Source organism: Tetrao urogallus (assembly GCF_951394365.1).
Source record: "Tetrao urogallus genome assembly, chromosome: 15".
Classification (NCBI taxonomy): Eukaryota; Metazoa; Chordata; class Aves; order Galliformes; family Phasianidae; genus Tetrao; species Tetrao urogallus.
The window spans coordinates 1795433-1908726 of NC_136828.1; the positions used below are offsets into that span (position 1 = coordinate 1795433).

The 113294-nt window shown below is 54.0% G+C and overlaps 13 protein-coding genes across 15 annotated transcripts; 6 read left to right on the plus strand and 7 right to left on the minus strand.

Moving 5' to 3' along the window:
• Positions 1-2503: 2503 nt before the first annotated feature.
• UBN1 (ubinuclein 1) lies at positions 2504-24851 on the minus strand (the record flags this gene model as incomplete). Its single annotated transcript, XM_079543157.1, has 17 exons — positions 2504-2556; positions 4777-4866; positions 5187-5439; positions 6836-8065; positions 8389-8431; positions 9581-9631; positions 12515-12658; positions 13580-13708; positions 14188-14306; positions 14526-14655; positions 16251-16321; positions 18943-19381; positions 20672-20775; positions 21456-21590; positions 21902-21997; positions 22977-23060; positions 24615-24851. 17 exons carry the CDS (start codon positions 24849-24851, stop codon positions 2504-2506), a joined length of 3408 nt encoding a protein of 1135 aa, XP_079399283.1.
• Positions 24852-28607: 3756 nt separating this feature from the next.
• Positions 28608-30468, minus strand: NME3 (NME/NM23 nucleoside diphosphate kinase 3; the record flags this gene model as incomplete). Its single annotated transcript, XM_079543017.1, has 5 exons — positions 28608-28725; positions 29555-29667; positions 29794-29895; positions 29990-30120; positions 30378-30468. 5 exons carry the CDS (start codon positions 30466-30468, stop codon positions 28608-28610), a joined length of 555 nt encoding a protein of 184 aa, XP_079399143.1.
• A 162-nt stretch (positions 30469-30630) lies between these two features.
• Positions 30631-36743, plus strand: EME2 (essential meiotic structure-specific endonuclease subunit 2; the record flags this gene model as incomplete). The annotated part of the gene is made up of 8 exons (XM_079542759.1): positions 30631-30934; positions 31144-31280; positions 32706-32798; positions 33534-33655; positions 34656-34761; positions 35460-35575; positions 35951-36140; positions 36573-36743. The coding sequence occupies 8 exons, from the start codon at positions 30631-30633 to the stop codon at positions 36741-36743; spliced, it is 1239 nt and encodes a 412-aa protein (XP_079398885.1).
• A 2920-nt stretch (positions 36744-39663) lies between these two features.
• On the minus strand, positions 39664-46917 carry SPSB3 (splA/ryanodine receptor domain and SOCS box containing 3; the record flags this gene model as incomplete). The annotated part of the gene is made up of 7 exons (XM_079543015.1): positions 39664-40007; positions 40296-40421; positions 40964-41066; positions 41762-41949; positions 42718-42895; positions 44975-45123; positions 46869-46917. The coding sequence occupies 7 exons, from the start codon at positions 46915-46917 to the stop codon at positions 39664-39666; spliced, it is 1137 nt and encodes a 378-aa protein (XP_079399141.1).
• A 21-nt stretch (positions 46918-46938) lies between these two features.
• On the plus strand, positions 46939-50452 carry NUBP2 (NUBP iron-sulfur cluster assembly factor 2, cytosolic; the record flags this gene model as incomplete). The annotated part of the gene is made up of 7 exons (XM_079543070.1): positions 46939-47098; positions 47660-47778; positions 48417-48615; positions 48783-48937; positions 49212-49322; positions 49686-49755; positions 50307-50452. The coding sequence occupies 7 exons, from the start codon at positions 46939-46941 to the stop codon at positions 50450-50452; spliced, it is 960 nt and encodes a 319-aa protein (XP_079399196.1).
• A 2433-nt stretch (positions 50453-52885) lies between these two features.
• Positions 52886-55275, minus strand: IGFALS (insulin like growth factor binding protein acid labile subunit; the record flags this gene model as incomplete). Its single annotated transcript, XM_079542820.1, has 2 exons — positions 52886-54702; positions 55260-55275. The coding sequence occupies 2 exons, from the start codon at positions 55273-55275 to the stop codon at positions 52886-52888; spliced, it is 1833 nt and encodes a 610-aa protein (XP_079398946.1).
• Positions 55276-60137: 4862 nt separating this feature from the next.
• On the plus strand, positions 60138-73669 carry CCDC78 (coiled-coil domain containing 78; the record flags this gene model as incomplete). The annotated part of the gene is made up of 15 exons (XM_079542863.1): positions 60138-60215; positions 60435-60566; positions 61463-61549; positions 61811-61990; positions 65236-65391; positions 65480-65530; positions 66101-66189; positions 66751-66829; positions 67276-67401; positions 68745-68956; positions 69553-69724; positions 70163-70206; positions 71864-71930; positions 72747-72847; positions 73543-73669. The coding sequence occupies 15 exons, from the start codon at positions 60138-60140 to the stop codon at positions 73667-73669; spliced, it is 1701 nt and encodes a 566-aa protein (XP_079398989.1).
• Positions 73670-74468: 799 nt separating this feature from the next.
• On the minus strand, positions 74469-76226 carry ANTKMT (adenine nucleotide translocase lysine methyltransferase; the record flags this gene model as incomplete). 3 transcript variants are annotated; one of them, XM_079543134.1, is made up of 5 exons in its annotated part: positions 74469-74818; positions 75124-75174; positions 75378-75518; positions 75871-75975; positions 76065-76226. In XM_079543134.1, 5 exons carry the CDS (start codon positions 76224-76226, stop codon positions 74630-74632), a joined length of 648 nt encoding a protein of 215 aa, XP_079399260.1. In that variant the 3' UTR covers positions 74469-74629. The 3 variants fall into 3 exon arrangements, with proteins under 3 accessions (XP_079399260.1, XP_079399261.1, XP_079399262.1); XM_079543135.1 differs by lacking the exon at positions 75871-75975; XM_079543136.1 differs by lacking the exon at positions 75378-75518.
• Positions 76227-80299: 4073 nt separating this feature from the next.
• Positions 80300-82817, minus strand: METRN (meteorin, glial cell differentiation regulator; the record flags this gene model as incomplete). The annotated part of the gene is made up of 4 exons (XM_079542899.1): positions 80300-80616; positions 81259-81318; positions 81428-81840; positions 82732-82817. 4 exons carry the CDS (start codon positions 82815-82817, stop codon positions 80300-80302), a joined length of 876 nt encoding a protein of 291 aa, XP_079399025.1.
• Positions 82818-96004: 13187 nt separating this feature from the next.
• Positions 96005-99277, plus strand: FBXL16 (F-box and leucine rich repeat protein 16; the record flags this gene model as incomplete). The annotated part of the gene is made up of 5 exons (XM_079542904.1): positions 96005-96709; positions 97543-98051; positions 98136-98220; positions 98853-98916; positions 99129-99277. 5 exons carry the CDS (start codon positions 96005-96007, stop codon positions 99275-99277), a joined length of 1512 nt encoding a protein of 503 aa, XP_079399030.1.
• Positions 99278-102135: 2858 nt separating this feature from the next.
• Positions 102136-106943, plus strand: WDR24 (WD repeat domain 24; the record flags this gene model as incomplete). Its single annotated transcript, XM_079542752.1, has 9 exons — positions 102136-102616; positions 102884-103061; positions 103469-104144; positions 104395-104510; positions 105435-105556; positions 105766-105870; positions 105958-106295; positions 106506-106690; positions 106775-106943. 9 exons carry the CDS (start codon positions 102136-102138, stop codon positions 106941-106943), a joined length of 2370 nt encoding a protein of 789 aa, XP_079398878.1.
• Positions 106944-107313: 370 nt separating this feature from the next.
• On the plus strand, positions 107314-108824 carry JMJD8 (jumonji domain containing 8; the record flags this gene model as incomplete). Its single annotated transcript, XM_079542860.1, has 9 exons — positions 107314-107396; positions 107492-107575; positions 107706-107754; positions 107832-107928; positions 108004-108072; positions 108166-108285; positions 108354-108421; positions 108501-108635; positions 108744-108824. The coding sequence occupies 9 exons, from the start codon at positions 107314-107316 to the stop codon at positions 108822-108824; spliced, it is 786 nt and encodes a 261-aa protein (XP_079398986.1).
• A 1463-nt stretch (positions 108825-110287) lies between these two features.
• STUB1 (STIP1 homology and U-box containing protein 1) lies at positions 110288-113040 on the minus strand (the record flags this gene model as incomplete). The annotated part of the gene is made up of 7 exons (XM_079542898.1): positions 110288-110413; positions 110569-110685; positions 110893-110949; positions 111510-111600; positions 111824-111989; positions 112071-112269; positions 112846-113040. The coding sequence occupies 7 exons, from the start codon at positions 113038-113040 to the stop codon at positions 110288-110290; spliced, it is 951 nt and encodes a 316-aa protein (XP_079399024.1).
• Positions 113041-113294: the final 254 nt, after the last annotated feature.

Sequence of the window (113294 nt, forward strand, 5' to 3'; positions counted from 1 at the left end):
TCGAGAAATAGATGGTCAGGAGATGATCACCAAGCTAAAACAAATTCATGAAAGCAAAATGGTGAAAACTAGAGGGAAGAAGATGGAAAAAAAGCATTTTGGAAACGTTGAAACAATTTATTCAGTTATTCTGTACAAGATTAACAGTTTTCATACCACCCCCATCATCTTCAGCAAGACAGTCCCATCACACACAAAAAAATATAATAGTAAACCGCAGCTCTTACATCCAAAAGGAACTGCCCTAAAAAGTAAGTGCTATGGGAGCCTCACTGCCCCACGCTGTCACGGAAGTGCTGCACGTTGCCTCGTCGAGGCAGAGGCCAGAGCCCTGGCTCCCCATCAGCTGTCAGGCCTCCGCATGGTTCTGCCTTGCTGCAGCTCTGCTCCGTACCATTCACTCATTCATTATAGCATGTAAAGAAAAGAGGAAAAAAAAAATATATCCCACAGAATTTCCACCAAATAAACATTTCCCTGAGGCAAGAGGCTTCGCTATATTCCTAGAACGAGGGCGTTCTGCTCTGGCCATGCACACAGGTGCCTCCCAGCAGAAGCATTCAAGTGAAAGCAAAGAGAGGGAGTAGAACCAGCACCCTGGGTCACTCGCTGCGAGTCCCTGTCCTGCCAGGTGTTTGCTGAACTGTTTGTTGTTGTTTCAGCAACCATGGGAAGTTGAAGGTGCAAAGCACCTCTCAGGATGAGGCCTCCAACGGGAACCATGCGACATCCACTGATCAGAGACCAACGATGACTGCTGTGCTTCGTTTTAGTCACACAAGTTCTTGTCTTTGGCTCTTTTGCTACAACCTAGATATTTTCTGTAAACAGATTTTTAATTCTGAGCTGCATTTTTATACATATATATATATATAAACAATGCAGTGATCTTGGAAAATTACATAGTAGCTCAAACTGAGAACAGTCAGTCTCGGAGCTTACAAAAAAGTAGGGAAAACAAAAGCAGATATTTGCTGGTATAAACAGCGCCAGCATCCTACCTGAAAGCTCTAGGAGGAGGGCTGCAGACTTTCCCTTGAACTACCAGTTAAATCTATGCAGATGAGTGCCACCGTGGCACGATTCAAATGTGGGCTCCAGGAGCCTGAGAAAAAGAGACTGGGGAGAGCAGAAAAATAAAACCCACAAAGCTCAGTTGGAACCACAGCCTGCCTTTAGCTATACACAGTTCATAAGGGTGTGCTCAGGGGAGAATTATTTAGGGCTAAGAGTTTAAAAATCATCTTAAAAAATCAAAATGACGCACCCCCAACTCCAGATGGTCCCCATTCCTGCAGCTGGGACAAGCGCATGATTCTAGTGCAGAAATCACCAAGGAGAGCAATACTCTTCTCTGGAATTCATTTGAATATAAGTGACCTTGGTTCATCTAGATCATTCCCTCTGCCCACTAAAGAGATCGTTACTGACAACCCTAGGAAAGAATGGCTTTAGGGGAGGGTCTGGAACCCGCTTGCACAAACTCTGATAAGAACTGGTGCTCTTGCTGGATTTGGTACTGTGTTCGCAGTCACCAAGACACCATTTAAGTCCAGACAGTGCAGCTTTTTTGATGTGCAACCATAAAAAGCTCTATTAAATAAACAGAATACATCTTAAATACAGAATGATTTAAAAAGGGTCGAGGAGCACATAAAATAGGGCTGAAATGTGTGTCACTAGTCCATTCTTGCTCCACCATAAAAGGCACTGGAATTATGTCTTCCTATACACGTGACATGCTGAGAAGTGTCCCATTCAATCCAATGCATTCAACAGTAATGAGGATAAAACTGAGCAGGAAAAAAGCATCCCTTTGGAGGAAAAAAAAAAATAACTGCAAAAATCAAAAGATGTAGAATTCTCAACGTCCATGAGTGCATCTAGAAGTGTCTCTTTAAAGAGTCTTCTTTCTCCTCCAGAGGGGAACATCAGGTGGTTCGTTAGATTCACCGCACAGGAAATGTTAAGTCCTCCTATTAAGTGTAGCACAGCTTAATAGTACAATTGAAAAAAAAAGTATCTCAGTGAAATGTCTTCAGAAAGCACTGGCAGTGCTAGAATTGTCCAAGTAAATCCAAAGCAAAAGAAAGAAGCACCTTTCATACCCTCCACAGGGAGACCAAGGAGGTAACTGGGCTTGGAGGTACTTGGCAGACGCAGACGCGGGTGAGTGGGAATCCAGCAGCCCCAGGCTTCCTGCAGGGAAGCCAGGCCACCCGAGTCTTCGTGTGAGTTCCAGCTCGTGCCAGTGCCAGGGAATGCGTGAAGGGCAGCAGCAATACAAGAGTGCTACAAACACTTCTCTCATCGGGACGTGGCTCAAGGTGGCCCTCGGTGTGGGGCTTTACTCTGAAAACCTCTGAGCAAACGCACCAACAAACCCCTCGTTTGAAGTTCAGTCTCTCCAGTTGTCGTTGAGTAGAAGACACGGTCGGTATTCATGAATAACAGCTCCTCCGGGTTTATCCTATGTGTGCTCTAGCTCCCCTCCTGGCAGACGTCACAACTTCCGCTGCTGTGTGTTGGACCCTTTGCCGTGAAGCTGAGAGGCGTCTGAAAGAAAACAGAAGCAAATGGGGAAGGGTTTCAGCATCAGCTCCACCGAGCTGCGTGCAGCAGCTGAGCTGCAGTCACAGGAAGCACCGAGGGTCTCCCGTGGCCTCTCAACAAAAGCACCACAGCACGGGTTCGGATGGCTGGTTGACTAGCTAGCTTGGCAATCTCTGTCCTCTAAAAGCCAGGCTGTGGTGTCTCCCCACCTAGGAAACTAGAAACTCATGGTGCTTGCTGCCTAGCATCTACAGTTGATTTGAGTATCACTCAGCAGACCTCTGCTGTGGTAATGAAGTCCCACTGATAGCAACAGGAGTCATAGGAATCTAACCACTGGAGTAAGAAAAAGGAGAGGACACGAAGGAAAAAGAGTAAATGCAGTGAATAGAGAAAGAATAAGGTAGTTTAACATGTCAGAATTCTCCAGGAACAATTAAAACTACCACCAGATCACAGTGAACAAATGCATGTACCGAGACGTGCAATCAAGCAGCAGTGGCACCAAGCAGGGCAGCAACAGCTCCTTCTCCAGGACAAGGACAGTTCATTCCATGCAAGGCTGCAGTCCCAGCACACAGTACTTCTAGAGCAAGCAGTTGGAACAACCACGGCCACAGCACGCAGGAACACCCGTCAGCAAATGCAGCAGCAACAACAAGCAAGCACACACCGGATGCTCCTTGCTCAAATGCTTTTTGATGAATGCTGCCATGAGCACCTGCACATAAGGCATCAACAGTTCCTTGCATTTGTAGCAACCTCCCAAACGCCAGCTCGCAGCTTTCAGGCAGAGCAGTGCAGCTGTGGCTATCTGTACAGCCAGCTACAGTTCCTTCCACCAAAGAAACAGGAGATCTTTTAAGACCACGGTGGCCAAAAAAAAAAAAAGCCATTTTGTTCTTCAACAAAGCACCACAAATTGGAAATACTGTCAGAGAAGACTGCACTGTGCTCAGTCTTCAATGTTTGCGTGAAAACACCAAGTGAGGGCCCTAAATTCCTTCAAATGAGGAAGAGAACTCCTCCCCAGTGACACAGGATACATTTCACACGTTCAAACCGAAATCAATCTCCTCACTCTCCAGCAAGTGGAAGTTTAGGAACAGGAAGGAAAGGTCTGTCACACAGCAACTGCTGCATGGGGCTGCTTCTCTTCTGCCACCTGGAGGGACCCAACAACTCACCCCACACAAACTCCACTAAAACAAGCAAAGGAGAGGAATTCTTCCCATTTTCACCAGCGGTCTCTTCTTTCTCCAACAAACACTCAGCAGCCAAGGGCATTTCGCATGGACTGCTCCAGGAGACCACATCACCTCCAGCAGTGTGCCCACGCATCTACTAATGGCTTCAGTGCCACAGTATGAAGCCAGCACAGTCACTGCCACATCAGACTCACACCACCCAGGTAAGAAGCTAAGACAGCCGTGCTGAACCACGCTGAAGACCCAAGGGACTCTTGATCAGAAACAGCTGCAGCAATTACCAATGGCACAATTACCAAAGCAGACATGCCCAATCTGGTGTCCCTTCATTTCCATTTCCTGCATGCTGAATGGATTCCTCTCTCCTCTCCTTCCTCTGCAGTTCTTACAAACACTTGCAACCCACCGCGCCACAGCAGGCAGAGCTCCAATTATCAGCAGAGATGTTCTCTGGACATCTCTTGTTTTATGCATCAGTTCTGCAGGCATCAAACGGGGAGGAGCAGGCTTAACTGCAAAATCATCACATCATCAGCACCAAGGAAAACAGCCTGCATCCCTCACTGCAAAGGAGATGTGGGCAATTAGCTCAGCGCACGGATGCAAGACATTCTGGTCTGACACACTTTATGTAGGTCACCAGTGACAAAACTCCACACAGGCAGCATATTCAATTTCGGGCAGCCCTGGCAGACTGTGCATAAAGAGGCACGGCTTTCATCCTAACAGAACAAGCCTCTACCACGACGCAAGCAGCAACGTTAAGTGCCTCCAGGTGCTCACTCCAAGCAGTGAGTGCTCCTCATTTCAGAAGCACACATTTGTGCTGGCTAACAAAACAGCAAAGGACACAGAGGGCTACGCCTAGCTTTGAACCTTGGGGAGGCCGGAGGTTTCAGACAGCACTGGTCAGACAGCAAGGACAGGAATTTTGCTTTCACCCCTAAAAGTCACCCTGCTGAGATAGAGGGTGACTCACGACGCAGAAGACAAACAAGAGTGTCTGACAAGTTACCTGGCAGACTTTGCGGTAAATGAGTGGACAGGGCAGAATGTGGGAGTGGCGCAGCATGGTGGGGGCTGGAGTGCAAGCCAGCCAGAAGACCTAGAGAGAAAAACAAAGAAAGGAGAGAGGGAAAAAAAAAAAGAACAAATACACATTGAAGACAGAAATGATAAGAGGAGCTGCAGCCGTTTAAGCCTATAGCTTGGTTTCCAGCTGTTGGGACTTCTGGGCTAGCTACAAGGATCTGCCCAAGGTTCTCCAAATGCAACTGCTAGAGGTATAAGCGCATGAACTACGGCACAAAGCAACAGTGAGAGAGATGAGTTTGTCTGCAATGGGTTAACACAACAAGAATGCCAATGCTCTGCTATTTAACAGCACAGGCACAAAGACACATGCATGAGCAGGAGTGCACTCACTGTGGCCAAGGCCATGGTGGAAAGTTCCTGGAGCAGGTCCTGTAACTATTGCATCCTTTGAAACTCCTGCTTTCGGGGAGGAGTCTGAAGTGAAGGAGATGACATGAAGAGGGAAGGTATGAATAGGAGAGATAATACCTAAAGGGGTGGAGCTCAGGGCAGCTGGCAACTTTGGATTGCTGGACTTGTAGGATGGAGACAGTACACTTAAGGAGGAAGAACTGGTTAGCAGCACAGCTCCACTAGTTCCTTTCTGAAAAGCAACAGAAAAGGTCAGTCAGGAGTGGAAAAGCAAGGCATGTCAACATTTATACTTGAAGAACTCCAAACCAAAAAGTACTCTAGAATTCCTCCTTGCAAGAAGCACCCTCCCAGCTGTGCCCAAGAACTGCCAAGGCCTCAAGGAACTCTTGAGGCCACCTAGAGGAGCCCAGGACACTAACAACCCAGCTCCTAGATGCTGTGGTCTTCTAATGTGACCATACTGGATCTGAGCCTGTTATTCTACTCTGGAACTATGCCTCCAACAGGCAGAGGAAAAGCTGAACTATTGCCTACGAGTTTGAGGAAGGAAGCTTATTATCTTTCAACAGCACATAACTGCTGTCAAATCAGGGCACCAAGGCCTGACGTACCTCTTTACCCAAGAATGCTATTGGAGATCACTCCCACAGAACTCTGCTCCACTGGGAAATGCTCTTCAGCTCTTTATCTTGGTAACAGGCAGGGTGCACAAGCTGAACAGTATGTGGTTTTCAGGCCCATTTAAACACTCATTTTTATTGCCCTGCTCTTTCTGTGTGCCACAAAAGAGTGCCAATTTGAGCAGCTGAGAACCTAATACAGCTGCATTTTCATCCATAGACATTTCTAATGCAGCTTTATTAGGTTCTCAGCTGCATTAGAAATGTCTATGGATGAAAATCATTAAATACAATGCCTGGATAATACAGATTTCTATAGGTATCCCGGGAGTTCTGCACAGGGCATTATATCTCGCTGATCTGTCAGACCTTGTGTTTCACAGCTTGCCAATGAGCTGAGTTCCAAATATCACTTCACCACCTATGGGAGTGGCTGGGGAGCAACAGAATGTGGACAGAAGTAGACGGGCTGGCATTTTGAGTTTAAAGCCCAGTATCACAGATTGTTTACTCTGCAGAGCAGCAGTGAAACAAAGTGCCAGTAATACTAAAATTACTTATAACATAAGAAGGTCAAGATGCAGACCTAATTTTAAAGAAATGGACAGTTATAATCTTAGTTTATGCAATAGTTTTAGCTCTCATGGCTACCTGCCTTACCACGCTTCCTCCTGCCTTAGGTGGCAGCATTACTGTCTCTGTAACTCACAACGTCAGGTCAAGAACACTACACAGCCTGCCCAAAAATTGCTGTCTGGAAGGTACCAGAGTATTCTGATTGTTACTTTGAGCTGAAAACGAAAGCTTGGACTCTGGAGTGCAAACCCATGGCAAAGGCCAAGTCCTCCTAACCTAAGCAGCCAAAGTCCAGACAGCCATTCAAGAATTTCAGGAACTTCTTTCAAAGTCACCACTTGACAGCAGGTCCCAACAAGTCAGGAGACTGCCTGACACCATGCCTTGTGCTCTCCTAACATCAGGCTAGGTCAGCACGCTCCTGCTTACCGGCACAGAGGTAGAAGATGCGGCGCTGCTGGCGACAGCTGGCTTTAGGGAGGAGGTCAGCAATTTGGCCACCCCTTGAGTGCCCCCACTAGAATCTCCATTTGATCCTCCAGGAGGTGCCACCAAAGTCAGCTTCTGTGAGACAGGAGTCTTCTTCACTGCAGAGCCCAGGGCCGGCCGGCTGGATGCCTGGCTGGAGGAAGGGGTCTGCATGCTGGGCAGCAGGTTCCCAGAGGAGCAGCCCTGGTTTGCAGACGCTCCCGATGAGGAGCTGCTGGAAGAAGCCCCGTGCTTGGAGAGTGATCCAGAAACAAAGGGTGACTTGTAGGATTGTCCTGAAGTGCTAGAGCTGCTTGAGTGCTTTCCTGTATAGTTTAGAGATGATGAAGATGAGCCTGGGCTTTTGTGGGAACTGCTGGAGTTTTGGGTGCTGCCTGAGGTGGCAGAGGAATGGAAGCTCTGGGCTTTGGTTGATGATTTGACCTGCTGGAGGAGGGAGCGCTGGGGCAACGGGGAGGAGGACTTGGGGTTCTGCAGTTTGGCAAATGGAGCAGGAGAGGTGAAAGTCTTCTGTGGCTGGTTGCTCGAGTGGAAAACCTTCACCTGAGTACCTGGCACTGAGGTGGAGGTCTGAGGCCCATGGCTTGGTCGGACCAGGCTGTGGTGCTTCTGTTTAGCCTGATGCATATCAGGAAGGATTTTGCTGGGAGAGGCTTGGCAGGAGAGCTCTTTATAATTAGAGTTCTCTGTCTTTTTGTCTTGAGAAGATTGGCCCAATGCAAGGGCCTGTTCAGCCAGGAAATTTAGAGGAGACTGGAGGGAACCAGCAGAGGACGTCGTAGGGGCAGGGTGGGCCTTTGGAAATGTTCTCTTCTCTTCTGAGGATGCAAGAGTTGGAATCTTCTCAGGCGGAGCTTTTGGAGCTCCAGGAAGAGGAAAGTCGGGGCTCCCTCCCGCCCTGCTGTTCAACACAGCCAGTTCCTTAGAGACTGCTTCAAGGGAGGAAGTAGGATTATGAATTAAATCTTCGTCCAAGGAATTGTCCATGAAGGCAGCAGGAGTAGCAGTGCTGTTGGCTGCTTGTGCTGTCCCAAGGGACAGGAGTTCTCTGGTCTGGGCACTGATGTTAAGACCTCCTGCCTGGGACTCCGATGACAGAGCTACGGTGTTGCTTGAATGTACTGATGGGACAGAAACAGCCACCTTTTTATCAGGTTTGGAGGAGAGTTCCTGGAACAAAATGACAGCAGAAAGCAAAGTCAAAACAGAGGCAGAATCTAATGCTGAGAAGGGAAGGATAGGATCCCGATTTTGAGATGGAAGGTGTGATGCCTGTCCAATGACAGGTACCCTCCTTCCAGACTGGTATTCCTGCTGCCATCAAATCTAGCTGCTGTTCTATTTTTTCCTCAAGCACAGTGCAGACTGCTGCTGTTTAAGAATACAACTTCCTTACATCTATGCATAGACATAAAGCTCAAGTACAGGACCTAAGATGGCAGCCTCTCAGCTACTGGGATGTATCAAATGTGTGTAGCAAAAAACAGACTCACCTTCCCCTTTACCTTAGTAGGAGCAACAACCTTCTTCTTCGCCCTGTTTTAAGGGAGACAAAGAAAACATGGGTTCACTGAATGCCTGTAGGGAAGCATCCAACCAGATGCCCTGTTAATGATGATCCACTGAGGCTTTTGCAAAGAAAAGAGGCAGCATCTCAGGTTGCTAGGATTCAAAATCGTATGACATTTGTTGCTGCCCTAGGAAGTCCCAGCTCCCACACAAGGGAATGATTTAGGAAGCAGAGCAGAGATTCTGAAATGGTAGCAGAGCAGTGAAAGCACTCAACAGACACATCCTGCACCAGCTGCAGGGCCAGGAGCTACAGGAGCCCACTGCTGACCTAATTATAGCAATACCCAGAGAGAAACAGATACGCAGACTCTTTTGGAGAAAAACTACACGCTTCTTTTAGATTCCCAGAAGAAGTCAAGGATGCAAAAGCATCTGCCAAATTCATGGAGAATAGATCACTTGGTCTGGTCAGATGCAATCTCTGGTACAAGATATCCCTGAGCTGCTGGAGTGGTATGGCTGAGGAAAGGATGACTCTACGTTCTATTTCATATCCTTTCTCCACTTCCCCTCATTCATCCAATGCCAAGAACAGGACCATCTGTCTAACAGATATCAGCCTAAATCTGTATCATCGTCTGTTATGTGCTGCCAGCAAGATTCATGAGACCCTTAGGCATTAAGGCACCTGCCCAGCTGGATTCCAATAGATCCCTTGGTTTGTCACCCACAATTCTGTTTCTCCCATTCTCAGTGCCTTGAGCTCATCATACCTCTGCTTTAACCTGGCAACAAGGAAGAGGGAATCCAGAATCCAGTAAGGATTAACTGAATAGGTGGCAATAACCACAGTGCTGGCATCACAGTCCATTTTACTTAACTATCTCCCAGGGCCTCGCACAGAAGCTTGACTCCAGCCTGTTGAACAAGGCCAGGAGGCAACCTGGCATCAAAGATCATTCCCTGAGCCCGCTGTAAGGCCCAGGCTCCTCAGGAAGGCTGTTGCTGGGAGATGTCACACAGCACCTCTCTCCCTAGACCTTCCAAAACGAAGCAGCGCCAAACTATCTGATGGGAGGCAAACAAGCTCAGGTGTTCCTGCTCGATCCACCCAGGCCCCAGGGAAGGCAGTTCACCAGTTATCACTCTAAAGGAACGCTGCACGATACTCACAGGACTGATGTGAGGTGTCCGTGTACACGCCTGCTCTCCTTAAACAGTGTCCTAAGAAGGGAAGAGAGCAATGAGAAGTGATATCCAGCAAGACCCAGTAGAGCAGCTGGGATCACTGGAGACAGAGCTGCACAGTACAGCAGGGGACTGAGTGAGATTAAAACCACGGGAAGCAAATAAATATTCATCCATTTTCAAGGAAAATCCTCTTGAACTCCCTCACTCCATCCCCTCTCTGGGGAGCTACGCTTGTAGGCGCTGAAAGGGCCTTTAAGGCAGTGTGGTTGGACAGTAGCTAAGAAATGAGCTCTGCCAGCCCAAAGAGCTGACAGTCAATTGGAGAGACAGCACAGTTGTTCAGGCTGAGTGTTGCTGCTGCCAGAGATCATCAAGAGCTGGCAGATCATCCAGGAACTCTTCAGCACGTTTAAGGGGGAGAGGTTTCCTTTCCTGGTTTATATACAGCAATATGGATGAGAAGCCTTCATACCCTGCACTGCTGCTGCCTTTGCATCCCAAAAAACAGAAGTGCCTTTGCAAATCAGCACAACCGTTTCTTCAATTGTCTAGACACAACCAATAAGCAGAACTTCAGCCAAAAGCCATTATTTCTGAGGCTAAGTAAACCAGAATCTTATGCAAGCACTGTTTCACCTACAACAGCTGCCACTCTGCTGGTTTCTAAGACATCAAGGTGAGAAGCTTATAAACATACCACCAATATTGGCATAAGGAACATGCTTTCCTTCTGCTATTAACATACTCAGTTTTTAAGGCAGTGACTTTTGCCATCCATCTTCTTTTAAAAAGCCCACATATTTTAACCTTACAGTCTTATGCTGATTGCCTTTTAGTACTAACCAAGGAAACAGAATCATGGCAGAGCCTCTCTGAACTCAAACACAAAGCTGATACTCTGTTCACCTTGAGGCTCCTTTTAAAGATGAACTTCTGTGCTCACACTGGCAGCAAATCAAGCTGATTTGCCCACAAAAGTTTTTACAGCTCTCCTGTAGTGTTGCCAAAACCTCCCCTCCACTTCTGCCTGGCTGGCAAGCTAGCCTCTGTCCTTAAAACAAAAAGCCCCAAAAGAAAAATCGTTATCCCTTAGCCCCTGAGAAGCAGTCAGGGAATCCACTTTTCTTCCATCATTTCTGCAGTCAGCTTCATTGGAAGATTCTCCTGCAACAAGTCTTGGAGGAACACCTGTATGCCTAAGAACAGTTTTACCTACAAATTCAGGGACAAGATTTTCATTTTCTTGTATTCAAAGAGGTTTTAAAGTTGGTGAGCTAAGACCACCCCCAAACTGGTAACGTCTTTATTAAGGAGGAGTCTGCGCCCACTTTTCCTAGTGCCATCATTTAGCTCCCACACTGAGCAGCACACTACAAACATGCACAGTACTGCACTTCAGGTACACGTGCAACTGCAGTAAACTGCCACGGTAGTTTTCCAGATGGATTTGTAATTTGCTTCTCACATTTACTGCTCTTAAGAGCTGGTACCCATTAAATCAAAAAAATAAGTTCAGCAGAGAAAAGATTACAGTGCTATCGAGCTCTGTAAGTACAAAGAGACAGACGTGCCAGCAGTAGGGCTGCACATTTGTCATTGTTTTAAATCTAGTGAGCAAAACAAGGCAGGCCAGAAACTGATGACATTCTCAATAGAATGACACTCTGCAACTTGTGTGGCTCTCTGCAATCATCAGCTCAGTGACAAGGATGATAGACGGCGTGTAAGAGCAGGAAACAGCAATCAAGACATGAATGTGATTGTCTTTACTCCTTCCCAATTCCTACTTATTTTGCTGCCTCTGATGTGCCTGTGCAAGTCCCAGAGTTGCTAAAGCCTTCCACCTTGCTTTCTCTTGGGAATACTCTACGGACTAGGAAAGTGTCTGAGAAGGTCTTTGGTGATACAGATTCAGGAAACTACAGGCCTCAGCTCAGTGCCAGTTCTGATTCATAACTTGTCACACCCAGCAGCATCCACCAGAGGCCAGTGCCAGGGCCAGGACCACTCAACATTGTCACTAACAACTGGACGACAGACAGACTGGACTCTGAGTAAGTTTGAGGGTGAAAGTGGGGTGGGAAGTGTCAGAGGGCAGGGTTGCCACTCACAGGGACCTTGACAGGAGAAAAGGGGCAATAAAACCTTGAGAAGTTCAACAAAGACAAACACAAGTCCTGCAGCTGGCATGGAATAACCCCATGCAGACACACAGGCTCAGGGCCAACTGGCAATGAAGCAGGCCAGCAAAAAAGAACCTGAGGTCCTTAAGGACAAGCTGAACTCACTGCTTGAAGGGCATACTGCTGGAAGATAACTAAATTCTGGTAGTTAGTGCACAGCTAACAGTACGAGTGCTTATTCTCCTCTGTTTAGTACTTGTGAAATCACATCTGTACAGTGTCCAGTTTCAGGGCCCACACAATACGAGAGAGATGCTGACAAACTGGAGACAGTCCAGAGCCACTGAGGATAGGGACACAGGACATAGGAGAGGCTGGAGGATCTGAGCTTGCTCAGCCTGGAAAACCTTAAGACTAAGGAGGGATCTAACAGCAGTCTTCCACTAGCCAAAGAGTTCTGGGTACAGGGAGTCACAAAGAAGATAGAGGCACCTTTCTCAAAGGCACACAGTAAAAAAAAACAAAGATGAGAGTCATTTCAGTGCAGCAAAGGCAATTCTGATTGAAAATACAGAGAAAAGACTTATGAAAAGTGACTCTGTATCAGAACAGTGGCCCAGAGATGCTGTCACAACCTCCATCCGCAGAGACTTTCCAAACTCAGAAGGACACAGCCCTGAACAATCTGACCTAACTTTGAACCTAGCTGTTCTTTGAACAGGGGTAGGACTAACGACCTTCAGAAGTCCCTTATGATATGGAATCCCTGGAGTACAACATTATTCTTGCTCACCTGGCCTGCATCCAGCCTTTTGGCCATAGGGGCTTCACCTCTCCATCTAGGAAGGTCTTCACATAATCCTCCAGAGACTGAGCCTTATTCTTGTCATACTCATAACCATCCAATTTAATCTTCACCAAGTGGCAAAGCAGCTCCCTGAAGAACAGGAAGATTTCAAATACAGTTACTTGGATTCATTTTCCCCAGATGGAGGTCATTCCACTTATCCAGGGCTGGATGAATATGCCAAGACATGCCTGGCTGTGCATAAGTACTCTGGATCAGACTGTAGCCAGCCAAGTGCAGGATTCGTGTCCAGGCATTCCAAACACCTTTCTAACAAAAAAAAGTCAACCCTACACTGCCTCTGTAAGAAAGAGGCAGGGAAAGGCACATTTCTCTGTATGCATATGCATGCACACAAGTGAGCCAGAGGAGAAAGGCCTTATGCTCCGTCCCACCGTAATATCCTGAAACAGCAGAGGTGGTAAAACCAGTGCCAGAATTACAGGCGTCACGAGCAGCTGCAGACCTGAACTCCTTTGCAGGAGTTTGTGCTGAGAGCAATGGGAAGGCAGGAAGTGAAGCCCTCTTTGTTCTAAATGTATCGGCCATCTATGGAGCAGCATCCCAGTTTGTTAGAATAAGATGAAAAAGACAGCATGACTGATTCTCGTTTGACCCTGCGTCATTCTCCCTTTCACCAGCACTCTGTCAGACCCTTGGGCACAAGGGCAGCAACTCCCAAGAGTTTAAAACTGTTTTCACAACCAGAAATCTGATCTTGTTAAGAGTCTAGCTGGTGGGATTTCAGCATTCCGTCACGTTCCTTCTTTTCCTAAAGATCTGTCCCCTCTCTCTTGACCTCCACATAGAGGCTTCTTAGCACTTCTCTCAGAGCTGGCTTGCACCTGAAATTGGGTTAGTTCTGCAATGTATTTCAAGTTGAGATTTACTAACTGCAAGCTTCCAATTTGACTATTACTGCTCCGAAACCAAGGTACAAATAGTGTCTTATTCTATGCAGTTGGAAGTGAAGCAAGTCACAGGTTCACTTAATATCTAAATTATGCGAACCTTATTTCATCATTCCATTGAAATTTCTTTCGTGGTCCCGTGACGCGTTTCCCTCCCTTTTCATCATCCTCATCATCATCAGAGCAAACTCGATCTTGCTGCTCTTTGTCCTTTTCCTCTTCCAGCATTCTAAAATAGAGATGAAGACAGTGCGGAAGTCATCGTCCTGGCTAATCCAAAACCAGGATAAATCTCCCAACAACACTGTTCAGAAGTCTCACAAATCAGTGATAATAAACCCTCAAAACCTGCTGCTTATGGTGGAAGCTGAGCTCAGCACTCAGTGTTGATGAACTTCCCAATACTGTGTAATAGAGACTGCAGAGATCCAGCCTGTCTGCTTTCAGACTGACACGTTTCTAAAAACATGTCTGGGCAGAAGTGAAACACTTCAGCCAAATTCTGGTCCTATCAATGCTGCTGTAGGTGGCATCAGTACAGATAGTACAAAGAACACACACTGCTTAATTAGGGCGATTAATGGCTGTCAGCAATTCTTGAATGCAGGAAAAAAAAATAGGTGATAAACTTCATGAGAGCAGTTTACAGGTTACAGGGAACTTGCTGGGAAGAGCTACAGATGCATAACAAGGGAACTATGAGCTTACTTGACAAATTTGGCCTGAGTGTGGGCTTGGCATTCCTCCTGGTACTTCGCCATCTGCTCTGGCATGGCTCTACCAATGGCTTCCTTCAGCTTCTGCAGAGGCTCCTTCAGTCGTCCACCCTAGAGAACATCACAGAACAGACCGAGGCTCCAAACTGCGCTCCAGACAAGATACCCAAATTCAGCAGGATGAGGCTTTGCCAATTCTGAACCCACGCCACCAGATGAGGCGACCAAAGCGTGCTTGAGCGGAGGACAGCAGCACATCATGCAGACAGTAACTGTGCTCTGGAGGGTAACATGCATGGGAGACAAGGCTGTGCTACCAACATCACTCACCTGCTCATACAGATAAAGCTTACGGGCACGCTTGACCAGGGTGTCCTTACTGCAAGGCAAGAATGCAGCCAGGTGGGTGTACACCCCCGACCGAATCTGGCTGTTCAGCTCCCGGGTCTGCAGTTCTATGCTGAAAAACAAGACAAACAAACACTGAGTGGAGATCCAGCATGGGTTCCTTAAACAAAGAAAGGCAGCTTTGATGCAACCTGGGGAGCTGAAGGCAGAGGGAAAAAGTACAAGGTGAATTCATAGAATCATCACAAAATCATCTCTTCCAACCCAAGCCATTCTGTGTTACAGACTCGCCCCTGCAGGGACCCATCCATGGCCTCAGGCACCTCCAGGGACAGGGCACCTCCAGCTCTGGGCAGCAGTGCCAGCACCTCACACTTCTGAGTAAAGAATTTCCTTCTAATACCAATTTAAATCTCCCCTCTTTAATTTAAAATGATTACTCTTTGTCCTATCACTATCTGCCTGTGTAAACAGGAAGGAGACTGACTTTTTATTAGCTCTCTTTAAGTACTGGAAGGCTGCAATGTGGTCTCTCAGGTGCCTTCTCCAGACAGCATGAGCCCAGCTCCCTTCAGTGCAGAGGAGCTCCAGCTCTCTGAGCATCTTTGTGGCCATCCTCCAAACCCACTCCAACAGTTGTTCTCCTTCTTGCTCTGGGGGCCCCAGGTTTGGATGCAGTACTCAGGAAGAACAACACACTCCTTAGCCTCTCTCTTCTGACCAATGTACCTGTATAATCTCTTACAGTTGTTTTTCACATTCCTTGCCAAGTTCAGTTCCACCTGTGGCTTGGATTTCTTTATCTTTATCCCTCAGGCTTGAGCTTACTCCCCAGTGACCAGGCTAGAGAGGTCAGTGCACATCCAACTGATCTACACAGGTACGTATAACCTCAGGGATTAGCTTTTAAATACACTTCTAAGCATCACAGCTGATGCTACTGCCAAGCCATATAAATTAATTTTAACCTTTTTCACAGGGGATTTAAATGATTACTTTTAAAACCTATTAGAAGTGCCTGTGCAGTCAGCACTGGGATGCAAAAAGGCAGCAATCACCACTTGAAAGGAGAGGTAAGCAGACTCCCAAACTTCCTGTCAGCAGCTCCCTCCAAGTGCCTTGATAAACAGAGGCATTAATTTCCTTCAGGCTGAAGTATTACACTGAGATGTTCACAAAGCTGTATGCATTCAACAGCCTTCTCCAGACACTTGAAGAAGAATAAAGCTACTCTCAGCAGCTCCTTGAAACTGCAGTGGCTTTCTACAATTGGCGGACCCAAAGATACAGAGCAGCAATGGAGTTCCTCCCACCTTTACAGAATACCAGTTGAACACAGCAGCATTGTTCCAGTTAAAAAAAATATTCCATATAGCACATAAATAGCAAAGAAAGTGCCTGACATCTCCAGCAGGAAGAGATTTACTGTTCTTGTGTCAAGCTGAAAAAATTAAGCACAAGAATACGAAGCACTGGCTTGAAAACAGGAGGCTTAGATACAACTCCTCCGGTTTTCTCCTACCTCACGTACACATATTGCAACAGAGAGCTGTTTCTAGGAGACGTTCATGATATCCCAGGTGTGTTGTGTGTGGAAGGCCCACACTTCCTGCTAAACCTGCTCCTGAATTTACCAAAAAGCAATGCTCTCCCCAGCGTTCTCCTTTCCCTGCATTAGCCCCAATCTTCAACCCACACAGCACTTACTCCAGTATGATATTGTTGATATCCTGAGTGAAGAATTTCTGCTTGCCTTCTCCCTCTGCAGCTCTAGCAGCCTGAAAAATAGAAGTCAACATTATTTCATACACCAATATAGATGGGCACAAGGAATCAAAAGCTTATTTTTAAAACCTTTACTGCAAAACAAAGCAGAGTTACTTCACCAAGTTCTCCACCAACTACCTGCTTGTAAGTGGACTAAAAGCTGCCAAAAGCAAGAGACACCTCTTAGGCATCCTCACTTTGAGTCCAGCTCTACCACCTGGGCTGGTATGGCCACGTCATGTCCACACACCTTCCCATTCTGAGTTCTGGGTGTGCTGCTGTTGTGTACAGTGGAGCTGTAACAGCACAGTCAAGATTCCACTGCTTAATATGGGAAAGGAGATGGCTTAGAGGCAACTGGCTTCCTTGGCATTATTCTCATGGGAAGAAGGGACAGATTAAGGACATGGTCTTAACCTCCCAGAAGAAGTGTTAGATTGAGCAATAGGAACAGAGAGCTTGTCCCTGGAACAGGAAAGATCAGCCCAGTCACGTTTAATGAGAGGCAGGGATACTTATCAGCATGTTTTCCAGGCCAATCTGGACACTGACTCAAGAAACAAACAGAAAGAATCGTAGCCACAGGGGATCTGTTATTTCCTGTCAACACCATCGCAATTAAAATAGCTCAGGAAGCTTCCTGAACGGGATATGAGAGCAGCTTGCAAAGCACTGCCCAAAAAAAATCACACCCATGAAAAGCATGGCCAACAGAAAAATAATTCCAAGAGATGAGCAACATAGCAGAAAAGTGCCACAGAGTTCACAGTCTGCTGTGTGCAGCAGAACTGATGTAAACAGAAGTGGGATTTGCCACAATGCACCACATCAGGTCAGTGATTCTTTGCAGGGGGAAGGGGACCAAAGGAGAAGGATTTTGACATCTCCTGATTTAACATACTGAGATTCAGGCTGGTAAGCAGTAAGATTATTCCCAAAAGGTGTGTACATTCCTGAAGCAATCTCCATCAGCAGCAGGTCACCAGCAGAAGGCTGGTGATGTCAAAGGAGAAGGGTCAGTGCTGATGGGAACCTCAACATGAGAAGTCTTTTAGGAAGAAAAGGGTTACAGTCAAATCAGTTCAAGCAAGAGATGAAATGCCTGGAGAGTCCATTTAACCCATGAGTGCCTCCACCTGCTGGGACAGGTTGTCATGGCAGAGAGAGGCAGCCCTCCACTCCAACCCACAAAAGAGCTCAAGTCCTAACTGACCCATAGGCTTCAATTCATTAAATCTTGCATTTCATGTTTAACTTCTTATCTTAATGTACAGAGTCCATCAACATGAGACACTGCAGCAGGAAAATCTGGGGGTAGCCTGCTATTACACCACCTTGCAGCAGCATAATGATTAACTTAGTATTGCGGGAGATTCGGCAATATTGTTCTTTAGGTCAAATATAATTCAGAAGGAGGTGCTTCAGTGTTTTCTGTTAACAGCATGAATAGCAAACAGCAACAGCCACGAAGGAGCCCACTCTTTTCATCAGCTGCTACTTTCTTCAGTTTCTGCTTCTGTTTGCTCTCCACCATGTGCACACTTCACTGCGTTCTACTGAGAAATGTTATCTTTAGCAGAAGCTAGTCCTCAGTAACAGCAGTTATTAAGCAAGAGATGCTTAAGTAATGGGCACTCTCGATCTCCAGAAGAAAGAACTGCAGCACTACAGTGGTCTCAGTACCATTTATGACTTAAAATCAATATTTAAAGACAAGCCTAATAGCAGGAACCAAACATCTCACATCTGCTGACAGGCTGATGGTGACAGCCCTCACACATCAGAGGAGTCTACAGGCTGAAATCATACTTGTCTGACATGCCAGCAGAGGGATCCCTGGCCAGCACCCAACTCTTCCCCTGCAGAAGAGCAGATCCTAAGGTGAATCACAGGGTTCTGGAGGAGATGGACAAGTCACACAGAAGTCCAGCTGCAAGAGGAGCTACAGGTAGCAAAATTTGACATCACCCTTCTATAAATTAATATACTCCACTTCCTAAGCAGCACTGAGATATTAAAGATAGTGAACAAAAATCAAATTGTCAGCAATGTGACTCCAGCCTGCAAGCTGCCGAATTGTGTATTTGCCTCACTGAAGGCATCCATTTGCATATGACAGAGGGAACAGCTCTAACAAATCTTCAAGCCCCATCTACAGGGCTCTTCTCATGCTGCAGAACAGTAATGGTGATGCTTTGCAGCTGCACCCATCTATTTTACATACACAACTCCATGTGCCTCTTCATAAACACTGCCCTGATCATCATAGCACATTAAAACTATTATGGTGGAATCTGTCCTTTGGCCCCATTAGTTCACATTTTAAGACCACTTGCATTAAATTGACTTGAGAAACTACCTATTGCATCAGGTGCCTACTTTGCCAAGAGAGGCCAAAAACCCATACTGACAGCTGAAATGGGAAATTCAGCAGATAACAAGGCTGAGGACCAATGCTTTGCCACTGTCTGACACACAGGTATTCAAGGAAGCGCCTTGGCACAGAAGCAAACCGAGTGCCAGAAAGCTGTGCTCCTGCTTGGCACTGTGAAATTTCCCCACCTGGGTAAAGAACCCAGCAGGGCAGCCCCCAGCAAGCACACAGCCCTGCTGCCTGCAACAACCCACCCACCTGAGCCAGTTCTTTGATACGCTTCTCCAAAGGGGCCGGCAGCCCCTCCGGGAGGGATGGCAGCTGCTTGAAGTCCTGTTCTAAGCCTGCCCCAGCAGGATTGCTCCCATCCTCCACGTCGTGAAGGGGGCTCCCTTCTGGGGATTCGTTGAAGAGTCTCTCCAAGTCTAGGTCAGTTAATGTGTCCATAGCCGTAGCTGCCTGCAGCAGGTCGCTGTCACTGGCATGACCAAAGAGTGATAACAACGGGTCGGGCATCGTCTCTGCCTCCCTTGGGGCTTGAGGCTCTGCTGGTGAAGGAGTCACCACTTTCTGCTCTTCATCTTTTTTCTTCTGAGCTTCCTTCTCTTTCTGAAACTTCCTCAGCATCTCCTTGACACTGAGAGCTCCGGAGTATTTCTTCTTCTTCTTCTCTTTACTCGCATTTAATGCCGTAAAGCTGCAAACAAAGAAGGGAAGAAGAGAGGGAATTGAGAAATAAAATAAGAGCAAGGGAAAGAGACAATGATACCTCCACCTGAGTTCACTCCAGCTGCAGGCACCAGTGCTTCGTTAAATCTTATCCCCTTATGCAATTACAGCAGAAAAACTAAGCCCTACTAAGGCCATAGCTAAGAGTTAAGGTGAGACAGGAGGGCTGAAAACTCACATGCACCGTGTGACACGGAGCACGTCCATTCAGTTCATGTTGTCATTCTTTTTCACCCATTTAGCTATCAGCTGCTCACTTATCCAATTTCACCACACTTAAGTTTCAGTTCCTTTCCCATCATCTGCTAGGCTTTCTGATGCACCTGTCCCACAACTCCTTTGTCAGACTGACTATTGCCCATGGAACAGTACTTAGAGAACAGAAAGGCAATGTGCATTGCTCTAGCCAGGATGAATAGGAAATGCACAAGCAACCAGTGCAGAGGAACCAAAGCAGGAGTGTGACAGCCATGTGAAGCTTTTAGTCTCTGTTTCAACTGGGGCAAATTCCCCTGCCTTGTTTACTACTACAGATTCATACACTGACTGCACCACGTCAGAAAGCAAATCCATGCAGGAAAAAGCAAATCCAACCAAACAGTTACAGGAAGAAGGGAAAAACTAGGATGAAAATGTGGCAAAAGACAACAAATACAGAAATTGAAACTAAGAGATCAGGTCAAGCAGAGTGCAAGTATAGACAAGTTTAACAGCAGCCCTTCAGACTGGAATAGCCACTCAGGTTAACAGCCCCAAAAGAGAGAAACTACAGAAAAGCTGATCATCCATCCAAGAAATGCTTTGGGCAGGAATACAAACTGCTGGCCAGCAAAAATGGCAACACAATTTTCCTTTCCAGCCCTACCACCCGTGGCCTTTAACCTCTTTCTCTTTGCTGGCCCAAGGCTCACACCACTCTGAGTTCACGTCCCTCCTTCCTGCCCTTCCTTTCCCAACTTTGTCCCAATATTCATTTTCCCCAATACTGTCCATCTTTGTTCTGACCATTAGTGCCTAAACTGAGCTCCAAGACACAACAGCATTTCCAGGTAGCTGTGCCCCTCTTTGCCCTGGTACTCTTGTTGTGGAGCTATGCTTCCCAACCAGAAGCTTCCCTTTCCCCATTCCCCAGTGGCAGTTTACCCACTGCTGTCTATGCAGCATGCCTCCAAGCCACCCCCCAGCATAACGTGTATTAATGCAGCATAACAAATGCCACAGAGGCATCAGGTAGCAAGCACCCTTTATTCCTCCTTACCCAGCTTTTGGGAACTTGGACTTCTTGGATTTTTTCTCCTTGTCATAAGAATCATCTTTCTTCTTCTTCTTCATTTTTTCACCTCCATCTTTCAGCTTCCGCTTCTGGAAAGGAGTAAAACCGAGTCAGAATCAAAAGTGCTACCTGTACATGGAATTGGAGCTGCAGCCACAAGAGCCACTTTGGACCCTCTGCCAGTAGTGTGAGAACAGCTCCTTCCCCACCAGACATATTAACACAAACAACACAGGGCTATCACCACAGTTCTGGCATGAACCATCTTGAACATTTTACCGTGCACCCAGTTTTTACACTAGAAAAGATTCTGTCAACAAAGGGGAAGGAACTGCCCCTACCATCTCCTCTTTTAGCCATGCCACTTTAGTATTGTGAAAATGCAGCCATCTCCAGAAGATATTGCCACAGAACAAAATCACTGGCCTAGTGAAGCCTCTAACATCGCAGATGAGAAAGAGAAGAGTCCTCTAATGTGACGTGTCACCCCCACAGCAATAAGCAACTCTTCAGAGTGACAGTGCTCACCAACGTTTCTACCAGGCGACTCCCCCCGCAGTCTAACAAACACCAAACAATCCTCCTTTTACCATCAAACACGAGGACAGAATGGGATTATGAAGCGCTCAGTTATGAGACAGTACATCTCCCTCCCTGTTCTGTCCGTATCAATTCACAAGTCTCTATTTCCAATTTCAACACTCTTTTCATGCGGCAAACCCACCGAGCTCTAACAGAGGGAATACTCCTAGAAAGCTGGCTTGCTGACCTTGGGAGATTTCTTCTTTTTCTCTTTAACATATTCATCTTCAGAATCAGATGCCTGCCGAAACTGAAGCGTTCCTGTGTTGATGTAAAACCCTCCATACTTTGTAGTAAGAGAAGCCGGAACGAGCTCATCGTACTAGAAATAAGAGAGAACAATCTATTAGCATTGTAAACTTATATTCAAAGAATCATCACAGAATTTATTTTATTCTGCACTTTGAGCTGCTTGGAGGATGGAGTGGGACTCGTGCTCCCCCAGGGAACAGGCAGGGCAGTGGACACTTGTGCTAACTGGTGCTCTCCTGTCAGGCAGCTGCTGCAGGAGCTCTCGTTACCCAGCCCTGGCACGCTCCCTGCTGGCACTACATTCATGTTCTCCCCAGATGCCAGCTCAGCCCCCCCCAGGCAGCTGAATTTAACCACCCTCACACCTGCCCAAGTACTCACTGCTTCAGAATTATCAATGAAGGAGTCAGATTCGTCGTATCCATACCCCATATCAATCAAGTCCTGAAAACGGTCCTTTCTACGTCTCTTGCCACCCTAAACAATAAAAGATTGATGGTATGCTCATCTTTCTTTTCTAATGACCACAGGGATAGCCCTGACGTAGGACTCTAACATTCTCTCCAGTACAGGAAAGCTTTCTGCCTCCTAGGAGCAGCAGGAGGACGGAACCATCACTGACCCACATCACATGCTAATCTAAGGGCACAATAAATCCAGTTTTATGCTTCGTCATACAGAATCAAGAACAGTGCACTCGTATGCAATAAAATGCTGTCCCAACAGACAGGTCGGCTTTGTGCCAGTAGGCTTGATTTTGAACTGGGTCTGCATCCCTTGAACAGTTCTGCCAGTGCAGAATGGTTGTTCTTCCATAACTGTCACAGAGCCAGTACAAACCCCACACTACGGGCACCAACCACGCACGCAATGCATTAAGATGACCAACAGGTCCCATTCATATCACAAGACAATAAAGCAACTCACATAACCAAAAGCACTGGCTGTAAAACGTAACATTGCTTTATTGTCATCTACAGGAGCAAAGTGAGAGCAAGAACAACAAGGAAATGGGCAAGGCGGATCAGCTTCCCTTCCACTGAACTCATCAGTGCTGACAGCAAACTCAGAGCTGTTCTTAGAGACATGAGAGGCTATACCACGTCATGACTGCAAGGCTTAGAAAACACTTCTTTTTGCTTAAAAATAGGATACATCTTATAAATTAAGGGTGGAAATCTGCCACAAGGGAAAATATTATTCACCATAATCAGGCTGTCATCAGTTTTAGGAACGTAGCAGAACTGTTTTAGTAAATCACAGCCTTGAAACAGAAAAAAAAAGTATCAACAGTATCCTTGGAGCAAGGTAACAGACTTGGTAGGGACGTGAAGCTAACATGAAGATAGGGACATATAGCTAACAACTGCTAACTTCTGATAAAACAATTTGGGGTGAGAGCTGAGCAGCATTACCCATTCTAAGGGATAACACGATATAAAGAAGACAAACATACATATTTTTCTTCAAACTTCCTAGCAAGAGCCTCCGCTTTATGTCTCTCCTTTTCATCATCGAAGGGATCAGCAGGTTCTTTCCTCTGCAGAAAAGAGAGACAAAAGCCATCAGAACCAATCCTGTCACCCTGCCACCAAAGCCCCGTTACGTGTGCATTAAACCTATCATGACCAGATCTGCCAGGCAGAAGCTCTGCCAAATCAATCTTTAATGCAGTATTCCCAGAGTGCTATTATTCTTGGAATAAGTCACCTAGAAACAAGCATGCAGAAGGATTGGAAATGTAACCAGAACTCTACTGGTAAGAAAAATAAGATTTCTTTGAGACAGTGATAAACCAAGGAAATGGAATGAATGGTTTCCTCTCTCAGCTCTCTCCCAGAAAAGTAACAAGAGGGTGGTGAGATGGTACCCTACCACAGATCTCCAGATTCCATGTAAATCCCTCTTCTTTTGTATTATTGCTGTTCAACAATCAGATCCAGGGGCATCTCCCTTCTCTTCTCCAGCCACCCTTGAGTTCATGTGAACGAGCTTCAGCAGTCAGACATAAGAAGAACCTGTCCTTACACTGATCCTTACTGGATAACAAGCATTTATTGCTTTACTGCAGTCTCTGGGTTTTGTGTGCACCCTCAGGTAGTTCTATAGCAGTTTCTGCTTCTCCTGATTCCCCAGAAAACAGTATGAACCCTCATCAACTGAGTACCAAATAGAACTGAAAATCAGCAGCAAAAGCAAATGGAATCCAATCAACTTTCTCAGGCACCACCAGCACTGATGTCAGAAGCAGCAGGAATGGTGCTGAAAGACTTGGGAGACCAGAACTCCTTCACATCACAGTGTGAAAAAGTTCCTTTCAATAACTACTTTTTGACAGAAAGATGTCCATAACACAAAGCTTAAATGCAACAAAGGTTAGCATACGACTGTATCCCAAAAAATGGCCTTCAAGAAGAAAGCAGAGTTGTCAGGGAACACCTGAAAGCATCAGGGCCATTAAACAGGGATCTAGCGGAAAGAGTCATAGAATCATAAAATGGCCTGGGTTGCAAAGGAGCACAGCGCTCACCCAGCTCCAACCCCTGCTGTGTGCAGGTCACCAACCAGCAGCCCAGGCTGCCCAGAGCCACATCCAGCCTGGCCTCGAATGCCTGCAGGGATGGGGCATCCACAGCCTCCTTGGGCAGCCTGTGCCAGTGCCTCACCACCCTCTGGGTGAAAAACTTCCTAATATCTAACCTAAACCTCCCCTGTGTCAGTTGAGTCATATAAGACAAAGTAAAGTCCCCAAAAAAGATACAGCTCTCTGTTACAGAGGATCACTCTTTTTGATATTTTAACTGGGCACTATTAAATAAGAAGCAGCACAACACAATGAGCCAAACATGCTGCACATCACCCTTTTGATGTGCAATAGCAACAAAGATGAAGGAGTAACAGAGTGGAACAAGAAGAGTGTCCCAAGAACAGGAACACATGGCTCCCAGCTCTGAGCCTGCAGGGTGTCTGACCCATCAGCTCCCCTCTCAGCACCTCGCAGGTAATGCTCTCCCACCTCTCCCTTCAGCATTAAGAGAGCAACAACGCAAAACTTTTGGAAACCTTCAGATAAACCGACCACGAGGATGCTCACTTTGTCTCCTGAAGACCCTTTTCTTTTCACTTGGCTGTTCTTCAGAAGATCTGGGTAGTAGAACTCCGGACAGCGCTTGTGATCCGGCTCGAAGAGAGTGAGCGACAGCCGCACGGTCTCCCCAGGCTGCTCCGCCTCTGGGGACTGCTCGGCATCGTCCTTGCGAGGCTTCTTCAGGAAACTGCTGCTCAAAGGGCCGTGCAGGGTGGTGAACAGAACCCGGTGGGGCTCCGTCATGGCGACGGCCACAGCTCACCAGCGCTCATGGCACAGCTCCCACGGCATCGGCGCGTCTCTGCCCCAGCTGCACACGCACATGAGGGTCTCGGCGGCCAGCCGAAGGCACGGGAGGATGCTGGAAATCGAACGGGTCCTCCCGATCTTGAAGTTTTCGCAGCGAACGACACGACCTCGCGTTATCGGCACGCACTGCAAACGCTTGAGAAAGAAAGAAGAAGGGGAAAACAAAACGGAGAAGTGAACCCTCCTGAACGCGGCAGCCCCTTCGCGACACCGCTTAGCCGCGACACCTCCGGCACGGCGGCAGCCGAGCACCGCGGCCCCTCAACCCGCAGCCGGGCGGCCCCGCAGCCCCCGAACGGTCGTTGCACGGGCGCGACCCGCCGCTAACGGACAGCTCCCGCTCCCCACCGGAGACGGCGGCGCTGATGGGGAGCCGGCACCGAGCGGGCCCCAGCATCGAGGGGAAGCCGAGGGGAGGCCCCGAGGTCGGCTCGCGGTGCAGAGGAGGCCGGGGCCGGGATCGCCGCCCGCCCGCACTCACCGCAGCCGCAGGCCCGAACCGCCGCGGGGCTCCCGGCCGTACCGAGCCCCGCTCTGACGTCACACAACAGGGGCGCTGCCCTCACGCTGTAGCCGAGTGGCGTCACAAAGCCGCGCGCCGCCGCGGCCAATCGGCGTGCCGTCTGTCGTCACGCCCAAGAGGGACGACGGGTAGGAAGTGAGCGCGGGCGTCACGTGATGAGAGAAGACCAATCGCTGTTGGACTGGCCCCATCCCGGCAGCCCCTGCGCTGAGGGGAGGTAAGATGGCGGCGGCGCGCGGGGCTGTGCTGGGCGTCGGGCTGTACCGTCAGGCCGATGTGTTACCTGTCCGTCTGCGGCCTCGACCACCGAGCTCTGCTGTACTGTGCGTTATACCTCCGAGAGATGTACGAGATCAAAGGGCAGCAACTGCCGGGATACCAGGCTGCAGCCCGCCTCCCTGCTGCCATTCACGGAAACGATGCTGCGTGCTGCAAAAGGTTTGTATGCGCTGCGGAGTTCGGTGTGTTGTCTTCAGACAGCGCTCTGGGTCAGTCCGCTGCCGTGTGAGGGCTTTCTGTACTCCGTCACTGAGCCGTGCTGGGTCCGTAGCTAATAAATGGCATAACATCAGCTGCTGGTGCCTTCTGTTGCTGTAAGTACTCTGGAGATTGTCCGTATGACAGTGGGCTGTTGGAAAGGCAGTTAGCTCGGGTCTCAACCTTCTAGTAACCTATTAGCACACAGTCACAGAATGGCCTGGGTTGCAAAGGAGCACAGTGCTTATCCAGTTCCAACCCCCTGCTGTGTGCAGGTCGCCAGCCAGCAGCCCAGGCTGCCCAGAGCCGCATCCAGCCTGGCCTTGAATGCCTGCAGGAATGGGGCATCCACAGCCTCCTTGGGCAACCTGTTCCAGTGCCTCACCACCCTCTGGGTGAAAAACCTCCTCCTAATATTCAACCTAAACCTCCCCCGTCTCAGTTTAAAACTATTCCCCATTGTCCTATTGCTATCCACCCTTGTAAACAGCCATTCCCCTCTCTGTTTAAATGCTCCTTTCAAGTACTGGAAGGCCACAGTGAGGTTTCCCCAGAACCTTCTCTTCTCCAAGCTAAACAAGCCCAGTTCCCTCAATGTTTCCTCATCTCCTGAATGGAGGGGACCTACAAGGATCATTGGGTCCAACCCCTGGCACTGCATAGGACTACCCAAACCCTACATCTGAGAGTGGTGTCCAAATACTCTGTGAGCGCAAGCAGCTCAGGGCTGTGCCCACCACCCTCTGGTGCAGCACCTTTTCCCAACCCTCCCCAGCACAGTTGTATGCCACTCCTTCAAGTCCTTGAGGAGTCCCACCAGGATAGTTTGGTCCCATGGCCACATGCTCCTGAGGACAGTATTTGGAAGCCCATTGGACTTTATATGGAAGCCCACTGCTTCCTCCAGAACCACAAATAAAATGTAGAAAGAGGGACTCCTTCAGCCACTGCCCAACCACAGCCATCATCACAGGCTCTGCATCAGAGCAGATATGAGAACAACTGTTCTTCCAGGTCCCAGGTGTTCAAACAAGCTCAGGTTTATTTTGTCAAATAACTTCAGAAATGCATGTGACAGTAGATGGGGCAACAGAATAGGAAAGTAGTGAAAATTAGGAATAAGACTGCAGATTGCCTTTGCTAGTTACCAGTTGTTGGTCATTAATCTGAACACACAGAATACAGTGCATCTGAATACAAGTTCCCTTATAATTGCCTTCCTGAGTTATTTTAATATCTTGACAAACTGTGGCTCCTTCCCCATTAGTTGCCTTGCCTGTGCATCTCTGGGGCAATAAAAAAAAAAAAAAACCAAAAGAAAGCTACCACTAGCAGCACAGTTCCATCAGAAAAACTGGCACTAGCTCACATTCCTGTGAGTGCTCACCTAGAGCTACCTCCCACTCACCCAGCAACAACCAGAAGAGATGGAACTCTCCAGAGTTTATTATAAATAAAAACACACGGATGATTTGTGGCAACAAACGATCTCTTTAGATGATTAGAGCTGTAACCAACCATTTGGAGAAGGCCCTGAAGGCATGAGGTGCTCTGGCTATCAGAAATGCTGTGTGTTGCCACTGGACTGCAAAGGAAAGCCACAGTTCATCACAGAAGTCCCAAGTCCCTTCTCCCCATTACTTCTGGTATTTCTCTGCTCAGTCCCACCACCCCAGGCCAGCCTTCAGGTAGAAGTGGGAGCTGGGGAACTGCACTCATGCCCCATAAGATACAAATCTTTCTAGCTCAAGAGGGAGATGAGCTTGCAGAACACGAGCAAAGTATCTCAGTCTACATGCAACAAAACCCTTTTTCCCTCAGGTTTCACCAGACCCCTGCTCCACAGCAGAATGCAGTGCCACAGTCACTGCCTTTATATTTTGGCAGGCTGTGCAGAGGGCTCAGGAACAGCTGAATGAAATGGACGGCGGTGTGAAAACAAAGAGGGACAGCAGGCAAAAATGGGACGTAGGAACACATTCAAACAAGTGGCTCTGAGCCTCTCCAGTGACAGGCCTTGCTGTCACTGAAAGTCAGGAAGCCTCCAGAAGTGAAAACTCACAGCAGGAGCCTGACTAATGAGCCTCCTCCTCCAGAGGCTACTTCTGCCCTGCACACAAGGGACACATTAAAGTGATGAGTGTCACCAGGCTGGGTCAGCCCTAGTCAGCAGCCTCTGCCCTTTCCGCTTTATACCTCAGCAGCTCACTTCTTTAAAAGCCTCTGGTGAGGGACTGCACCAAAATGCAAGTGGATGACAGTGCCTGTACCCTGCAGTGAGCAGTGCACCTCCCCAGGGCTAGGAGCACGTGTCCCTCTGTGCCTGGTAGGCCTGCCAGCACAGTGACAGGCACAGAGCCCAGCTTTCACTCTCCTTTATAAATCACCTTGAACCACTTAAAGACTTTGGGATGCTGCAGCAAACTGAGCAGCAACTTTAACTACTTACTACAGGAGATGGAGGGGGAAGAAAAAAAAAAAAAAAAAAAAGCTACTATTGCAGGGAGCTGAACTGCTGAGTTACAAACATAAAGACCAGCTCCCACGGCTCCTCCACAGACACACAAAAGAGAAACTCTCAGCATGTGATACCACAACAGAATCCACAGCCAGCCTGAGGGGCCAAAATGGAACTAATGAAAATGCCCCGTGCCCAGGTCAGGAAGATGTACTTCCCTCAGGCTGTGTCATCACTCGTAGATCCATCGTTCAGCTGCATCCTCCCAGCACATCAGCTCCTCTGGGCGGAACCAGAGGGAGATCTCCTTCTGGGCACTCTCAACCGAGTCACTGCCATGAATCACATTCCTGTGGGGAACAAGAAAGAGATCAGGCTTGCAGTAAGCAGAGAAAGGTTGAGGAGGGAAGCTGCAGCCGGGAAAGTTTCACTCCAACTGATTTAATTAAGCCTGCCAAGGCAGTCACATTGTACAGTATTCTTTTCCATCACCCAGCTCTCCTTCTTGCTCAGGAGAACATGGCTTAGGATGTGTAGGAGCTGTCAATTTCCAGCAGCCCTCCCTCCTGTAAGGAGAAGTTATTTATGTGCTATGAAGGAGCTGCAAGTGGCTGTTTATCTGAGGAGTTTTTTTTGTTTGTTTTAAAGGTTTACCACTGATTTGCCTCCACGTTTCTCACTTCTTTCAGTGAAAGCAGGTCCTACAAAGCAGGCTTGGTGTCAGACACAAAGGAATGAAAACCTAAGTCAGGAAGCAACTACCACAAGCCAGGTTCAGCTGCAGCCACCAGAGGTCACCACTGGACAATACGCAGTGGTGAGAAGCCCTTATGATTGCAGAACTGCAGCTTGGCTTTTGTTTCATACTCGTATGCCTGGCAGAGCTGGGCAGCCTCCAGGAGAGAGCTCAGAGGGCTCCTCCGTGCCTCTTCACAGCCTGACAGTCCTGATTCCCTGACAAGCAAACCCCTCGGCTGCAGGGAGAAGAGGCCTCAGGAAGCATGAGAGACCTAACCCCAGGCTGCTCCCTTCTGGCAAAACCAACCCAGGTCACCATGTCCAATGTCAATACCTGAGTGATCTGAACTTTGCTCTGCTGATGCAGCCTCGCAGGGCTCGGGCAGGAATGCAAGGACAGGAATGCACAGCAACACTCAGGGCACAAGAAGCCAGACTCACTTGCCAACTTCAATGCAGAAGTCTCCTCGGATGGTGCCAGGCTTGGACTCAGCCGGGTTGGTCTCTCCAATCATCGTGCGTGCCATCCTGACCACATCCAGACCCTGCCACACCTACACAACAGCAAACAGAATCAGCTCCAACGGCTCACCCTGAAATCAAACTGCATTCTCTATACCAGCACAGCTCCCAAAGGCCCTCAGATGGAGCCCTCCTCACCCATTCCCCCCAGCACTCACCATGGCCACCACTGGCCCCGAGCTCATGTACTTCACCAGGCGGCCATAGAAGGGCCGGTCCCGCAGGTCGATGTAGTGCTCCTTCAGCAGCTCCTCCGAAGCCTGCACACAACACACGGCCCTGCAGCCTCCTGACAGGGCATGGAACCCCTCCCGCGTCCCGGGGCACACCGAGAGCTCCACCCGACCCTCGCACCTGCAGCAGCTTCAACCCCACCAGCTTGAAGCCCTTCCTCTCGAAGCGCCGCACGATCTCACCCACCAGGTGCCGCTGGACACCGTCCGGTTTGATGGCGATGAAGGTGCGCTCGGAGATACCGGAGCGAGCTGCAAGAGGGCATGGGTGTCAGGTGGAGGGGAAGGAGGGGAGAAAGGGAAAAAGGGGGCAGAAAAAGGAGAAGGGGAGGAAGAAGAAAAAGGGGGTAGGGAAAAGGGAAAAAAAAAAAAAAGGGGGGTGGAGGGCGGGGGAAAGGGGGGAGGAGAAAAAAGGGGAAGGGAGGGGGTTGAAGGGAAAGGACAAAAAAGGGGGAAGGGGAGGGGGGGAAAAAGGAGAACTGGAGAAAAAGGAAGGACGCCGGACTTACCGCTATGGAAGACGCTGGCGAAGACCGCCAGCACCAAGCAGATCATGGCGGCGGCGGCGGCACTCTTAAAGGAACCGCTCCCTCCGCTCATGTGTCCGCCTGAAAGAGTCCCCCCTCATCCACACCGGAACATTTGTGCTGCGGCCGAGGGGTGGTGCCGGAGGCTTTAGAGGGAGTGGCGCTCCGCTGCTGCCATGGCAACGGGCGCGGCCTAGTGGGGCCTGGAGCCTCCCAGAGCCTGCAGGGTTCGGTCATGGCGGGCAGCGAGCGGTGCCGCCGGGCCCGGGCGACATGGGAGGTGTCCGAGTCAGAACCGGAGCCCGAGCCCGAGCCCGAGCCCCACGACCCCAGTGCGGCTCCGGAAGTCTCTCCTCCGGCGGCAGCCGCCGTACGGCCGAAGCGGCGGAGGGCGGCCGGGGAGGCCGAGGCCCGGAGGCGGGAGCGGCAGCGGCGAAAGGAGCGGGAGGCGCTGGAGAAGCGGGAGGCGGCGGCGGCGGCTTGGCGGCTGCTGAGGCCCGAGCGCTGCCTGCGGCTCCTGGAGGTGTGCGTGGATCCAGGTGGGCTGCGGGGCCTGGCGGGCAGAGCCGAGGGCAGCCCCGTGCTGCTGCTGCCTGCTGAGCGGCTCTCGGCCAGGCCAGCACCCCTCACTCGTCTGCTGGTGGGGTTGCATCGTGCTGGGCTCTGGAGAAGCAGCAGTGCCGTTAGTATTAGCACAGATAAAGCAGCTCTTTTTCTTATGTCAGGGCTGATCTTTATTTCTCCACAGGTTTCCTTGAAGATCCCGGCTCAGATATTTGGATCAAGGCTTTGAGTTCCCTGGACTGTAAACATTCCTTTAAGCCTCAGGCAATTCCCTGCAGCATAACCTGGAGGAGAAATATGCCAACCATTCCATCTTCCCCAGTGAGTCGTCATCTTCTCTGTTGTAAATGTAATTTGACATCAGATGTTCTGTGGGGAGAAAGCTTTGACTTGGCTTTCTGTGCTGGGTGCTGACAGCAGCAGCCTCAGGCGTGCTGGTTACCAATGGCCACAGGTAGCTCAGGAGGAGAGCTGGAAGTGGTCCTCATTCAGATTATTCTAAAGATGGTGTTTTCTAAGTATCTACACATGTTTGGTTTAGGCATGTGTGCATCCAGTGATAGTCTGGGGAGTTTGTAGTAAGCAAGACTGAAATGACCACAAGTTATTCATACAGAGATGTTAGTTAGGTTGGCAGCAGCTTTTCCAGAGCAGATGTTGTGTATGGCCTGCTGTCACAGGCAGCATCTGCATGGTTGGAAAAGGCTGGGCAAGTTTGCTGCAGGGCCCCCAGCTCTGAAAGTCTACCAGCTCTTCCTGAATTTTGCTTCTAGGAACCTTAAAGAAGGCAGGTTCCTTCTGGTACCAAATACTGTGCCTGTTTTGGTTTGGCTGTGGTAGGTGCTGTGTAAAACTGTATTTTTGTAGCCACAAACCTAGGCTGTTCTTGTCCTCACCCCCACTATAAGAATTTCAGATAGAGGCAGAACTGTTTGGCTCTTGTGGTCATATGATGACTTTGAGGTGCAGACAGAGCTGTTTTTTGTCTTTTTGGGTTAGATGGCAATTTCTGCAGTTGTCACTGCTTTCCTCACCAGGTTATTTATTGCACCTTCGGTGGTCTGCTTGTGTGGGAAAGTTCTTTCAGCTCAGCAGTGGGCTTTGATCAGCATAGTACTGTTGTGGTTTAACCCAGCAGGTGGCTAAGCTCGCTTCTTCCCTTCCCAGTGGACTCGGGGGAGAGAATCTGGGGGAAAAAGAAAAGTTGAATTCGTGAGTTGAGTTAGAAAATAGAAAGAGGAGAAAAAGAATAACAGTTATAATAATTATATATGTCTAACAGGTGATTCACAAACAATCGCTCAGCCACCTGCCAACCAGACCCCAAGCAGCAGCAGGCCACCCATTGAACTCCTCCCTTTTTCAGGCTTTCCTTCCACATGATGTGATGTGGTATGGAACAGCCCTTTGGCCAGTTCAGGTCAGCTGTCCTTATTCTGTCTCCTCCAGCTCCTCCTGCTCCCCTGTCCCTCTCACTGGCAGGACAATAGGAGAAGCTGAGAATACTAAAGCAATACTAAAATATCCTTATATCCTCTATACAAAACTAGAGACATTGATGTATTATCAGCATTGTTTTTTTAAAACCAAAACATGGCATCGTATCAGACACTATGAATTAAAATGACTGTCCCAGCTGAATCTAACATGGCCTTGTGAGTGTCAGAACCCCTAAAAGCATAGGCACTGCATAGGTGGAGACATGCTGGGTTCTGCATGTGTTGGAAATTATTTCTTCTCCTTTAGGATGACTGCATGGTGAAAACTGAAGAGGAAAAGGAGGTGTTGGTGTTGTTGGAGCCAGCAGATTTTCTAAAGCGCCTCTATTCCCTAACCCAGGTAATGTAGATCTCTGAGCCAGAGCCATGCAGAGTGCCAGGTAAACATGGGAGGCAAGGGAGGGTTCATTCATGACTGCCACTGCTCCACCTTGAAACAAAGCTGCGTTACAGAGTGCAGCTGAGAACCCGTGTGAGAGTGCAGTGATAGGGGAAACGTGCAGGCTTTTGCCTTTAAACCCACTACAGGATGCTGCTTTCCTTCAGAGGAGGATTGGGCAGGATTGCCTTGGGAGAATTGCCTTTCCTTGTGTTTAGCTTTTCCCTTTTCATTGTGCTTATAAAAAACATGCTTGAAAGAAACAATCAAAGCAAGCAGTCCTTAGAAATGCTTGCATTTGGAAGCAGAGAATTTAATGGTTAGTTCATGTGCGTGCAGTCATGCCGTGTTTTATTTATACCTATCTAGGCAGCCTGTGCTTCTGCCCTGAGAAGTTCAGAGGCCATCCAGCACAGTCTGAGAGTAGAGAAGGAGAGGCTAGAATAGCCAGTGCCTGTGAGAAGGTCAGTGCTAATGCTCCAGGGAGAAAGGTGAGCCAGAAAGAAAGCTGAATATTGGCAGAGGTGGCATGCTGTGCCTGCCCAAAGGCAGCACTCTCAGCTGCAGTCTGGCTGCTGCCAGCTTCCAGTGATGAAAGTTGTTCTGGAAGCCCCCTGCTGTCCAGCCAGAGATAGGGAGGGTTTGTTTCAGAGAGGAAAACTGCTACAGACTTGGGTGTGATTTGTCTTGCTTCAGACTTTTGTTGATGCCTCGTCAGGGAGTCAGCCTGACCTGAACCAAGTGTTACCTTTGGCCAGCCTGGAGGGCTCTTCCACTAAAACCTACAGCCTGGCTGTCGTGGGGCTGGATGCCTACAGGTGGGATGTGCTGGGGGCATGGGGAGCAGCGGGGCTGGGAAGTTTGCCATGGGTGGAGAGAAGCATCTGTGCAGCAGGGAAGTGTCTGGGGTGAGCTGCTGAGCGTAGTGCCAGCATGGGCTGTAAATCACAAGGTCTGTGCTCAAGAGGACTTGAGTTTTACCATCTTGTGGATATATTTTGCAGATGGATTTAGAGCAGACTAAGGATTTTGTAGTTAGCAAAATCCTTTTTACCTGTTTGCAGGTGAGACTACGCTCAGGACTAGGCAGAGGGATGCAGTGATACAGCTCTTGCTGCACTGCCCTGTGCACCAAGCAGGGCTGCAGTGCCTTTCTGTTCTCAGCAAAGTGTGCAGCTTATGAAGCAGGCAGAGATGTTTGGTGCCTGAAGCCCCTTTCTTGTTCCTGGAATGTATCATTCATGTGTTGCTCCCAGTGCCTGAGTGCTTCCTGCCTGTGTGCATGCACAGCAGAGGAATTTCCTCTTCACGATGATAGTGTGATTGTCCAGATTGTCCCACATCAACTCAGCTGCAGTAGCTAGGTCTGTCCTGTCCTGTCCTTTCTGAAATGTTTCCCAAGGGAGAGCTCTTGTTTCACCACTTCCTGGGCTCTTTCTCACTGAAGCCTGTGAGGATAATTTTACCAAGCATGTTACATTTTAAAATAATCAGCTGTGGCCTGTTGAGTTCTGCCACTAAGGGAACCAAGCAGCATTTACCTTAGTTTTGGGTCTTGTCTTCTCTTCTGCAGCCACTTCCCTCCAGCTCACATGTAGATCTGCAGTTCTTGACACAGAAGGGCTGCATGTGGCACGCAGAACTGCAGCAGTGTGCCAGCTGTAGCAGTGATGCCTCACCGGGGACCTTTGTCTCCACCATCAAGTCTGACTGGGAGGTAGCAAATGTGGGTGGATTAAGTGACCTTTTCCTCTTTATCAGACAGCCTGAGGTGTGAATATGCAGTGCACAAGTGTGAGCTGTGTGTCTTGCTTACAGGTGTAACCAGGAGCAGAATGGGTGGCAGGCACTGAGCCCTGGAAAGCAGAGTTCCAAATCCCAGCCTGGCCCAGAGCTGTTCATGACTCAGCAGGAAATACTGGAGGTAGAATTTCTCATGCCCCTCTCATGTGCCCTTCTGCATAATGAATGCTTGACAAGGAAGGTGATGGCTTACTTGGAGTCAAGTTGTGTCCACATGCATGCTCCCTCACCCTAACTGACCGTGAGCACGGGTTTGAGCCTTCTGTTTGGATCTGATCATGCCTCGCCTCCCCAGCCCCAACAAAAGCTGCCCAGTTAGCTGTGAAAATTGCTGTTGGTTCTCTGCCTTGCAAAGCCTGTGTCCCACAGCAGAGTGGAAGCGCTCCTTGTGATACCACAGCTGTCACAAACTAGGTCAAACAGGATATAAACCCTTACTTGATATCCCTCAAACTAAATTCCTGCCCTGCCTGAGTATGTCCCAAAGGGGGATGATGACCCACCAGCTTACTGGGAGCTAAGAAGGATGAGCAGGCTTTACTACTCTTCTTTGTGAACAGAGCTCATGCAGTCAGCCCAGCCTCCCTCCCCTCCCAGCCCATCTGCACCCTGCTGAAAGATGTGGAGTGCCCCTGTGTTCTCCTTGCTCCTATTTCCGAGTGCTTTTGGTGGTCAGGGCTGACAGCAGCACTGCTGGCTGAAGCTGGAGCATGCTTATGAAGGAGGATGGGGGCCTCAGGTTGTCCTGGCCCTCCTGACCCTATTTCTGTCCCATTGGTTGGTGTCTTACGTGTTTCACCACTGTCGTTTCTCTTCCAGGCGCAGGTGGTGCTCCAGCTGTGGGGTAACATTGATGTACAGCTCCTAGACACGTGGCAGGAATTTGGTGAGCACATCTCTGCGCTGACTAAGGCAATAGCAAGGCGCCCATACAAGTGAGTTTATTGCTGGATTGGACAAGTTCAAAGCCCAGAGCTTTGGAAAGCCTCATAGAAGCTACAGGAACGCTTATCAGTGAGTGCCAGTCTGTTTTGGTTGATGTTAGGGCTTGGACTAGATTGTTTTCAGTCCTCTGTGCTGCTGGAAATCAACTAATCTCACAGTGAACACAGTTGTGATTCAGCATGAAGAAGGGAGAGAGGATGAGAACCCTAGGGAAACCTTTGCACCAAGATGTTCTGAAGCTTTCCAGGGAAGGAAAGAAAACGTTGAGGAAAAAATATTAGTCCTGAAGAGAGAGGCTTTAGAAGGAAGCCCAGTGCCCACACGCTGTCTCCTGGTCTTGCTCTCAGCAGTCTGTCTTTCTGTAGGAGTCAGCTGGAGATGCAGGAGTTGTCTTTCTGCACTGCTGGGGTCTCGGGCAAGGGGTTGCGAGTAGAGAAGGATGGCACAGGGCTATGGCAGGTGTGGAAGAGCCAAATCCAGCAGTTTAACAGAGTCAGCCCTGCAACAGCAGCAGCAATAGCAGAAGCATATCCTTCCCCTGGCCTCCTGGTACAGGTAAGTCAACAACAAGTGCTTGTTTCCATTTGGGGTGAGCACGAATCACTTAAGCTGTTTCCATTAGATCAGAAACTGACAGAACTGTTTTCCTTCTTTTTTTCTGTGTAAGTCTTACATAGTCAAATATTCTCTTCTACTTTTCTTCTCCTGGAGCTTTGATCTCTGCTCCTAGCATACCCTCTTTAGAAGAAAAGCTATCTCCTTGTACACTGAAGGGGCAACACACACAAATCAGAACGTGTGGAGCCTGCTTGCAAGTTGTGGATCTTGATTCTTCTGAGTTTTATCCTCTGATGCCTGCGTGTTTGGGGGAGTGCTTGCTTCGTCAGGGATCCTCTCTGCAGTAATGGGGTCGAGCCTCTCAGTGGAGAGTAGGGTCTTCTCTTAGAGCACGCGTGTTAACTGCTTCATTCTTGTGTGTGCTTGAAGGCCTATGAAGAGTGCAGCACAGAAGGTGAGAGACTGCTGCTGCTGAGTAACATCCCTGTGAAATCAGACATCGGTGGGAAGGAGCACCGTGTTGGGCCAGACTTGTCCCGCCGCGTCTATCTCTTCATGGTTTCCACCAACCCTGACCTCATCCTGGACCTGACTGTATAGTGGGACCAGGGACCACCTCAGTCAGCCTCAGCATTTTCTGCTAAACTCAACAGTTGCTGAGCTGCTTCTGGCATGGCAGTGCTGCTGGGAGCCCAGCCCGTGGAAGCAGCTGGTTCTGTTTCAGAATAGACTCGCACATCAATAAATCTCTTGTTATAGATGCTTTCTTCAGCCTCTTGGCTCTCCTTTCCTCTTTTAGCAGCTTTATATCCCTCTGGCTGTCTCTCTGAAGCATGAAGGCATGTTTGGAGCAGGAGCTCCAAGTCTTAGTAGCTTGGTTCCTCTGCTGACATAACCATGGTAAGTGTGCTGCCTGTCAGCTGTGTTACTGAATGAGCTAAATACTTTGTGCAACGTCCTGACTTTTAGTGTCCTGCTGCCTGCTCACTCTTTGGTCCTGCTACTGTCAGTCCTGCTTGTGATTTCTTCAGGATTGTGGGTCCAGCTGGACTTGCTTAGAAAAATGTTCATCAACTGTCAAAGCCAGCTGGCCAGAGAGAAACCACAGCCTGGGGTACAGGGAGCTCAAGGCAGGAGAGGCTGTTGGCTAAGCTCCCAACATAAGGACACGCCTGATAAGCTGCAGAAACTCCATGTGAAATGATGGGCTAAAATGGGATTCTTTTGCCAAAGCAAATGTTGAGCTTCTTATTTGGAAATAGTTGCAATGGGGACAGGAGAGATCAGGAGCCCTAAAACTCTGAGGATTTGGTATTGCTAATTGTGGCATTTCACAGTGACACAGAAACCCCTTGAGCTTCTCATTAAATACAACTTGCAAGCTCCAAGTGACACCAACCAGTGCTGTGAAGGTGGGAGGGCACCCTCAGAATAAAGCTCCTCCTTGCCAGTGATTCTCCTGCTTCCATCTGCTAATGCTTGAATTAGTTCCTGGGAGGAGAAATCCAGCAGGGCTGTTTTTTCTGGCGGGAGCACTGCTACAGATGGGTTGACAGAGAGCCTGTCCTGTTTAATTAAGGTTCTCATTCAGAGCCATAAACACAGAGGCAAGAGCCATCTTTGCTTGAAGATTCACAACGTGAGAAGGAAAGGAACAGTCATGGGGAGCAAAACGCTTCGCATGAAGCCTTTGCAGGTCTGTAATGACCAGGAGAAAAGACAGCAGGTGGCTGCCTGCGTTCCCAGTTGCAGTGCTGGGAGGGAGCCTGTGAAGAGCACAAGCTGAAAGGCATTTCCCATCTCATCTATTTCAACACCCCCCAGTTTGCAATAACCTTTGCACTTGGCTGATGGCACCAGCTTAAATCATCTGTAAATGCAGCACTCACCGGAAGAGAGTTTAAAGGCTACAGAAAAACATCCTGAAAAGCAGTGCTGTGTTCATCTAAGGACTCAATTATGCTGGCATGCAAAACTGCAGGACAGACTGACTGCACGGGATTGCAACAGGGGGCTGTGCTCCTCCCTACCCTGGCTGTGCCTGCCCACTTGGTCTCCCAGCAGCTCCTTCAGCACTGAGGGGCAGAAAGAGGGGAAGCTGAACTGCCAAATGTGGCCATTTCAAGGGCTTCCAGCTGCATCGGCGCTGGGCTGAGTCCTCTGAGCCAGCCTGTCCTGACAGCACAGTGGAAACTGGCAAGAACCACCACTCATGTACTCGATCCCTCAGTGCAGTTTGTGCCCAGCCAGTGCTTGTGGCCTAATCCACAAGGAGCAGCTAAGGTGCTTTTCCTTCCTCTTTCCTGTCTGAAATATTAGGGCAGCTCAAATGTGAGAAAGCAGGAAGGCTGTCCTGTGTGTCTTTTGCTGGCAGTGGTGCCAGGCCACTGCTGGATTATTCACTGTTCCAGGCTCCAGTCCAGCACTGCTTCTCAGCACGTACAAGAAGGGGCCAGCTGCAGGCAGCACACAAGTCTCAGTTAGTGGCTGTCCTGCACACAAACTGCTCTGACTTTCTGTCTCTGGGGTGGGTATTTAGGGCTGTTTGAATGCAAATTGTCAGACACACACATTAATAAAACACCACAGTCTTTCCTTCCTGTTTGCAGCCACAAGCATCAGCATGGCGCTGCTGAAGTTCCATCCAGGCCTGGCTCCGATGTTCCAGTGAGCAGCACAAGAACCCTCCATGTGGCAGAGGCAAGGTAACCCCATCTAGATCTGACAAACAAATGCTGCATTTCAAATATCATCTCCAGGCTGCTAGCTGTAAATAGTGTACCTATTTTTGACAAGCACGTTCAGCTTCTTGCCTTTAAAGGTCCTAGGAGGAATGAAAGATAGCTTATACTTTTATTATTACAGTTTAATACAGTCTTTGATACAGGAGAAGCAGCAGTAGCCAACATGCAAAGCAATTAAAGTCATGGAGGGGATGCTCAAGAAAGATCACTAACAGATTGACTCTCTTAAGTAACTGCTCTTTCACAAGTGGCACGGGTGCATCTCTGAGCCCATTTCCCTAAGTGCTGCAGTTCAGTCATGCCCCACAGCACGATGAATTCACTGCAGATACCAAACCAATGCACAATAGTTAGGAGGGGGGGGGCGTGGAGAGGGGGCTGGTCTTTCATTTTGTCTTTTGATGAATCAAGTTTGCAAGAAGTGTGCTTTGAGATAGAGAAGCCACCTGAAATCTCACCTCTACTGCCAGTCTACAGCAAAGAGAGATTCTTCAGAAAGAGGCGATGGCTTTCAGATCATTGGGAGATTAACGTCAGGTATTTGGCTGCAGTTTATGCATTTCACAGAGCTGATACCTCTTTGGGTCAGCGGGTATTTTCAATGCAAGTGATGAATGCTCAGGCTAAAGATTCCAACCAGCACAAGAGAAATCTTCATAAACAGGTAGAAATAGATGTCCCCGTGAAGAAATAGGTGCGTCAGGCCTGGGCTGCCCTCACAGACAGCACAACAAAACCTCACCCGACTTCCCCAAAGCAGTTCGTCTGAAGAGACATCATGTCCTCCTGCACCTCTTCCTTTGGCAGGCCTCTGCATCTGAGCCACAGGAGCTATCTGAGTCGCTTCCTGATGACGAGGAGGAAGGCTTCGACGTGCTATAGTTCATGCTCAAGACCCACCCCAGTTTGTTGTGTAGCACTTGCTTGAGTCCCGGTGGCAACGGCAGCACCTCCAACGTGTCCACATAGTCAGGCAGGAGCTGGCGCAGGCGGTAGCAGCACAGGTACTGCAGGGACGTGCAGCTGGCACAGGAGCGGATCACCTTCATGCTGCTCTTGGCTGCTGTGGAGCACACCATGGGGTAGAACTTCTTGTTCTGCAGCTTCGTAGCTGCAACCCCTGCAGAGGACAGCATGGAGGATTCGCATTAGTTTTGACCAGGTGATCTCGCTCCTCCCACCCAGCCTGAGCTCCACAAAGCTGTCACAAAACGCTTGGAAAACAGCCTTTTGAAATCCAAATCTGGTAAACAAACGCAACCTTTGCCCCCACTCGCTTCGTCTCCATCTTTTATTTGCTACTATTTTCTCCTGCAGCCCAGCCGCCGCCAGAGTTCAGCTACAGCTGCAGTGCTCCCCCATTTCTGCCTCTGTGCCTGAAGGCTGCTGCAGCTGCCCTCGCTCTTACCAATGCACTTGCGGTTTTTGAAGAACGTCAGTGTTCCGTGCCACGTGTCCAGATGCACCCCGATGATGGAGCCCTGGCCAAACCTCGAGGAGAAGTTTGTCTTGTCACCCTTGTGATGCAGTAGTCCTTAAAACAACACACCTTGCATTCAGCAAAAAAAGTCTGCGCTCCACAAATTCACCCCCAACTCTCAGACACTTCCCTGCGAGCTCCCACTGGTACAGTCTTGGTCAGCACCTACAAAATGCCCCGTCTCCTCATTGTTCCCTCAATGCCCCCCCCACCCAAAGCATATGATGAAAAGAGGGAAGCTGAGGTTTTGGAATACCAGAGCCCAAGCAGCTGCACTGAGATCCTGAATCACTGGCATGCAACCTGCGGTCCGGAGGCCCTGAAAATTCACATGCTGGTTGCATAGGGTTTGCAAAATGCAGGTAAGGCTCCAGGAGCTGAAAGCAAGCAGCAGCCTGTCCTATGCAGTATGATGCTTAGGCAAGCCCTGCAGGTGCGCAGGTGAATTGAACAGGCAGCAGCTCCCATTGTAGTTAACCAAGGGATTCACAGGCCTTGTGGCCTTTTTGGCTGTGATCCCATGTAATTCTTAAACCCGAGCACCTGTTGCTAACACTTCAGCTGTCCTCCCCCTAACACTGACCTGCCTGCATTACCTGTGTAGGAGAGCCCCCAGCTGTCCTCATCCTTGCCCAGCAGGCTGCAGAAGGTGTGTCGGTATTTGTCCAGATTCACATCTGATGTCCCAATTCCCACCATCTGGTAGGCAAAGTCGAGAAGAAGAACACAAGCTTAGCATCTGCAGGAGCACAGAATGCTTCTAAAGCAACAGAACACAAGTGAGACTCCAGGTCTCCCTTCCTTCGCTCAGCACAGCCCAAAAAGTAAGAGGTTCTGCTGAAGCTAAGCTGAAGGTTTCAGTTCTCTGTCAAAAGGTTTGGCCAGCACTGCATTACAGAGCCCAGGAACCAGACCACGAGGTGCAGCCTTAGCAGAGCCAAGGGAGCTAACAGGGCTGTGGCTCATGTGAACTGTGGAAAGTGAGGCTGAGCTGTGGCCACAAGCCACAGAGCGGTGCCACAGCTGTACACAGCCCTGCAGGGGTGATGCTTCAGGGGCAGGAAGTGACCGAGCTGAGCAGCACACACCCCAGCACACCCAGCAGAACTGCCAACCACAGCCTGCCTGGATGCTTCCCCAGGCTGAGGACGAGCACCAGCACAGCCTGACCAGAGTCCTTGTTAAGTTTATTGCTGGTGAACTCCAGGGAAGCAGGAAAATCAGGTTCTAGCCACAGTTCCTTTGGTGTTGGCCTAAAACCACTTATCCTTCCAGCTTCAGTTTTCTTACTGCTAAGTGAGGATGCCAGGGTGAAACACAGAAGGAAGTCTGCTATCCCGTTCACAGAACACAGGGCACTTCTAAGTGCCTGGAAGCAACCTGGTTCTACGTACCATATCTGTGCCATACACTGGAGAGGTCATCTTGATCTCCCAGAAATGCTGCCCATCTGCCAGCTCCTTGTTGCCCCGGATGGCTGCGGTGCCACAGCTGTACTCCATGTGGAAGTTCACCTTGCGGTTGTCACAGGTCAGCAGGGTGGCCGTCGACTTATTCAGGTCATCCCATACCCAGTCAAAATCTGGTCAGGAAAGACACAGGAGACAAGGATGGACATAGGCCCTCAGGGAGCTATTCCCAAGTGAAACACAGGTGGACAATTGTTATAAAGGCCCATCAAGACTTTATTTTTTTTTTTTTAAATTAGGTTAAATCTTAAGCTGTGGACATATTTGAGGCTTGAACTATTCTGCATCTTCCCACAGGGGATGGATGGTTCAGCGCTCTCTCCTTTCTGTTGCTATCAGTTCTGACAAGGCTCCTCAGACCTCCTTTTCTTTTCTCTGAGGGAAACACAATCATTTCTTGTCCATTCAAGGGACTGAAGTCAAAACACAAGTGCTACAACAATTCTGCTGTGCTCTGGGGCTTTCTCAGTCAGCCCAGACCTGCTCTTTACCTGCCTTTCCTGTCTACTCTGCGGAAACCCTGCTGCACACCCAAGTGCCCTGCCAGCTGCACTGGGGATCAGCATGAATAGGGTTGTGGCCACAGCAGCTGACTTTTCTAGCAGCCTCAACTGGATTTGAACTCAGGTCTCCAGAGGTGAACCCTGACACATTAACAAGTTCAGCACTCAGCCCTGGGAGCACAACAGAAGACACATGCTTATAATCTTCCTAAAGGCTACGTGGCCTTGAGATGTAAACAAAGGAGCATCAGGCACTGGGACAGAGATAAGGGCCCTGTGGAACAGCAGTGATCCATGCAGAGGTGCAGGCTGTGCCTCCAAGCCAGGACTGCTCCCACCTCGCACCCCAAAGGCCTCTGGAAGGAGCCCTTTCCTTACACTCATCTTCCTCGCCGCACTGGCAGTCCTTGACACGGTGGAGGGCGTGCAGGCTGGAGCAGTAGGGAGCTTCACTCTGGTTCTCACAGTTGCAGTAGGACTCTCCAGTCACGGGGATGGCGCTCGGGATGGAGGGCGAGAGGGTGGAAAACTCCGGCTCCGAATCCGAGTCGCTGTGCTGCAGCAGAGAACAGAGGAACATTACTGCCAAGCGTCCCCAGGTTGCAGAGCTGGGCTCTCCTAGCAGTCAGGTTGCTCTGCAGAGCTGCATGGGGACATCCCCAGGCTCGTGCCAGAGCCAGTGGCAGCACTGCTGCACTGTGTCCCAGCCTGGTCTGCCATGCAGAGGGGCTGAGCTCTAACTGCCCTGTCTTGGGACCCAGCGTGTCCTTTGTGCCTTCACAGCTTCTAGGCATCAAAGAGATGGGAGGGGGGCAAGTAGCATGACAGCCCATGCAGCTCTTTAACAGCCATTTTTAAGAAAGCTTTGTGCTAAAGTGATGGCTTTCAGCATGCAGGTTACAGACAGCTGGGGATGCCAGTCAAGGCACCACAAAACAAGAGCAGATGCACGCAAATGCCTGTACACAGAACCGGTACATTGCCACAGGGCCCTGTGCCTTCCTCAAGGGAAGGCCACACTGCTGAAAAACACTGCTCCAAAGAGAGGAGGAAGAAAAGGAGGCCAGGAAGGGGAGAGGGCAGAACAAAAGAGTAGCAGTTAAGCAGTAAGACTGCAGTTCCTCTTGCCAGCACTGCACGAGCCTGCAGGGAACCTAGTGAGAGATTTCAAGGCTTTTGTTTACTTTTATGTATGAACACAAGAACGTGCATTTTCTATTCCTCCACACCCAGAGAGCAAAGCGTGCCTGCACTGGATGCTGTAAGAGGAAGAGCCCTGTCTGACCCCACGTTACAGGAGATTCCTTCTCACCCCATGTAACTTAGCACAGATCTGAGGTCACACACTGATCATACCTGCTCACTATTCACCCCCAGAGCAGGTGGCAACAGCTATGGCAGATTTTGTCATCAGTATTTAAAGATAAAAGTCCTCTAAACTCACAGAGCTGTGGCCACGTAACAAGACAGCGGGACTTAACATGACTCAAGTTTACTTGTCTGCCACTCACCACCTCCTTCTCCCACTACAGATTAGAAAGTTTGATTTGTATCTTTCATTGGCCTTTCCTAATTGCCACTATCTAAAAATTTGGCTGTGGAAATACAAAGCTCTGCTGATATTTTCTGAGAGAGCAGTGTCTGGATTTGGGCTCCATGCTTGGGCAGAGACCTTGTAGTATTTTAGCCTGGCTCTGAAGCTTCAGGAGCACTTCTGTATCCTCACTGCTGCACACACTGTGTGGAAAACAGAACTCATGCACTAAAACTAGGGTGAAGGATGGCCAAGAGGATTCTAATTCCCTTTTAGACCGGAATTTCACAGACTGGAGCAGCCTGCAGTCTCCCCAACAGCAGCTAACAGCTGCATGACAACCAAAAGACAGCAAACCAGACGGGAGAACTGATTCAGTTCAGTGCATATTTTAGATTGATACTTAAAAAGAATATTTTTAAAATATTATGTACTACAAACACGTTGTGTGTTTTAGATGTACAGAGCAGTTCTCTGGCCCATGGGCAATAAGGCTTGTGAAGGGCTTGGATTCTCCTACAGGGAGATTGTCCTACAGGGAGAGACTAAAGGAACTGGGGGTGTTTAGTCTGAGGAAAAGGAGGCTGAGGGAAGACCTTGTTGCTCTCTTCCAATACCTGAAAGATGCTTATAGAGAGAGTGGGGCAGGTCTCTTTTCACTGGTGACAGGATGAGGGGAAATGGCCTCAAGTTGTGCCAGGATAAGTTTAGGTTGGATATCAGGAAAAGCTTTTTTTACAGAAAGGGTTGTTATGCACTGGAATGGGCTCCCCGGGGAGGTGGTTGAGCCACCATCCCTGGGTGTGTTTAAAATCTGTTTGGATGTGGTGCTCAGGGATTTAGGGGAGAACTGTTAGCGTTGGAATAGTATTGTTAGATTGTGGTTGGACTCAATGATCTTTGAGGTCTTTTCCAACCTGAGTGACTCTGTGGTTCTATAAAGGCACAGGGCTGTGGTACAGGGCTGCAGCCTTGCTAGCCCTACCTTGGGGAGAAATGCCATGAGCTCCACGTTACAGCCTGGGGGAAGCAGCATCTGCTTCCATCTCATCCAACAGCCTCCTATCAGTCTCTTCTGGGTACAGCCAGCCGTGTGCCTACCTGCCCATCGGAGTCGTAGCCCCAGCCTCGTGCTCCCGTGGCCAAAGCGAGCGCCCGGCTGTCGGCCTCACGCCGCACCCCGCTCAGGACAAAGTGCCAGGCCCGGCTGCTCCGTGTGCGTCGTGCCATGGCAACCCGGGACAGGTAGGCTGTGGGGATGAGGAGAAGAGGTTACACGTGCCAGTATGGCTCCCTTCCCCTCCCTCAGGCTGCTCAGGCTCAGCCCTCCGCAGGGCACCGCACTGCCCAACACCACAGCAGCACAACTCAGATCTGATGGGCAGGACAGCAGGATGAGTTCCTCCTCCACTATGAGCCTCTGCAAACTTTCCTCTTGCTCCCCAGGTCTGAATACCAAAGACAGCTTCTCTGCACTGCTCTGCTGCCTGAGTTGCGTGCGTCTGCTGCTGGGAACAGCGCTCACTCACCTCTGAGCAGCTGCCTACTTGGAGAACACTTTGCTAACAGCATTCGTGGTGAGGAACGGACAACTTTCTGTGTGCTGGCAGGAAAGCGGGTCTGTCCTGACCTGCCTCGAGGACAGCAGGCAGCAACTGCATGCCCCAGACAGAAATATTATGCAGACCAGATTTCCACAGCCTCCCTCCCACCCCGACAGGCCAAACCAGCTCCAGCCGCCCCATCACAGCTCTGTGTTGGGAGGCACCACGCTCCCTTTCATTCTTCCTTCGCAGAAATCAACTCCTCACGGCCAACACCCGCACGGCTGGGTCTCCTCCCGCCTCCTCCCGCCTCTCGGACCCGCTCCCCACCCTCAGCCCCCATCGCAGCCGCACACCACACCCGCACAACTCCTCTCCACCGTGCTGACGCCGGAGCAGCGGCCAGGCCCGGGCCCGGCCGGCGGCACAGAGCTGCTGGTGCTCCCGAGGAGCAGAGCTTCAGGCTCGGGCAGCTCCCCGCTCTCCCCGAGGCCCGCAGCTCACAGACGGGCGCGGCGCGGGTCCCAAAGAGGCTCCGGGCCCACGAAGGCCGCACCAAAGGCCGCGCTGCCTCACGGCCTCCACTCCCTCAGCTGAAGCACGACCGGGCTGCGACGCTCAGAGCCCCGCAGCGCAGTCCTACGTGCCCCGGCCTTGCTCGGCCCCCTCCCAGCCCCGGTCGCGCTCACCGGCCCCACTCCGGGCCCAGCTCGGCCCGGCCCCGCCGCCGCGTTCCGACCTACTTTCTCCTCCCGGGACATAAACAATCCGCTCAGAGCGCCGCCCTCCAAGCCGCCTTATTGGCTACTTCTGCTCGGATCTGCCTTGCAATTGGCTGAGAGTCCCGTCGCTCAAAGCTGAGGGACAAGCGGTGGGGTGTGCCCGCGGGGAGCTCGACGCCATTGGCTGTGCCCTTGTCTATCTCAGGGGAGCAGCGCTATTGGGTGGTTAAGGCGGACGAGAAAGCACAGAGTCTATTGGCTGGTGCTAGTGGGAGGGGAGCGGCTGTGACTGGCCACGAGGCCCGTGGGGGCGGGCCTCTGGGAAGGGCGCGGCCCGCCATTGGAGGCGGAGTCTGCCAGTCGGAGGGGGGCGGGGCTTAGCCGGCGAAAGGCGGAAGAGCGTTGCGCTGCGCAGCAGCATGGAGGAGGTGGCGGCGGGTGAGCGGCGCGGGGTTGCGGTCGGTCCGGCGCTCTGGGTTGCGTGCGTGCCCTGTGTGCGCCCGCAGCTCCGGCCTTTCAACTCCGGATCCTGGGAGGCGCCGGGGCCGAGTGGGGCTCTGAGGCGGCTGGGCCCAGTTCCCGGTGGGCTGCGCTGTGTGCCCGCGGGCCTGGCGCGGGGCTCTCGGTGCCGCCGCCCTGCGGGGTTCCTTACCACCCTTCCCGTGTCCTTCTTCCCGCTCCACGTCTCCCCTCTGTCCCGCCCCGTTCCCGGTTCCCTCGTGCCCTTACCCTCGGTGGAGGCGCGGATGAGGTCGGCCGTGCTGGGAGCTGGCTCCATGGCCGCTGCGGTGCCGGTGCGATGCCGGTTCCGTGGCGAAGCCCGGTACGGGGCGGGCCGGTGACTCAACTGCCTCCGGTGACGGGGCGCCCGGGAACGCGGGCCCGGCCGGTAGTGGTGGTTGCAATTCCTTGGTCTGAGCTGCTCCAGGACCTTGGGGAAATCCAGGCGGACGGGTGCGGTGAGAAGCGGGGCTCGGGCCAGAGAGCAGCGCGGCACGGAGCGGGGAAGCGCCACGGGCTGAGCCCACCGCCGCCTCCCGGCCCGCCCCACTCAGCACCGGTCATGACGGAGCCCCGCGGGCACCCATCGCTGTGCTGCCCAAGAGCTGAGGTCATCGCAAAGCTCTTCCTCTACTCCTCGGGCAGCCAAAGCGCTCTGTGCCTTTTTGCTCCTCTTCATTGCCCTTCTCAGAAAGGGCTCTGAAGAATCACAGAATGGCCAGGGTTGAAAGGGACCCCAGGGATCATGAATCTCCAACCCCCTGCCACACGCAGGGCCACCAACCTCCCCATTTCATACCAGCCCAGGCTGCCCAGGGCCCCATCCAACCTGGCCCTGAACATCTCCAAGGATGGACGGGGCATCACAGCCTCTCTGGGCAGCTGTTCCAGCACCTCACCACTCTCTCTGTAAAGAACTTCCCCTGACATCCGACCTAAACCTTCCCTCCCTCAACTTCAAACCATTTCCCCTTGTCCTTCTGTTTCCTGAAGCTTGTCCCTGCTCTCCCTTATCCCAGAGAGAAGCAACCTGGGTGGCGTGCGGCACATCCTGCTGGTGCTCTCTGGGAAAGGCGGTGTGGGGAAGAGCACCATCAGCACGGAGCTGGCTCTGTCGCTGCGGCACTCGGGCAAGAAGGTGAGTGAAGGGCTGGGATGCTGATTTGTAGCTGGTCTTTCCCCCCATCACCTCAGCATGATCCTCCTTGTCCTCCATGCCACCCGTATAAAGATCCCTTGTCGATGCTCTGTGCTTTCTTGATCCAGAAGAGCCCAACACAGCTAACAGTGCAGTTCTTTTCCCCTTTATCCAAGAGACTGATGCTATCTAAAACTTCTTTTGCTGTTATTTTTGAAATCAGGATGCTGAGAAATGACTTGTTGGTTTGTATGGTGACACGTGTTCCTCTGTGGGCAAGCTGAAGGACAGCAGTGGTTCACGCACAAAAGGGCACCGGGGGGGGCATGAGGCAGGCTGATATCTAGGAGGACTTCATAAAGGCTCTGTTGAGCCAATCCCTCTGAGGTTCTGATGGGTCCCCAGAATAAAAGTTTCCCCAGAGTGCTTGTAGGTACCCAGGAGATGTTTCCTTGGAGGGAAGGAGGTTGGGACACCATTCTAAGCTTGAAGCAACTCTTTGAGGTTGTGCTTCAAACCTGCTGCTTTGGTTCCTGGCCTAGTGGAGAATGCTGCCTCCTCTTTTCTGGGGAGGAAACAGAGCTGAGGACTGTGACTGTGCTCAGGCCCATCTGAGTGGCTCTGCTTCATCGCTGCAGGTGGGGATCCTGGATGTGGATCTGTGTGGCCCCAGCATACCCCGCATGTTCAAGGTGCAGGACAATGATGTGCACCAGTGTGACGCCGGCTGGGTGCCGGTCTTTGTGGATCAGGAGAAAAGCATCTCACTGATGTCCATTGGCTTTCTGCTGGAGAAGCCAGATGATGCTGTGGTGTGGAGAGGACCCAAGAAAAACGGTACAGTTGTATTTCAGCGTTAGTAATGTTCTTACAAACTCTATTGGAGGTGATTTTGGCTCCTGCCATGGGCAAGTCATTCTTTGGGGCATGAGCCTTGTTCTGCGGGGCTGTCTTCCTTGAATTGGGTTCAGGGCATTCAGATGGCACAACTTTTATTTTTGCAGCTTTAATAAAACAATTTGTTGCTGATGTGGCTTGGGGAGAGCTGGATTTCCTCATCGTGGATACACCTCCAGGCACCTCTGATGAACACATCTCCACAGTGGAGGCCCTGCGGCCCTACAAGCCTTTGGGAGCAATCCTAGTCACCACCCCTCAGGTAGGGCAGCCTGCTGGTGCTGAGCTGCAGCACGCTTTCTGGGCACAGTCAGTGGGGAACTTTGCACCCCAGATGATGCTGTCACCCATCCTCCAGGATGTGGTTCTGTGCGCAGATCCTCTAAGTGGAGGATTTGGTCGAAGCTATGGCCAGCAATAGCAAGAGAGCATCTCCTAATCTCCATCACCTGCATGTTTTATGTATTTGTGCATTCCTGCTCCGGACAGACATCTAGACAGACAGACACCTCTGACCTTACCTGTTCTCCCTGCAGGCAGTGTCTGTGGGAGACGTGAGGCGAGAGCTGACGTTCTGCAAGAAGACAGGCTTGCGAGTTCTTGGCATTGTTGAGAACATGAGTGGTTTCGTTTGCCCTCACTGCTCGGTGAGCTTTTGGTTGGTCCGTTTTGGGTTCTTGTTCATGTCTGGGTGTCACACGCTGCTGTGCCTCAGGTGGAAAATCAGTGAAATGCCACAAGGGTGCCGTGAACCTGAGAGATGAGAAGCTGCCAGCTGCTGCATGAACGCTGGAAGAAGCCAGTGGTTCTTTCCAAAATAGAGCTGGGAGAAGGCAGGGGAAAAATAGAGCTGGCAGAAGGCAGGGGCAAAATAGAGCTGGGAGAAGGCAGTCCTTTGTGGCAGGAAGGTGGATGGGAGCTGGTACTTCTGTACGCAGACAATGCCTGCCCTGTTGCTCAGATCTCTCTGCTGTGGCTCATGACTCACTGCTGTTTTCTTCCTCCTTCAGGAGTGCACAAACATCTTTTCCAAAGGGGGAGGCGAAGAGCTGGCCAAACATGCTGGGGTCCCTTTTTTAGGTGAGTGGACTCTGGAGCAGAGCCCTCCTTGGTGACATCCTGTGTGGTGCTGTGGGAGTGCTTGAGGGGCACAGTCTGTCAATAGGGCAGGTGGGCTGTGCTCTTAGTCCCTGTGAGCCCTGAGGCTACTCAGAAGCAAGGTGAAGTTGCTTCTATACCATCCACACTGTACACAGTGGGCATCCAGTGCTGCCAGAGCAGGGGCAGTGATGAGCACAGCCTCCTCTGGCTGCTAACATTGTGGTGACAAGCAACCAAGCCTGAAGCCACCCAGCACTCCTGAAATTCCCTGAGAAAAGGGGGGCTGAGGGCTGAACCTGCCCTATGGATGGGGCTGGGAGCAGAGCAGGAGAGTCTCACAAAGAACCGTGGTCTGGTGGTATTTCAGACCCAGAGAGAGGTGAGAAGGAGGGCTGGTGAGAGGGGTGGTTGCCTTTTCCTGTTGCTGCCCCTGGAGATGCCTCTGGCAGGAGTTTTTCTTCGATCCTCAGTCAAAGCCTTTGCCTTGTGATGAACAAGCAATCACGCTCCTCTTTCCTCCTCTCCCTCAGGCTCCGTTCCTCTGGACCCCCAACTCAGCCAGAGCTTGGAGGAAGGCAGAGACTTCATCCAAGAGTTTCCCAAGAGCTCTGCCTTCCCTGCCTTGACTCGTATCGCCCAGCAGATCCTGGATGGCGCATTGCAGCAGAGCTCCTGAGGAGTGATTTGGGCTGGACTCTTGCCTGGCAGCACCACCGACAGCCCTTGGCTGGTGGGGAATAGGATGCAGAAGCTGTTGATCTATGGAGCTGTTACACTGGGGGATGATGGAGGGAGGAAGGAGCACAGCATCGGTGCCTCTTTTGGCAAGTCAAAAAGGGAAGTGCTGCTCTACCTCTCCACATCCAAAGATACTCTACATGGGCGTCTCTGCTCACGTGGAGGACGCACAGCCTGGTTCTTGCCTTCTAAATGTGGCAGCACTCTGCCCACATGGTACAGTTGTTTTTAGCCCCCTCATGCAGTGCCTTCCTCTGCGACCAGCTATTGCACAGATATTTGTGGAGCTCTATCTTGTTTCCTTGTGCATCTCATGCTCTGCAGTGCAGCTAACGATGACTGAACGCAGCTACACTGGCAAGCATCATCAGTTGGGATGGATGTTCCCTCGCCAAGTTCAGATGGCACGAATCATCTGCATTGTAGCTCCATGTGTTGCTGCCTTCTGCTGCTTTCCTTGCGTGATACAATACATTACTTGGTTCAGCAGCTGGCAAGCTGGATGCTGTGCTGTGGACCTGAGCCAAGGCAGCTCGCTCTGAAAGCTCCAGTTGTTGGTACATTGTGCCTCTGAGGCACTGCATATGTTTCGTGTGTTTTCAGCAAGTCTAGTATCCATTTGAAGTCTGCATCCGACCCCACTGGAAACAATGCCTTTTTTGATCTGCTGAGGGGTTACTGTGACTCAGGAATATTTTTTACAGTTCCAGACAGTAAACATCTTTCTTAAAATGCAAGTCTATGAGTTGAGTTTTTTTCCATGACTTTGGGCCTCATCGTAGCTGAGTCTTAACAGTATTAACAGCACTTCAGATACATCTAGATGTTTCCTGCTTCTCGTGTTTCCTTGCTGGGGCTCAGCTATGGCTCTTCTCCAGCTTCTAGATCCTGCTGTTGCCTGGTCTAGTTGAAAACAGGCCCCTGCAGTCCTTTGCATCCTTTGCCACAGCCCTTCTCCACACCCCTGCCACACATGGGGCTCCTCCAGCTCCCAGATGGTTCCTGGCTCGCTTCCTCTGGCTGTGCTGTCTCCTTGGGACTCCTTCCCTTGGCAGCTTCTGTAAGTTTGGATTTCTCTGCGGTGCTGTTGCTCCCTTGAGTCCTGCTTTCTTCTTGCAAGCGTGGTTTAAGCTGGGAAAGCTGCTAAAGATCGTGTCTTTGCACTTTATTTCCATCTCTCCTATAGCATGAGCCCCTTCTGCCTCTGTGCCCTCTCTGTGATCGGACCTCCACCTTGCAGTGCTGCTCTAGAGAGTCAAGAGAAACGTCAGATTCCTGCTGACCAAGCTGTCTCCTCGTTGGAAGCCCTTCATTATGAAGGAGACTGGAAAAGCATCTGTCCCTGCTTGGACTGCACCCACATTAGGACTCACACCTGACCAGGCCTTCCCCACTTGCAGCTTTCCTGGAAATCTCATCTGACCTTTGCTCACTGATTTGGGATTTGGAGAGTGGGGCCGTTCCTGCAGCCACGCGCTCTCCTGGCCTGTGGGACTGTGTGCAGGAAGAGCCTGCGGTGCAAATCCCGCTCCCTGATAACGCTGAGTGGAGGGGGGGTCAGTGCAGGATCAGAGCTGGGCAGCTGGGCAGGGCTGTGTGCACAGTGTGAGGGACGCTGCACCCCTCTCATTGGTCCCAGCCTTTCCTTCGTTGCCGTTCACTTTGCAGAAAGTTCGCTGCGAGTTCCTTTAGTGTCTGGGGATGTGGGGAGCCCGTGGCACCCAAATGTTGGGATGGGGTCGTGCACAAACCCTGAGGAGCTCTGATAAGGAGCCCTGCTGGGTGTGGTACGTGGTTTCGAAAAAACATACTTACAAGATGGGTTGCAATAGCTCCAAAGGTTTATTTGTCTGCTGTGAATTATCAGGTAAGTGACATGGGTGGCTTTCTGTAACCTGTATTGGCTGTGGCAAGGAGCAATTAAAGCGTGTATCTGTCCCCTTCCCCAAACCTACAGCAGGGCTCAACAGCAAATTCGGGTTTTCTGGTTGTTTTTTTTTCCCTTTAAACCTGCTGGGGTGGAGGTGACCCCAGGTGCCACGCACTGGGCTCTAGTAATTGCTTTTTTGAGGTCTTGCTGGTGGATGGGGATGGTGGGGCCCTGGGTGAGGTTTGGGGCCCTGGAAGAGGCTGGGGGCTGCCCACGGGTGGGCACAGGGTGAAACCACCCAGCATCCCGCTTCGTGGCAGGAAGATGCTTCATTCTGTCCCCGTGCTGGTGGTTAAATACTGCCAATGCTTCCTGTCCCCCCTTGCCTTCCCCAGGTCCCCATCCAAGAGGATAAAGCTGTCCCCCGCGGTGCCAGACGGGGAAAGGTGGCCGAGGCTAGACAGACCACAGTGATGGGGACAGGGAGGTGGCAGTCATGTGTCAGCAGTGAGCAAAGTTGTCCTCACTGGTGTCGCGGAGGTCCAGGCCCACGAGGCTGGGGGGCTGGAAGCAGGTGAGGTTGTTGTAGGTGTAAACAGGGACGTGGGAGTCATCCCCCTCGGCGACAGACTGGACAAAGCGTGGGACCACGCTGGGGTGCCGCAGGGCGAAATCCCGCAGCCCCTTCAGCGAGCAGTTGCAGTGCCAGTTGTTCCCCCCAAGCCAGAGCTGCTCCAGTGTGAAGGAAGGGCACAAGAATCCCACCGAGAAGGTCTCTAGGGAGTTGTTCCTCAGACTGAGGTAGCGCAGGTTGGCAAGCTGCGTGATGATGGCGTTGTCCAACGTCGCCAGCTGGTTATGGGAGAGGTCGAGCCAGAAGAGCCTGCGGAGCGGGCTGAAGGTGTCCTGAGAGATGTCCAGGATTTGGTTGAAGGAGAGGAAGAGGTACTCCAGGTTGCTCAAACCCACAAAGAGCTGGGGTGAGAGGTGGCTCAGCCTGTTGTGCTTCAGGTCGAGCTCCAGCAGCTCGTGCAGCTCTCTGAAGCTTTGGTCTTCGATGATGGAGATGGCGTTGTGCTGCAGGAAGAGCCGCCGCAGGCTGGTAAGGCTGGAGAACGTGTTGGCCCTGATCCTGCTCAGGCAGCTGTGCTCCAGGTGGAGGCTGTGCAGCTTGGTGACTCCCTCAAACACGTATTCGGGCAGAGTCTTGATGCAGTTGGCAGACAAGTGCATCACCGCCACGTTGTACAGCCCGAGGAAGGCCCCAGCCTTGATGTCCTGCAGCTGGTTGTTGTTGAGGCTGAGGACCTCCAGTTGACCCAACCCATCGAAAGTCCTTTCTGCCAAGCTCCAGATCCTGTTGTGTCCCAGCTGCAGCTCCTCCAGGAACTGGAGGTCTTTGAAAGTCCTGGGCCTCAGGTTGGTGATGGAGTTGGTGGACAAGCGTAGGACGTGCAGGCTCAGGAGACCCAGAAACGTGTCCTCATACAGTGAGGTGAGGCGGTTGTGGGAGAGATCCAGCCACCGGAGGGACTTCATGCCCATGAACGCGCGGGGTGCGATGGCATTGATCTGGTTGTTGTTCAAGTAGAGCTTTTGCAGCTTCTGCAACTTGACGAAGATGTTGATCTTGATGCCCTTGAGCGCATTCCCACTGAGGTCCAGCTCCTTCAGCTCTGTAAGGCTACAGAAGAGCTGGTGCTGGAGGTAGGGGAGCTTGTTCCCAGCCAGGATCAGCTCCCTCAGGTTGGGCAAGTCATGGAAAACCTTGTCAGGCAGGACCACCAGCGAGTTCCAGCCCAGGTTCAGGTACCACAGATTGGAGAGCCCCGCAAACAGCCCTTCTTCCACCTTGCTGAAGAAATTGTTGTTGAGGCTGAGGGACACGAGGTTCTGGGTGTGCAGGAAGGTGTGGGGTGCCAGGTACTTGAGGCGGTTGCGCTCCAGGTGGAGGTGGTAGAGGCTGCGCAGGCCATGGAAGGCGTGCTGCTCCACTGCGGCCAGCTGGCTGCTCTGCAGGTCCAGGAAGTCCAACCCCGAGAGGTTCCTGAAGGCTGCGGCTGGCAGCTGGGTGAAGTTGTTGCCATCCAGCCAGAGGGCTTTGGCGTTGGTGGGGATGTCCTCGGGGAGCTGCGTCAGGTTGCGGCCGCTGCAGAAGACGTTGAGCTCCTCGCTGTAGTCATCCAAGCTGCAGGCACAGGGGTTGGGGCAGCGCAGGGGCTCTGTGGCTGGGGGCTCCTTGGGGACGTCCCCGTCCTGAGGCTGGGATGCAGCAGCCAACAGCAGGACCAAGGGAAGCAGGAGGGGGACCCTGCCTGCTGCAGAGCACAGAGGAAAGGAAGACTGTAAGCGGGCATGGGGAGGTGAGCTTGGAACAGCGTCCCCAGAGGACAACACATGGTGACCATCTTGGTCATCATGGGACGCACAGCTGTGCCACCATGGCCTGAAGCATGTCACCCCCAGCACTGAAGGGCAAGGATGCTCATTGCCACTGGTTTCCCACTGGAGACGGTAGCCACTGGTGTCCTCCAGCCCAGGGGCCGGCTTGTCCCAGCCCCTGTGTGTGCACTGCTGCGCCCCGTGTCCCCTGTGCCCTCTTGGAGATTTGTCCTTATGCCACAGCAGTAGCTTCTTCCTTCCCCAGGAAAGGCCAGCAGCAGCATTCCTTGTTCCCTTGCCTAATTCCTCCCCAAATTAGCAGAGAACCCAGAGCTATTCGTTACAGTGCCTCAGAAGGCACAGGAGCTCCCCAACTGACCTCTTAGCCACAGAAAGAGAGGAAAAAACTGACCGGCAGCCGCATTGCAAAGTCCCGGGGGGGGGCTGGCTGTCCCCCTGCGCCCCTCGCCCTGCCCGGCTCTCTCTGCCTTACCTCTGTCTGCGCTCATGGTGGCGGGCGGCTCCGTGCGCGCTCCCGGCCCCGCGCAGGGATGGAGCAACCACCTTGACGGCCGTCCAGCGCCAGCCGCCGGCCTTAACCCTGCAGCTGCTGGGCTCGGCTGCGATCAGTGTGAGCGTGGACAGGCTCCGGGCTTCTTCCCCAGCTCCGTGCCAGCCTTTCTCCCAGCCTTGGGGGTGCGAGGAGATAATCTGCAGGAGAGCTGAGCTGTGGAGCGCAGGTTATGTGCTGGGACTTGGTGCTGGGGGCGATGTTACTGCTGGAAGTGGGGTTTGGGTGAGCAGTGAGGACAGACAGATGGATTGTCCCACGGTTGTGTCCCTGAATGGTGACAAGCCCGGTGCCCTGCTGAGGATGCATACGGAGTGAGTGTGGTACCAAACTCATCTCCTTGTGCCTCAGAGTGGCTGTGCCAGGGTGATGGGAACAAAAAGGGGCAGTCACCCTGGGCTGTTCCAGCAGCTGAGGCACTGCTGTGAGATACCAGGAGCGTGGGGGCAGGCAGAAGGGCTCACTCTCACCTAAACGTGAGGGTTTTCATGCTGGGGGCTTCCCATCAACCTCTCTTTCCCACAGAGGTGGAAGATGCTCCAATGTGAACTTTTCTTCCTTTCACAGTCCCGGTTTGCACCCGCACTGCTCAAACTCCTCAGCTCTGTGTGGCACAGTTTGCCCAGAGCCCAGCAGATCCCACAGGTGCTGCACTCTCTGGCAAGAGCTGCCTGACAACTCCCCAAATCTCCAGGAAAGCTTTGACCCCATCCTGTGTCCCGGATCATTTCCCCACCCCCCTGTGTCCAATGTGGCTTCTGAAGAATTTTTTTATCAGTTTCCAGGAAAAAAAAAGGCAAAAAGGTCACTGATGCCCAAGGTGGAGTTGCCCCATTGGCTCTCTGGGGTCAGATGAACAAGTGGAAAAGCTTCTGTGCGCCCTTCCTGACTCCTCTACAAACCCGTTCCTCCTGGAGGATGCACCAGGATGGGACTGGCAATGCTTGTGGTTGGGATTCCAACTGCCCAGCCTGGGAACTGGCATCAACAGCACTGAGGATTTTCCTTACCCCGTCCCAGTCCCCAGGGAATGAGGAGGGGATGGTGATGTTCCATGGCCATGTTGGTGGAGAGGCTCAGTTCCCCACATCCTCTCCGTCTCCATGGATCACAGCCCGTCCTCCCTTGACTCGCAGGGGAATTCTCAGGTCTTCCTTCTTGAATTTTGGCAGAAGTTTCAATCAATAGAAAACACAGGCACATGCCTATGGAAACAAGTGTCAACAAGGGCGAGGAGGGGATGCCAGCAGTTCTTTGATCCACGCAATCGAATGCTGCAGCTCAGCTCAATAAGAAATGTTTTCCTAGTTTCTTTTTGGCTTGGAGCAGTGCTCTCCTCCCCCTCTATTTTAATCTTCTATTCTGGGAAATTATAGATCCAAAGGCAGAAATGGGGCGACGGAGAGCAGCGCACCCAGCACGGGTGCTAAGCACATATTGACACAGTGCGTAATCAATGGGGAGCTGCAAAGAGCTGAACCAGCACGGCCCCATCGCCAAAAAATGTGAAGAGAGAGAGCTGCAGGTGGGTAAAGCTGTGTGCTAAAAGCCTCTCTTGTGGAAACAGCGAGCAGGCTGCTAAGGGGAAGCAGCAGCCCTTCTCCCAGGCCCTGTGAAGCTGCCGTCTCCCATTGCACTCCATGATGTCTGGGACCCCAGGAGCGGAGCAGTGCAGCGTCACCGCAGCCCTTGTGGCTCTCAGTGTGCCCAGCCAGGACCAAAGTCTACACCGTTGCTATGGAAAAGGCTGTAATGGTATTAAAGGAGAGAGCGAAACCATCCAAAAAAGCCGTTTGGAGCCCATGCTTCTCAACACGGCTTCCCCTGCTCAGCTCGGCTCGGGGTCCGGGCTGGGATGTGGGTGTGTGCATCCCTCCCGGGGGCAGCGGTGGCACCGTGATGGTGACACAGCCGCACAGCAGGCGCAGCGTGACCGTCACCTTCCTCGTGCCATCCTGTGACTCCTGCCTGCCTCACCCCGGCCCCATTCCCAGAGAATGAGTGTGACACCAGCCGGGCGAGGCGTCCCTCGCTCCGTTCCCAGCAGCTCTGAGGAGAGGAGCCGACGCGGGGCTGGATGCTTCCGACGCTGTGCTGTGTGCGGGGCAGGGAGCGGCAGGTGCCGCGGCAGCTCAGCGCCCCGTCCCAGCCCCGGCGGCCACCGCCATACAGGAGCGGGCCGGGTCCTCCCGCCGGCAGGGGGCGGACTGCCGTCTCCACCTCCACCCGGAAGCTGCCGCATCCGTTGCTATGGAGACGGGGCGAGGCGACCAGGCCTAGCCCGACGAGAGGAGGCCCCGTTTGGCCCCAGGAGGCCTGATGCCCTCCCAGAGCGCCCCGCAGAGCGTGGGGATGCTGGGCTGAGGGCCCCACAGCCCTACATTCTGTTCCCTAGGCCTGCAGCAGCACGGCATACATGAATTCAGCCCTGCAGCAGGTGTTTGTGCAGGGCGATGGCCACGATGCCTCCCGCCCTCCTCCAGGGAACAGTGAGGAGCGGGGCTTTGCCTCCAGCACCAAAACCCCTTTGCCTGTGCAGGAAGCCTGGCAGGCTGGTAGCAAAGTCAGTGCTGCACTAAGCCTGGCTGGAGCCACGTGGGGCAGTGCTGGTGCGAGCTGCAAGCTGTGAGCATTGCTGGCGGTTCTGTAGGCTCCAGGACTTCGCCCAGGTTCCTTTTGAGCTCTTTGCACATTTGGAGCTGCTTGCAAAGGGTGGCTTGCTGACGACAGCCACCACGTCATCTGCATGCCTTGGCCATGAAAAAGCAAGAGGAAAGGAAGGCTCGGCGCGAAGCTGGCCCTTTGTGGGGTTTATGAAACATAAATTTGGTGTTTACGTGGTTTTTCTTTCTTCCTCTTTGGTTGCAATGACCAACTAGCAAGCCCTTCCTGCCTGCCCGCTTTGCTGTTTGTGCTGTGAGCTGGGACGTTTGCTCTGAATGCACAAACCACGGGAGCAGCAGCTGCTGCGTCTGCCGGGTGCCAATGCAGCACCCTGCATGAAGGGTTTGCTCCAAGCCAGGCCTTTGAGGCACTGCAGTTCCATAAATAACACTGTGTGTGCCCATTAGCCTTGTACTGCCACGGTGAGCATCGTGAAGACCAGCAGGTGAAGCAGGTGCCCCTTGGGAGCCAGTGTTGGCCATGGCCACCTATCTGCACCAGGGACACGTGGCTCTGCTCCTCTCCCCTCCGTGCTGCAGCACCTGCTGCAGGCTTCCAAGCACCCCAGCGCTGTGGGCGTTGTGTGAATTTGGCTTTCTGCTCAGCTGTGGGTGTGAAGAAACTGTGAATTCTCCTCAGCGCTTTCATTACCTTAATAAAATCACTTTGGGGCTATTAAGTTCTTTTGCAGAAAAATAAGATGTAACTGCATCTTTCATTAGCATCTCCTTCCCCCGAGCCCCAAAAGAAGCTCTGCTGCTGGATTGTACATCTGTAGTTTGTTGTGAAATTCACATCTAGGTGCTTGCAGGCCTTTGGGCTAGATGCTGCTGGTGGGGAGCTGGAGAATGGTGCTCAGCACAGTGCTTGTGTCAGCCCAGGCCCTCTTCCTCGGTTACAGTCTGAGCTTAGCTATAAGAAGCTCCTCAGAGCTCTGGTCTTTTTGAACATTGCATCATCAACGCTTTTCTTAAGAGAGAAATTCTTACCTAAACTCACCTGCCCTACGGAAGTAGCAGAGATAATCAGCCTCAAATAAGATAAAAGCCAGCATTTGTTTTACCCCGTGACAGCCATTCACCGAGGTTTTCCAGCGTTATCCTCTGCTCCTTGGCACTCTGTGGCCCTCGCTCCTATGGCAGAGGCTCTGTTCAAGCACTTGTAGCCCTGTGCATGCTTGGGACTCATCCTGGTCATTCTGGAAGATGGCCAGTTGGATTCAGTGACGCTGCATGGGCCGGCACAGTCCAGATTTAGCTGCCTGCGCTCATCAGAGTTCAGTGGGCCTCTAACTGTGAGTGAACATTGACAAACGAGCTGGGACAAATTCCTCTGAGGCTGCAGCAAGTCAAAGTTCAGCCGTGGCTGTGAGGGAAGCAGCTCCTGCTTGGAGAGCTGCTAGCAACTCTCAGCATAGAGAACTTCTCCCTGTCTCATTCTCAGCACACAACTGGCTTTTGTAGCAGTGTCTTGCAGTGTGTGTTTTGCTTTAGAATTCACATTTTTCCACATTGCATCCCTGATGCTAAGTGATACATTGGGGAAGGTCTTCCCTGTTACTGGCTGTAGCTTGGTCAGAGCTGAAAGATCCCTTTGGAGAGCACATTGGCCTTTCATATCTGTATTGCTGTCCTTTCTAAATGGCATGGGAGATACAAGCACTGTAGAGATCAGTGAAAAAAGTGCAGGGAAGCAAGCTGATAACTGTCCCGGAGCAGAGGGTCGGATTAAAGGCTTGAACTGTGAGATTGAAATCCAGATTTGAAATTCTGTCAGGCTCCCCACAGTAGAGACAGAGGCCGTTCCTTCAGCATGGTTCTGGGTTTGGAACAGCATTTCCTCACTGGCAGCATTGCTTCACTAGGAGTGTATGCTAAGCTTCTTGTTGGAATTTCTGCTCTGTGCAGTGTCATTTCTTTCCCTCCAGCAGCTCCTGAGGTGGCTGCAGTACTTGGCTCCACCTCAAAATCGAGGTGGACAGCTTACCCTCTAGCAACCAAAGTTGATAGCAACACTGCTTGTGGTTTCCTTAGAGAGGAAAGTTGCTGCCACAGAGATCCCTAGGTCCTGCCTTCACTCTCAGTTGCTCTAGTACAGTGCAAAGATCCCAGCCAGCGAGCACTGAGCCTCACACACATGGATTTTGGAAGTGCTGCAGATAAGGAGAATGTAAATGCTCTGAGGGAGCAAGCACAGCATCTTGCTAACAAAAATGTGAGTATATGAAGGTTTGCAGCCTTGTCATTGAACCAGTGCTCTGCAAATCCCACGAGGGAAATGGCAAGAGGAAAAACCCCAGTGCAATCTGTTAAAGCTCTGAAAGCTGCATTTCCTCTCTGGGTATCCTCCACTCTTCCCTTCCATCAGCACGGTGATGGGAGAGGAGAGCTCTGCTCACTGACACTGGCTGTCAGAGCTGCTTTGTGTCTCTAGGTGCAGCTGCAGGATAGGAATGAGAGGCTCCATGCGGGGTTTGGAGACGTGCAGGAGAGGATGATGAGGCTGGCTGGCTCCAAACCAGATTTGTCACCCAGAACGGTCTTCAGTGAAGAGGAAAAACTGAAGGTAAAACAGATTCCTGGAGACTCAGAGAGAACTGAGCTGTGAAGCCCTGCGAGCCCAGATCAGCAGTGGAAAATCTCATGAGAAATGTTGGGACCTCCCCTCAACGTGTTCCCAAAATCTAGGCTTTTCCATTTGCTCCTTGTAAATGTGTAGGCTGGAACAAGCTAGGACTGAGTGTGATCCCACCAGCTTCACACACCTTCAGAGGGAGATGCAGGGCTGGCCCTGCTGCACACAGCTGTGGGAGCCCCATCCCTGGAGGTGCCCCATGGATGGAGCCCTGGGCTGGTGGGGGGGCAGCCAGCACATGGCAGGGGTTGGAACTGGATGGGCTTTGAGGTCCCTTCCAACCCAACTGTGCTGTGATTCTATGGCCTCCTCCTTCTGGAATAGACAAGACCTTGAGGCTGATTCTCTTCAGCTTTTCCTCTTTGGGGGTTCTGTCTTTGCCTTTCTGTTGGTGTGTCTGAGGGGCAGCGTGCTTCAGAGCCCAAAAAGCTGGGAGCTGATTGCGGTTCCTCTTCCCACTATTGCTCAGGTAACAGGGGCAGCTGCTGGTCATAGAATCATGGAATTATAGAATCATCCAGGTTGGAATTGAGGTCGCCAAGTCCAACCCCAACCTGTCCCACCATGCCCACTGACCACGTCCCTCAGTGCCATATCCCCACACCTCTTGAACACCACCATGGATGGTGACTCTACCACCTCCCTGGGCAGCCTGTGCCAATCCCCACCACTCTTTTCCTTCTCAGAAGAAATCTTTTCTAACGCCCAACCTGATCCTTTCAAGACCTCTGCCTCTGAGCTCTGATTCCCTGGTGCAGCCAGCTGAAAATCTTTACTGGCCTCAGAACGGTCCGTGGACTTTTTATACTGTCCTTTCTCTCTCCTAGATTTCCAAAGAACTCGTTGATCTCCAAATTGAGACAAACAAAATGAAGGAGCAGTATGAAACAGAGAAATTTGAACTGAAAAATATGGTATGTGAAAGATTTCAGCTCTGCCAGATATCATTATACAGGATGCACATTTGTTGCATACCCATGTTTGCTTGCTAGGCATATTCTCTTTTCTTTATCTAGAGCAGAGGATTTCCCCTGTTTCCCCAGATACTACGAAATTCATGTGAAACTCATCTCCCTTGGTGCTAGAACACCGAGTCTGGCCAAATAAATACCATGTAATTACTGCTGGTCTCTGCCACAGCCTAATTCTTTTGCCCTCCCCCCCCTCCCCTGCAGATCCTGGCCCTGGAGAGCCGTGTGCTGGAACTGGAGCTCCGCAGCGAGAAAGTCAGCGAGGAACGTGATGCCTTACGGGATCACCTGCTCACTCTGGAGACCAGCAGGAGGGAGCTGGCAGACGAATACATCATTCTGAAGAGTAATTACCTGGCGCTAGGCAAAGAACTCGACCAGGAGGTGAGATGGCATTTGGTTTTCTCCACTCCATAACACAATGATCTGACCTATGGACAACCTGGCTGTCTTTGGGTTGTTTATCCAAGCCGGGATCAGTCCTGCACCCACACTGACCTGCGTGTGACTGCGCTTTTCTGCCATCAGGCTCCCTGTTTCACGCTGTCCCAGCTCCCCACCCCTAGCAATGCAAAAGAAGAGGTCATTGCAGGTCTGCTCTGAGTGCACGTTTCAGATCCCTCGGACTGCCAGCACGCTTTGTTTCCCTTTTTTCTGCATGGCTTGCACAGGCTGCATGGGAACGCATTTGTAGTCTCTCTCACTTCATTTGGTGGCGGGAAGGGGCCTCGAAGTTTTTGAAGTTGACAAGTTTATAAAAATATGAAATACAAGCACGTTTCTGCTTCTCCCTTAAAACACAGCGAATCTTCTGGTGACTGTTAAATTAGTGATGATTAAGTGAAGTATTTTGGATCTCGGATCTGTGCATTTCTTTGGCAAGAATAGCTACGTTAATAGGCCTTCCTCTCTTCCCTCCCCCTCCCACTTCTTCTCTTTGAATTGGGTCGGATGACTGACACGCTCCTGCCTCCCACCCCAGCAGATATTTCAGCTGGTGCAGCCAAATGACCTAGTTTACTGTGCTGGCCTCGTGCTGACCTGTGATGGGAAGATGTGGGGCATGCTAGTTTAGAATCGTAGAATCTTAGAATATTCTGAAGTGGAAGGAGCCTGCAAGGGTCATTGGCTCCACACAGCTCTAAGCAGTGTTGGAATGCAACATCATCCTACAAGCAACAAAGCTCCACCCGGAGCATTAGTCCTTGTCTGTCCCTTCTCTCTTCATGATGAGCATCTATCTGCAGAACTCAAGTAGAGGGGGGGTATGCGAGACCGTCCTATTCCAAATAAATCACTTAATGACTTGTGAAGTTATCCCTGTTCGTATGGACATGGCAGTGAGTGGGGTATGTGCTCCCAGCCTGTAAAGTGAAAAGCCAATTGAACATGAATTGAACATGAAAACCCAATTGAACACCTTGCAGCAGGGATGCGTGCAGAGCACACACACATGCTGCCATTTGTCTCCCAGAAGCTGAGGAGTGAAAACTTCCCACGAGGAGGCAAACTTGACTGCTCTCAGGGTGAGAGCCCCCCACTGCAGCCCTTGTCCTGGGGAGCACGAGGCAGTGTGTGCAGCTGACTGTCAGCACTCTGCTGAGACAACTACAGCGTTCAGCCATCTCAGTGGCTTCTTGTCCCCAAAGGGGTGCAGTACGTTAGTCAAAAATTGGATGTTCAGGTTGCTGACATTTCAGAGTGATGGCTTTAACAGGTTAGAAGTAATCATACACTGTTTTCACGTGGAACGTTTCAAGGGGAGAAAAGCACATGGATTAAGTGACGTGCCTGGGTAGCGCCCTGAAGAAGCAGCGGAGCAAGGAGCAGAAGCCAAGGGTGAAACCCTGGGTTTTAATCGGTAGGGTGAGGATTTTGCCCCGGTGTTTTGGCTCTGGCTGTTGAATATCCCTGCCTGAAGCGAAAGAGGCTCCAACTTGGCAGGCAGGAGCTTGTCGTGGCATGGGCCTCTCGCTCATTATTTTCCCAGTGTGGACTTTCCCAAAGGAAATGGCAAAAGCAGCCTGCGGTTCTGCCCCCTCCCCTTCCCCAGAGCCCTTCGCGGGAGACAATGAACCTTTTACACATTCCCAATTACAAGTGCTACTTGTGACCTTGCCAATATGTTGTCATGGCTGCTTGGCGCAGAAGCGGCTCCGCGGGCTCATTCATGGTCCCTTGTAGGGAACAGTTAGAGTCTCTGAATTGTTGCCACCCCATTGTACGCCTTGATTCACAAATCGCCCTGTGTCTGTCCCCGCCGAGGAGAGCGGCCGCGCTGCCCTTTCCTGTCCCTGGGGAAGTGCCTTCCAGAAGATGCCAGTCCGACACTTTGTGCCTGTTTTCTAACGCGCTGTAAATTCTTCCTTTTCAACACTCTGACCTTTTCTCAACTCCCTATTTCCTCCTCCTCTTTTGTTCAGGGGCTCGCACAGGCCGCAGCGGTGCTACAAAGCGAGGCCGGCGCAGGGAACCCAAATGCGCACCAGTTCCATGCGGGGTTTTCCCTGGAGCGGGGCCAGGATTTAGGGTACATAGGAGGCACAGAAGCCCGTCCTCAAACCTGGGACTGCCTCCCTTTTTTTTTTTTTCTTTTTTTTCTTTTCCTGGCCAAAAAACCTGTTCTGGTGTGCTGATGTGACCCCCTCTGATCAAATTGTCGGGGCTGACAGCTGCAGATGGATGGATTTCGGTTGGGGAACGAGCCGCCTGTCTCTGCGTAGCTGTCAGTTTTCACAGCTGTATATCTCACCTCTTTGTCAGCCTCTTTTCTCCTCTCCTCTCTCCCTCAGCCCACCCTGTGCTATCTTTTGATAAGCTATTCTCTACATGGATGACTCAGATGACCTCTGCCTCCCATCCTCTCGATTCACTGCCATGGTAACAATTACTCAAGCTTGTCCCCAGTCATAAACCCCATCAAAGCTTTGTTATCTACATAGAAACCCTCCCGTGAGACATGAATTCCCTCAGTGTTCCTTCCAGATCACCTGTAACAGAGCTTTTCTCATTCAGATACTCTTTATCTTTTGGAAATGTGTCACTTCACACCAGCAACTGCTTTGAATCTCACTGCCTACACGGTGCTGTGGGCTGTCTGCTTCTGGAGGTATGCATTCAAACAAAACTGGAATTAGCTGAGTGGCATCAGCCGAGATGGATGGATATTTGGCCATTCTCCCTTACATTATGTAGTCCAGCACTGTTCAGAACCATTGTTTGGGAAAAGACTCGTCTAAATGTTGGGAAGCTGTGTGGGGAGTACAGAATTGGGGTGAGGAGGGAGGCTGGAAGGCAGGATGGAGAGGTGCTGGAGGAGCAGTGCCCAGGGCTGGGCCTGATTCCTATGTGAGAGTGAGATGGGCAGGGGAGTAAGGTTACACAAGGGTAACCCTGCAGGCTTTGCCTTCTGCCTGACGGTGATGCCCTGCATTTCCATGAGAATTAGAAAACCACTGATATCGTTGGATGTATGAGAGAGAACTAAAACTAAAGCTTGCTTTCAGGAGGGGATGCAAGCGCCGGCTCTGTGTACACAGCAAGAGCAGTGAGTGTGTGCTGAACAAACAGCGTGCAGAGCTGGAGAGGCAGCATTTCAGGAGCTCTGTCCTTCTTGTTTGGCCTGGCAGGTCTTAAAGAATGAAGAGCTCAGCCTAGAGCTGCTCAGCCTGACCAATGCAAGGAGCACAGAGAGCAACCACCACCACTCCCGTGCCTTGGCCACCGAGCCCACTGCTGAGCCAGGCAGAATAACGATGCATCGTCCCCCTGCTCAGAAGGTGAAGGTAAGGGCCTCTCTGCCCTTCTCCCAGTCTGAGCTCTTTGGAGAACAGGGGTCCGACATGTACCTGCTTCTGTCTCTTCCAAAAACAGCCAGAAGACGTGGCTGCCCCTGAACATGAGTGGCAAAACCTGGGAAGAAATGTGAGTGTGGGTCCTTGGGAAGCAGAGGGGGATTTACTCCGAGCGGCTGGTATTTGGGTTCTGTGGGTGAGCTGATGCCTGGATTTAGTTTATTTGCCTTAAGCTGTGAAGCTGAGACCAGAATAACTCCAGCTCCTGTGCAGCAAAAGCTGAGAGAGGGCAGCTGCCCACTGGGGAACAGAGGCAGGAGTTTAACAACCAACAAGTGCAGGAAAGACTTGCTTATTGTCAATACTTGAAAAGATGGAGGTGGTAAAGCACCCAAAAATGGAGCACAGAGCTATTTCCTGCTTCATTTCCATCCTCAGCCCAGTGACACCAGCTTGAGCTCCACCAGCAGCTCCTGATAGGATCCTGATTGTCAGGATCAGCATCTCATTTAGGAGAGCATATCCAAACATCATTCCACCAGGTGCTGCAGAGCACTGCCAGCCAATCCTGCCATTTCCCTGTGTTTCTCTACCAGCAGGATTTGGGCTGGCTGGAGGCTCTCCTCACTTTTTCTCTCTTCAAGAATCCTTCTGTTTCTGTCATCTCTCCTTCTCATCTTCCCATTCGCTTGTCCCTCAGTTGCTTGGAAACCAGGATCACATAAAAGAGGAGATTGAAAAACTGAAGCAAACCTACGATTCACAGCAGCAGAAGCTGGAAGAGAAAGTGTGAGTGTTTGGGAGCACACATGTCCTTCCCTTCTTGGACACTGATGGAGCCCATTGCAGCTGAATGTGATCCCTACAAAGAGGAGCGGAAGCAGCCTCCCTTTGGTGTGTTCACTCTTAGAAGTGAGGGCTGGAAGCAAAAGCTGATGTTTGCAATGATCTGAAGAGGGTTGAATGTCTCCTTAAGAGTCTGTTTAGATCCCTGACTGACTCGTGCACCCTTGAAAACCCACTTTCAGTGACACATGTGGCAATGTGTGGCAGCATGGAGAGCCTCAGCCATACCCCCCAGCAGTCAGCAGGCTGCAGTGGGCCCTGAGTCCCCACAGAGGCTGTCCCAGTAGGGAGTTGGCCAAACCAAAGCCTCATGCCAGGCAGGACATGTATCTTTGGTTGTGAGAGCTCTGCAGCCTCTGCTCAGCACTCAGCTGGTGGTGTCCAGCAACAGCTGCTGAAAGGTTTCTGTCATTACCTGCGATTTCCTTCTCAAAGCTGGCAGTACTTGGCCTAAGAAGATGTTTGGGGTCTGCAAAAAAATGTGCTTTCCTCCTCTGTGCCCAGGATCGCAATGGGGAAGGAGCTGCAGAAGGCGAAGAAAGCAGTCCATGACCCCCAGCAGAAGCTGGCAGAGCAATCAGCAGTAAGGCGAGCTCCCTCCCACCCTCTCCTGTGGTTCAGATGGGTGCAAAGCGCAGAAGCGAGGGCTGGCAGTGTGGTGGGTGGCCTTGCATCGAGGTGCTCCAACTGTCCAGGGAGTTTGTGGCACTGAGGTGCTTCTCCCTGCATGGTTTCCTTCTTCAGGTGTGCAGTGCATGTGGTGGGATGTGCTGCTTGCTTGGGGTGGGAGGAACTGTTATTTTTGAAAGGGTTGAAGTCACTTGCGGGGGATTGCAAACGACAAAAGGTAGCAGAGGAATATGGACTATAAACATTTTGAGAAATATTCTGTACAAAAAGCCCTTCCCAACATCTCTGCTCGGGGGAAACAGAATATCTGAGAATGAAGCCCCCATTTCTTTTCCAGCTCTGTAGTTCCCCTTGCCCAGGCGGAGGGTGAGGGCAGCAGTGTGTGCTTGCTGTGCCTAGGTGCTGCTCGCCTCTCAGAGCCAACTCCAGGAGGTGGAGGCAGAGAACTCCCAGCTGCAGCTGAAGCTAAAGGAGCTGAGCGAGGAGTACCGCTGCCGGCTCACGCAGTACATCAGGGACGTGGCGGTGGGTACCCCCAGGCCTGAAGGAGGCTGCATCCTTCTTGCAGGCTGCTGCTGTTCCCCTCCTCGCTGGGCTTAGGGAGACGGTGGCTGTTCTTGAAGCTGCAACATCTCCCCAGCCCTTGCTGGGATGCTTGGCTGAGTCCTTGGCATGGCCTGGAGAGGAGGTGCCAGCCCCCTCCTGGCGCAGATTTCCTGTATGGCTACATTGAACCATCAGCAAGTTTCTGCTGGGACTTTCTTTCTTGGTCAGATTACTTGGATTGAAAGATCCTCTTATTTACTATGGCTGCCTTCCAGTTGGCTTCCAGTCCCCATTGCCCTGACAACTCCCCTCAGCAGGCCAGGCGATGCCACTGCTGCTTTGTTGCCGCCTCGCTTTGCTGCCTCCACGGTGCCCCTGCTGCTGTCCGCAGCGGAAGCTCTGCCAGCCCCGTGGTCGGCACAGAGCCATGTAATGCGAGTGCCTGGGACCTGCTCTGGGAACAAGAGCCTTTGGTAGAGTAAGGCCCACAGAGCACGGTGAGACCCAGAAGAGAGCAGGCGTTTCTGGCAGGTTCAGGCATGGAGACCTGCTTGCATTCAGCAGGGAATGGGAAGAAATATTTTTTTTACCTCCATAGTTGTTGGCAATTGTATTGGAAATGCTAAGTCACAGCCTGAGCCAGTGATTGAGCACCTGGAGGGAAGGCAGGGCCAACCCAGGGGAGCTCAGGTGCATGCAATGAACCAGGAGGCTGGAGCCAGGACCCACCCCTTCCCAGCCCTCATTAAGAGTTGGCAGCAGAGGTGAGGGGATCTGCCTACTTGATGCCTTCCGAAGCTAAGCAGTTTTTCTTCCTTTGTTTCTTTGTCCACAGCTGCTGTATTTGGGCTTGTTCTCATTTGCTGTAGTCTAGAACTGTGCTCCTCTGCCACTATTGCTTTCCATCACATTATAACATCACAGCAGTAATTGCTGTCCTGGAAAGTTAGCAGCGAAGAACGTGGTGGGATGATAGATCAGGAGACCGAGCAGAGCGATGTTTACTATGGAAAACAGTTTAACTTGTATCAGGGTGTCTCATAGGGAGTGGGGCATGGTGGAAAGAATGCAAGATCAGAGATGGTGCTGATTGCGTTCCATCAATGGGTCATTAATACAGGGACACTGAACAGTGCACCTCTGCCTTGAAGGGGTGGGGTGGAAGTTCTTTTAAGCAAATTAACGTCTCTTTAAAATTAGAAGGTATGTGCTATCCTGAGTGCTGTTATCACAAATATTCCTGGAACTTCCATTAGGGGGGTGGGTTACTTGCCTCTAGGGAATGACTTGCCTTCTCCATTTTCTCTTCTGTATGTTTAAAGGAGTACATGGATGGCAAACCCAGCACCCGAAGCGGGCCTAGCAAGGCCCCAGCTGAGCTTGCAGACATGAAGCGCTTTGTGGACAACATGCTGAAGGACATCAGAGCTTCCTACAAGGCTCGGGAGGAGCAGCTGGCTGGAGCAGCACGCAGCTACAAGAAGCGCATGAAAAACTTGGCTAAGAAGCATGAGAACCTGCTGATTGCATACAGGTAGGGTTAAACCTGGGCTCCCTCTGTCTCTTCAGGTCATCACTGAGGACAAGGTGGAGGTGCCCCACAGCACCAGGCCCCTTGCTGCAAGGAAGGCAAGCAGGGCTCTTAGGTGCACAGAGGTATGGAGGGCATGTTTGTCCCCATGCTCTTGACAAGGCAAGAGAAATATGTCTGCAGCTGCACACCACAGTGCTTGGGCACACCAGAGCTGCTTGTTACACAGGTTCCTCCTGTGCCAAATTTAGGGTGAGAAACTGAATCTCCGTTGAATGGTGTGGAAATGCAGGAGTTATTTGTGGTACCTCTGCTTCCCAACCCTTCCTGCAAGTGCTATCAGCTCTACTCCAAAGCTCTCAGCAGCTTGGGCTGTGGGAAGCATAAAAGCCACAAATAGCTGTATAGGATGAGCTCCCCTCAGAAGTGCTCCCAGGAATACTGCACGTGCTGCTGCTGGGCTCTGCCACTCACCCTTTGCAGCTGGCCTGGCTAAGTTAGCAGGACCCAATGGTACCTCCTGCAGCTGCAGCAGCAACCCTCAGTGCTTTACTTCACCAAAGCTACCAGAGACTAATGCCTCTGCCACGTTGGTACAGTGTGCAGCGAGAGAAGATCCGCTCCCTGGGCAGCAGCGAGATGGATTCCGGCCCTGCTGAGCTCCACTTTGCCATCACAGACCCAGAGCTGCTGACAAACACAACCCAGGAGCTGAACCGGCTGCGGGAGAGCAAAGCCAACCTGGAGCTGCAGTTACACGAATTGCAGAAGGTATTGCTGGGCTGCTGGCTTACTGCAGCAGTGCAGCTGGGTTGGGAAGATCACACGAGCAATACATAGAGCAACGGAATTGGTCTCTCCTCCCCAGGGGTTTGCTGTGTGTCTGTGGCACAGGCAATGGCAGTGCTTGCTCAGTTCGGGATGTCCAAGCAGGACCAACACACAGAGAAGCACCCTATTAGCTCTGCAGCCTGCCACTGATTCTGTCTGGGCAGAGTGAGGTCTTCCTTGAGTTGTGTGAGATACATTGATTTAAATATGAGCAGAATGGAAGGCTCCTTAAGACTCTCCTACACATCCCTTCCTTGGCAGAGCACTGGGAGTTGCTGGGGTGCTAGGATACTTTTATCACTTTGAAGGCAGTGGGAAGGACTGTGGTGAGATTGCAGTGGTTTCATGCTTACAGAAATATTTTTCCTTTGCCTTCAGAAAAGACTGAAAGAAACCTCTGGTTTTCAGCTGTCTCCTGACCAGTAAGTCGTCATCTTTTCCTGGGATAAATTGTAACTCTGAATTCTCCTTGTTGTATGGATTGAGGAGTACTTTGGTTGTTTTTTCTTTTTTTTTTTTTTTTTTTTCTCCACTTTTTTTGCATTACTTGAAGACAGTAATAAACAGGGAGAGGGAGAGCTGATAGGAACTCTTCTGAGAAGAAAAGCCAGCTGTCGTCTCAGCGCAGCATTTCCTGTGGTGAAATGAGTTGGTCATTTGGGCTTTGATCCAAGAAAGCTCTTAAGCACATGTTTGATTTAATCATGTTTTCAGTCCCACTGATCTCTTTAGAAGCTGGAGTTAAGCTGAGTGCGTTGGTGGCCCACAACCTGAGAAAGGCCAGTGAAACAACACCAGCCTGGAATGGCCTTGTTTCTTCTCCCTCCCAACACAGAAGCTGGGCAGGAGCACTCAGGTAGCCCTGTGCTGGCATTACCCTGTCTTGCTGACAGGCTGTTTTTGGGCTCATTTTGATCAGTCTCTTCCCCCTGCTTCGTTCTTCTATTGAAATTCTACCAGCTGTAGCCATGCAGAGGTAGAATGAAACGTCAGAAAAATCTGAGCTGGGATTTTTTTGCTTTTTAAAATGTGGTGGCCTAGAGAACATGCCAGGTATTTCATTAACCGGATTCTGACACAGAAGAGCTGGCCAATGCCTGAGCCATTGGGCTCCACAGGAGTGCCTTGGAGAAGAACTTGAGCCTTACAGACTCTGCCGTGTCTTCCACACTGAAAAGATGTTACTAATCCTTGAACAGATGTGCTAATTTAGACAGATGCAGGAGCAAGACAGAGAAGTGCTAGCGCACGGTGATGTATCTTGTTAAGGTTTTTGTAGCTGTAGTTTTTACCCTCGAGGTCACCTTGCTGCTCTCAGCAGAGACACGAAGCCTGGTGTCACCACAGCACTGCAGCTGTGACTACAGCTGGGTTTCTCGTCCTTATCAGTGCGGGTTCCCTGTTTGTTGTTCTCTTAACTTCTGCTCCCGTGAAACTTCAGCCATGCTTTTCGTGTGCCTGGCCTGAGTTGCAGCCACCAGAGGGAACTCGCACGGCTGCAGCGGAGCCGCTCTGCAGGCTGCAGTGCTCGAACACAATGCATTCCTCAGTTCATACAACCAAAATTCCCTGAGCATCAGATGTGACCTGTGTTTTGCTTATTCAGACTGGGACAGAATAGGAAGAACTTTCCCACGGCTGGGCTGCACAGACAGCTCACCTATCGCACTCAGCGCTCCGAGCGAGCGGCTCTATGCTCACAGACATGAAAAGCGCCAGCGTTTGGCATTGATCATACCCAGCTCTCTATTTCCATAAAGTTCAGCCTTGCAGTGTCAGGTTAATGACTCTTTCTGCTTGGTGTCCTCTGATGTATGAGTGTTGATGTGAGCTTGGAACAAATCCAGCCATCCCAGTGGGAATCCCAGGTTGGCAGAAGGGCTGTGACTCTCATGCCTGGGCACGGGGACAGCACTGCGTGCCCTGAAGAGGTTGGGGGCATCAGGATAGGAAAGGTTCCAAGCTCTGTGCTTTATGCTCTGATGGACTTGAGTGCATCCAGCCCCCAAACAGAGCGGTGTCACTTGTATGTGGGCTGGTTTGAATGCCTGTGCACGATCACAGTCTTCTCTCTCCTAGGAAGCGGGATGAAGAGGGCTGGGCAGAGGTCAGGAAGCAGCTCCAGGAGTTCACACACACCACCCAGGTAAAGGTCTGGAACAGCCTATCTGACACAAGTCTAGCATTGACTCCCATGCTGAGGGCACGGTGCTCCAGGTGGGCCCTTCCCTGGCCAAAGCTTTGGCTGTGAGCACCGAGTGACTGTGCTCGGTGACCAGTGGTGTACGCAGGGTTTGCTGCTGAAAGGAGTAGACCAGCCTTTACAGCTGCACGTTGCTGGTATCTCTCCATCTCTTGTTTCAGATCAAATATTGAGGTAGCTGTGAAACAAGTTCTCAACCTTGGTTCAAGTTATAGAAATCTGGTTGGAGTGTGATTATTCTGGTCTGGTTCCCTCTGGGTGCGAAGACATTTGCGCTGCAGGCAGGAATGTTGTGCCTTGGAGTTCTTTCCATCCACAACATTGTCCTGCAGCAACCGTGAAACTGGGGGGGGTGTGAGAGGGCTTAGCAGAAATGGGGTTTGCTGTCCAGCAGCAATAGGGCTGCTGGGGAGAAAGAGGGGTGCTGACAAAACAGTGCCTTGTGGGACAACTGGGGAAAGGCTTTGGAAACAGAATGGAGGCTCTGGTGGGTAAATTGTAGATGATTGAACCAGGGTACTGCATTACTGGTATGTCCCAGTTACCTTGTCTGTATGGCCGAAGGCCAGGAGGAAAGCTGGGCCACTGTCACCAGGCTTCTTTCTCTGAGCACGTTGGTCTCCTGGCTGCCTCTGCAGCTTCATTCCAGGTGGTGCCAGAGCCAAAGTGCTTGGTCCCACCTGGCAGAGCGGGGCTGAGCACCTTCATTCTCATCTCACTGAGCTCCCTCCTTTCTCCATGCTTTCCTTGCCACTACAGGAGGATCTGGAGAAGGAGAGGAGTCAGCTGCTGACACGGGCAATTGTGGCAGAGGAACAGGTGTTGGAGCTGCAGGATTACATAGAGAAGCACCTAGCAAGGTGAGATAGTAGGATCCCACTTTCCAGAGGTTCTCTGCCAGAGGTTTGTGACTGCCTAAGACATGGTGGTGCCCACTGCTGTGTCAGTGCCCAACCTCACCGCTACGTTCCCTCGGCACTGCTCAGTGCAGCTGTTGTCATACATGTTGTTGTGTGGACAGCTGGCACCATTCCCTGTTCTGTATCAGAAGGCACATCTGCTGTCCTGCCATGCATCTCCCTTCCATCAGCATTAACCCATCCTTTGGAGGTGGCGAAGGGAGGGTTGCCTAAAATCCAAAGCCTTCCTCATGGGCTCATTGTGCCCCGCAGCAGGCAGAACAGCTGCTGGGGCACGGAAGGGTGAGAACAACTAGAGCACATCTGTTGGAGCAGTGTCCACCTCTGTGCCAGGCACAAGGCAGCAGTCACTGGGAGCTTCACTCATGCTCGTGGGCTGGTTGCTGGTTCTAGCACATGGCAGAGGTGATGAACAGCTCTTCCCAAGGGAAAGGACAGAGTTTTCTGCCTGTTGGGGCTGAGATACCAACGTGGCTCAGCACCTGTGCTGGCTGGCAAGTAATACTTGACGACACATTGTTCTGAGCATGCAGCAAAGACAGGGTGAAGCAGGCACTTCAATTGATCACCTCCATGAGTGAACTGCTAGCAGGGCCAGGACCATGATGGGAATCACTGTTGTCTCCCTCTTGCAGGTACAGGCAGGAGGTGCTGTGGGTGAGGAAGCTCGCCGGTGGTGAGGAGCCACGTGCATGCAGTGCTGGGGCAGCTGATGCTCACTCACTGCCCAGATCAAGGAGGGCCATCAGCCGTGAGCTCTAGCTCTGCCCTGCAACTCCAGGAAGCAGCACAGTTGTAAGGAAAAAACAGAGTTTAAAAGAAAAGGACTTTCTGTCCTGAGACTGGCCGAGGCAAGCATCGTTCCCTGGCCAAGGCATCGTTCCCTGGCCAAGAGCTGGGATGCACAATGCAGGGAACCATATGGGTGTCCTCAGTGTCAAATTAACTGTACTGAAATGGAACAGACGGTGGTGCTGTGTTTGTCCTCTGACCACTCTGCTGTGGCAGTTCTTCCCTGAGCACACTGTGACTGGGACACAGGGCCACCCTTGGGCAACTGTTTGCTGTGTGATTGCAGTGACAAGTTCCTGCTCCTGCCCTCAAGGATGCTGCAGTGCTTTTCCTAGGTCAGACCTGGAGCGAGGTGCTCTTGGTTTAAGGGCTGGCTCTGCTCCTGCCTTTGCTCCTATCTGAGTTTTTAAAAGAAAAGGGCAGGAGTGGTTCAAGCTGGACTTTGCCTCTAAGAGGTTACAGAAAGAAGATGAGCTGCTCTGTCATGGTGAGATAACTTTTTTTCCTCTGTGTTGGAACTAGAAAAAGAAATACTACGTGATGTGAGCAGGACCAAACTGAATTCTTCAGCAGCAGGTGAGACAGACTTCCTGCCCCCTCCTCAAGACAACATTGGAGCAGAACCCTGGGGCAGCCAGCAGGGGCTGCTCAGACCCTCTGGCTCAAAGGCAAAGCACAAAACTCTGAGAAAGATCTGTACAAGCATTTATTCTCAGAAACAATGGACTAAAAAGAGGCACTGGAGGTGTAGCCCTTACACTGTGTGCTAACTCAATCTGATTTTCCTTCTCCCTTGCTGATCGCTTTGGAAGGCACTCAGAGGCAAAGTCCTGGCGGAAGAGCCCAGCTAAGCACTGCTCAAGCACTGGTGGCAAAGCTGCTGCTGATGCCACACTGCTGACCCTTTGTAGCAGGCTGGAGGAGCTGCTGTCAGAGTGCACGTCCCTCTGTGCGGCTCCGTGCCGCGCGCCGAACCTCCTTCATGTCGTAGGCCCAGGCTTGTTCCAGCCCCTGCCCAATGGTGCTGCTTGGGGTCCAGCAGGGGAAGGGAAAGCGACCAGCCACCACACGTGCCTCATCGGGGAGTTCTGCCAGGAGTTTGGCAGCCAGGGGGGGCTTCTGGGGAGAGAGAGACAGCCGAGGCCGGGTGGCCTTAGGGAAGTGTCACCGTGCTGCAGTGACCCACTTGCTGTCCCATAGCAAAATGGTTCCCAAGTGGTCCCCAAAAGCAGCGGTGTCCAATGGCCCTTCCATAGCACAGGATGGGCTGGCTCTGTGATTTTCTTCACCTCCAGTCTCCTATTTTGGGCCTTATTCTGTGCTCATATTATTCTTTGCTCATATTCCAGATCTTCTCTCTTTCCTAAGGACAACCTCCCTGCTAGGCTTGCTGAGGACAGCAGCATCTCAGCACACGGACTTACCACGCTGGGAGCCAGGAACACAATCACGTTGTAGCAATCGGAAAGATTCGCCTTTAAAAAGAAGGAAAAGGGGAATGAAAGAAGCAAAAGGCTTTTGGAGGATAAGTATGGGAGCACTGCTGAGTGCTGTGAGCCTTAAGGCAAGCAAAGATGCCATGGAATTGAATATTCCAAGCCAGAAGGGACCTGAAGGATCATTGAGTCAAAGCTCCTGGCTGATGCCCTGCACAGCCACTGTCCCATGCAGCTGTTACCTTCCACAGATCCTGCTTCAGGAAGGAAACCTTCCCCTCATATCCAGCCTTGCGGGCCCGGTACCTGGCAAGCCACAGCAGCCAGGGGTTGAGCTCATAGCCAACAGCCGGCCGGAGTCCTTGCTTGTAAGCTTCAACCACCTGGGGGGTGAGAGAACAGGGGCTGAAATGAAGCTGTTGGGTTTGGGACCCGGAGACCTCCCCACTGCTCCCTCCTGCCCTGGGCACTGGGGACACAGATGTGTATCAGGGTGTATATAGGGATCGTGGATGGATAGAGGGGAGTGCAGGTGGTGCCTCTATGGGGCACAGAGGGGTATATGGGTGTGTTGGTGTGTATGGGAGTGTACCTGGGGGGGCACCTTGGGGCAGCCTTCCAGCACCAGCCCTAGTGGGAGCTTGCTGGGTGCAGCACTGCGGCCCTGGGGATCTCTGCACCGGGGAAGCCCTTGAGGTTCCCTCCCTCACCGGGGTCCCCCTTCTCCCCCCTTACGAGTCGGCCGTCCCCAGAACCCAGATCCGCCGTCTTCCCCGTGCGGCCTCGCAGCAGCCCCATCACGTTGGCCACTTGCTGGGCGCTGGATGGCACGTATGGCACCTGGAGGCAAACGGCAGGGCGGGGAGATCCACCCTGCGCCCAGCCCGCCGAGCAGAGGGGATCCCACCTGGGGGGGCTTTAGGGGGTACCTGCAGGTGCAGCGGCACCCGGCGGAAACCAGGCATGAGCACGGCAGCCCACACGGCGTAGGCAGCCAGGCCGGTGGTGGCCGCCAGCTGCAGCAGCCCCCGGCCCCCCAGGGCCTCCCCCTGCAGCTGCCCCGCCAGCTCGTCCAGCGCCTCCGCGTCCATTGCTGCCGGAAGGGGCGGCCCCCACAACACCCGGGCCTTCCGTTGCCTGCGTGGCCACGCGCCCGCTGGGTGCCTTTCATCTGCTGCTCGGCTGCCGGCTCCAAGGCTCTGGCTGCGGCTGCTGAAGGTGGCAGCTCCCGGTGTGGCTGTGAGCGCTTCGCAAGCTTGTATGCACTTCTGTGTGCTCGCACGCACCCGCTCGTGCTTGTGCATGGGTGTGCGACCGAACTTGGAGCTCGGTTAGCTCCCTGCTGCCGCTGGCCCCGTGAGGCTGTGGGAAAATTCCAGCCTGTGGGTCACAGCGGGGGGCCCGTGCCCACCCTCAATTAAAACCCAAACCCAGGAACAATACCACATCAATTAGGGGAGCGGTGCACAAAGGGCAGGCAGCTTCCCAGCCCTGTGCTGGCGGTTGTTGATGCATCATCGCGCTGCACGTCTTACAGACTTCTCCCTGTATCCCCTATGCCCATGGTAGGAATTTTGGGGTGGTTCCCAGCACCCTGACCCCGAGAACCCGGGGCCAACCCAGAATCCTAAGGGGAGCCCCATGTCCCGGCGATGGGGTGACATTGCTGTGCTCCCAGGCGCTGCTCGGTGTCGTTCAGCCCCCATTAAGCACATGTCCCAGAGCAGCGATGGGAGCAGGGCACGCCATGGGGACAAAAGGCCGTTTTTAATATTGATATCTATTTATATTTGCATAGATGAAGCACCTCTCGCCATGTGGATAAACATTCTTGAAAACCTCCTTGCTGTTTATACGCAAGAAGTCGCCCATGGCCGTGTCCCTGTACAGCACCACTGCATGGCATGGGGCTCAATGGCAGAGGGGCGGTGGGAGCTGCCCTTCCCTCCCCCTCAGTGCTGTGAGACAGCCCCAGCATGGCTGCAGCCAAATGGGACATGGGGATCACTCCAATTTTCTGCAGCTTGCTGGCAGGTGGAGCCAATTAGGCTGAGAGCGAGCAGAAAATCGGGGAAATAGGATCCAGGGGCTCAGGGCTGGGGCTTTGGGCAGCACAGCGAGGGGAGAAGGAGGGGGGAAAACCTCAGGGTGCAGCTTGAGCCCCCCAGGATGCCAGAGAGAGGGTAATGAACGAAGCCATTCCCACACACAGGGTGCTGGGGGTTGTGCCATGGTGCAGGGTTGAGCAGGTGGCCATGCGTGGGGAGCGTTGGAGTTCCAGTGCCTCTCATCCCTGGTTGCTCCCCCCGCCGAGGCCACAGCGGCTGCAAAGCAGCTCCAAGAGCTGGGAATTTGTCACTATGCGCTGGGAAAGCTCCTTCCCACCAGCTGTCAGCATCGCCGGGGGTCCCAGGGGTCGGATTTGGTGTGGTTAAAGCTGGAGGGGAGCTGCGAGGCAGAGCCCAGGGCTTGGGATGGGCATCCTCCACTAGTGCTGCACATAGGTACCCAAAATGCCCCATCCTGCCTTGATGCTGGGCAGCCTCTGGCCCTGGGGGGGCTCATCCTGACCCTATGGGGCATTCCTGACTCCAGAGGCATCATCCTAACCCAATGGATTACCCATAACCCCATGAACATTATCCAGTTCTACAGGACATCCCCTAACCCTGAGGTCATCATCCTGTCCCTATGGGGCATCCCTGGTCCCAGCAACGTTATCCAATCCTGTAGGGCACCCCCTAACCCCGGGGACACCATCCAACCCCGCGGCACATCTCCCAGCCCCACGGCATCCCCAGGTCCCAGAGCGCTGTGTGCAGTGAGGACATGGGGACAGAAGGGAAGGGGGAAGCAGACACGAGATGGGCCGTCCATCCCCCTGTCCATCCTCCTGCTCGGGGCGGGCTGCGCACAGCCGGCCGCCTTTGTGCGTTCCTTTGTGCCCCGGGATTCGCGCGTCCCGGCTTTTATCTGGCGGTCTGGAAGGGGGGGAGGAACGGGGGGTTGGGGGGGGGGGGGGAGAGCGGGAGGGTAGAAAAGGGCTGGGGGGGAGAAAGTGGCGCGAAACGGCCGCTCCCTTTGTGCGGTGGGGATGGCGACAGGGGCTTTGGGGACACTGTCACACTGCATTTTGCCCAAGGGGCTCCTCGATTGCGGTGGCTCTGAGGTCCCCTGTGCTGGAACACTGAGTTGTGTAGGGGGGGTCAGCTTGTGGGTTGTCCCCCGGCCCCCCCATTTGGCACAACCATTGGGACAATGGGGACAGCAGTCACCTCCAGACCCCCATCCTGTGTCCGGTTGGCACAAAACCCCTTGCCACGCCGCCATCCTCACCATCACAGCACCTCTCACCTTGTTTTCCGCCCTGCGGAGGAAACACGAACAGAATGGAGCCTGCTCACTGCAGCTCTGCCCGCTGCTTGGTGCCAAGGGGCCGTTTGGCTGAAGGTGGGCTTTGGGGGGGGGGGGGACGCTGAGAGGACAGGGATGCCAGGACCACGGTGCCACCCCCAAGACCCAACTCACCATCACCATCCCCAACCCACATGGTGGTGACACCGTGACACCTCCTGTAGGAAGCCCCGGCCCGGCGCCGCAGGGAAGCAGGAGTGGGCGGCCCCGACCCGGGGCAGAGGGCACCAAAAACACCACCGAAAATCCGTGTTGGAGAGAAAGCAGAGCCGCAGCCTTTTCCGCTGCAGCGGAACGATCTGATTTGGCCAAATAAACAGAGAGGGAGAAAAACAAGGGATTCGGTCGCCGGACAGAAAGCCGCCGGATGCTCGGAGCATTACGTGCAATAATTTCAGCGACAGGAATGTGCTGGGGTCACAGGAGCCGGGATTGCGTGGGCAGCGCGGGGCCCTTTGTGTGCGCTCCTTTATTGCTTTTCCACCTCCCTCCTCCAGATTTCCCACTCCTTCCCAATCTGCCCCCCATTTTGGGGCTCTGTCCCAACCCCCCAATCCCTGCATGGCCCCGAACAACAGCATAAAATCATCGAGGAAAACCATATCGTGTCCTGCGCCATCCGCGCAGCTGCGCTCTCGTTTCTCCCATCGTTTCATCCGCACGCCCATATTTTAATTAAGCTCCAAATCCATCAGGAGCGGTTTGTGGATGGGGAAGAGGAGCTGTGGGGCTGGGCCGGGCACAATGGGGCCTTGTGGCTGTGGGCTCTGATGAGATCGGTGCTGACAGCAGCAACACGGGGGGGCCGACCAAGGGAAGAGCAATTTGGAAATAGCAGTATGTATCTACACACATCTATGCGTTCCTAGAGGTGCCTGCAGCCCTGCAGGGTGCGGGATGCTGGGCCGTGCACCACAGTGCTCAGTGCCCATCTGTCACCACTCGGTTAAAGAAGGCCACAAACGTGACAAATACAGCTTAGTTTATATATATATATATATATATAAAAGGAAAAAAAAAAAATAATCACGAATTTGGTATCGTTATAACTTTAGTGCACATACGATGCCCCCCCCCCTCAACGCTTCGAAATCCCCCCCCTGCCCAGGTGTGGTGGCACCGGGAAGCCACTGTGGAGCCACGGCCCCGTGGTGTCCCCATGCGGGCGGTGGCACAGCCCCACCTCTCCCTGCTCCCGTCCCCTTTCTGCACTCAGCACTTTGGTTCTTTTGGGGACCCTCCGTGCCACCTCTGCTCCCTCCTCAGCTTCGCTCCTTCAGCCTCGCTCCTCCTGCTCTCCCCTCCACCCGTGTCCCCTGTCACCCTTAGGACCAGGGCACGGCTTTCCATCTCCGCAGTCCCCCTTCCACCCTCAACGCTGCCGATCCACCTCCTCTCCCTGCTGTCACCACTGCGCTGTGCCACCGCTCTCCTCACGCCCTGCAGTATCCCCACACCTGCAATGACCCCTCAGCCCCCAGGACCCCCAGCCCAGAGCACCCTTCTGCAACCCCCCAGGGTCACACACTGGGAAAATCCCATCCTATCCTGCAGGATTTTCACAGGGCTGTCCCCACCCACCGTGCTCCCACGTCCCTACGTGCCTGTCCCTGCAGACAGCATGCAGCCCCTTCCTCGTGGCGATGCCCCCAGCATCCCAGGGCAGCGGGAGGTGGCTGAGATAAACACATTTTCCAGTGTCTCTCGAGCAGGGATGCTCCCAAGCTGGGGGCTGCCCACCCCGAGCCGCTCAGTCCACAGGGAACTCGCAGGGGTTTTGCCTCCTGCGCCGGGCGCCCTCGTAGATGCGCTGGAAGTCCTTGTAGCGGGGAGCGCAGCTGAGCCATGCCTCACCAAAGTGCAGCCACCCCGTGAAGAGGAAGGTGCCGGGCCCCGGCCGCACACCGCAGCGCAGAGGGGTGCGGATGCTGCCTGCCGCCCGCCCCGGCCGCCCTCCGGTTTGGAAGAGGGGGAATTTCTGGCGGTGGATGCGGACGGCGCTCACCCCGATGACGGATTCCTGCAGCTCTGCGTCGTTGGAGACGCTGTGGATGGAACCACGGACCACTGAGGGGGAAGGCAGAGAGGGATGAGTGTGCACCTGCCCCCATCCCCATCCCATCCCTGTCTCCATGCCCTTCCTCTTTCTTATCCCCATCCTCACATCCTCATCCTTTTTTCCTTCCCCAGCTCCATCCCCTTCCCCATTCTTATCCCTATCCTCTTCCCCTTCTCTGTCCTGATCGCCATTCCCACTTCCATCCCCATTCCTTATTCCCATTCCCCATTCCTGTTCCCATCACCATCCCTGTCCCCATTCCCATTTCTATTCCTTTTCCCCATTCCCTTCCCCATTCCTGACCTCATCCCTGTACCCATCCCCATCTCCATCATTACCCTTATTCCTGTCCCCATTCCTGTTCCCCATTCTTGTTCCTTTTCCCCATTCCCATCCTCGTCCCCATCCCCCAGCTGCCTCAGGGACCCTCTGCAGGCTGGTGCAGCAGCAGAGTGAAGGGGAACACACGGCCCCATGTGGATGCAGAATGGGGCCATGACATATGAGAGCAGCATGGGGCACCACAGCCATACCACGGGCTGGATGAGGACAACACGAGGCTCTCGAAGCAGCACTGCCCCATCACCCCATCCTTACAGCATCCCACTTTGTATTTCCCTCCCTCCTCCTGAGCCCAAGGATGCGCTCACCAAAGTCACTAGTGCAAATGGCCATCAGGAGCTCGGTGTCGTTGCACGGCCGGCACAGCCCTGCAATAACCAAACACCGTTGTCACCGCAGCGTGCCCGCACCACGAGGGGAGAGAAATCCCCCTTTTCAAGTGGTTTTCCCACTTGGAGCACCCGAAGATGTTCTCACCTTCGGCAGGCAAAGCGGGCCGGGCGAGCCAATCCCCCCGCAGCTCATAGCGGAAGGCAGCGATGCGGCGGCTGATGTCACGCTGCGGGGTGGCCTGCAGGAACAGGGCCACCTGCTCATGGGGTGGCCAGCTGAAACACCTCACACGGGGCCGCGGGGCCACCTCTGCCTCGGGCAGCAGCAGCTCCAGCTCCCCGTCCCGTTCCAGGTAGAGCTGAGCACCCCGGAAGGTGCCGGCCGGCTGAAGGCAGGCGGTGACGTGTCGGGGGTCGCGGCCATCGGAGGTGGTGGCGGGGGGCAGGCGAGGGGCCAGGCGGAGGCGGAGAGCCCCTGTGGGGTACAGCCACTCCAGGGAGCCCTCGGCGCAGCGCAGGGTGAGCTGCTCCACGCTGCCGACCTCCTGTGACAGGCCGCTGCAAGGCACCGGGTACGGGGTCAGCAGGACCCCGAGAGCAGACCCCGATCCCTGACCCACCCGAGGTGCCCGCATGTGGGAGCGTGGAAACCCCAAAGAGAAATGCTAGACCTTGACGCCTCGGCTTTGGGGTGCGGTTCGGTGATTTATCCCCATCTGGGGATGTTTCCTGCCTGTTCTTGCCCTCCTTGTCCCCAGATCCACCCCATTCCTTTTGCCCTTTCTGGGCGGACTTTCAGGTGCTGGGATCTCTGGGTTGGGGAGATGGAGGGGGGATCACCTCGTTCTCTGCTCTTGTGGGATTCGGGTTCTCACGTTCCCAGCTCAGCGTTTTGCCGCTCCTGGCGCCGGGGCCAAGCAGCGAGCCGGGGAAAACGGGGCCGCCTTTAAGGTCGGGGGGAGCTGGGGCGGCCGCTTTGTCCGGACCGAGGCGCGGGCGGCTGCGCGGCCCCGTGGCCCCGCCGCAGCCCCTCCTGCCGGGCCCCCGCTCTTTGTTCCCGAGTTCGGCGCCTTTCCGGGGTGGGAAAAGGCCCCGGGGAGAGTTTTTGGGGTCTCGGGGAGAATTTTAGGGCCTCAGCAGCCATTCCGACCAACCAATCGCGGGGCTGTAGGGAGCGGGGACGCCGCGTGGAGAGGATGGAGGAACGCACGGGTGAGTGGGGGGCAGATGTGGAAAGGCAGCTCGGAACCCCCCCAGGCTGAGGGCAGCTTTTTGGGGCTTCGGTTCGAGCGAGGAAACTGAGGCAGGGAGAAATCCGAGGACTCAGCCTTAGGAGATGCACGGGGCTCTCTTCGCCACCGGGACCGGGATTGGGATGGGGACTGAGGTCGGGATCAGAACGGAGATTGGGATCGGGCTGAGCCCTGCCTCGCGCATCCCGGAGCTTACCTCCCCCTCCAGCTGCACTGATCCGCCGAGAAGCTGCCGAGGGCAGCGGCCAGCCCGGCTAAGCACAGCGCCCACAGAGCCCGCATGGCCGCTCCGGGGCTCCGGGCTCCCGGCAGCGGCGGCCCCGGGGGCGGCGGAGGCGGCGGCGGCCCCGGCCGTGGCCGCGGATCGCAGCGCGCTGGGGAATTTTGGGGGGGGTGGGAACGGGGGGGCCAATCAGCGCCGCGCCCCCAAACTTTGAGCCAATAGGGGCGGAGGGGCGGGGTTGTCCCCCCCTCACCTTCCCCCCCCCCCCAAACCTCCACCCCGAGCATCCCACGCGGGGAGCGGGGATCGGTTCACCACCTCCGGGGGACCCCAGGGCATAGGGGGGGGTGGCACCGGTCATCCCATCCCCACATCCCCCCATAAGCCAGGGATTGCCTCCCCACGGAGGGGATTTTCTCGAGAAGGGGCTGCAGCGTGTGAAGCTGGTCCCACCCTGGGACCCCCAATCCCATCCCCAAATCGCCCTTTGGAAGGATTTCCCCCCAATTTGGACAGCCGCTATCAGCATCTGGCCGCCAGCCACGCATCTGCATCTCCTCCCTCTCCCCTTCTTCCGCGAGCTGTTCCCCATTATGGCATTTTTATTTTATTTTCCCTTCAGACACCATTGTGCCGGGCTCACAAACCCTGCAATTAATTAAGTTTCCATCGAGTGACAGCCCGCCAAAATGTTTGAAATAAACACGGAACAATTGGGATGCGATGATACAGGCGGAGAACAAAGTCCCCGGAGAGAGGGTGGAGCCGAATGGAAATGAGGGATTGTAAATTTGGATGGCAGAAAGAAAGAGAAAGGAGGGGAAGAGGAGGGGGCCGGGCACGAGGAGGGGGGAGAGGGATTCAGAGCCCTCCGGCCATGAAATGACACTGAAAGAAGTCAATCTGATGGAATCCGTGGAAAATTAAGGCCGGGAGAGGGTGGATGCCGTGGGAGATGGACAAAGGCAGCAGGGTCAGCACCACTGCCCACCGACCTCCCAGAGCCGGGCCTGAAGTGGGCTGAACCGGGCTGAAATGAGTTGAACTGGGCCTGAACTGGGCCGAAATGAGTTGAAATGGGTCCATACTTGGCTGAACTGGGAAGATGCAAAGCCCCGTGCAGCACAGCACGCGCAGCCCCAGGCCATCATCACTCAGTGAGCCCGAGTGGGGTGAAGCATCCCTGAGGGCAGCCAGAGATGCCACCAAATGAAATGTTTTGGCCCCGTGGCCAACGTCCCTTGGCAGCATCCCCAGGCCGTGTCTATGAACCATCACCCCAATACACCTCCAGTGCTCCCCCTGCCCCCCATGACACTGTGCTGCAGTCCCTTCCACCCCAGCCACCCACCTGCTGCAGGGGCCACCACGCAGCCACCTCCATCATCACCATGCGGGGCCACATGTCCCCACGCTGGGGACATCCTGCCACTGTCACCCCCGTGGCGTCGGCTGCCCGGCTCCCTGCTCCCGGGTCGCTTGGGGTCCCCGAGCTTCTCGGAGCCCCGGGGCCGGGATGCTGCGGGCTCGCAGTGCCCTCTTGTGACTGCGGACACGGCTCTGCATCCCCCCAACCCCGACCCACCCCCCCCCAGCAGGCATTTGTGATCTGCAGGTCTGGGCCTGATCCTGCCTCAGCTCTCCTGTATGCCGGCATAGGGCACAGTGGAGCAGGGTGGGCAGAAACCCTCCGGGGGGGGGGGCAGAGGGGCTGTGAGGTGGGCAGGGGGCTGCAGGGGCTTCTCGGAGGGGAAGGGGCTGGGGCCTGACCCTAAAGGGCTGCTCAGAGTTTGGGGCTCCCCATCCCCTCCTGAAGCTGTGGCTGCGTGGGGAGCTGCTCCTACTGAGCCAAGAGAGCCCGTGGGAACTGCAGCTGCGTGAGGCACCCACATCATCCCCAAAAAATAGCTTGAGAGGCCTCACATTGGCTCCCAGCCTCGCTGGATCCCAAGATCCCAAGACTGAGGGTCCTGGTCCCCGGCCCTATGTGTATCCATGTCCTCTCACAGTGTCCTGAGGGATGTCAGGAGGGAAACTGCATGCTAAGGGTCCCCACGTTGGGGCAGGATCCCTGAGCGAAGGTCCTTGCAGCACGGTGGTGGATCCCACGGCTAAGTGAGGGTTCTCATGTAAGGACAAGATTCCCCATTAGCTGGGTGAGGGTTCACATGGCCGGGTGAGGGACCTCGTTTTGGCGTTGGGTGTCCGCAAGTGAGAGAAGGTTCCCATGGCAGAATGAGGATTTCAGAAGTGGGTGAGGCTCTCAGCAGCAGGATGAGGGGCCCTGTGGCCAGAGGGGGGTCCCCATGGCAGGACAAATGTCCCCCTGGCTGGGTGAGGGTCCTCACAGCCAGGTGATTGTACCCACAGCAAGATGAGGATCCACACCTCTAGGTTCTGCCCTCATCCAACTTCAAGACCTGGAAATATTGCCCTCCATTTGGGGACCACAGGGGTGTGCTGAGCCCCACCGGGGGCAGTAGGGCTGCACCGAGGGCGGCGTCCCCAGGCTGTCCCCACCATCGTCAGCCTCCAAAGCAGAACCCGGCAAGGCTGCCCTGGCACGTGCATCCTCTCCGGCGGCGAATGGAGCTGCCTATTGATTTGCAGGCGGGCTAAAAATAACCCTCATCTCTTCATCCAGAGCTGTGAAAAATCCCCCATCGCTAGGCGACGGGTTACCGGGAGACAGCCATCGCTAGGCGACCGCCGTTGCCGCGGCGACGGCACCCTGCGCACTGCGGTCCAGCTTTGGTACCCACGGTCCGGCTGGCCCGAGGATGCTCGGCCCGTAGCATGGGAACCAAACCCACAGGCCTCCAAGAGCCCCGTGTGGATAGCAGGGGTGGGAGCTGAGTGGGTTCTCACCCACTGCCCACACACCCAGGGGATGCTGCTGGGTGGCTGTTCCCATTGGGGATGTCCCTGTGGGGACAAGGCGTCGCGGGGGGGAAGGACCCCCAGGCCTTTCACTGGGGTCATTGAGGGAGGGACAGATGTGTGACGTGGAAAAGGCCACAGACCAACATGTGCCTGGTCACTGATTCCTCCGGCCCCTTCTTCTGCAGCTGTCACCTGCTGGGCGGGATGGGGGTGGCAGAGGCTGCTCTGTCCCTGCACGAGGGACGCATCTGAGTGCCAGCAGCCCCCAGCCCCAGCAGCTCCTCACACCATCACCCCCGTGGCTGCTGTCCTCCCTTTACACATGGGGCAGAGGCAGTTGCACACTGTGGGGACACAGCAACGCAACACTTCCAGCTGTGGGGTGGGATTATGTGTGTGTATGTGTGTACATCCTCCCCCCAAACACTCTCCCATTGCCAGCAAGAAACCCGACCTGCCTTATAAATAATGGAGGCAGCCAGATCCTGGCAGTTACATCAGCGTCCCCAGGGCCTGGCCGGGTGGCAGCCAGCCTAGCTTACCCCACTACAGTACTGTGTAATGGCAAGGGGTTAAGCACTGTGCCTAAGCCCATTCCTTCCAGTTTGGGGAGCTGGGCCCCACGTTGGAGTTGCTGAGTGGGTGCAGAGCTGGGCAAGACAGGAATAAGTGAGGAAGTGAAGGCATCTGCTCTTCCCTCAGTGCAGGCTCCTGCAGCTTGCCAGGGTTTGGATCATCCCCACTGTGTTGGGGGTGCCAGTGGAACCAAGGCTACCAGCCAAGAGGGTTCAGAACAGGGATTGCCTTTTGCCAGTGTCCTGCTGGGGAGAGAGACAGAGCAAACACCCCTAAGTCCATCCATTCTTCTGTCCACCTAGCCTTCTATCCCTCCATCTGTCCATTCATCCCTCCCTCCATTCATCTGCTCCTGCATCCATCTCTCCATCCTTCCATCCTTCTGGAACCAGATGATCTTTGAAGTCTCTTCCAACCCAAGCCGTTCCACAAGTCAATGATTCTATGATTCTCCTGCATCTCTACCTCCCCACACCTGACCACCCGTCTCTTCTCACATCCATCCCTCCGTCCAACCCTCCATCGCTGCATCTATCCCTCCATCCCTTCATCTTTTCCTCCATCCCTCCATCTATCACTCCAACATCCACGTGTCCCTGCATCCATCCCTCCACCTATTCCTCCACCTATTTATTCCTCTCTCCATCCATCCCTCCGCCCTTTCCTCCCTTCATCCCTCCACCCTTTCATCCCTCCATCCCTCCACCATCCATCGACCCCTCCATCCCTAAATCCATCCCTCCATCTATCCATCCATCCGTCTCTTCCTCCACCCCTCCATCCGTCCCCGCATCCCTCCCTCCCTCCTCCCACCCCCACCCCTCCCTCCGGTGCCTCCCACCCTCCCGTCCCTCCCCGCTGTACGGGGGCTCTCAGCTCCCCGGCTCCTTCCCCCTTCACCTGGTCGCTGCCGTTCGGTGCCGCGGGGACCGGGATCGGTGCGGGGACCTCGGCGCTGCGTTGTCGCTCTCGGCGGCGGTGTCTCTTTAACGGGCGGCTGTACGGACGCGAGAGGCTGCGTGTGCGCGCGTGTGCGCGCGTGTGCGTGTGCGAGCCTCTCGCGGCTGCCCTGCACCGAGCCGGATCCGGCCCTCTCCCCTCCCCACCGCTGTTTTGTTTTTTTTTTGTTGGTTTTTTTTTTGTGTGTGTGTGGTTTTTTTTTTTGTCGGCTTGAGGCCGAGCGGCAGCGAGCACCCATCTTCCTCCTCTTCTCTCTTCCTTCTCCTCCTCCTCGAGGTTTCCTCGCGCAGGAAAGGAGCGGCTGTCCGCGCACGGCATGGCATGAGCTGGGAGAGCTGGAGGTAAGGGATCGCTTATTTATTGTTTGCGGGGGTTGTTTTGTTTTTCTCTTTTATTATTATTATTGATGATGATGATGATGGTGATGGTGATTTGCTCTCGGGAAACCATTGCGACACAAAGCCCGCACATCGCCGTACGGCCCCGGCGGGCGGGGAGGGGGCTGGGGCCGCAGCCCCCGGTGCAGCATCCCGCTGCACCGTTATATAACGGCGGCGGAGTGAGCCCCGTGCTCCCGGCCGGGGGGAAGGAGAGGGAGAAGGTAACGGAGGGGCCCCTCTCCGTTCCACTCGCCTCCCTTCCCCCCTCCGTCCCCCCCCAAACGGGGGCCCAGAAGGCAGGGAGTGGGCTGGCATCGGCTGTCCTGTAGGGAGGCTTTGGGATGAGTGCGGTTGTCAGCATGGAGAGAGAGGTAGGGTGGGGGGTTGTTGCCTTGTTGCCTGCTTTCTGATCCCCCTCCCCCCGCCCCCCAAGTTCCTGAAGCACCCCCTCAGGCTGCTCACCCTCCTCCATGGTTCTGTAGGGTAAAAGAGAATGGCACCTCTGGAGCTGTATCCCCTGGCACCCTAAAGCCTATTAGCCTTGGACCCCTGCATCCTAGCACTCTAGCACAGTTGGACCCCATTATCCTGCTACCCTGATACCTTAAATTCCCAGCACCCCATCATTCCAGCATCCCATCACCCTGATATCCCAACCACCCAGGACCCTGGCACTTCAACACTGTGGGATCCCAGCAACTTGGAAATCTAAAATCCCAGCACCCCGTTACCCTGGTGCCCCAGCACCCTTGCGCCTTATCATCCTGGCACCCCTACATCCGAGCACCATTAAACCATGGGACTCCAGTGCCCTGATCCTGCAGCATGCCATCATCCCAACACCCCACCATGGAAACACACCAACAGTATAAGACTCCTGGCACCTTAAAACCTCATAACACTGTCACTCTGTCATCCTGTCATCCCAACACACTGGCACCCCAGCACGGTGGGATCCCAACAGGCTGGTCCACTAAAATCCCTACACTCCATCCCCCTTTCACACTCTGGTATCCAAGCAGTGTGGCATCCCAACATCTTGGCATCTCAGCACCCCAATAGCCTGACATAACGGTACACCAGCATCCTGGTACCCTATCACCCTAAAACCCCAGCACCTTGTCACCCCCCACTTGGGCATCCTGCTCTCCAGAACCTCTTCACTCTGTCACCTTGACTCCCCAACACTCTGAAACCTCAGCAACCTGGCATCCCAATGCCTCAACAACACCCCAGCAACAACGGTGGGATTTTCCTCTGTTCTGGGCTGCTACAAGCCATGGAGTCTGGGAACAACACATTGCCATCACCGTCACTCCTGGAGGCCAATGGGACACAGAGAGGCAGGGCTAGACCCTAGGGATGAGGCACACAGGGGTGATCCCTACAGCAGGATCCCAGCTCTGCGTGGGGCACCCCACAGTGGCTATGGAAGCCCCACAGAGGGAGCGAGGCTGCTTGTGCTGGGTCAGGCTGAGCCAGATGATGGGGGAACCGAGGCACAAGGTTGGTGAGCTGTAACCAGAGCCCCCATGGCCTCAGCGATGTGGGGGGGTCTGAGATTACTATCAGGATTAATTTGGTTCCACTGTGCCCCACTGGCAGGATGTGATGGTGTCCCAATGGCAGACTGGAATGCTTCCATGGTAGGGGAGCTCTGACAGGGGTACTGGGCCAAGGGCAGGAGGCTTTGGGGCACTCTGTGAGTGCGGAGCAAGAGATGCACAGTGCTGGCATTTCCCCTCCTCTGGAAGCTCAGTGCTGATTTCACTCCAGCTACCAGGAAGAGGGAGGGAGGTGGCTTTGGAGTGGGGAGGACTCGCTTCAGCATCCATTTTTAATGAGATAGATATCTATTTTTCCCCGAGCTGGCTTCCCCCACATCGATCCCTGCTCCATCCTCCAGGCCTGTTTTCCTCTCTGTTGCAGTGGGGATGTGGTGGCTGAGCTTTCCCAGTACTGGGAACCTCCTGGCTCCCCAAATCCCACTTCTGGGGGTGCTGGGGTCCTTGTTCAAGCTGGGGCTGGGGATGGCATGTGGGAAGGCAAATGGGATAATAGGGTCCTCTGTTCCCTCCAGAGGAGCCGCCTCCATGTTGCACACCCCATGGGAACATGGCATGACAGAAGGGAGGCCAGGGCTCTTGGGAACCCATTGCTTTTGGGGCTAGTAGCTGTGCTCATGCTGTGCAGGCAGCAGAATGGAATGTGCAGGCAAGCGCAGATCCTTTGGCAGCTTCTTATCCATTCCGAGTCCCTGCCCACCCATCATGGGACTGCACACATTCTTCAGGTGCTCTGGGGATGGGAGAGCATTCAGGGAAAGGGCAGGAAAGCAGAAAAATGTTCCTGGGGTTTCTCTCTGCTGGAGCTTTGTCCAGCTCCTGGACAAGCAGGTGGTTCTGGGGCTGCCTCCTGGCCCCATCACACAGCGTCAACACTGATGGTTGGTGGGGAAATTGAGGCAGGTGGGTGAGAGGACATGGAGCACCGGGGCTGCGCTGCCTCCCCTCCTTGCAACAGGGCTGTGATGTTGGTCAGAGGCCAGAATCTAACAACTTTCTGAGTTTATGTCAGCACTGAGCAACTCCAGCACCCTGCAGCAGAAGTCCTGTGGCTCAGCACTGCCTCCCTGCCCTGATGTCCCACTAGTTCCCTCAGCACTATTCAGTCACGCTCTGCGTTCTCTCAGGTCCCGCAGTTCTGTGTCTGTGGCAGGGCTCAGGCTGGGCTGGTAGCCTTGGGAGAGGCTGATATTGGTGCTGGATTGGTGCTGGTCCCTTCCATCATGGGCACCTGTGGCCAAGACCTTCTCAGGGCCTCAGATCTGTGGTGCAGAGAGCTTCAGGATGTCACACTGGCCTGGCAAAAAGGCTTCACTGTGTGGTCATTGCCACGTCCAGAATGATGAACACGTCTGAAGGCCCTGGAAGAGGCACTTGTCCCAGCAGTACCAAGGAAGTGCACTGATGTCCCAGGAACAGCCACAGGTTGGCTCATCTCTCCTCTATGAGACCCTTAATCAGAACTCAGGGCCTTTCCTTTATGTCTGGGCACTCTGTTCCTGGGACAAAAAGGGGCAAGGAGCAGAGCTACAGCATGCCCAGCTCCCTCAAATGAGCACACTCTGGCTGTTACGCAACAGGAGCTGCTCTCCCAACACAACACCTTGGTTAATGGGGAGCAGGGAGAAACTTAGCTGAGGCACATGGAAGCATGAGCATCCTCCCTTCAGCAGTGAGGCCTGGTATTCCTGAAGGAGGCTGGAGGAGGTGAGCCCAGGTCAGCCACAGTCACCACCTGACTCTGTCCACATCTGTGCACATGTGCATAGAGGTTTGTTGACAACCATCACTGGATGTGGAGTCTGAGGCTCCTTGTGGAACACGGAGCTGCCTGGGATAGGAAGGAAGTCAATGCCTAATGTATTTGGGAGATTTGGGCCTCAGCAGCAGCGCACCACAAAGTTACATACTCCAGGCCATGCTCAGCTCTCCAAATTAACCAGACAAATCCCCACTCCTGGGGAAAATCATTGTGTGGAACAGCTATGGCCAGAACCAGTGCTGCTCCTTGCCTTCCTGGAGGCTTAGGATGGGCTGGCATAGAGTGGGGCTAGCATCACCTCCCACGCGGGCTGGGATCACGCTGAAGTGATAAACCCTGGGAAGAACGTGGGAAAAGTGTGTAGCAGCCAGAGGGGACCCTACTGCCTGCTGCAGGGAACTTTGGCCTTTGAGTGTTTTCCTAGGGCCCCCTGAACCTTTTTATCTACTGCAAGGTGGGATGAGCTCATTGGCATCACTGGGAGAGGAACAGGAGAGCTGCGCTATTCTCTCTAGTTTCTCAAGGACCTCTCAGGATAATCCTAGGAAGGAGTTTCCCAGCTCCCATCGTACAAGCAGGTCTCTGGGCCAAGCAACAGAGAGCAGAACACGGTCTTTTCCTCACCATGAATTCCTGGTTTATGCTGCAGCGTTCGTCCTGCAACACACGGTGCTGAGCTTGGAGCTGTGCTCTGAGCCTCTCTCCCAGCTGACGTGTGAGTCCTGAGCTCCAGAGCTCTGATCCACATGTGCACACGCAGATGTGCATGTACAGGCAGCCTCTCTGCATCTAAACACACTAGCTGCCCCTCCATCTCTAGGGGAGCAAGGGGCTCTTTGGGGGATTCAGTGCCTCCTCTACATTGCCAAGGTGATCCAAGCACACTGAGAGGACAGCCATGCATATGCCTGACTACACACTGCACGGACAGTGGGCTGAACTGATGCAGTCAAAGAGACAACTTGCACACTGCTGAACACTGCTGGGAAAGGCAATCTTTATAGAAGGATATCTTTATTATTACCATGTGCTTTGGTCTACAGGTTCTTCTGCCACCAAAGCAAGAGCCAGCATGGCATTGTTGGTTCAGGTTGTTGTGCACATTTGGTGGTTTGGGGCAGCTGTTACCCTTGATACCACTGGACAAAAGCTTTGGCTGTGTGTTCTGCCACAGCACTGTGTCTCGGGTGTGTTTTCTCTGCCTGTAGAGCAACTTGATTTGCTGCATTAGTAAAAATAGATGGGCTAATGAATTCAGCTGATGCAACCCTGCGTGAGTGTGTGTGTGCATGCGCTTATCTCTGTTTGTGTGTGTATATGTGCATGTATATGTGTGTCTCAGTACCAAGGCTCATGCAAGGTGCATCCACCAGCCCCTAGGGCTCTGATGTGTGTGTGTGTGCGTGTCCAAGCATATCTGTTTGTGTGTGTGTGTGCAGGAAGCCGTGAGCGATGGCTGCTTGCTGCCGAGCAACTCTCTGTCACCGAAGCAGTAGCTCTACAAAAATAATTTTGCATCAGCCTTGGATTCTGTCAATGCAATAAAAGGGCTGCAGGGAGGCTAGCAGGGCAGCAGGAGCCCTTCACAGGGGCCTGGTGGGGGAGCAGGAGGGGCTTCACAGGGAGTGGTGAGGAAGCAGGGGGGGGATAGCAAAGGGGAGATAGCGGGGGGGGGCAGCAGGGGGGATAACGGGGGATAGCAAAGGCAATAGGGGTCTGTCAGGCCGTTTTGAGGGGTGTTTCTGCAGGATGCTGCTGCCCCGAGGCCGGCGGGGCAGGCCGCTGTCCGCGGTGCTGAACGGGGGCCGGTGTCGCTGACCGCGGTGCTGAACGGGCCGGTGTCGCTGTCCGTGGTGCTGAATGGGGAGGCGAGCTGTGTGGCCGTGCGCGGTGCTGGCCGCTGCCAGGACCTCTGTCCGCAGTGCTGAACGGGACTCGGACCTCGACCCCGTCGATCTCCATGGACCACCGAGCCCTGCCAGCCCTGAGTCTCCGGTGTGCCCTGAGCTGCCCCGATGGCCCAGAGCTCACAGTGGCCATAAAATCTGGATGCAGCTGGACTGCAGTCTGACCTAGTGTATCTCTGCCACAGCCTGGGCTCTCTAAGTGAGCCCGTACGTACACGAGGGTGGCACTAGCAGGTGACTGTCCACCCCAGCTGTTTCTTGAGGTTCTCATCCCTCATCACTAACACGTGGAGACAGTAAATTCGCCAATGGTTTGGACAAGTGTTCTCTTCCTGGGTACTTTTGTCTTATCCTTCCCAGCTTCATCATCTGCGTAATGTTTGTAGTGACACACTCTTAGACCCCCTTCTTTCTTCTCTCTTCCTGCGTCAATTCCACCCCCCACAACTGCATCATCACTCATTGTGGATGAGAAAGCCCTCATGAATGGAGTGATTTCTCTGCAATAACATTTCCTGTGAAATGCGCACCCTGGAATGAATTTGTGAGACTAAAAGACCTTGCCCTTTGCTTTTGTCAAGTTTCCTTCCTCTGTGGATTGAGATTTGGTACAGCTGGCAGACACCTCCCTCCCTGAGGCCTGTGAGAGCAGAGGGGGCTTACACGAGGGTCTCTGAAGCTGAGTCCTTCTTGTGAAGTCCCAAAGTAAGAATGGTTATACCAAGCACTTAGTACTTCTTCTGAGAGAGGATGGAGGGCCAAATCTCTGCTCTTTCGCTGCTTTGGAGTAAAAGTAAAAAGCAAATATGTGCAGATATCTGCAGAACTGTGGGTGCATCAGAAGGGACAAAGGTGTCAAAAGTGGGGATTGAGAGTGCAGGACTCTGTACTGACTTTCCCAAGGCTGTCCAAGTGCATTAGAGGAAGGACCTTGGGAACGGCATGGTGTGCTCCGTGTGTCTCAGTGCACAGAAGCTCTGAAGGATGGACTTGCACTTTGTACACTGTACTTGCACTTCGTACAGTGGAGCAATGTGGCCTCCCCTCTGGGCCTGAGGAGCCTGTAGGGCTGCTGCTGGGGGCTTTTCAGTAGCAGTGAGGGGCGATTCAAGAGGCAATGGAGAAGTGATTATTAAGCCAACAAGCATCCCCAGCCTGTTCTCCCTGCCACCATCTCCAAGATGCTCTCTTACCCAGGCAAGGTCCTGATGCTTTCAGGCTGACAGAATCCCTGGTTGTCCGTTCTCCAGAGAGATGCAGCCATGTACAGTAAGCCTAGATGGACACAGCCACAACCCTGCCTGCCCAGCTTCCTGCTATCCATGCCTGAAACCTGCCTTTGTCCAGAAGGCCTCCATCCCTGTTGTATTTCTACTTGAAGTGACTTCCCAGCTCATTCATGGTTTGGAATATCTGTGAGACAGACAAGCAGCTTCAGTGCCTGGGGCAGGGGGAGCTATCTCATCTTCTCAAGGCAGAACTGTGAAAACCACCAAGCCCTGCCTTGAGGATGAGCCTCACTCTCAGCTGGTTGTAAATGCTGCCAACACCTCCCTCTGGCTGAATTACAGTCTGATTATCGACAGCATTTGTCTCCTCCCATGGCTGTCCCCTGTGGAAGCCCCCACCCCTGGTTTACCTTCTGATGTCTGGAGACCATGGGCTGCCCCACTCCCACCACCTGACCTCTCCCCAAAGGCAGCCAGCATGGTGAATTGCTCTCTGTGGGCTCTGTGCCGGAGTGACAGCCTTTCTGTGCTGTGCAGTAATTATCTGTTTTGATTTGTGTTGTAGCGCTGTGTTAGACACCCTGGTGCACGTTCTGTTTGCTTCCCTAATTGCTGCCAACCTCAGAGCTGCTGGTTTTAAGTTTCTTCCTTTTCCCCCTCCTCTTCCCCTGCTTTCAAGCAAATTTAGTCAAGCATCTGAGGCCTGAACCCTCTGTAGGGCAGTGTAAGTGAAGGCAGCAGAAGCTGCATCCAAGTGGGAAGTGGCGCCAGGCTGTCTGCTCAGGGCCAGATCCATTCCCGGAGGATGGGCTCTGGTGGTGCCAATGCCACTGTGCTGGGCTGCTGTGGAGAGGTGAGAGGCTTCACCACTGGCTTCTTCCCATCTGCAGGGTGAATGGGCAGAAAACTAGGTCTTAAAGAGAGGGGTAAAGTCTGGGAGAAAGCTGGTGGCGAGTCCTAGGTCTCTCAATTCAGGGGGCTGCTCCCCCACGCAGCAGGGCATGGGGATGATGGGAGGGTTGGAGTAATGGGCTGGGGGCAGCAGGGAGATCTCCAGCTGTGTCCTGGTGTTGTAGGGGCTGTCAGAGTGCAGCATAGAGTCTGGCTTTGGCCAGCACTGTCTCCAGGGTGGAACAGCCCCAAAGCCTGTGTACCTGGGCCACCAGCAACACATGTGGCTCACCAGCCAGCGTGCTACTCTCTTGGTGCCCCCAGTCACTTTCCTGGGGGCAGAAAGTAGGGACACAGCCACAGCCACATCTTGTTTCCTTTCTGCCAGGCTCCCCTCCTCCAGGTCTCAGCCATCCAAAGTATTTTCTCACTTCATTCTCAGCTTTTATTCTGCTTCCGAGGGGGAGCTTGTGACTGTGTTCTCAGGTCCCATTAGCAAGCACAAACTAATGTGCCACTCAGGCATGGCTGTCACTGAGCAGTCCCCATCCCTCAGGACCTGGGAGTGACAGCTCTGTCTCATCCCCACGGGCTCCATTTCTGCAGGCTCTAGCTCCTCCTATGCCCCTGGATGTTTTGGAAGCCCAGGCTCCTACGGCTCCATCTCAAGCTGGGCTCCAAAGGAGATGGGAACCTAGTCCTTTGCAGGGCTTGGTTTGGGTGAGCACTGTGTGCTGGGGCACAGGGTGTTGGCAGAATGGGTATGACACTGGCTCTGTGCCAGTCACTGGCTGGTGGGGGGGGGGGGGCAAGCCCCCATCAATTATTCACCTCTGTATTTATAGAGGGAAATGTAATTAATAATGCATGGTGGGGTGTGGCAGGGCTGTTTGAAAGCCTGTCTGGCTGCATCTGAAATATTTATTGGCTTGCTTTGATGTGGTGCCTCTGCAAGCTATGGCACCCGATCGGCACGGACTCACTGGACAGCATGGCACGTGTGGTCTCTGTCACCCAAGCCGTGCATCCCAGTGAGCCCAGTGCTGGCTGACATCTGCTTACTACCCCTATGTTGCAGAGAGACCCGTGGAAGATGTCGAACCCGAGAAACGGCGACACCAAGCCCCCATGTTTGCCTCGCAATGGACTGGTGAAGATCCCCACACAGCCCAACGGCCTCGGCTCTGCCAGCATCACCAAAGGCACCCCTGCCGTGAAAAACCGCCTGTGCCAGCCTTCCTCCGTGCCTGCCATCCTCAGCCCAGCCTTAGCCCCCCGCAGCGACCTGCCCATCCCCAGCCTGGCCTCGCCGCTGTCCCTGGCCGCTCTGGCTGGCGTCTCGTCCCCTCCCGGCACCTCCTTGGTGGCACTGAACTCGAGCGAGGCCATTCCAGGCTCTGAGCATCCCTCTCCAGAACGGCTGCCTGGCTCACCCTCAGAGAGGCAGCTGGTGGTGGATGAGAAGATCCTCAACCGCCTCTTCTGGTACTTTTCGGCTTGTGAGAAGTGCGTGTTGGCACAGGTGTGCAAGGCGTGGCGGCGAGTGCTCTACCAACCCAAATTTTGGGTGGGTCTGACACCTGTCCTCCACACCAAAGAGCTCTACAATGTCCTGCCTGGTGGCGAGAAGGAGTTTGTCAGCCTGCAGGGCTTTGCTGTGCGGGGTTTTGACGGTTTCTGCCTCGTGGGCGTCTCCGACCTGGACATTTGTGAGTTCATTGACAACTACCCCTTGTCCAAGAAGGGGGTCAAGTCTATGAGCCTTAAAAGGTCAACCATCACGGATGCAGGGCTGGAGGTAGGTGGCCTCAGCGCCAGTGAGGTTGCCAGGGACTGGGGTTGGGTTAGATGCCGGAAAGGTGGCACCATGGGTTGCTCTGAAGAGATGTCCCCATGAGTGCACCTAATGCTGTCTCCAGAGTCTGTTTGCACCCACGGTGAAGGCAAGGTTTGGGGGACAATGCTTGATTCCCTGCCACGTGGCAATGCTGCCAGGCTTTGGCACAACATGTCCAGATGTGTCAATCCACAAGCACTACGGCACCTGGAAACAAGCATGCTGCAGTCTGCATGAGCGAGAGCTTTCTCCTTCCCCAGCAAGGGCATGGCCCAGTCATCAGCAGGCAGACAACACCAGCACCCTACTTGTCCCTCTGCCCATGACCTGGGATCCAGGAGGGAGCAAGGCTGCTCTCCCAAGCTTTTGGGGAAGGATGTTCATCCCCATTACCCACGGGAACACCTACAGCCTTTACCTATCCCTTCCAGGAAGGAGCAGCTGTGTGAAGCTGTGGCTGGGCAGTGGGAAGAAGCAAAGAGCAATGGGATGACGCCTGATGAGCGATGAGGGAATGGCTTGGAGCTGAATCAGGGGAGGGTCATGGTGGGACTTAGGAAAATGTTCTTCACCAGAGGGTGCTGGGCATGCAACATGCTCCCCAAGGCAGTGGGGAGCTGCCAGAGTTCAAGAAGTGTTGGGATAGTGCTCTCAAACGTAGGGTTTGGGTGGCCATGTGTGGAGTCAGCAGTTGGACTCGGTGACCCTTGTGGGTCCCTTCCAATTCGGGATGTTCAGTGATTCTAGGATTCCGTGATTCTATGGTTCTCTGATTCTGTGCTGCCCCTGGCCAGGTGATGCTGGAGCAGATGCAGGGTGTGGTGCGGCTGGAGCTGTCAGGCTGCAACGACTTCACGGAGGCCGGGCTGTGGTCGAGCCTCAACGCCCGCATCACAGCGCTGAGCGTCAGCGACTGCATCAACGTGGCTGATGATGCCATCGCAGCCATCTCACAGCTCCTGCCCAACCTTGCCGAGCTCAACCTGCAAGCTTACCATGTGACGGACACGGCTCTCGCCTACTTCACCGCCAAGCAGGGTTACACCACGCATACCCTGCGCCTCAATTCCTGTTGGGAGATCACCAACCACGGCGTGGTCAACATGGTGCACAGCTTGCCCAACCTGAGTGTCCTCAGCCTCTCGGGCTGCTCCAAGGTGACAGATGATGGCGTGGAGCTGGTGGCTGAGAACCTGCGCAAGCTACGCAGCCTTGACCTGTCCTGGTGCCCTCGCATCACTGACATGGCCCTGGAGTACATCGCCTGTGACCTGCACAAGCTGGAGGAGCTGGTGCTCGACAGGTACAGGAGGGTGCCGAGGGTGATGGTGCAGCAGGGTGGCCGTGGGCTGGGGACAATTCATCTGCTTGTCCTATGTCTCCACAGGTGTGTGCGGATCACTGACACTGGTCTCAGCTACCTGTCCACCATGTCATCCCTGAGGAGCCTTTACCTGCGCTGGTGCTGCCAGGTAGGGGAGAACTAGGGCTGTGCTGCCCACACTGGGAGCCCATGATTGTGTCCACAGTGCTGGTGGCATCGGGCTGGGATGGGAGGGGAAATCAGGATGCTGCAATGGGTTTGCAGCAGAGCCCTGGGAAGACAGGTGATGTGGGGCTGAAAGTATGGGGAGAGATGCAGGACATCTGCAGGCTCAGCAGGGCTCAGCTCCATCATTCTGTTCCATCCCCCATTCCATCACTCTGCCCCACCGTCGTGTCCCACCATCATGTCCCACCACCATGTTCCACCTCCACATAGAATCATAGAATCACTCAGGTTGGAAAAGACCTTGAAGATCATCAAGTCCAACCATGACCTAACCATATTCCCTAACTAACAACCCTCTGCTAAATCGTGTCCCATCAATCACCTGCTCAGCTGCAAGGTCATCGAGTAGCACCCACCTGATGGGGAACAGCCCATCACCCTATTGCATTCCCCCATTCCATTACTCTAACCCAACATATTGCTCCACCACCCTACTCCATCACTCAGTCCCACCACTCTGCTCCACTCAGCCATGAGATCCATGGGTGCTGTACCCCATTTTTGGCACCTCTGCCTGTCTTCATCCTGGTCCCACTCCTGTTTCTTTTACAGGTGCAGGACTTTGGCCTGAAGCACCTCCTGGGCATGGGCAGCCTACGCCTCCTGTCTCTTGCTGGTGAGACCTGTGCATGAGGTGACGTGGGGCTGGGGGTGTCTGGGAATGGGGACAAGGACAGTCCCTGGGAACAGAAATGAGGGCCCCCATGATGGCAGGCTTCCCGCAGCCCAGGGAACCTCAAGTCCTGCGGCACCCACATGGGGGTACAGGGAAGGGGATGGGGACAAGGATGGGAACACCATGGTGACAGTGACATTGTCCACCTGCAGGCTGCCCCTTGTTGACCACCACGGGCCTCTCAGGGCTGGTACAGCTGCAGGAGCTGGAGGAGCTGGAGCTCACCAACTGCCCCGGAGCCACTCCAGAGCTCTTCAAGTACTTCTCCCAGCACCTGCCCTGCTGCATGGTCATCGAGTAGCGTCCACCTGATGGGGACCAGCCCCCCTAAACCCAGCTGCGGCGGCACCCAACCCATTTCTTCCCATCAGCAGGATTAGGGGGGGTGCAAAAGACGCTGCCCATTCAACTGACCCACATGTAAAGCCCCCGCCTCGACGACCTGGATGCCAGCACCCCCCCCCCCCCCCACTTGCCACCGAGGGGCCTGGGCGTGGCAAGAGGAGATCCCTGCTTTTTGGCACCCATGGGTGCTGCACGGATGGGAGCCTGGGACCCCCTGCACAGAGCCATGGGCACCCCCGGATGGGAGAAACAAGCCAACCCCCCCGTGCTGTGCGTCCCCCCTCACCCATCCATAGGATGCTTTCCTCCACCCTCGCATGCTCGCTTGCTTCAGTCTCGTGGCACAGCAGGGGGGACAGTGACAAGTGGCACCCGCCACCCTGCTGCCACCCAGCCCCTCCGCACAGCTCTCCTAGTTGGGCCGTGGTCTCCCTCCCCCCCTCAAACATCACTGTGCCCCATTTCCACTGGGGACAGTGGGGCAACATCCCCTTGATGCTAGGGGCTGCCATCCCTTTACTGCCTGGGGAACATGGAGGGATGTGGGGCCACCGCCGCTGTGGCCACTCAATGTCCAGAGGTAATTCATCTGTCTGGGATGGGTCCCACTGTCCCCATGGGGCTGGGGGTCCGGCCCTGTGCCCCGCTGCGGCTCGCAGGTGGCACGGGGACAGCGGGGTCACCGAGCGAAGGCGGGGGGACGTCACCTCGAGATGCAACGCCGCTTCTTCCAGACCTAAAGCCATCGCCTGGGTGCCACCAAACCGCCCCAACTGCAGGGCCCAGCCAGCACCTCGGGGTGCCCCACGTGTTGGGAGCTGGGGGCTGAGCCGGCACGGGGTATGGGCACGGACACGGGCACGGACACGGACACGCTTTCGGGTTGTTTTGCCTTTGTAACGGCCGGGAAGGAACTGCTGCACCACCCGCCGCCTCCGCTGGCTCCTTTTGTCCAAAACGCCCATTTCTGGTCCCAAAACAGCCTGAGGTTCTGGCCCTGAACGTGGGCTGGAGTGCTCCAGGTCAGGGTGGCACCCCTAAAACTGAGAGCACGTCACTATGGGAAGTGGGTGCTGGGCACCCAAAGGGGACAGGTGGGGATGTGTGTGGGGACTCCTTCTCACAGGACCGGGGCGAGCAGGGGCAGCCCCCAAAGGAAGATGGAAGTGGGGAGCAAAGCCACAGGTGAGGTAGGAGTGGGGTCTGAGGGTGCCCTGGGCTGGGAAAGCCAGCAGAGCTGGTCCCTCATCAGCACTCCCTGCAGTGCATCCCCTCAGTGTACCCCATCCTCCTCCTGTTCATCCACTCCCACATACCACTATGGCACGGTGCACCCCCACACTCCCCAGTGCACTCTCACACTCCGATTCCTCCCTATCTCCAGTGCAGCCCTATATCCTTCATCTCCCCAAACCTCTCAGTGTACCATTATACCCCCCATGTATGCCTGAGCTGCAGTGTGCCCCCATAACCCCAGTGCCTACCCATTTCCCCCAGCCCATCTGCCATACCTTCCCATAACCCCATGTCCCCTGTGCACCCTTGTACCCCCCCACATTCCCCTGCCCGTGTCTCCCCATATCTCCCAGCACACCCCTAGCTCTCTCCACACTTCCCACATCCCCGGCGCACATCCCCATTTTCAAATCCAGCCCCCTATAGGCCCCATATCCCACTGTACCCTCTCATATCCCCCACTGCACCCCCAAGAACATCCCAGAGCCATCCATATCCAGTGCCCCACATATCCCATATGCACCACTATATCCCCCCAAGCCTCCAGAACCCCCCCATAACACCCACATCTCCCTATAACCCCCGGCACGCCCTCACATCCCACATAGCTCCCATATCCCCCAGTGCACCCCCGCCCCCCCCACCGTGCCCCCATTCCCCACCACACCAAACGCACTCCGAGGCTTTTGTGTGGGCGCGGCCTAGATATGGGGCGTGGCTTGGTTAGAGGGGCGTGGTCTGGTTAGGGGGCGTGGCCTGATGGAGGGCGCGTCCTGACTAAGGGGTGTCGCTTGGTTAAGGGGCGTGGCCTGGCTAGGGGGCGTGACTCGACAGGATGTTGCCCCCTTTCCGTAGCGCCGGAAGGGGCGGGGCTTAGGGCCGGCAGGGCCGGCGGGGCCTGCGGGTCTCGTGCTGCCGGCGGGGCTGCGGTACGGGGGGCGATGGGAGGCTCCGAGGGGTGAACCCGTGGTGCGTAGAGGGTGACAGCGGGCTCCGAGAGCGTCCTGAGGGAGCTGTGGGTCGGGAGAAGGCTCTGAGGGGGTTCGGAGGAGGCTGTGGGGTGGCAGCAGGCCCTGGTGGGGCCCTGAGGGACTCAGAGGGGGCTGTCGGCCTGGTTGAGGGCCTGTGGGTGCTGTGAGGGGGCTCTGAGGGGGCTGTGGGCCACAGCAGGACATGATATGAGGGCATGCAGGCTCTGAGGGGCTCAGGGGGCCTGGCTGGATGGAGAGGGGCTGGGGGGGAGGTGTGCAGGCAGTCCCTGTGTCCCGCAGCAGCCCCTGACTCCACAGGGAGCTGTTCCTACACACAGAGGTAGCAGGGAGCCCTGGGGAGCACCCCAAGGAGCGGCCACTGATCCTGGCGTGAGCTCTGTCTCTCTCCTCACAGGTACCAAGCGAGCTTTAGCCTCTCTGCTTCCCACGCAGTTGATGCAAACCCAGAACACCCCGGAGCCGTGCCCACCCCTGACCAGCGCTGGCTGAGGGGACACGGGGCAGCCGCTGGGGCTTGGATGCAGCCTGCGGGGCTGCCAGTCTCCGAGCCCGCTCCCAGAGAGGGGACCCTGCGCCGAGGACGGCCATGGAGAAGATGGCCAGGGTGAGCACGGCCCTGGGGGGCAACACCCTGACAGGGCGCACCATGTTTTGTCACCTGGACGCCCCTGCCAACGCCATCAGCGTGTGCCGCGACGCAGCCCAGGTGGTGGTGGCCGGCCGTAACATCTTCAAGATCTACTCCATCGAAGAGGAGCAGTTTGTGGAGAAGCTGAACCTCCGCGTGGGCCGCAAGCCCTCGCTGAACTTCAGCTGCGCCGACGTGGTGTGGCACCAGATGGATGAGAACCTGCTGGCCACAGCCGCCACCAATGGCGTGGTGGTCACCTGGAACCTGGGCAAGCCGTCCCGCAATAAGCAGGACCAGCTGTTCACCGAGCACAAACGCACCGTCAACAAAGTCTGCTTCCACCCCACCGAGGTGTATATGCTGCTCAGCGGCTCCCAGGACGGCTACATGAAGTGCTTTGACCTGCGCAAGAAGGACTCTGTCAGCACCTTCTCTGGTATGAGCCCAATCTCTTGCTTGTTCCTCTGCCTGCCCAGAACCATGAGGAGGGTTGGAGTCAGCAGGGAGGGAGCCGAGAGGCTTTGGCCGCTCAGCGTGAGCTTAGTAAGGCTCATTGGGACTGCACCAGGCCCTCCTTCCCTCTTCTCAGGGCTGGGGGACTCCATGTCTCTCCTACAGCAATATTGCCAAGGTTTTTCAGTTCTTAGTTGTTAGCACTGCTGGAGCTGTGTCTCACTGCACCAAAACTTCTCTCCCCGCTCAGGCCAGTCGGAGAGTGTGCGTGATGTGCAGTTCAGCATCCGCGACTACTTCACCTTTGCTGCCACCTTTGAGAATGGCAACGTGCAGCTGTGGGACATCCGCCGGCCCGACCGCTATGAGAGGATGTTCACAGCCCACAACGGCCCCGTCTTCTGCTGTGACTGGCACCCCGAGGACCGGTGGGTACAGAGTCAGGCCCTGCCAGCTGCTCAAGCTTAGCAGCAGAGAGCCGTATAAATGGCTTGGGGCCTTCCAGAGCAAAGCAGGCTCTCTGACCCCAGCATCTTGCGTTGATGTTGGAAGATGGAAACAGGTTTTCTTGAGGATGGAGAAAGGAGTAGGGGGAGCAGGGAGCCTGTCAGTTGAGCTTGGTTTCAAAAGTGCAGGGCGTTACCCTGAGACAGGAGATAGGTGCTGTCTGACCTCGTCGTTTGAGAGGAGAGGCGTTAGGTCAGTGTGTGGGAGGATGCGATTGCAGCCCAGCTGCCTCCCGTGGTGTGGACAAGTCTCATGGGTACATCTGTGTTGTGGGCACCACCCGTCCCACTGTCCAGTGTGTCATCATCTTCCTTCATCCTTCTCACAGGGGCTGGCTGGCAACAGGCGGCCGGGATAAGATGGTGAAGGTTTGGGACATGAACACCACGCGGGCCAAGGAAATCTACTGCGTGCAGACCATCGCCTCCGTAGCCCGGGTGAAGTGGCGGCCAGAGTGCAAGCACCACATTGCCACCTGCTCCATGATGGTGGACCACAACATCTACGTGTGGGATGTGCGGCGGCCCTTCATCCCCTCTGCCATGTTTGAGGAGCACAAGGATGTCACCACGGGCATCGTGTGGCGTCACCTCCACGACCCCTACTTCCTCCTGTCCGGCTCCAAGGACAGCACCCTTTACCAGCACATCTTCAAGGATGCCAGCCAGCCCATCGACCGGGCCAACCCCGAGGGGCTGTGCTACAGCCTTTATGGAGACCTGGCCTTCGCAGCCAAGGAAAGTCTCATCTCCTCCGACTCCAACCGCAAGCCCTACATCGGGGACCGCCGCCACCCCATCTTCTTCAAGCGCAAGCTGGACCCCACAGAGCAGTTTGAGTACATCTCCTCCTCCAGTGCCCTCAGCGTCTTCGAGACGGACGTGGAAAGTGGCAGCATGGACTGGTTTGTGCACACTGCCAAGCAGTACGCACTGGCCGGCAGGCCCCTGGCCGAGCTCTGTGACCACAATGCCAAGGTGGCCAAGGGCTTGGACCGCAACCAGGTGAGCATGGCTGGAGGTACTGGCTCTGCTGTTTGGTCTCTTTGTCCCTTCTCTGCCCTGCAGCTGTCCTCAGAAGGTGTCACTCAGCCCTAGCACAGATCTGTAGTGCTGTTGCCTACAGCAAGCACAAATTTCTTTCTGTGCCCAGAAACGACGTCCCTGTGGGCCTTCTTAGCTTGGTAGATTGACAGATGATGGGAATCGGGCTGCTTTTTAAGAGGTGAAGTCTGACTGCAGCTCTCACACACAGGTGGCTCAAACGTGGACGATGCTCCGGATCATCTACTCCAGCCTTGGCACCGTGTCATCCACCAACCTCAATCACAGCATGGGGAAGGGCAGCACCACTCTCCCACTTATGAACAGGTAACAGAGCAGTTCCACAAGCAGCAGAGCAGAATCCCAGTCTCAGTCCCATGCTGCTATGTAGGATGGTATCATCTGAGTGCAGCTGTTTCCCATATAGGTATGAGAAGAGAGGGCCAGCCTGGCCTTGAGCCTTGTGGGCTTCTGCTGTTGTTTCCTTTGTCTGAAACAGGGTATGAAGCTGGCTGTGTTGGGGTTTGGAGATGCAGAATGCCCCTTTCCCCCCCGCTTCTTGCTGCAGTCAGAGAGGTCTTCCTCTTCTGAAGGGAGAGGACAGCTCCTCTGTTTGTAGTTCATGTGGTTTGGAATTTCATTGTGTACTGATGCAGCAGGAAAACTTGTTTTTCCTCTTCCAAATGACATATGAAAGTGAGGAGTGAGGGCTCCTAATTAGTTCTTACACCTGAAAGGGCTGGGCTCCCAGGATAAGCAGCAAAGACTCCAATAACTTCAAACATTGCCCTGCCACCAGCCAAGTTCTGCAGCCAGACAAGTCACTGCCATCACCTCAAAACCGCAGATCCAGACTGGAAAGCGTGGCTCTGCGTCAGCTCCTTTCAGTTCCTTTTCTGTCCTGGTGGAGCCCGTGAGCAGCGATGCGTAACAAATAGAGCATCATGCAGAGAGGCAGCTCTTATTTACCCACTTCTAAGCTGAATGTAAGCATCGAGAAATGGAGTCAAGTGTTTGCTCAGCTCTGAAGTTGCTTGAGGAGACGCCTCTGTGATGGGTGCACGGCGATGCCAGACAGGGAGAAAGGGCTGTGCTAACAATTGTGGTGGACTGAGATTTTTAGGGTATAAAGTGGGGACAGCTGACTTTGCCCTCAGCAAAATTACTGTGCCTTTTTGAAATGCCAGCTGGAGACATAAAGCCTGTCTGTATGCTGTGACTTTTAAATGAAGCAAGTGGCCTCTCTCACAGCTTTAACCTGAAGGACATCCCCTCTGGGCTGGGCAGCGAGTCGAGGCTGGATCGCAGCAAAGGAGAAAGCCGCACGGAAAATATCCTCATGGATTCCTCCTCCACCCTGATCAACAATGAGGGTAAGGTTTATGGGGTGGGCACAGTCCTGAGGCTGTTCCTCAGGTCATCACTGGTGGCACAAGTCCCAGCCACAGGTGGCTCTGCTATGGGATAGAGGGATGAATGTATCCATGTATCCTGTAAAGGGGGTTTGCTGATTCTTGAGCACATCCTTGGGGTGTGCTTCCCCCCGTGGCCAAGGGGGATGTGCTGATTTCTCTCTCCACAGACAACGAGGAGACAGAGGGCAGTGATGTCCCTGCAGACTACCTGCTGGGAGACGTGGAGGCGGATGAAGATGACCTGTATATGATGGACCACGAGAACCCACACGGTGAGCGAGAGCTGCTCCTGTCCTCTGTCCATCCAGCTGGATCTTCACCTGTCCTTCTGTACTCATACCCCATGGCTTTCCTTGCAGCAGAAGAGCAGGAGTACAGCCTTCCCCAGGAAGCCTTCCCCCTGCGTCACGAAATTGTGGACAACCCATCAGCCCTGGACCACTTGCAGGACAAGGCTGACTCCCCCCATGTCAGCGGCAACGAGGCCGAGACGGTGTCCCTGACACCCGTGGAGTCCTTCTCCCTCATCTCCATCTCCCACTCGCTCTATGAGAACCGCCTGCCCTCTGACTTCTTCAACCCCATTGTGCGTGACACACTGCTCTTCTACGCCGAGCAGGGGGATGTGCAGACAGCTGTGTCTGTGCTCATTGTGCTGGGAGACCGAATCCGCAAGGAGATCGATGAGCAGACCCAGGTACCCAAAGGAGGCCCCTCTGCAGCCCCTGGAGTGGGTGCCCTCTGCCTTTTCCTCACTGTTTTTAATCTGAGTCCTTTCCTGGAAGGCTCTTTCCAGCACTGCTGCAACAGCCTGCCAGTATGGGAACAAGCTGGGACTCTGCCTCTTGGTGCTGGGGTTGGGATGGTGTTGGGGAGCTGGCACTGAGCTGTGTGCATTCATCCCCAGGAGCACTGGTACACCTCCTACATCGACCTGCTGCAGCGCTTCCAGCTCTGGAACATCTCCAACGAGGTGATCAAGCTGAGCACTTGCCGTGCCATCAACTGCCTCAACCAAGCTTCCACCACCCTCCACATCAACTGCAGCAACTGCAAGCGGCCCATGAGCAACAGGGGGTGGATCTGTGACAGGTGAGGGCTCGGGAGCAAGGGAGACCGGGAGAATGGGGGGGCCACAGCATCAGGCTCTTTACTCACCCCTTCTCTCCGGCACAGGTGTCGGCAGTGTGCCAGCATGTGCGCCGTGTGCCACCACGTGGTGAAGGGGCTCTTTGTCTGGTGCCAGGGCTGCAGCCACGGCGGCCATCTGCAGCACATCATGAAGTGGCTGGAGACCAGCTCACACTGCCCGGCGGGCTGCGGCCACCTCTGCGAGTACACCTGAGCCCAACAGCAGCACGGGGGCAGCAGGACTGTGGGTGCTGGGGAGCAGGAAACGGTGCTGGGAGACTTCTGCTGCAGCAGTGCAGCCTTCAGCCCTCCCACCCCTCTCTTTGTATTTATTTCTGGAGGCAGCCATTTTGTACTGAATTAAACCCAAAGCTGAGCGCGGCTTCTTGTTGCTTTACGCCCTGCGGGGGCCACCTCCCATGGGCGCAGCTGTGGCCCCTTTAAGGCGTGGCCCCTTTAAGGCGTGGCCCCTTTAAGGCGTGGCCCCTTTAAGGCGTGGCCCCTTTAAGGCGTGGCCCTCACCGGATGCTGTAGCGTGGTACGGCGCGGTGCATGCCGGGAGCTGCAGTCCCGGGGCCACTGCCATGGCGGCAGCGTGGCGGGTATTGACGATACTGCTGCCCTTGGCCTGGGCCCGGGCCCGGCTCGCAGGCGATGCAGGCGGCTGGTAAGGGCGGCCGGTAAGGCGGCATGCTGCTGCTGCTGCTGCTGCTACTGCTGCTGCTGCTACCGGGGCCGGCACCGAGCGCGCTCCCGTTGCAGGCAGACGGGCGATGTGCCGGAGGAGCAGCGGTGCACGGTGTTGAGAACCGACGGCTCCATGAGCCCCGCTCTCTTCCTGCAGCGGTACGGGCGGCTCCGGGGTGGGGTAGGGGGAGATATAGCGGGGTGAGAGGGGCAGCCCCGCTGCCCTCGGGGGGGTCCCAGCTCCCGGTGCCCGCTGGGGACCCCGCCCGGTCGCGCTGCTCTCTGCCAGGTTCGCCTTCTCCCGGCCCGTCATCCTCCGCGGGGTCACCGACAACTCGGTGAGTGCTGGGAACGCTGGGTTGGGTGGCAGCGAGGTCAGCAGCGGCTGCGGGGTTGGTGACGATTTGGCCTGCAGGCTTTTCAGGCCCTCTGCACCCGCCAGAAGCTGCTTGCTGCCTTCGGGGAGCGCCTGGTGCGGCTCAGCACAGCCAACACGTACTCCTACCGCAAAGGTGAGGGCACAGAGGGGGCTGTCTGTCTCCATCCCGCTATCCCCGCAGCTCCCTGAGCTGTCCCTGTGCCCGCAGTGGATGTCCCCTTCCAGGAGTACGTGGAGCAGCTCCTGAAGCCACAGGACCCAGAAGCACTGGGCAGCGGTGGGTAGCACAGCCCCTACATGCACCCACCTCCAGCACCCGTCCCTCACTGCTCCCCACAGCTCCATGCCCTCCCCCCTGCATTTCCCACAGACACCCTCTATTTCTTCGGGGACAACAACTTCACCGAGTGGGGATCCCTTTTCCAGCACTACGTGCCCCCACCTTTCCGCATCCCGGGCACCAGCGGAGCCTACAGCTTTGGGATTGCAGGTGGGTGCCGGGCTGGGTGTGGGGTGTGGGCAGCTCAGGGTTGGCACAGCACACGTTTCACCCCTTAGGCTCAGGCTCTGGCGTTCCCTTCCACTGGCACGGCCCCGGTTACTCCGAGGTTATCTTTGGCAGGAAGGTGAGCAATTCCCATAGGGAAAATTGGGGTGCGTTGAGGGATCACTGAGGGCTGAGCCTCCTTGCTGCCTTCCTTCCAGCGCTGGTTCCTCTACCCACCCGATAAAACACCCCACTTCCACCCCAATGAGACCACGCTGGCCTGGCTCCAGCACACCTATCCCACGCTGCCACCAGAAGAACGCCCACTGGAGTGCACCATCCGGCCCGGGGAGGTGAGTCCTGCAGCGGCTCCGTGCCCTCCTCGCCCTGCTGTGAAGCACAGGAGGGCACAGGGCTGCCTTCCCAGTCCCAAAAGGCATTCTTGCTGTGCTCTCCTGCAGGTGCTGTATTTCCCCGACCGCTGGTGGCATGCCACGCTCAACTTGGATACCAGCGTCTTCATCTCCACCTTCCTGGGGTAGAGCCAGGTGCCCACATTCCACTGTGCCTGAGGACTGCCACCAGCATCCCTGTATCATCCCAGAGCATCCTGTGGGCTTGGGACCAAGGCAGTGCCAACAGGCCACCCCTCAAACCCTGGTTTTCGGACCAAGCACCAGAACTGTGGTTTTTAACTGGATTTCTCACACCCACTTGGATTAAACTTGACACACTGATGTAGTGCTGCAGGTGTTACACCATCCCTGTTGCCCGTAGCTGGGATGAACCTCAGCCCACCCCGGGAGGGTGGGTCAGGTGTGGGGGCTGCTGCTGCCCTTTGCTGTATACTGGAGCAGCTTTTGCTGGATGCAGGGGTGGCTGAACCTGTGCCTTGATGCCAGCACTGATCCCAAGGCAGCAAAAGGAGGATGGGAGCAAACAGTCCCAGCCACAAGTCAGTGGGCTGCTATGCATCTCTGCACCCCACTCACACACTTTCCAGTCTCATCTCTGGCATGCCAAAGGACTGGTTCAGGTTTACCCAGGCACAAAAAAGCTCAAATGCATCAGCACAAGCCCCCAGGACACGCCTGGGACAGCTGCCCCTCCAACTGGGCAGTGCACTGCTATCCCCAGCCCCCTGCAGAGAGTTTCCTGAAGCACTCGAGCTCTTTTCACATTTATTGCTGAATGTTTTTTGTTTCGTTTTGTTTTAATGACATTGGCAAACTGTCCAGAAAGCACTCAAAAGCCAGGCAGGCTGCAGGCCGACCACCCAGCAACGCCGATGCCACCCCACACTGCAGCCTCAGTCCAATGCAGGGTTGGTGGTTTTCTGTTCTGTTGTTTTTTTCTTCTCAAAAGGGATTTCATTAGAAGGAAAATGAATCTGGTCCCAGGAACCCCAGCCCCAGGGCTGGCAGGGGAGGTTATACACAGGCAGCCACCCCTTCCAGCCAGGGACACTAGTTTCCCAGAAGCCCCAGAGCAAGGCAGGAGACAGGCAGAGAAAACATCTCCCACCCCAGCACATGGCTATTTACAGGAACCAGTGAGACATGACTCTGTCCCCACAGGTGATGGAATGGGAAGAAAACCTATGTACATAGGGAGGGGATGTGGCCAGAGCAGTGCAGGGAGCACCAGCACTCGCCCCAGGCAGCTCCATGGGGCGTGACCATTGGAGATTGTCAGCATGGAGGGGTCCTGTCTCTTCCCTCGGAACTGTGATAACACTGTTGGGCCCTTCCTGGTCCCCTCCCACCGCAGCAGCCAGGGCTCCCCCAGCACCACGATCCTACCCAGCTGCTACGGTTCTGCAGGAAGGGGAGAAGGCGATGGACCCTCACTCAGCACTGCCGACAGGTCTCTGGGCACCCAGAGCAGAGGGGGACAGACAGACAGGGAGTAAGGCATGGTGCCAGCCCAGCACGAGCAGCCTGCAGCTGGGGAGAGCCCACGGGGGGTGGAAGGGAAGGGGAGCAGCAGCATCACCCCTCGGCCATCAGTAATCTTCCACCCAGCCGTTCTCCGAGATGAAGGCGTCGATCACCTCCTTCATGGCGAGGTTGGGGATGAGCTGGTCCTGGGTCAGGGGACTCCGCGTCACGGGATCGAAATGACCCACGCGCTGCAAGGGAGGTGGCCAGGAACCGGTTACACTGCGTGCCTGGCCCCAGGCCAGCAGCACAGGGGGGGGATGGGGCACAGCATCTGAGCCCAAAACTCCCGGTTGCTGCCAGGGGAGGAGGCAGCGGCGCAGGAGAGCCCACATCTCTGCAGTACCTGGAGGTGTTCCTCTATGTCCTTTCTGTCGTACGTGATCCCGCTGGGTGTGATGCAGGGCTCTCTCATCAGCTCGAAACTGATCTTCCCGCATAGGTAGTCAGGGATGTCGCGCTTCTGGCTCGAGTGAAGCAGAGCTGGGTTAGGTTTGCAGCAGCAAAAACAACAAAGGGCTGAGGGGTGGTGGTGAGGATGCAGCCGTGCAGCGCATCAGCTCAGATAGAGGGAGATTTTTAAGTCCACATTGGCAGCAGGGACTAAAGAGGGTCACAGCAAGCAGTGCTGGCTGGGGAGAGCAGGGAGCATGTGCAGGGGTACACTCACCTTCCTCTTCTCATCCACCTGAGAGAAGAGTTCATCCATGTCTGCCAGGTACTTGTCCTGGAAAAGGAACCTTTATTGAGTGGGGGCACAGCTCCATGTCAACAAGCTGCAGGCAGGGAGCAAGCCCACATCTTTGTGGCTGCTCTGAGCACTTATTGCCCACAGAAGGGACCAATCCCACAGCGTGGGCAGGGATCCAGCCACAGGTTCAGAGCCAGATTCTTTGTTTCACAGCCCCTGGTTCCCACCCCTCCAGGCCGAACTGCGTGGCAAAAATGATCCAGCTTAAAAATAACCGTCCTTTGCAGGGCTATTTTTATCCCAGGATTAGTCCCCTGCTCCAGGACACCACGCAGACCTACAGGCAGCCACGAGCTGCTCCCATTGCACAGCTGTCGAGGAATCACGGGCATGCAGCTGGCAGGGCACGAGCAGCAGCACCGCTGCCTGGCTGGGACAGGAGGGTGACAGCACAGGGAACAGGAGAACGCACAAGGGGGATGAAAATCCTGTGACAGGAGCTTGTGTGGAGCCAAGGATAGGAGGGAGCAGCACCAGGGAGGCTTTGGGGAGCCCTGCTTCCCTCCTGCCTGCTGTGCCCACACACAGCCACTCACGTGTTTGGCCTCAATGCCGGCCAGCTGAACACGGCCCCGGCTCTCATCCACGTTTTCTTCTTGCTGAGCTTTCCGGCACTCAGCCAGCTCCCTGTGACAGAGGCATTGGTGAAAGCATGGAGCAGCAGCAGCAACAAGACTGCTGCTGACCCAGCCCCAGGGTTCTGCACACTGCAGGCACAGGGGTGCTGCACTCAGAGCCTCGTGGCACTCTGAGATCCTCCCAGCAGCTCGCTCCTTCTCCCACCTCCTGTCTCACACATCACCCCCACCTTGGGGCTCAGGAAGCCAAGTGGAACAAGGGCTGCCATTACCTTTCCTTCTCGGCCATGATTAGCCTGGTCAGGTAAGAGTGCAGCTCGTTCTCTTGGTTGATCCTCTTCTCCTCAATGCTGTTCCAGCGCTTCTTCTTGGCGATGCGCAGCGCGCTGGGGATGTCATCCCCAAAATTCAGCCGCTGCTCCTTGGCGAGGTTATAGGCTGCAGTGGAAGGGGGGGGGAACAAAGCAGATGTGAGTCCTGCCACACCATGGGGACAGCCCCCTCCTGGCCGCCGCTCACCTCTCTGCAGGTTGGCGATGGCCTCGTCGTAGTTCTCCATCTCCATCTGGCACTGCCCCAGGAAGAAGTGAGCCTTGACCGACTGCCCATCCAGCTCCAGGGCCCGCTTGCAGTCGGCCAGCGCCTTGTCGTGCTGCTGCATCTTCAGGTAGCACAGCGCCCGGTTGGTGTAATACACGGCCACCAAAGGGTTCCGGTTCTGCGGGGCAACCACGCGTCACCTCCCTGCCCAAGGGGATGCCATGGGGAGCAGGACAAAGCGACGGGCGTGAGACAACAGGGTGCTGTCACCCAACCTTGGAACGCCAGCTCAGCAGGGAGGGGACAAGTTAGGAGCTGCAGCTCCATAGGGAGGTGTGGGGGGTAACCTGGCCCCACAGCCTTACAGCCACCGGTGGGGACAGGGCTGTGGGCAGGAGACAACAGGGATAACTACACGGCCCTGAGAACAGGGACCTCCGGGAGGGGACACCGGGAGGGGCAGACAGATAGAGCCTTGAGCAGGGGGATGCCAGGGGGTGAGGGGACAGGGCCTTGGGCAAGGGAACATCAGATAACAACAGGGCCCCGGACAGAGGGGCACCGGGGGGAAGGGGAACGATGACAGGGTCTTGGGCAGGGGGGCACCGGGGCGGGGGGGGGAGGACAGGGCCCTGGATAGGTGGGCATCGTTGGGGAGGACAGGGCCCGGGACAGGGGGGCACCGGGACGTCGGGACAAGGGAGGACCGGGTGGTGGGAGGAGGCGGGGAGGATCGGACCCGGGAGACACTCACGATGGCGCGGCCATAGGCGGCAGCGGCCTCGGGGTACTTGCGGCCGCCGAAGAGCCGGTTGCCCTGCTCCTTGTGCTCCTGCGCGCTGTGGCTCTTCTCGGGGCTGCCTCCCCCCGCTCCCGGCCCCGCGGCCCCCGGCCCGGCCGCACCGCCGCCGCCGCCGCCCTCCCGCTCCCGTTCCTCCTTCCCCTTCATGGCCCGGCCCGACCCGGCCTTTAGGGGCCGGCGGCTCCGCTGCCTCCGGCCGCGCACTGCGACAGCGCCGCCCCGCCCCTCCACTTCCGGGGCGTGGCGTCAACAGGGGGGCGTGGCCTTGATGGACTTTTTGTGGGCGTGGTTAGAGCAGAGGGCGTTCTTTGTTTGTGGGCGTGGCCTGCGAAGGGCGTTGTTCCTCTTAGTGGGCGTGGTCTGCGCGTTGTGGGCGGGGAAAGGGGCGGGGCTTGGTCTGG